We start from the raw sequence: 144,179 nt of genomic DNA, 5'->3' as shown, positions 1-144,179 counted from the left end.
TCTGATGTGCTGGCTGTAAACATCTATCGTGGTAAACATATATCTTGTGCCTTATGGTAAAAGTTATCTCGGATTTTTATCATTACTGTTTGGTATGTGATGTGTCCAAATTAAGAATGTTGTGCTTTGAAACTAAAAGTTTTGAAAACCTTATGCTTTGATTTCATTAAAAGAGAACTAGGAATGTTGATGTGTCCGAATAGATAAACTTGTTAAAATTTTTTTTTTGGACTTTATTGAATGATCAACATGTGTTGAAATGTTTTGTCTTCATGATAATATCTTGTCCGAATACATCTCATTATTCGAATGCTATGAAACAGATTTTCTCGTACACTTTCATGAAAAATAAGTTTCTGAAATAGATTTGATGAAGTGATTCATGTGTATGTATTCCATCCTGCAAAATCTTTACGTATACAATGGATTATAACAAAAAGGGGAAGAAGTATTCAAAGCAATATTATTATTTTTTTTGGTATCATAATTACTATGCTTTTTGTTGATGACAAAGGGGGAGAAATATATGAAATGATAAACACTGCCATGATTATTATGTCTGTGTCATACTTTGTCTATGAGTGATGCTATAAACACTGCTATGATTATGCCATCCTTGCATCACCAAGAGATATATGAACATGTGCTAAAGTTTGCATTATGCCCTGAGTTGATATCTTATCATATGAAGAAAATGCAAAACTTGCTAGAATATTTCAAATGTGTGCATCATGTATTAGTGCTTCACAGCTATATATAATAATATTCAAACTACATGATGAATAGTTACAAACACATTCATACAAACTTGATTATGTATGTCAAGCCTTGACATCATCTTTGCAGAGATACATCATGACGAGTATCATGATGGGAGTATTGATAAGTTTAACTGATCTAACTTATCAATACGTCACTTGAATTCTTAGGTCTTGAATTCAAGGTTGATTTATCTAAACTATGGCATATAGACAGGGGGAGTTAAGGATAACTTCATTATCAATTGATTGTCATCATCAAAAAGGGGGAGATTGTTGAATCTCGGATTTTGATGATGAAGTCAATTGTCATTTGTTGTCTAATCTATGTGTTGAGATAAGTGTGCAGGATTAACTACGATGAAAGTTAGACAAGCAGCAGAAGTTGCGCCGGAGTTAAGTTCATGATCACGTTGGGAGTTCGAGAGTTCGACGGAAGTTCAGACGGTCGTCGGAGGTTCTGCGAGAACAGATCCGAGAAGTCCAGAAGCTTGCCAAGCGAAGCTCGTCGGAACTCGCCAAGCGGATCGTCGCAAAGTCCAGGAGTTTGCAGGAAGTCCGCAGGAGCATCACCGAGGGTTCATCGGATGATCGACGGAAGTTCGTCGGAAACTCGCCGAAAGAAGCGATTGACGCACCGAAGCAAAGCTGCAGGAATTGTCTTAGATTTAATCATAGTTAGCACATTGATTAAGTTAGAAAATGGGAGGTGATCCCATTAGCTTAATCTTGGGGCAATTGGGCCCCTGAAAAACCGAAATTGGGCCGAATGGAGCTAACCATTCGGACCCTGATTGCACCAGGAGGGGCAACCGCCTAGGCCAGGAGGTGGCACCGCCTGGGCTAAGTCTTCGAGCTAGACTGGGCGGTGCAACCTCCCTGACAGAGTGGTGGCACCGCCTGAGCTCGGTCTTCGAGCTCTGGCAGAGAGGTGCAACCGTCTCAATCAAGAGGTGGCACCGCCTGGGGCTCAGTCTCCGAGCCAGACTCAGGCGATGCAACCGCCCCTGACAGAGAGGTGCAACCGCCTGGGCTCAGTCTTCGAGCTCTGCCTGGCGGGCAACCTCTCCAGTCAGGAGGTGCAACCGCCTGATCCCGGAATTCCGGGATTTGATCGTTTTGAGCTCCAAATTTGAATTGGGTTGGGGCCTATAAATACCCTACCCATTCAGCACTGAAAAGATATAGACCTACACCGAAATTTTGATCTTTTTTGTGATTCTAAGAGCTCAAAAGTGTTGTAAAGCCTTTAAGTCTCCTCTTTCTGTTCTTAAGTTTTGAGTTGTAAAGAGAGGAGAGAAAGGTTCTGTAAAGGTTGTCTCCTGAGCCTGTCAAAAGGAGTGAAACTGTAAAAGGGCAGTTGGCCTTCGCCTATTGAAGGAAGGCCTCTAGTTGACGTCGGTGACCTCATCGGTGGCGGAAGCCAAAAGTGGAGTAGGTCAAGACTGACCGAACCACTCTAACTCTCTGGTTTGCGTTTATTTTGAGCACTTTATCATTACTGCAAACCTCCTTTATAGCTACTGCTCTCTGCGCTTTCACGAACAAGTTTCTAAGCTCTGATCTTTCCAAATCTGCATTCAGACGTAAATCGGTGTTTTCGTACGATCTTTACATTGCAGTTTACGTTTACGTTTTGATTCCATTTATAACTGCAAACTGTCTTCTGCGCTTTTACGAACGAGTTTCTAAGTTCAGATCTTTTCGTAAATCTACGTTTGGACGCAAACTGCGTCTAGACGTAAAACTGCGTTTAGACGTAAACTGCGCAAACTGTGTTTAGACGTAAAACTGTGTTTTTGACGTAAACTGCGCAAACTGTGTTTAGACGTAAAACTATGTTTTAGACGTGAACTACTTTTAAACGTAAAACTACGTTTAGACGTAAAACTGCGTTTAGACGCAAACTGCGTTTAGACGTAAAACTACGTTTAGACGTAAAACTCCATTTAGATGTAAAACTGTGTTTAGACGCAAACTGCATTTAGACGCAAATTGCATTTAGATGTAAACTGTGTTTTGACGTAAACTGCGCTCAATCTTAAGTAATAGTAGAATCGGTTTTTACATCGAAATCGTGTTTATCGAACGAACGCAGCTTTCGTTTTTTAATCACTAAAAGATTTCCGCTGCACTAATTCACCCCCCCCTCTTAGTGCTCTCGATCCTAACATCAACTGTTTTTCATGAATTGTTTGATGAATGTAGAATCTTGAATAAAAAGTATAACTCTTTGAAAAAGGAACATGCTTCTCTTATTATCAACTTTGATAGAGTAAAGATTGGGCATGAAAATAGCTTAGCTTCCTGCACAAAATGCCATGAACTAGAAATACTTCAAAAGGAAAACTTGCTACTCAAAGATACCTTGAAGAAATTTACGGTTTGTAGCAAGTTCTTGAACATGATCCTTGCCAATAAGGGTCACGTTTATAAAAAAGGCAGAATCGGATTTGTGAGTAGCTCTCACCAAAATCCAACCACCTTTATTAAAGGCCCTACCTTGCATGTATCACCTCACACCAAATGTAACTTTTGTTGTAAACTTGGACACGTTGCGTACAAATGTCCATTCAAGAGATATATTCTACCTAAATTGATTTGAGTTCCTAAAAAAACCTTAAATGACTCAATGCAATATGATAAACTATGTAGATCAATTTTTGAGGTCTCCAAGGTCAAATGGGTACCTAAAAATCATTTCATTTTGTAGAAAAATACACCATCACAAGCTAGGAGTAAGAGATGATACTTTGATTTTAAATGCTCAAGGCTTATGACCAAAGATCTAAAATAACTCATAAAGCTCTCTAGCCAAAATAATAAAAAGAGGATCATAACAATTAAAACTGTCAGTTACTAAATGATACTTATAAGATCATGATGCAATAATTCTTTGAAATCTTATGTGATAAACACTTGATCTGGATCTCTAAAACCTGAGAATTCTTATGCATAAGTTCCCTTTCTCACTTCTTCCGGATTTCTAAATTTCTAAGATATATTCCCTTAATTTTTTTCCGGATCGAATTCTATCCAACAAGATCATTAATTTGTTAAATTTTGTTTTCAGACTTTTCTTGATTCTTTGGATCACTCACTTAAATCATGATCTTATAGTGTGTGCAATAGCCATATGCATTTTTCCATATGAGTTGTTATGATGCTTGTGTACAAATTTTAAATGGTGAATCATGAAATTACAATATGCATTTTTTTTTATATATATGAGTTCTATATAATGTTTAAGTATTGCATGCATTTATATGATGAATCATGTATGTACAATCTTCAATACGAATCTTCTTCTCTTATGATACAAATTTTACATGATGATGTAAATAAGATTGTGTGCTTCACAACAATAAAAAATCTTGCAAAATTGGAATCACCAATGACAGCAACACACACCAATGTGAGCAGTGCTCACTGCTTATAGGTGGTGGCAGCGCCCAGTTGGCGATAACACTGCTAGTTGTCATGAGTGGCAAGCGGCAGTACCGCCCAGCTAGCGGTGCCACCACCCGCAATCTCTACCCTATAAAAAGGCACTTAGGGCCGGCGGTAGAACCGACCCCAAGCCCTCCTACATTCCTTCCTCACACCTCTAAACACCTCTCCACCCCTCATTCTCCTTGATCCTCCTCTAGAAACTCTAGGAAACCCTCCTCTTCTTCAAATCCAAGGATCAATCTCAACCTTTCAAGAATATCACTGTATGGGTAATTCTCAAACCTCTTCTTTTAATTTATTGATAGATCTTGCCTCTTATGTGTAGTTCTCAAATCATTTATGTGTTTAGTCTCATGGTTTCTAAAAGATCCTCTAGGGACAAAGGAAAGAGAAGATTAAATGAATATTATGACTCCTTACTTTTCGATTCTAATCAACATGCCCTTAAATTTTCATCCATAGAGTCTAGGAATGTTCATAAGGGTAAATATGTTGATTTAGAGGAACTAAATGACTTAGAACCCATTCAATGGTTTGCTAATCTAAACATTCTCCCAATCCTTCAAATAAGTAAACCCATCTACCCTAGGCTTGTTAGGCTATTTTACAACAATTTACATGTAAATGAAAACGAAAGAGTATCTACCTATCTATTAGGACATCATATACCCATTACGGATAGAACAATTTGCAACATCATAGGAATTCTAGTAAAAGAAAGAGGGTATTATTTTAGAGGATAATGGGATGAAGAAACAATTAGGACTACTTACGTTGATGCCTTAGGAATAATTTTTGGAAATCCTAACTTAACGATTCTTCCAAAAAGCTACGAACATTTACTACCTTTAAGCACCAAAATACTTCATCACATCTTGATAAGTATCATTCTCCCAAAATAATATCATCATGATGATGTAAGCCAAATAGAATTAGATACTATGTATTGAATTATGAAGGGACATAATAATTGTTTTGGTTACCTAATCCAACAAAACATGATAGAACTATCAAAAAGGGACATGATGCTTCCATATGGTGGCGTAATCATAAGACTACTCTATGCCTATGATATTGACATTCTACCCAAAGAAGAAGTTATAGAACTAGATAGATTTAGTATCATAAATAGAAATTTACTTCGATGGATGAGATGTACATTCAAAAATGGTATATGGACTACACTGCCTAGGACAGATCCCCATTAACTTGAACCAGAACCTGAAACACCAATTTTTAGGGGTAATCAATCTCCTCCAACTGGTCCATTTGAGGAATGACCTCTAGTAAAGCAAGCACCTCCCTCATCTATCGATGACATAGGGACTCGGATGGATCATTTTGAATAATGACAAGATCGACTTGAACAATGGCAAGATCAAATCTTTACTGAGTTGCAGTAGATTCACCGACAGTTTAATACTTTGTTTAGATATTTTAACTTACCACCACCTGAATGACCAGTGGATGAAATCTCTCTACTGTATTATGCTTACTTTTATGTTGTAATCTTATGTTGATCACCTTGCTATTTGAAATCTTCAAATGCTACTTACTTTGATGCAAAAATTTCGTTGTGATCTCTTTTATGTTGTAATCTTATGTTGCCTACTCTGATGGTGAAATTCTGTGCTTACTTTGATGAATGTATCACTCTAAGAATTAGACTTGATAAATCTTTTAACTAAATAAATTCCTTGATATATTCAACTTTTGGTATTTATAACATGACGCATTATTTAATGGTCATTTGCGAAGTTAGGAATGTTAAATTATCCGAATGCATGAATTTGGTGAATTTCTTTTCCGAACTATCTTCTTGAATGGAACTTTCATGAGTTTAATGCCATATCAAGTTTATTCTGTATCCTTGCTCCATCATATAATAATGTTTGGATACATGGAATTCATTGACAAATGCATCTCTCCTATGAAATTTTTGGATACATGAAATTTTTTTTATTCTTTCATATGAATTCTTTCTTAATGAAAGAAAAATTTATATGAATTTTTTAGTATGAGATGAACACTTGCAAGAGTGAGGATTTGATTTCACATGAATATCTTAATCCTTGTGAAAATTGAAGCATGATTTAATGGAACTCTATTATCATTTTTGACTTGATTCAAATCATTTCACAAAGTTGGTTTTTAAAGGATTTCCTCCTTTCTTTCCTTCTTCATCTAAAGTCTTGATGAAAAAAGGGGGAGAAGTTGATGGAAGCTATCACTTTAATGTTGATAATATTTAATGTTGAGAACTTTTGAATGATACCATGTCATGAATGCTAGAAATATGATTGGTATTATTAAATACAAATTGAAATGTGGCATGAATCTTTACTTGCATTGTTGAATTGTTCTCCTTTTTGTTGATGACAAAGGGGGAGAAATGATACCAAAATGTGGTAAATTGATGACAATGTATGCAATGTATCTTATTATAAATGCTTATGTGCTTATCATTTGAAACATATTGAAATATGGCAAAAACATATCTTATCATATCAAATTGATAAATGACTTTCATACAAGATATCATGAGATGAAATATGGCAAAAACATATCTTATCGTATCAAATTGATAAATGTCTTTCACATAAGATATCTAGAGCTTAACTTGTAATTTTAAAAATGATATCTTTCCATAGAATGATGAATTGCTATCTTTGTCATCTTTCATATTTGAAATATCTTACTTAAAAATGGATGTCATGACTTGACATCATACTTGGCATCGTATCTTGAGAATGTTAGATCATGATGTGCATATTGATATGTTTAAATGAATCAAACATATCAGTTAAGGCTTTGAATTCAAGTGTGTCTTTTCTCAACTATGGTATATAGATAGGGGGAGTTAAGGTTAACTCCATCATCAATTGATTATCATCATCAAAAAGGGGAAGATTGTTGAATCTTAGATTTTGATGATATAGTCCATTATAATTTTTTTGATCTAATCTATATGTTGAGAAAAGTATACAGGGTTAACTATGATAGCAGTAAGAAATAAAGCAGATGTTAAGTCGGAGTCAAGATCGAGATCATATTGGGAGTTCGAGAGTTCGTCGAAAGTCCGAACGTTCGTCGGAAGTTCTACCAAAACCAACCGAGAAGTCCAGGAGCTTGCCAAAGAAGCTCGTCAGAACTTGCCAAGAAGATCGTTGTAAAGTCCAAGAGCTTGCCAGGAGTCCGCCAGAGCATTACAGAGAGTTCGCCGGATGTTCACCGGAAGAACACCGGAAGCTCGCCGGAAGAGCAATTAACACACCGGAATAAGAAGTACTATGATCGTGTCTTAATTATCGTATTTAGAGCATAAATTAAGTTAGGATTGGGAGATAGATAATCCCACTAACTTAATTAGGGGCCAATTGGGCCCTTAATAGGGCTGATTTAGGCTAGATTGAATAGCCCAATCTGCCCCTGAAAACATGGCTAGCGGTGGCACCGCCCAAAAGACCCAGTCTCCTAAGTGGTCTGGGCAGTGGTACCACTAGTAGTTATTACTACTAGTGGTGGTACCACCCCTATCAGGTGGTAGTACCGCCCAATGTCAGACTGCAAGTGATAGTACAGCCTAGTATTGGCGATGGTATCGCTAGTACCTCAGAAATTAGAGATGAGACACTTTTTGGCTCTATTTTTTAAGCCATTGGGGTCTATAAAAACCCAACCATTTTCTGCATAAAAGGCATGAAAGCATTGAGATAATCAAGAGTTGTTGGTGTTAGTTTGGCAAGTTCCATAATCCCACATTGGGAAAACCAGGCTTGTTATATCCTATTGGAACTATAAATAAGGGCCTAAGCTTTGAAGTCAAAGGCACCACAAGTGGCACCACAAGAAAAACCTAAGTGTTTGCTTTGGGTTTAAGTCCACACTCAATTAAATAGTTTGGGCTTATAGTTTTGGTTTTTCTTGTTTAGTAATTTCGGGTGTCTTATGGCCTAGGAACATCTTCCTAAAGCATTTGTAATAGTCTCTTTTATGGTAGTGATTTGCTCCTCTTTCGTCCGTGGATGTAGGTCAAAGTTAATTGACTGAACCACATAAATCTAGTGTTCTTGTCGCTTTTATCTTTTCGCTTTATTGTCTTTGTTGGGTTGCCAAAATTACCCTTTGGTAAATTTCCTGGGGCTAGCTCTAACAAACTGGTATCAAAGCCTAGTTTCGAGATCTTCTGGCAACAATGACAATAACAAAGATCGTTGTCGAGAAATTCGATAGAAATATCATCTTCGGCATGTAGCAACTCAAGATGGAGGCCATTCTAGTTCAAAACGGAGTTGATTTGGCACTACAGGGGGCTGAGAACATTCCAGATGGTTCGTCAAAGGAAGATCTTGCGTGCTGGATAAGAAAGCCCGATCCAGCATTATTCTAAATCTCTCTGACGAGGTTTTATGGGAGGTAGCTACGGAGACTACGGCTAAGAGCATGTAGGACAAGCTTAAAGCCTTGTATATGAAGAGAACAGTAGAGAATCGTCTCTACTTAAAGCAGAGTCTGTATGTGCTTCGGATGACTGAAGGACATCTAGACTCTCACATCTTGATAAGTTTGATTCTTTGGTTATGAATTTGGAGAATATAGATACAAAAATTGATGATGAGGATAAGGCCCTATTACTTTTATGTTCTCTTCCCCAATCTTTTAAGCATTTCTGTGATACTATGATTTATGGAAAAGAAATTAAATGTGCACTAAAATCTAAAGAGCAGATAGACAGAGATATCACTGGGGAAAGTAGAGGGATTCAGGCTGAGGGTCTGGTTGTCATGGGTAGAATGGATAAAAGAGAATTTGACAGTAGTAGATCTAAATCTAGATCTAAATCCAGACATAGAAATTTGGAGTGCAGATATTGTCATAAAATGGGGCACATTAAGACTGATTGCTTTAAATCGAAAAATAAATTAAAGCAAAAGGAAAATTTTGTTGAGAAAACTATTGAATCCGCTGAAGCTAGTGTAGCAACTGATGAGAATGTTGGAAATATTTTCTCTGCTATTAATGACAGGAAGAGGTCTAAAAATGAATGGATTTTAGATTCGAGTTGTTCTTATAACATGTGTCATAATAGAGATTTGTTTTCCACATATGAATCTTATAATTGTGGAATTGTTTTGATGGGTAATAATGCAGCATGTGATGTTGTTGGTAGAGGAACAATCCGAATTAAAATGCATGATGGTATTGTGAGGACGCTCACTAATGTTAGACATGTTCCTGATTTAAAAAAGAATTTCATCTCTTTAAGCACCCTAGAGGCCCATGGGTGTAAATACACAACTGAATGTGGAGTTATGAAAGTTTCTAGAAGTGCCCTTGTTGTTATGAAAGCTTGTAGGTCAAGTAACTTATATATTTTGCAGGGAAATACTGTCACAAGCTCGATTGCAGTCTCGTCATCATCATTGTCTGATTTTGACATCACCAAATTATGGCATATATGTTTGGGTCATATGAGTGAAAAAGGTTTAAGCATATTGAGCAAAAGTGGTCTACTTTACGGACAAAGTATTGGGCCACTGGATTTTTGTGAACACTGCGTTTTTGGAAAGCAAAAAAGAGTAAGTTTCAATTCTCCAGCAGTTCACAAAACAAAAGCTACTCTTAACTATATTCATTCAGACCTTTGGGATCCAGCTCATGTTCAGTCTAAGGGTGGTGCTAGGTATATGTTGACTTTCATTGATAATTATTCTAGAAAAGTTTGGGTTTATTTTTTGAAGCGTAAAAATGATGTTTTTCTAACCTTTAAACAATGGAAGGCTTTGATTGAGAAGCAAATAGGTAAACAGATTAAGCGGCTTCGAACAGATAATGTCATAGAATTTTGTGAATGTGACTTTAATGAATTTTGCAAAAATGAAGGAATCGTTCGGCATCGAACTATTAGGATGATGCCTCAACAAAATGGTGTGGCCGAACGTATGAACCGAACACTCTTGGAGAGAGCAAGGTGTATGATCTCAAATGCAGGGTTGACAAAGGACTTTTGGGCAGAGGCAATTAATATAGTCTGTTACGTTGTCAACCGCGCTCCTTCTGTAGCACTTAACTTTAAAACTCTAGAGGAAGTTTGGTCAGGTACTCTTGCTGATTACTTTGATTTAAAAATTTTTGAGTGCATACAAGCATATAAATGAAGGAAAATTAGAGCCTCGAGCTAAAAAATATATTTTCCTTGGGTATGCTTTTGGGGTGAAAGGATACAGATTATGGTGTTCTGATCCCAAATCCCCAAAATTTGTAATCAATAGAGATATCACTTTTGATGAATTATCTATGTTATCTTCTAAAGAAATCTCTACTGGTTGTACAAATAATAGTGCGCAGAAGCAAGTGGAGCTTGAGATTGGTAGTTCTAATTCTTTTCAGTCTAACTCTTCTATTAAAAGAATACCGGTAGATGGTCCTAAGTCTACTAACGAAGTTGATCCAGAGGAAGAGCAATATTCCATAACGAAGGATAGATCACGGAGAAATATTCGACCACCACAAAGATATTCAAATTTGGTTGCATTTGCTTTGTCTATTGCGAAAGAAACAAGTGAAGTTGGTGAGCCTACTATCTACTCAGATGCAGTTTCTTGTGATAATTCCGCTAAGTGGTTGATTGCGATAAATAAAGAAATTGAATCTCTCCATCAGAATAGAACTTGGGATTTTATGAAGCCATCTTCGGGTTACAAAATTATTGCATGCAAAAGGAATACTATTGCTAAGGGAAAGGTCCTTGTTCAGAAAATTCATACGAAGGACAATATAGCTGAAATACTTACGAAGCCTCTTCCGGTTTATAAGTTCAAGCAGTGCTTGGACTTGGTTGGTGTTTATTGTTGGTGATTGCCCATTGGGGCTTTTATGAAGAAAGTAGAGCAAGTTTTGTTGGGATATGCCAAGGTAGAGATTTGTTAGTTTGGCAAGTCCCATAGTCCCATATCGGGAAAACCAGATTTGTTATCTACTATTGGAACTATAAATAAGGGCTTGAGCTTTGAAGTCAGAGGCACCACAAGTGGCACCACAAGAAAAACCTAAGTGTTTGCTTTGGGTTTAAGTCCACACTCAGTTAAATAGTTTGGGTTTATAGTTTTGGTTTTTCTTGTTTAGAATTTTCTGGTGTCTTATCGCCTAGGAACATCTTCCTAAGGCATTTATAATAGTCTCTTTTATAGTAGTGATTTGCTCCTCTTTCGTCCGTGGATGTAGGTCAAGGTTAATTGACCGAACCACGTAAATCTGGTGTTCTTGTCGCTTTTATCTTTCCACTTTATTGTCTTTGTTGGGTTACCAAAATTACCCTTTGGTAAATTTCCTGGGGCTAGCTCTAACAAACTGGTATCAGAGCTTGGTTTCAGGATCTTTTGGCAATAATGACAATAACAAAGATCATTTTCGAGAAATTCGACAAAAATATCAACTTCGGCATGTGGCAACTCAAGATGGAGGCCATTCTAGTTCAAGAAGGAGTTGATTTGGTACTACAGGGGGCTGAGAACATTCCAGATGGTACGTCAAAGGAAGATCTTACGGGCATGGATAAGAAGGCTCAATCCAGCATTATTCTAAATCTCTCTAATGAGGTTTTACGGGAGGTAGCTACGGAGACTACGGCTAAGAGCATGTGGGACAAGCTTAAAGCTTTGTATATGAAGAGAACAGTAGAGAATCGTCTCTACTTAAAATAGAGTTTGTATATTCTTCGGATGACTGAAGGTACATCTATACTCTCACATCTTGGTAAGTTTGATTCCTTGGTTATGGATTTGGAGAATATAGATACAAAAATTGATGATAAGGATAAGGCCCTTTTACTTTAGTGTTCTCTTCCCCAATCATTTAAGAATTTTCATGATACTATGATTTATGAAAAAGAAATAATTTCGTATAAAGAAATTAAATTTGCACTAAAATCTAAGGAGCAGATAGACAGAGATATCACTGGGAAAGTAGAGTGAATCAAGCTGAGGGTTTGATTGTCATGGGTAGAATGGATAAAAGAAAATTTGACAGTAATAGATCTAAATCTAGATCTAAATCCAGACATAGAAATTTGGAGTGCAGATATTGTCATAAAATGGGGCACATTAAGACTGATTGCTTTAAATTGAAAAATAAATTAAAGCAAAAGGAAAAATTTGTTGAGAAAACTATTGAATCCGCTGAAGCAAGTGTAGCAACTAATGAGAATGTTGAAAATATTTTCTCTGCTATTAATGACAAGACGAGGTCTAAAAATGAATGGATTTTAGATTCGGTTTGTTCTTATCACATGTGTCATAATAGATATTTATTTTTCACATATTAATCTTGTAATGGTGGAATTGTTTTGATGGGCAATAATACAGCATGTGATGTTGTTGGTAGAGGAACAATCCGAATTAAAATGCATGATGGTATTGTGAGGACGCTCACTAATGTTAGACATGTTCCTGATTTATAAAAAAATCTCATCTCTTTAGGCACCCTAGAGGCCCTTGGGTATAAACACACAGTTGAAGGTGGAGTTATGGAAGTTTCTAGAAGTGCCCTTGTTGTTATTAAAGCTTGTAGGTTTGGTAGCTTATATATTTTGCTGGGAACTACTGTCACAGGCTCGGTTGCGGTCTCGTCATCATCATTGTCTGATTTTGACATCATCAATTTATAGCATATGCGTTTGGGTCATATGAGTGAAAAAGGTTAGAGCATATTGAGCAAAAGTAGTCTACTTTGCAGACAGAGTACTAGGCCATTGGATTTTTGTGAAAACTACATTTTTGGAAAGCAAAAAAGAGTCGGCTTCAATTCTCCGGCAGTTCACAAAACAAAAGGTACTCTTAACTATATTCATTCAGACCTTTGGGGTCCAGCTCATGTTCAGTCTAAGGGTGGTGCCAGGTATATATTGACTTTCATTGATGATTATTTCAGGAAAGTTTGGGTTTATTTTTTGAAGCGTAAAAATGATGTTTTTCTTACCTTTAAACAATGGAAGGCTTTGATTGAGAAGCAAATAGGTAAACAGATTAAGCGGCTTCGAACAAATAATGGCATAGAATTTTATGAATGTGACTTTAATGAATTTTGCAAAAATGAAGGAATCGTTCAGCATTGAACTATTAGGATGACGCCTCAACAAAATGGTGTGGCCGAACATATGAACAGAACACTCTTGGAGAGAGCAAGGTGTATGATCTCAAATGCAGGGTTGACAAAGGACTTTTAGGCAGAGGCAATTAATATGGCATGTTACGTTGTTAACCGCGCTCCTTCTATAGCACTTAACTTTAAAACTCCGGAGGAAGTTTGTTCAGGTACTCCTGCTGATTACTCTGATTTAAAAATTTTTGGGTGTCCAGCATACATGCATATAAATGAAGGAAAATTAGAGCCTCGAGCTAAAAAATGTATTTTCCTTGGGTATGCTTTTGGGGTGAAAGGATACAGATTATGGTGTTTTGATCCCAAATCCCCAAAATTTGTAATCAGTAGAGATGTTACTTTTGATGAATTATCTATGTTATCTTCTAAAGAAGAATCTACTGATTATACAAATGATAGTGCGCAGAAGCAAGTGGAGCTTGAGATTGGTAATTCTAATTCTTTTCAGTCTAACTCTTCTATTAAAAGAATACCGGTAGATGGTCCTGAGTCTACTGACGAAGTTTATCCAAAGGAAGAGCAATATTCCATAGCGAAGGATAGATCACGGAGAAATATTTGACCACTACAAAGATATGCAAATTTGGTTGTATATGCTTTGTCTGTTGCAGAAGAAACAAGTGAAGTTGGTGAGCCTACTACCTACTCAGATGCAGTTTCTTGTGATAATTCTGCTAAGTGGTTGATTGCGATGAATAAAGAAATTGAATCTCTCCATCAGAATAGAACTTGGGATTTTGTGAAGCCGTCTTCGAGTAAGAAAATTGTTGGATGCAAATGGAATACTATTGCTAAGGGAAAGGTCCTTGTTCCGAAAATTCATACGAAGGACAATCCAACTGATATACTTATGAAGCCTCTTCCGGTTTATAAGTTCAAGCAGTGCTTGGACTTGGTTGGTGTTTATTATTGGTGATTGCCCATTGGGGCTTTTATGAAGAAGGTGGAGCAAGTTTTGTTGGGACATGTCAAGGTGGAGATTTGTTAGTTTGACAAGTCTCATAGTCCCACATCTGGAAAATCAGGCTTGTTATCTCCTATTGGAACTATAAATAAGGGCCTGAGTTTGAAGTCAAAGGCACCACAAGTGGCACCACAAGAAAAACCTAAGTGTTTGCTTTGGGTTTAAGTCCACACTCAGTTAAATAGTTTGGGCTTATAGTTTTGGTTTATCTTGTTTAGTATTTTCGGGTGTCTTATGGCCTAGGAACATCTTCCTAAGGCATTTGTAATAGTCTCTTTTATAGTAGTGATTTGCTCCTTTGTCGTCCGTGGATATAGGTCAAGGTTAATTGACCGAACCACGTAAATCTGGTGTTCTTGTCACTCTTATCTTTCCGCTTTATTATCTTTGTTGGGTTGCCAAAATGCCCCTTTGGTAAATTTCCTAGAGGTAGCTCTAACAATTGGGGTGTAAATGTGTTGTAAATAAGTGCTAGAGTTCTCCTCCTCCCTTTCTAAGTTTTGAGATCATTCTAGAGAGGTGTGAGACTTGTAAGGGTTCTCTCCTAAACCCATGAAAAGGAAAAATCACTGTAAGTGGTGGTTGGTCTTCGTCTATTAAAGGAAGGCCTTTAATGGATTCTGGTGACCTCAACGGAGGAGGAATCTGAAAGTGGATGTAGGTCACAAAGACTGAACCACTTTAAATTCTAGTTTACTTTTCAATTTGTGCAAGTTTCATTACTGTAAGCTACATTTTCTTTTTACTGCCTTCTCTACACTCACATATGCTTTTAAGTTAAACTCCTTACGAAACTATTTTCGTCGGAATCGGTTTTAATCGAAACGTAGACTTTTGAAATCGAGAAAGTTTTTCGCTGGACTAATTCACTCCCCCCCATCTTAGTGCTGCTCTTGATCCTAATAATTAGTATCAGAGCAAGGTTCACTCTCGTTCGGTTTAAAACCAAAGAGAGATGACATTTGTTGGTAACCAAGAGGGTCATTCAATTACTCAATCGCCCATGTTCAATGGGACGGATTACACATATTGGAAGACTATAATGAGGATCTTCCTAATTTCAATAGATTTTGAGCTTTGGAACATTATCGAAAACGAATTTCAAAAGTCTTCTCTTCCAATGAACGATTGGAATGAGTTGGAGAAGAAGACTTTTACTTTAAATGCAAGGCTATGAATGCCTTGTTTTGTGCATTAGATAAAAACGAGTTTAATCGAGTATCAATTTGTAAAATAGCTTTTGACATTTGGTACACACTCGAAGTCACTCATGAAGGCACTAGTAAAGTGAAGGAGTCAAAAATTAATTTTTTAGTGCATTCTTATTAGTAGTTTCGAATGAAACCGAGTGAGACCATTGGAGACATGTACTCCCGATTTACGGATGTCGTCAATGGTCTAAACGGACTTGGTAAAAGTTTCTCAGATTATGAACTTGTTAATAAGATTTTAAGATCCCTACCAAAAAGTTGGGACCCTAAAGTAATGGCCAATCAAGAGGCTAAATATCTAAATATTTTTCCTCTTAAAGAACTACTTGTGTCACTAATGACCTTTGAAATGACATATAAAGCTTATGAAGAGCTTAAGGACACCCTTCCAAAGAACAAAATGGATATGTCATTGAGAACACAAGAAGACCACTTGAAAGAAAACTCAAGTGATGAGGACTTTGATGATGACGTGGCACTCTTAACAAAGAAGTTCAAAAGATTCATAAAAAGAAATAAATTTAAAAATGATACTAAAAATAAATTTGAACCTAAGAAAAAACAAGTGATATAAATAACATGAAGAGAATGCAAGAAGCTGGGACACTTCAAGAGTGAATGTCCCTAAGCAAAGAGGAGGCAACCAAAGAAGAAGGCTCTCAAAGCTACATGGGATGACTCAAGTGCTTCCGAAGAAGAGGAGCCAACCAATACCGAGCAAGTTGCTCACTATGTGTTAGGATCGAGAGCACTAAGAGGGGGGGGGTGAATTAGTGCAGCGGATATCTTACAGCGATTAAAAACCAAAAGCTGCGTTCGTTCAATAAAAGCTATTATGATGCAAAAGCTAATTCTCAGTTTGTATCTAAGTGCAGTTTGCATCTAAGCGCAGATTGCGTCTAAGCGCAGTTTGCGTCTAAACACAGTTTGCGTCTAAGCGCAGTTTGCGTCTAAGCGCAGTTTGCGTCTAAACACAGTTTGCGTTTAAGCGCAGTTTTGCGTCTAAGCGCAGTTTACGTCTAAACTCAGATTTACGTCTAAACGCAGTTTTACGTCTAAACGTAGATTTACGTCTAAACGCAGATTTACGTCTAAACTTTGAAACTCGTTTGTATACTCGCAGAAGGCAGTATGCAGTTGAAATCAAGACGTAAACGTGAACTGAGAACTGATGATTGTGAGAGGAAAGCCGATTTACGTCTAAATGCAGTTTTACGTCTAAATGTTGAAACTCGTTCGTAAAATTGTAGAGGATAGTTTGCAGTTATCAATAGGATCAAAATGTAAGTGTAAACTGCAAGGAAACTCTTTCGTAAAAGCACGGAAGACAGTTCTGCAGAATCAAACGTAAACGTAAACTGTAATGTACGAAAATACGAATTTACGTCTGAAAGCAGATTCGGAAGAACAGCACTTAGAACTTGTTCGTGAAAGCGCAGAGTGCAGTAGTAATGGAGGAGGTTTGTAGTAATGATAAAGTGCTCAAAAATAAACGCAAACCAGAGATTTAGAGTGGTTCGGTCAGCCTTGACCTACTCCACTTTTGGCTTCCTCCACCGACGAGGTTGCCGACGTCAACTAGGGGCCTTCCTTCAATGGGCGAAGGCCAAACTGCCCTTTTACAGTTTCTCTCCTTTTAACAGGCTCAGGAGACAACCTTTACAGACCTTTCTCTCCTCACTTTACAACTGAAAACTTGAAGAACAGAAGGAGGAGACTTAAGGGCTTTACAACACTTTTGAGCTCTTAGAATCACAGAAAAGATCAAGATTTCGGTGTAGGTCTGTATCTTTTCAGTGCTGAATGGGTGGGGTATTTATAGGCCCCAACCCAATTCAAATTTCGAGCTCAAAACGATCAAATCCCGGAATTTCGGGATCAGGCGGTTGCACCTCTTGACTGGAGAGGTGGCACCGCCTGGCAGAGCTCGAAGTCTGAGCTCAGGTGGTTGCACCTCTCGACTGGAGAGGTGGCACCGCCTGGCAGAGCTCGAAGACTGAGCTCGGACGGTTCCACCTTCTCTGTCAGGGGTGGTTGCACCTTCCTGCCAGAGCTCGAAGACCGAGCTCAGGCGGTGCATCTCCTGACCAGAGAAGTTTCTCTTCTCTGCCAGAGGTGGTTGCACCTTTCTGCCAGAGGTGGTTGCACCTCTCTGCCAGAGGTGGTTGCACCTCTCTGCCAGAGCTCGAAGACTGAGCTTAGGCTGTGCATCTCCTGGCCAAAGAGGTCGTACATCTCTTCCAGAGCTCGAAGACTGAGCTCGGTGATTGCATCACCAGGCAGAGCTCGAAACTTGAGCTCAGGCGGTGCTACCGCTTGACAGAGGAGGTTGCACCGCCCAGTCTCGCTTGGAGACTGAGCCCTGGGCGGTTGCACCGCCTGGCTGGAGCGGTTGCACCTCCCAGTCTCGCTGGGAGACTTAGCCTGGGCGGTTGCACCTCCCTGCCTGGGCGGTTGCACCTCCCACAGCTTCTTGGGTTCGAATGGGTTGAACCATTCGACCCAACTTGAGTTCTTCAGGGGCCCAATTGCCCCAGGATTAAGCTAATGGGATCACCTCCCATTTCTAACTTAATCACCGTGCTAACTACGATTAAATCTAAGACAATTTCTGCAGCTTTGCTTCGGTGCGTCAATCGCTTCTTCCGGCGAGTTTCCGGCGAACTTCCGTCGATCATCCGATGAACCCTCGGTGATGCTTCTGCGGACTTCCGGCAAACTCCTGGACTTTGCGACGATCCACTTGGCGAGTTCCGACGAGCTTCGCTTGGCAAGCTTCTGGACTTCTCGGATCTGTTCCCGCAGAACCTCCGACGACCGTCCGTACTTCCGTCGAACTCTCGAACTCCCAACGTGATCATGAACTTGACTCCGGCGCAACTCCTGCTGCTTGTCTATCTTTCATCGTAGTTAATCCTGCACACTTATCTCAACACATAGATTAGACAACAAATGACAATTGACTTCATCATCAAAATCTGAGATTCAACACTATGCACTAATGGCTATTGAAAACATGGCTATCCCACTAACTTAATTAGGGACCAATCAGCCACTGAAAACATGGCTAGCAGTGGCACTACCAAGAAGACCCAGTCTCCTAGGTGGTCTGGGCGGTGGTACCACTAGCAGTTATTGCTGCCAACGGTGGTACCACCCTTATCAGGTCGTAGTACAGCCAAAGCTCGGTTTCCGAGCTATGTCAAGCAGTGGTACCGCCCAATGTTAGACTGCAAGTGATAGTACTGCCTAGTAATGATGGTGGTGTTGCCAGTACCCCGAAAATTCGGGATGAGATACTTTTTGGCTCCATTCTTTAAGCCATTGGAGCCTATAAAAACCCCACCATTTTTTGCATGAAAGGGCAAGAAAGCATTGAGATAATCTTGAGTTGTTGGGGTGTAAATGTGTTGTAGATGAGTGCTAGAGTTCTCCTCCTCCCTTTCTAAGTTTTGAGATCATTCTAGAGAGGTGTGAGACTTGTAAAGGTTCTCTCCTAAACTCATGAAAAGGAGAAAGTGCTCTAAGAGGTAGTTGGTCTTTGTCTATTAAAGGAAGGCCTTTAGGGGATGCCGGTGATTTTGACGGAGGAGGAATCTGAAAGTGGATGTAGGTCACAAAGACCGAACCACTTTAAATTCTGGTTTGCTTTTCAATTTGTGCAAGTTTCATTACTGCAAACTATATTACCTTCTTATTGCCTTCTCTACACTCACATACACTTTTATGTTAAACTCCTTATCAAACATTTTTCGTCGGAATTAGTTTTAATCGAAACGTAGATTTTTGAAATCGAGAAAGTTTTCCACTGCACTAATTCACCCCCCCCCTCTCAGTGCTGCTCTTGATCCTAACAATTGGTATCAGAGCAAAGTTCATTCTTGTTTGGTTTAAAACCCAAGAGAGATAGTATTTGCCGGTAACCAAGAGGGTCATTCAATTACATGGACGCCCATGTTCAATGGGACGGATTATACATATTGAAAGACTAGAATGAGGATCTTCGTAATTTCAATAGATTTTGAGCTTTGGAACAATGTCGAAAATGGTTTTCAAAAGTCTTTTCTTCCAATAAACGATTGGAATGAGTTGGAGAAGAAGACTTTTGTTGAATCTCGGATTTTGATGATGAAGTCAATTGTCATTTGTTGTCTAATCTATGTGTTGAGATAAGTGTGTAGGATTAACTACGATGAAAGTTAGACAAGCAGCAGAAGTTGCGCCGGAGTCAAGTTCATGATCACGTTGGGAGTTCGAGAGTTCGACGGAAGTTCAAACGGTCGTCGGAGGTTCTGCGAGAACAGATCCGAGAAGTCCAGAAGCTTGCCAAGCGAAGCTCGTCGGAACTCGCCAAGTGGATCGTCGCAAAGTCCAGTAGTTTGCCGGAAGTCCGCAGGAGCATCACCGAGGGTTCATTAGATGATCGACGGAAGTTCGCCGGAAACTCGCCGGAAAAAGTGATTGACGCACCGAAGCAAAGCTGCAGGAATTGTCTTAGATTTAATCGTAGTTAGCATGTTGATTAAGTTAGAAAATGGGAGGTGATCCCATTAGCTTAATCTTGGGGCAATTGGGCCCCTGAAAAATCGAAATTGGGCCGAATGGAGCTAACCATTCGGACCCTGATTGCACCAGGAGGTGCAACCGCCTAGGCCAGGAGGTGGCACCGCCTGGGCTAAGTCTTCCAGCGAGACTGGGTGGTGCAACCGCTCCAGCCAGGAGGTGGCACCGCCTGAGCTCAGTCTTCGAGCTAGACTGGGCGGTGCAACCTCCCTGACAGAGAGGTGGCATCGCCTGAGCTCGGTCTTCGAGCTCTGGCAGAGAGGTGCAACCGCCTCAGTCAAGAGGTGGCACCGCCTGGGGATCAGTCTCCGAGCCAGACTCAGGCGGTGCAACTGCCCCTGACAGAGAGGTGCAACCGCCTGGGCTCAGTCTTCGAGCTCTGCCAGGCGGTGCAACCTCTCCAGTCAAGAGGTGCAACCGCCTGATCCCGGAATTCTGGGATTTGATCGTTTTGAGCTCCAAATTTGAATTGGGTTGGGGCCTATAAATACCCTACCCATTCAGCACTGAAAAGATACTGACCTACACCAAAATTTTGATCTTTTCTGTGATTCTAAGAGCTCAAAAGTGTTGTAAAGCCATTAAAGTCTCCTCTTTCTGTTCTTCAAGTTTTGAGTTGTAAAGAGAGGAGAGAAAGGTTCTGTAAAGGTTGTCTCCTGAGCCTGTCAAAAGGAGAGAAACTGTAAAAGGGCAGTTGGCCTTCGCCTATTGAAGGAAGGCCTCTAGTTGACGTCGGTGACCTCGCCGGTGGAGGAAGCCAAAAGTGGAGTAGGTCAAGACTGACCAAACCACACTAAATCTTTGGTTTGCGTTTATTTTGAGCACTTTATCATTACTGCAAACCTCCTACATAGCTTCTGCTCTCTGCGCCTTTACGAACAAGTTTCTAAGGGCTGATCTTTCCGAATCTGCATTCAGACGTAAATCGGTGTTTTCGTACGATATTTACATTACAGTTTACGTTTACGTTTTGATTCTGCAAAACTGTCTTCTGCGCTTTTACGAACGAGTTTCTAAGTTCAGATCCCTTTGACACTGCATTTAGATGTAAATCTACATTTAGGCGCAAACTGCGTCTAGACGTAAAAACTGCGTTTAGACGTAAACTGCGCAAACTGTGTTTAGACGTAAAACTATGTTTTTGACGTAAACTGCGCAAACTGTGTTTAGACTTAAAACTGTGTTTTAGACGTAAACTACTTTTAAACGTAAAACTACGTTTAGACGTAAAACTGCGCTTAGACGCAAACTGCGTTTAGACGTAAAACTACGTTTAGACGTAAAACTGCGTTTAGACGTAAAACTGCATTTAGACGTAAACTGCATTTAGACACAAATTGCATTTAGACGTAAACTGTGTTTTGATGTAAACTGCACTCAATCATAAGTTATCTTAGAATCGGCTTTTGCATCAAAATTGATTTTTATCGAACGAACACAGCTTTCGTTTTTAATCGCTGAAAGATTTCCGCTGCACTAATTCACCCCCCCCCTCTTAGTGCTCTCGATCCTAACAATTGGTATCAGAGCAAGGTTAACTCTCTAACGGATTAAAACCCAAGAGAGATGGCATACACCGGAAACCAAGAGGGGCATTCTATTACACGTGCACCCATGTTCAATGGGACGGACTACACCTACTGGAAGACCCGAATGAGGATCTTTCTTATTTCTATGGATTTTGAACTGTGGAACCTTGTCGAAAACAGATTTTCAAAGTCTTCTCTTCCAATGATCGATTGGAATGATTTGGAGAAGAAGGCTTTCGCTCTTAACGCAAAGGCTATGAATGCCTTATTTTGCGCACTTGATAAAAACGAGTTTAATCGTGTTTCAACTTGTGAAACTGCATTTGATATTTGGCACACACTCGAAGTGACCCATGAAGGCACAAGTAGAGTAAAAGAGTCAAAAATCAATTTGTTGTTACATTCTTTCGAACTTTTCTGGATGAAACCGAGTGAAACCATTGGCGACATGTTTACCCGTTTCACGGATGTCGTCAACGGTCTAAAAGGACTCGGAAAAAGCTTTTCGGATTTTGAGCTTGTTAATAAGATACTAAGATCCCTTCCTAAGAGTTGGGATCCTAATGTAACTGCTATTCAAGAGGCAAAAGATCTACGCAATTTTCCTCTTGAAGAACTAATCGGGTCATTAATGACCTACGAAATGACTTGTAAAGCTCATGAAGAGCAAGAAGACATCCTTCCAAAGAACAGGAAGGATATGGCACTCAAAACTTCTGAATGCCACTTGAGAGAAAACTCAAGTGATGAGGACTGTGATGATGACTTGGCACTTCTAACAAGAAAGTTTAAAAAGTTCTTTAAAAGAAACAAGTTTAAAAATGATGCAAAAAATAAACTTGAACCCAAGAAGGACCAAGTAATCTGCTATGAATGCAAAAAGCCGGGACACTACAAGAGTGATTGTCCCCAAGTCAAAAGGAGAACATCAAAGAAGAAGGCGCTTCAAGCAACATGGGATGACTCGAGCGCATCCGAAGAAGAGGAGTCCAACACCGAGCAAGTTGCTCATTATGCCTTAATAGCCATCGAAGATGAGGTAACAAATTCAATAGATGCAGATTTATCATTCGATGAATTATTAAATGCCTTCCATGAATTGTTTGATGAGTGTAAGACTATCAGTAGTAAATACAAATTGCTAAAAAAGGAGCATGATAGTCTTATTTGTAATTTCAATAAGTTAAATGCTGAACATCATGATAGTTTAAACTCATGCATGAAATGCTATGATCTAGAAACCTTCCAAAAGGAAAACGTGCTACTTAAGGACACCTTGAAGAAATTCGAGGTTGGTAGCAAGTCATTGAACATGATCCTTACGAACAAGGGTCACGTTTCAAAAACAAGTGGAATTGGATTCGTGAGAAGTCCTCACCAAAATCCAACCACCTTCATAAAAGGCTCCATCTTACATGTTCGACATCAAGACAAATGTAACTTCTGTTGTAAATTTGGACACAAGACACATTGTTGTCCATTCAAGAAAATAAGTCCAAACAAATTGATTTGGGTTCCTAAAGGAACCATGACAAATTCTATGCAACATGATAGAAAATGTAGATCTATTTATGAGGCACCCAAAAGCAAATGGGTACCAAAAAATCATCCCTTCCTATAAAAACATTAAAATTTTAAGCTGGAGCAAGAAATAATATTCTGCTCCTTGATTCTCAATAGTCATAACCCAAGAAGTCAAAAAGGAACTCGCAACGCCTAAATAACAAGTGGAAGTTATGAAATCACAAATGCGATTTGGATACAACCTTATTTGACTTTTCTGAATTAGAAACATATGATTCCCAGATTCAACAATACATATCCCCTTGATCTTCGAACCCATCAATTTTATCATCTTCGAATCAATTCTTGTATCATGAAGAAACTAAATATGTTTTGAACTAAAAAGGGATACCAACGTGAACAAACTATCAACATGTGTACGACATGTGGGGTACGCATGTTAAAAGATCTATCTTGATCGTACAAGAGCTTCTTCCTTAAAATAAAAACTCATACGAAATCACGTAATAAACGTTAATTGCTCTGAATGAAAAATTCTCCCCAAAGCAAAGGCTCCCTAATCAAATCACGTTAGGTGCTCACTGGCTGCAGGCGGTGGCACCTCTCCAGCTGGCGGTGGCACCTCGAGCTATCACGGGTTGCCAGCGGTTGCACCGCTCTAGCCAGAGGTGCAACCGCCCGCAACTCTGCCTTTTTAACCCACGCTAGGTCCAGCGGTGAAATCGACCCCAACTCACTCCCACTCCCTCCTCTACTCCTCCAAGTCTCCTCCATCCTCATTTCACTCCTCTAAGCTTTCCAAATACCTCCCATTTCTAATCAAAACATCAAGAATCCTTCCTTCTCTTGAAGATTTCACAAAGGTACTCTCTAAGAAGCCCTTAAATTATGTTTTGTTCTTCATTTACTCTTGCTCATCATCATCCCTCTAAACAGCAGTAGTTATGGGATCTAGAAGATCCTCAAGGGACAAGGGAAAGAGGAGATTAGTAGAAGAGTTTGATTTCACCCTTTTTGATTCAAAAAACCATGCTGAAAAATTTTCCTCTTTCGAACTTAGAAGTATCAACAAGGGAAAATACGTAGATCTGAATGAACTAAGAGATTTAGAGACTATCCAATAGTTTGCAAACCTAGATCTACTTCCAATCTTGCAGATTAACGAACCCATCTATCCTAGGCTAGTTAGATTGTTTTACAATACAATAATATACAAGTAGATGATGAAGAAAGGATGTCCACCTATCTTTTAGGACAACACATCTCAATCACTGATAGATTCATTTGTGATATGATAGGCATTCCCATGAAAAGCATAGGACTTTACTTTAGAGGATCATGGGATGATGAAAGTATTGGAACATCCTATGTTGAAGCCTTAGGAACAATCTTTGCTAATCTTAATATAGCATTGGTTCCTAAAAGTTGTGAACATCTACTGCCTTTGAACACTAAGATACTTCATCATATCATGACTAGTATAATTCTTCCTAAACAATACCATCATGATGAAGTAAGTCAATTAGAATTAGGAACAATGTACTTAATCATGAAGGGACATGACATCTGTCTTGGTTATCTTATCCAACAAAACATGTTAGATTTATCTAAGAAAGATACGATGCTCCCATATGGTGGTATAATCACTAGAATAATGAAAGCTTACGACATTCTAATACCACTAGAAGAAGAAGTAATGAAAGTAGATAGATTCAGCATAATAAACAAAAATCTACTTCACCGACTAAGATGTTACTATAGAAACGGTAACTGGGTTAGAATCCCTAGAAGAACTGATCACCCTCAACTTGAACCAGAACCAGTATTTAGGGGTACCCAATCTCCTCCGATCCTTCCCCTTGAGGAAACACATCCAGTTGAGCAAACTCATACATCCATCGAAGAAATTAGGATTCGGATGGATCGATTCGAACAAAGACAAGAACGGATTGAACAACGACAAGATCAAATCCTATCTGAGCTGCAGCAAATTCATAGTCAATTTGACTCCTTGTTTAGGCACTTTGATTTTCCACCTCATCAATGAACTTGTTGAACATATGTTGTTGTTGTAAACCTCTTATGTTACTCACTTCTGATGTGCTAGCTGTAAACATCTATCGTGGTAAACATATATCTTGTGCCTTGTGGTAAAAGTTATCTCGGATTTTTATCATTACTGTTTGGTATGTGATGTGTCCAAATTAAGAATGTTGTGCTTTGAAACTAAAAGTTTTGAAAACCTTCTGCTTTGATTAAAAGAGAACTAGGAATGTTGATATGTCCGAATAGATAAACTTGTTAAAATTTTTTTTTTTTTGGACTCTATTGAATGATCAACATGTGTTGAAATGTTTTGTCTTAATATCTTGTCCGAATACATCTCATTATTCGAATGCTATGAAACAGATTTTCTCGTACACTTTCATGAAAAATAAGTTTCTGAAATAGATTTGATGAAGTGATTCATGTGTATGTATTCCATCCTGCAAAATCTTTACGTATACAATGGATTATAACAAAAAGGGGAAGAAGTATTCAAAGCAATATTATTATTTTCCTAGTATCATAATTACTATGCTTTTTGTTGATGACAAAGGGGGAGAAATATATGAATTGATAAACACTGCCATGATTATTATGTCTGTGTCATACTTTGTCTACGAGTGATGCTATAAACACTGCTATGATTATGCCATCCTTGCATCACCAAGAGATATATGAACATGTGCTAAAGTTTGCATTATGCCCAGAGTTGATATCCTATCATGTGAAGAAAATGCAAAACTTGCTAGAATATTTCAAATGTGTGCATCATGTAATAATGCTTCACAGCTTTATATGATAATGTTCAAACTACATGACGAATAGTTACAAACACATTCATACAAACTTGATGATGTATGTCAAGCCTTGACATCATCTTTGAAGAGATACATCATGATGAGTATCATGATGGGAGTATTGATAAGTTTAACTGATCTAACTTATCAATACGTCACTTGAATTCTTAGGTCTTGAATTCAAGGTTGAATTATCTCAACTATGGCACATAGACAGGGGGAGTTAAGGATAACTCCATTATCAATTGATTGTCATCATCAAAAAGGGGGAGATTGTTGAATCTCGGATTTTGATGATGAAGTCAATTGTCATTTGTTGTCTAATCTATGTGTTGAGATAAGTGTGCAGGATTAACTACGATGAAAGTTAGACAAGCAGCAGAAGTTGCGCCGGAGTCAAGTTCATGATCACGTTGGGAGTTCGAGAGTTCGACGGAAGTTCGGACGGTTGTCGGAGGTTTTGTGAGAACAGATCCGAGAAGTCCAGAAGCTTGCCAAGCGAAGCTCGTCGGAACTCGCCAAGTGGATCGTCGCAAAGTCCAGGAGTTTGCCGGAAGTCCGCAGGAGCATCACCGAGGGTTCATCGGATGATCGACGGAAGTTCGCCGGAAACTCGCCGGAAGAAGCGATTGACGCACCGAAGCAAAGCTGCAGGAATTGTCTTAGATTTAATTGTAGTTAGCACGTTGATTAAGTTAGAAAATGAGAGGTTATCCCATTAGCTTAATCTTGGGGCAATTGGGCCCCTGAAAAATCGAAATTGGGCCGAATGGAGCTAACCATTCGGACCCTGATTGCACTAGGAGGTGCAACCGCCTAGGCCAGGAGGTGGCACCGCCTGGGCTAAGTCTTCCAGCGAGAGTGGGCGGTGCAACCGCTCCAGCCAGGAGGTGGCACCGCCTGAGCTCAGTCTTCGAGCTAGACTGGGCGGTGCAACCTCCCTGACAGAGAGGTGGCACTGCCTGAGCTCGGTCTTCGAGCTCTAGAAGAGAGGTGCAACCGCCTCAGTCAAGAGGTGGCACCGCCTAGGGCTCAGTCTCCGAGCAAGACTCAAGCGGTGCAACCGCCCCTGATAGAGAGGTGCAACCGCCTGGGCTCAGTCTTCAAGCTCTGCCAGGCAGTGCAACCTCTCCAGTCAGGAGGTGCAACCGCCTGATCCCGGAATTCTGGGATTTGATCGTTTTGAGCTCCAAATTTGAATTGGGTTGGAGCCTATAAATACCCTACCCATTCAGCACTGAAAAGATACTGACCTACACTGAAATTTTGATCTTTTCTGTGATTCTAAGAGCTCAAAAGTGTTGTAAAGCCTTTAAAGTCTGCTCTTTCTGTTCTTCAAGTTTTGAGTTGTAAAGAGAGGAGAGAAAGGTTCTGTAAAGGTTGTCTCCTGAGCCTGTCAAAAGGAGAGAAACTATAAAAGGGCAATTGGCCTTCGCCTATTGAAGGAAGGCCTCTAGTTGACGTCGGTGACCTCGCTAGTGGAGGAAGACAAAAGTGGAGTAGGTCAAGACTGACCGAACCACTCTAAATCTCTGGTTTGCGTTTATTTTGAGCACTTTATCATTACTGCAAACCTCCTACATAGCTTCTGCTCTCTGCGCCTTTACGAACAAGTTTCTAAGCGCTGATCTTTCCGAATCTGCATTCAGACGTAAATCGGTGTTTTCGTATGATATTTACATTACAGTTTACGTTTACGTTTTGATTCTGCAAAACTGTCTTCTGCGCTTTTACGAACGAGTTTCTATGTTCAGATCCCTTTGAAACTGCGTTTAGACGTAAATCTACGTTTAGGCGCAAACTGCGTCTAGACGTAAAAACTGCGTTTAGACGTAAACTGCGCAAACTGTGTTTAGACGTAAAACTGTGTTTTTGACGTAAACTACGCAAACTGTGTTTGGACTTAAAACTGTGTTTTAGACGTAAACTACTTTTAAACATAAAACTACGTTTAGACGTAAAACTACGCTTAGACGCAAACTGCGTTTAGACGTAAAACTACGTTTAGACGTAAAACTGCGTTTAGACGTAAAACTGCGTTTAGACGCAAACTGCATTTAGACACAAATTGCATTTAGACGTAAACTGTGTTTTGACGTAAACTTCACTCAATCATAAGTTTTCTTAGAATCAGCTTTTGCATCAAAATTGATTTTTATCGAACGAACGCAGCTTTCGTTTTTAATCGCTGAAAGATTTCCGCTGCACTAATTCACCCCCCCCTCTTAGTGCTCTCGATCCTAACAACTTTTACTTTAAATGCCAAGGATATGAATGTCTTGTTTTGTGCATTAGATAAAAACGAGTATAAGTGAGTATCGATTTGTAAAATCGCTTTCGACATTTGATACACACTCGAAGTCACTCATGAAGGCACAAGTAGAGTGAAGGAGTCAAAAATTAAACTTTTGGTGCATTTTTACGAGTTGTTTCGAATGAAACCGAGTGAGACCATTGGAGACATATACACCCGATTTACGGATGTCATGAATAGTCTAAAAGGACTTGGTAAAAGTTTTTTGGATTTTGAACTTGTTAATAAGATTTTAAGATCCCTACCAAAAAGTTGGGACCCTAAAGTAACGGTCATTCAAGAGGCTAAATATCTAAATATTTTTCCTCTCGAAGAACTAATTATGTCACTAATGACCTATAAAATGACATGTAAAGCTTATGAAGAGCTTAAGGACACCCTTCCAAAGAACAAAATGGATATGTCACCGAGAACACAAGAAGACCACTTGAAAGAAAACTCAAGTGATGAGGACTTTGATGATGACGTGACACTCTTAACAAAGAAGTTCAAAAGATTCATAAAAAGAAATAAATTTAAAAATGATACTAAAAGTAAATTTGAACCTAAGAAAGAACAAGTGATATGAATAATATGAAGGGAATGCAAGAAGCCGGGAAACTTCAAGAGTGAATGTCCCTAAGCAAAGAGGAGGCAACCAAAGAAGAAGGCTCTCAAAGCTACATGGGATGACTCAAGTGCTTCCAAAGAAGAGGAGCCAACCAATACCAAGCAAGTTACTCACTATGCACTAATGGCTATTGGAGATGAGATAATAAGTTCATTAGATGCAAATTTAACTTTCAATGAGCTTTCAACTGCTTTTTATGAATTATTTGATGAATGTAGAATCTTGAATAAAAAGTATAACTCTTTGAAAAAGGAACATGCTTCTCTTATTAGCGACTTTGATAGAGTAAAGATTGAGAATGAAAATAGCTTAGCTTCCTGCTCAAAATGCCATGAACTTGAAATACTTCATAAGGAAAACTTGCTACTCAGAGAAACCTTGAAGAAATTTAAGGTTGGTAGCAAGTCCTTGAACATGATCCTTAGCAATAAGGGTCAATTACATAAAAAAGGCAGAATCGGATTTGTGAGTAGCTCTCAAAAAAATCCAACCACCTTTATTAAAGGCTCTACCTTGCATGTATCACCTCACACCAAATGTAACTTTTGTTGAAAACTTGGACAAGTTACGTGCAAATGTCCATTCAAGAGATATAGTCTATATAAATTGATTTGGATTCCTAAAAGAACCTCAAATGACTCAATACAATATGATAAAATATCGGGCCAAGCTATAATCCGACCCACGTAACCAATCACATATTGGACACATGACAGAAAAGACTATAAGTTTAGCTTTATGTCTTACTACTATCATAGTTAATCCTACATATTTTTCTCAACATATAGATTTGATCAAATAATTTATAATTGTCTTCATCATCAAAATTTGAGATTCAACACTTATCAAACTTCTTAGTTTATGACATTTTAAGGGAATCAAAGTGTTATTCTAATCATTTCATTAAATTTTCATTGATAAAGTGATTAGAATAGTTTCTCTTACTTCAATCTTACATTAGAGGGTGATAATTTAAATTTCATATGCAATCGTAGTTAATCCTCCACACTTTTCTCAACAAATAGATTAGATCAAATAATTTATAATTAACTCCATCATCAAAATCTGATATTCAATACTTATCAATCTTCTTAGTTTTTGACATTTTAAGGGAATCAAAATGTTATTCTAATCATTTCATTAATTTTTCATTGATAAAGTGATTACAATTATTTCTCTTACATCAATCTTACTTCCTTCTTTAACGATTCATCTTATTTTAATTCGTTAGAGGGTGATAATTTATTTTCATATATATCATAACCCTTTAGCTATTGGGGTGTATGGTTGCTATGTTAATGATTTTCAGCTCATAAAATTCGTCAATAACAAGCAAATATGAATAACATGAAGAGACTAACCTAATTAGTCTTTAATTGATCTAAATCTGACCTAAATTAATTCAATTAATTTAAACTAAACTCAATTGGACTAGAACCCTGATGAATCAACCCAAAATTCTTATACAACTAGTCTAAAATTAACCCAAACTCTAATAATTTTATATTAGTTAAACTAGTTAAAATTAGTTCAAAATCATGCAATTCCATCCGAAATCACATAAACCAATCTGGTTTTAAAATCAATTAGGTGATGGCAACCTCTGCACACTATCGGGTTAGTCCATAGTGTATCTTATGTTAAGATCACATGCATCATATGTGTCCTCGATTATGCTTAGCACATGTGCAAGCATCAGGCCAAGCTATAATCCGACCCACATAACCAATCACATATTGGACACATGACAGAAAAGACTATAGGTTGAGCTTTATGTCTTACTGTTATCATAGTTAATCCTATATATTTTTCTCAAAATATAGATTAGATCAAATAATTTATAATTTTCTTCATCATCAAAATATGATATTCAACACTTATCAAACTTCTTAGTTTATGACATTTTAAGGGAATCAAAGTGTTATTCTAATCATTTCATTAATTTTTCATTGATAAAGTGATTAGAATAGTTTCTCTTATTTCAATCATACATCAATGTCGAACTATTCATCTTATTTCAATTCGTTAGAGGATGATAATTTATATTTCATATGCAATCGTGGTTAAACCTACACACTTTTCTTAACATATAGATTAGATCAAATAATTTACAATTAACTTCATCATCAAAATCCGATATTCAACACTTATCAAACTTCTTAGTTTTTGACATTTAAAGGGAATCAAAGTGTTATTTTAATCATTTCATTAATTTTTCATTGATAAAGTTATTAGAATAGTTTCTCTTACTTCAATCTTACTTCCATCTTGAACAATTCATCTTATTTTAATTCGTTAGATGGTGATAATTTATATTTCATATGTATCATAGCCCTTTAGCTTTTGGGATGTATGGTTGCTAAGTTAATGATTTTCAGCTTATAAAATTCGTCAATAACTAGCAAATATTAATAACATGAAGAGACTAACTTAATTAGTCTTTAATTGATCTAAATCTGACCTAAATTGATTCAATTAATTTAAACTAAACTCAATTGAACTAGAACCTAGATGAATCAACCCAAAATTCTTATACAACTAGTCTAAAATTAACCCAAACTCTTATAATTTTATATTAGTTAAACTAGTGAAAATTAGTTCAAAATCACGCTATGCCATCCTAAATCACATAAACCAGTCTAGTTTTAAAATCAATTAGGCGATGGCAACCTCTACACAGTATCGGGTCAGGCCATAGTGGATCTTATGTTAAGATCACATGCATCACACGGGTCCTCGATTAGGCTCAGCACATGTGCAAGCATCAGGCCAAGCTATAATCCGACCCACGTAACCAATTATATATTGGACACATGATAGAAAAGACTATAGGTTGAGCTTTATGTCTTACTACTATCATAATTAATCCTACATATTTTTCTCAACTTATAGATTAAATCAAATAATTTACAATTGTCTTCATCATCAAAATCAGATATTCAACACTTATCAAACTTCTTAGTTTATGACATTTTAAGGGAATCAAAGTGTTATTCTAATTATTTAATTAATTTTTCATTGTTAAAGTGATTAGAATAGTTTCTCTTACTTCAATCTTACATCAATTTTGAACGATTCGTATTATTTCAATTCGTTAGTGGGTGATAATTTATATTTCATATGCAATCGTAGTTAAACATGCACACTTTTCTCAACATATAGATTAGATCAAATAATTTATAATTAACTTCATCATCAAAATCCAATATTCAACACTTTTCAAACTTCTTAGTTTTTGACATTTTACGGGAATCAATGTGTTATTTTAATCATTTCATTAATTTTTCATTGATAAAGTTATTAGAATAGTTTCTCTTACTTCAATCTTAATTCCTTCTTAAACGATTCATCTTATTTTAATTCGTTAGAGGGTCATAATTCATTTTCATATGTATCATAGCCCTTTAGCTATTGGGGTGTTTGGTTGCTAAGTTAATGATTTTCAGCTCATAGAATTCGTCAATAACAAGCAAATATGAATAACATGAAGAGACTAACCTAATTAGTCTTTAATTGATCTAAATCTGACGTAAATTGATTCAAGTAATTTAAACTAAACTCAATTGAACTAGAACCTAGATGAATCAACCCAAAATTCTTATACAACTAGTCTAAAATTAACCCAAGCTCTTATAATTTTATATTAGTTAAACTAGTTAAAATTAGTTCAGAATCATGCTATTCCATCCTAAATCACATAAACCAGTCTGGTTTTACAATCAATTAGGCGATGGCAACCTCTGCACACTGTCGGGTCAGGCTATAGTGGATCTTATGTTAAGATCACGTGTATCACGCGTGTCCTCGATTAGGCTCAGCGCATGTGCAAGCATCGGGCCAAGCTATAATCTGACCCACATAGCCAATCACATATTGGACACATGATAGAAAAGACTATAGGTTGAGCTTTATGTCTTACTATTATCATAGTTAATCCTACATATTTTTCTCAACATATAGATTAGATCATATAATTTACAATTGACTTCATCATTAAAATCTGAGATTCAACACTTATCAAACTTCTTAGTTTATGACATTTTAAGAGAATCAGAGTGTTATTCTAATCATTTCATTAATTTTTCATTGATAAAGTGATTAGAATAGTTTCTCTTATTTCAATCTTATATCAATCTTGAACAATTCATCTTATTTCAATTCGTTAGAGGGTGATAATTTATATTTCATATGCAATCGTAGTTAATCCTGCATACTTTTCTCAGCATATAGATTAGATCAAATAATTTATAATTAACTTCATCATCAAAATTTGATATTCAACACTTATCAAACTTCTTAGTTTATGACATTTTAAGGGAATCAAAATGTTAGTTTAATCATTTCATTAATTTTTCATTGATAAAGCTATTAGATTTATTTCTCTTACTTCAATCTTACTTCCATCTTGAACGACTCATCTTATTTTAATTTATTAGAGGGTGATAATTTATATTTCATATGTATCATAGCCCTTTAGCTATTGGGTGTATGGTTGCTATGTTAATGATTTTCAGCTCATAAAATTCATTAATAACAAATAAATATGAATAATATGAAGAGACTAACCTAATCAATCTTTCATTGATCTATATCTAAGGTAAATTGATTCAATTAATTTAAACTAAACTTAATTGAACTAGAACCAAGATTAATCAACCCAAAATTCTTATACAACTATTCTAAAATTAACCTAAACTTATATAATTTTATATTAGTTGAACAAGTTAAAATTAGTTTATAATCATGCTGAGCCATCCTAAATCACTTAAACCAGTCTTGTTTTAAAATCAATTTGGCATTGGCAACCTCTGCATAGTGTTGGGTGAGGCCATAGTGGATCTTATGTTAAGATTATGTGTATCACACATGTCCTCGATTAGGCTCAGTGCATGTGCAAGCATCGGGCCAAGCTATAATTCGACCCACGTAACCAATTACATATTGGACACATGACAAAAAAGACTATAGGTTGGGCTTTATGTCTTACTGTAATCGTAGTTAATCCTGTACACTTTTATCAACATATAGATTAGATCAAATAATTTATAATTAACTTCATCATCAAAATCTGATATTCAACACTTATCAAACTTCTTAGTTTATGATATTTTAAGGGAATCAAAGTGTTATTCTAATCATTTCATTAAATTTTCATTGATAAAGTCATTAGAATAGTTTCTCTTACTTTAATCTTACATCAATCTTGAACGATTTGTCTTATTTCAATTCGTTTGAGGGTGATAATTTATATTTCATATGTATCATAGCCCTTTAGCTATTGGGGTATATGGTTGCTAAGTTAATGATTTTCAGCTTATAAAATTCATCAATAACAAATAAATATGAATAACATGAAGAGACTAACCTAATCAGTCTTTAATTGATCTAAATCTGAGCTAAATTGATTCAATTAATTTAAATTAAACTCAATTGAACTAGAACCTAGATGAATCAATCCAAAATTCTTATACAACTAGCCTTAAAATTAACCTAAACTTATATAATTTTATATTAGTTGAACTAGTTAAAATTTGTTTAGAGTCACGTTGAGCCATCCTAAATTACTTAATCCATTCTGGTTTTAAAATCAATTTGGCAATGGAAACCTCTGTAAAGTGTCGGGTAAGGCCATAGTGGATCATATGTTAAGATCATGTGCATCACACATGTCCTCGATTTGGCTCAGCACATGTGCAAGAATCGGGCCATGCTATAATCCGACCCACATAACCAATCATATATTGGACACATGACAAAAACGATTATATAGGCTGGGCTTTATGTCTTACTGCTATCGTAGTTAATCCTACACACTTTTCTCAACATATAGATTAGATCAAACAATTTACAATTGACTTCATCATCAAAATCCGAGATTAAACACTTATCAAACTTTTTAGTTTGACATTTTAAGGGAATCAAAGTGTAATTCTAATCATTTCATTAATTTTTCATTGATAAAGTAATTAGAATAGTTTCTCTTACTTCAATCTTACTTCTGAACGATTCATCTTATTTCAATTCCTTAGAGGGTGATAATTTATATTTCATATGTATCATAGCCCTTTAGCTATTGGGGTGTATGGTTGTTAAGTTAATAATTTTTAGCTCATAAAATTCATCAATAATAAATAAATATGAATAAAATGAAGAGACTAACCTAATCAGTCTTTAATTGATCTAAATCTGAGCTAAATTGATTTAATTAATTTAAACTAAACGTAATTGAATTAGAACCTAGATGAATCAACCCAAAATTCTTATATAACTAGTCTAAAATTATCGTTAAGGTGTAGTTTGCCACCTCGCCTTTGTTGATTTTCTTCTCGTCTTCGGAGGACCTTGATTCATCCCAAAGTGCTTCATTCTCCTTGCGTTCATAGCATGTAGTTACATTTTTTTTCTTCTTTAATTTTTATTTCATGAACTTTTTAAATTTCATAGTGAGGAGTTCAAGTTTACCATCACTTGAGCTTATGCTCGAGTGGTCTTCGATTGCTATAATTCCAAAATCCTTTCTGCTTTTTAGAATGTTGTTCTCAAATTCGTTTTGTGCATTATGTGTCATTTCGTATGTTATCAATGAACCAAAAAGTTCTTCAAGTGAAAAATTATTAAGATCTTTTTCCTCTTGTATTGCGGTTACTTTCAGATTCCAACTCTTATTAAGAGAACGTAAAATTTTGTTTACAAGTTCAAAATCTAAAAAATTTCTACAAAGTGCTTTTAAACAATTGACGACATCTGTAAAACGGGTGTACATGTCAATAATGGTTTCACTTGGTTTCATATGAAACAATTCAAAATTGTGCATTAAAAGATTAACTTTAGAATCTTTAACTCTAGAAGTGCCTTCGTGTGTGATTTCAAGAGTATGTCAAATGTCAAGAGCCGTTTCGCAAGTAGAAATCCGATTGAATTCATTTTTATCTAAGAAGCAAAATAAGACATTCATAGCCTTTGCATTTAAAGAGAAAGTCTTCTTCTCTAACTCATTCCAATCATTCATTGGAAGATAAGACTTTTGAAAATCAAATTCGACTATATTCCATAAATTAAGATTCAACGAAAGCAAGAAAACTCTCATTCGAGTTTTCCAATATGTGTAGTCCGTCCCATTGAACAAGGGAGGACGAATGAGAGAGTGACCCTCTTGAAAGCTAAAAAGAGTCATTTCTCTTTAGGTGTTAAACCAAATGAGAAAAATAAGGCTCTGATACCAACTGTTAGGAACAAGTCGGCACTAAGAGGGGTGGTGAATTAGAATAGCGGTAAAAATTACGTCGATTTGAAAATCTCGTTGCAATTAAACCCGTTTCGGAAGATGTTAACTTGAAAGCATACGAAAAAGTATAGTGGATGTAAAGCAAGTAAAGAAGGGCAGTTTGTAGTAAATGTGAATTGTAAGAAGTAAATACAAACCGAGTTATAGTAGTTCGGTCATCATGACCTATATCGACTCCACCGATTCTTCCTACGTCGAGACCACTGTCATCTACTAACGATCTTCCTTTAATAGGCGAAGATCAACCTCCTTCTTATAACTCTATTCTCCTTTTGCAAGCTTAGGAGAGAACATTTATACCCCCTTTTTACAAAGCTTCCCACACACTCTCCCTTAGAATGGTCTCTAAACTTTAGGAGGAGGGACTCTATACTTTACAAGGGTTTTCAACTCTAGAAACATAGAGTTTTTGTTCACTTTTCTTGCTTCTCCATATAGGAATAGCTAGGGTATTTATAGACCATAAATGGCTTCAAAAATGGAGCCAAAATTCAAATCCCTTGAAATTTCAGGGTACGGGTTGTACCACTGCCTACAGCCTGACATTGGGCGGTACCACCGCCTACAGCTTGACATTGGGCGGTACCACCGCCCAGTCTAGTGGTACCACTGCCTAAAATATTGTGTAGGCTATACCACTACCCAGACTGGTGGTACCACCGCTTGACATAGTCTCGGAGACTGTGCCACGACGGTTTCACCTATTTGGTCACTGTTTGAGCCTTTCTCTTAGCCCAACACAGCCCAAAATTGGGCCCAACTATCTCATAATTAGGTTGGCCCAATTCTAATCCCAATTATGTGCTAACTATGAATTTTAAGATATTTACTAAGCTAAACAAAGTCTATAAGTCTAGGTTTTTTTCGACGAGCTTCCTATTAGGATCAAGAGCACTAAGAGGGGTGGGGTGAATTAGTGCAGCGAAAAACTTTCAACGATTTAAAATGACGTTCGTACGATAAAAATTATTTCGATAAGAAAGCCGATTCGAAAATTGCTTTAACTTAGATTAGGTGAAGTACAGTTAAAGTAAATCTATGGAGGTAGTTTGCAATTAAGATAGAGAACAAAAAGTAAATGCAAACCGAGATTTGGAGTGGTTCGGTCAATCTTGACCTACATCCACTTTTGGATTCCTCCTCCGATGAGGTCACCGACGTCCACTAGAGGCTTTCCTTCAATAGGTGAAGGTCAACCACCCTTTTATAGTTTCACTCCTTTTGACGGGCTTAGGAGACAACCCTTACAAAATTTTCTCTCCTCTCTTGAAAGATCAAAACTTAGAAGAAAAGAGGGAGGAGAACTTCTAGCCTTTACAACACTTTTGAGCTCTAAAAATCATAGAGTAAGATTAGATTTTCGGTGCTCTTTCATGCAAGAAAGGGTGGGATTTATATAGGTCCCAAACTGGTTTGAATTTGGAGCTCAAAAATATCATCTCCCAGATTTTCAGGGTCTTGGTGGTACTACCGCTAGACGGGGCAGTACGACCGCCTAACAGAGCTCGGAGACCGAGGTCTGGTGGTGCCACCGCTTGACTGGGGTGGTACCACTGCCCAGTCTCGCTCGAAGACTGAGCCCAGGTGGTACCACCGCCTAACAGGGGCGGTACCACCGTCGGCCTTGGCGGTGCCACCGCTTGGCAAGAATTCTAGGTCCGACTGGGCTGATCCTTTCGGCCCAATTTGGGTTTGTCAACGGCCCAATTGCCCCCAGATTAAGTTAATAGGAGCACCTCCCATTCCTAACTTAATCTACATGCTAACTACGATATTTCTTAAGAAATTTACTGCAACTTGCTTCAGTGCGTCAATCGCTTCTTCTGGCGAGCTTCCGACGAACTTCCAGCGAACATCCAATGAACCCTCGGCGATGCTTTGGTGGACTTCCAGCAAACTCCTGGACTTGTGATGATCCACTTGGCGAGTTCCAGCGAGCTTCTTTGGCAAGCTCCTGGACTTCTTGGATTTATTCCCGTAGAACCTCCGACGACCGTTCGGACTTCTGTCGAACTCTCGAACCCCCAATGTGATCATGGTCTTGACTCCAGCGTAACTCCTGCTGCATGTCTTACTTCCATCATAGTTAATCCTACACACTTATCTCAATATATGAATTAGATAACAAATGACAATTGACTTCATCATCAAAATCCGAGATTCAACAATCTTCCTCTTTTTGATGATGACAATCAATTGATAACGAAGTTAACCTTAACTCCCCCTATCTATATGTCATACTTGAGATAAGTCATTCTTGAATTCAAGCCTTTGAATTCAAGAGATATATTAATAAGTTAAGATCATTTAACCTTATCAATACTCCCATCATGATTCCTATCATGATGTATTTCTCTGAAAATGATGTCAAGGCTTGACATCCATTTTCAGGTTTTACATTTCAAATGTGAAAGATAGCAATTGTAGCAATTCATCATATGGCAAGATATCAACATATAAAATTGTGATGTAAGTTCTTGATATCTTAACATAATGCAAATATTTCAAGTGTTTAGCAATCATAGCATTTCATCACATGACAAGATATCAATTTGTAGAATTGCAATGTAAGCTCTAGATATCTTAACATAGTGCAAATATGGCAATAACATAGTGCAAATATGGCATAGTGCAAATATGGTAATCATAGCATTTCTATCACCAATTTATCATATATTTCGATGCAAGCTTTTGATATTTTAACATAATTCAAATTTAAGTATGGCACTCATAGCATCAATTCATATAGCATTAAATTCAAATATGACACTCATAATATCAATTCATATATTTCTCCCATTTTATCATCAACAAAAAGGAGAATGATATAGGCAAATTTTAACTAGGTTTATGTTATTTTTCAATAATGAGTGATAGGATACCAATTATACAAACATCTCAAGGAAAACATGACATGGAGGTAACTTTCATTACTTATTCCTCTTTATTTGTTATTATCTTTTTGCATGAAGGAGGAAAGCCATTTGTGAGCTTACTCAAATGAAGTTAAAATTGATAAGATATTAAAGCACGCTTCAGTTTTACAAGGATCAAGATATGTGTGTGAATCAAATTCTTGCACGTAAAACTATTTCTCAAAACATATAAGAAGGAATCATCAAATCCATTTCTCGAAAGATATTTTTCACATGATAAATCTATAAGAGATGCATTTGCTAGTTGATTCCATATGTCAAAAATCAATAATGTGAAGCAAACTCGATATGACATATATTTTTTAAGTCCGGAAGAAAATAATGTATCGAGAAAATCCAATTGTTAGGATCAATAAGATCCGAAAATGAAATTTAACACTTTCATGCATTCGGACAAGGTTTTGCTATAGATTTTCAAATTCAATCATGAAGATAAAACATGCTTATTATCATGGAAATTTTTGTATCCAAAACACATAATTTCCAACATGTAATTAAGGCATGTAATTGTATAAAATCATCATGGCAATTAAGTGATTTAATCATTAAATCAAAAAAGTCTGAAAAATAATCTTAACAAGTTCATGCATTCGGACATATTAACATTCCTAATTCTCTTCTAATGAAATCAAATTATTTTTCACTTAGAGGTTTTGTAAAAATATCAGCTAGTTGATGCTTAGTATTAATGAACTCTATGATTACATCATGATTAGTAACATGATCTCATATAAAGTGATGTCTAATATTAATATGTTTTGTTCTTGAGTATTGAATGGGATTCTTTGTTAAACATATTACACTTTTGTTATCACATTTAATGAGAATAGTTTTAAGATGGACTTTATAATCTTCTAAGGTGTTTTTCATCCACACAACTTGTGCACAGCATGCACTAGCTGCAATATACGCGGCTTCAGTTGTTGATAGTGCAACCGAGTTTTGTTTCTTAGATGACCAGAAAACAAGCGAATGTTCCAAAAATTGACATGTTCCTAATGTGCTTTTTCTATCTAGTCTACACCCAGCAAAATCCGCATCCACATAAGCAATTAACTCAAAATTGTCGGATTTTGGATACCATAATCCTAGATTTATGGTACCTTTAAAATATCTAAGTATTCTTTTAACTACTTTGAGATGAGATATCTTAGGGTTCAATTGAAAGCTACCACAAAGTCCTACACTAAACATAATATTTGGTCTAGTTGTAGTGAGGTAAAGTAAACTTCCTATCATACCCCTATAAGTTTTTTGATCGAAGCTTTCTCCACTTTCATCAATTTCTAACTTAGTGGAGGTGCTCATAGGAGTGTTAATAGCTTTTGAGCCATCCATATTAAATCTTTTCAGCAGATCTAAAGCATATTTAGTTTAACTAATAAAGATGTCATTGCTTAGTTGCTTAATTTGTAAGCCTAAGAAAAAGGTTAATTCTCTCATCAAACTCATTTCAAATTCGATACTCATGGTTTTAGCAAAAGATTCACAAAGAAATTCATTCGTAGAACCGAAGATAATATAATCAACATAAATCTGAACAATAAGAAAATTATTTTTAACATTCTTGATAAACAATATAGCATCGACCTTGCTTTTTGTGAAATTATTTTCAATAAAAAAAGTACTAAGTCTCTCATACCAAGCCCTTGGGGCTTGTTTTAAACTATAGAGAGCTTTAGTTAATTTAAATACATGATTAGGGAGGCTATTATTTTCAAATCCGGGAGGTTGTTCAACATAAACTTCTTCAGAAATAAAGACATTAAGAAAAGCACTTTTAACATTCATTTGAAACAACTTAAAATTATTATTACTAGCATAGGCAAGGAGCATCCTTATGGCTTCTAATCTAGCCATAGGAGCAAAGGTTTCTTCATAATCGATACCTTCTTCTTGGTTGAAACCTTTGGCCACTAATCTAGCCTTGTTTCTAACCACGATACCATATTCATCTTGTTTATTTCTAAAGACCCATTTAGTACCAATAACTAAATGGTCATTTGGCCTAGGAACAAACTTCTATACCTCATTTCTCTCAAATTGATTTAATTCATCTTGCATTGCGATAATCCATAAATCATCTTTCATGGCTTCGTCAATACATTTAGGTTCAATTTGGGAGAGAAAAGCGGCGTCGGCACAAAAATTTTTAAGAGAAGAACATGTTAGAACCCCCTTAGATGTGTCTCCTAGGATTAGCTCCTTAGGATGAGTATCTACATACTTCTAATCCTTAGGTAAGGATGTTTCAGAAGTGGATGCATCCAAGTTGCTAGTTGGATAAGGGGTTTCATTTAAATTCAAAGAATCGAAATTAACATCATCATCAAAATCATTTTTCTTGATTTTAGAAATCTCATTGAAAACAACATGAATGGATTCTTCTATAATTAAAGTTCTTTTATTGAAGATACGAAAAGCTTTAGAAACCGAAGAATAACCAAGAAAAATTCCTTCATCGGATTTAGCATCAAATTTTCCTAAGGCATCTTTTTCATTCAAGATAAAACACTTACACCCAAAAACTTTAAAATATGAAACATTGGGTTTTTTATTGTTCCACAACTCATAGGGAGTTTTGGTGAGTAAGGGTCTTACTAGAACTCTATTCAAAATACAGCATGTAGTGTTTACGGCTTCGGCCCAAAAATATTTGGGTAGGCTATGTTCATTCAACATGGTTCTTACCATTTCTTGTAAATTTATATTCTTTCTTTCTACTACTCCATTTTGTTGAGGATTTCTTGGAGTAGAGAAGTTATGGTTGTATCCATTAGATTCACAAAATTCTTGGAAATCACGGTTTTGAAATTCACCACTATGATCACTTCGAATTGATGAAATCATAAAACCTTTTTTATTTTGAACAAGTTTACAAAACTTGATGAAATATCTAAAGTATTCATTTTTGTGTTTCAAGAAATAAGTCCATATGTATCTACTATAGTCATCTACAATGACGAAGGCGTATTTGCTACCTCCTAGGCTTGATGTAGAGATTGGTCCGAACTAGTCCATATTGATCAATTGTAAGGGCCTAGAGGTGCTTATTTGATTCTTAGATTTAAAACTACCCATAATCTATTTTCCTAATTGACAAGCATCACACACATTATCTTTAATGAACTTGATATGAGGAATTCTTCGTACAAGTTCTTTAGATGATATTTGAGTAATTAGTTTCATGCTATCATGACCTAATCTCCTATGCCAAAGCCAAGCATCCTCATTCAAAATCGAGAAACACATTTCATTGCAAAGATCATTGATGTCAATGGTGTATACGTTATTCTGTTTTAATACAATCATAGATATGTTTTTGTGTGGTTTTTAATGATGCAAGCATTAGATTCGAATTTGACGATATATCCTTTATCACATAATTGATTAATGCTTAAGAGGTTATGTTTTAAACAATCAACTAACAAAACATCTTCAATAAAGAAGTTGGATTTGTTACCTATAGTTCCTTTGCCAATGATTTTACCCTTGTTGTTGTCTTCGAAGGTGACATAGCCTTCGTTTATGCTAGTGAGCTTAGAGAATTGAGATGGATCTCCGATCATATGTCTTGAGCATCCACTATCAAGGTGCCATCTCTTGCTCCTAGTTTGTGATGGTGTATGTCTCTATAAGAAAGGATAATTTTTAGGTACCCATTTACTTTTGAGTGCCTCAAAAACTGATCTACATTGTTTATTATGTTGCATAGAGTTTATCATGGTTCCTTTAGGAACCCAAGTCAGTTTGTTTGGGCTAATTTTCTTGAATGGACAATGATACATTTTATGTCCATGTTTGCAACAAAAGTTGCATTTGCTTTGGTGCTGAACATGTAAGATAGGGCCTTTTATGAAGGTGGTTGGATTTTGGTGCGGACTTCTCACAAATCTGATTCCACTTTTTTTGGGAACGTGACCCTTATTTGCAAGGATCATGTTCAAAGACTTGCTACCAACCTCGAATTTCTTCAAAGTGTCCTTAAGTAGTAAGTTCTCTTCTTGGAGAGTTTCTATATCATGGCATTTTATAAATGGAGCTAAACTATCATGATATTCAGTTTTTAATTTATCAAAATTACTAATAAGACTATCATGCTCCTTTTTTAACAATTTATATTTTCTACTAATTGTTTTGCATTCATCAAATAAGTCATGGAAGGCATTTAATAATTCATCAAATGATAAATCTGCATCAGTTAAATTTGTTACCTCCTCTCCGATGGCCATTAGGGCATAATGAGCAACTCGCTCGGTGTTGGACTCCTCTTCTTCGGATGCACTTGAGTCATCCCACGTTGCTTTGAGCGCCTTCTTCTTTGATGTTCTCTTCTTGGCTTGGAGATAATCACTTTTGTAGTATCCCAGCTTTTTGCACTCGTAGCAAATAATATGGTCCTTTTTGGGTTTAAATTTATATTTTGTGTCATTTTTAAACTTGTTTCTCTTAATAAATTTTTTGAATTTCCTTGTTAAAAGTGCCAAGTCATCGTCACAATCCTCATCACTTAAGTTTTCTCTCAAGTGGTCATCTAAAGTTCTAAGTGTCATATCCTTCTTGTTTTTTAGAAGGATGTCTTCTTGCTCTTCATGAGCCTTGCAAGTCATTTCATAGGTCATTAATGACCCGATTAGTTCTTCAAGAGGGAAGTTGTTTAAATCTTTAGCCTCTTGAATAGCTGTGACTTTAGGGTCCCAACTCTTAGGAATGGATCTTAGAATCTTATTTACAAGCTCAAAATCCAAAAAACTTTTGCCGAGTCCTTTTAGACCATTGACGACATCCGTGAAATGGGTGTACATGTCACCAATAGTCTCGCTCGATTTCATTCGGAAAAGTTCAAAAGAATGTATCAAAAGATTGATTTTTGACTCTTTCACTCTACTTGTGCCTTCGTGAGTCACTTCGAGTGTATGCCAAATATCAAACGCAGTTTCATAAATCGAAACACGATTGAACTCATTTTTATCAAGCGCACAAAATAAGGCATTCATAGCCTTTGCATTCAGAGAGAGTATTCTTCTCCAATTCATTCCAATCTATCATTGGAAGAGAAGACTTCAAAAATCCATTTTCGATAAGATTCCAAAGTTTAAAATCCATTGAAATAAGGAAGATCCTCATTTGGGTCTTCCAATAGGTGTAGTCCGTCCCATTGAACATGGGTGGACGTGTAATAGAGTGGCCCTCTTGGTTTTCGGCATATGCCATCTCTCTTGGGTTTTAATCCGTTTGAGAGTTAACCCCGCTTTGATACCAATTGTTAGGATCAAGAGCACTAAGAGGGGGGGGTGAATTAGTGCAGCGGAAAACTTTCAACGATTTAAAACGGCATTCATACGATAAAAATGATTTTGGCAAGAAAGCTGATTTGGAAATTGCTTTAACTTAGATTATGCGAAGTGCAGTTAAAGTAAAGCTATGGAGACAGTTTGCAGTTAAGATAGAGAACAAAAAGTAAATGCACACTGAGATTTAGAGTGGTTCAGTCAATCTTGACCTACATCCACTTATGGCTTCCTCCTCCGATGAGGTCACCATCGTCCACTAGAGGCCTTCCTTCAATAGGCGAAAGCCAACCACCCTTTTTCAGTTTCACTCCTTTTGACGGGCTTAGGAGACAACCCTTACAGAATTTTCTTTCCTCTCATGAAAGATCAAAACTTGGAAGAAAAGAGGGAGGAGAACTTCTAGCCTTTACAACACTTTTGAGCTCTAAAAATCACAGAGTAAGATTGGATTTTCGGTGCTCTTTCATGCAAGAAAGGGTGGGGTTTATATAGGCCCCAAACTAGATTGAATTTGGAGCTCAAAAATGTCATCTCCTAGATTTTTGGGGTCCTGGTGGTACTACTGCCAGACTGGGCGGTACGATCGCCTGACAGAGCTCGGAGACCGAGCTCTAGCGGTGCCACCGCCTGAGAGGGGCAGTACCACCGCTCAATCTCGCTCAGAGACTGAGCTCCTGGGCAGTGCCACCGCCGGCCCTAGCGGTGCCACCACCTGGTAAGAATTCTAGGTTCGAATGGGCAGATCCATTCAGCCTAATTTGGGTTTGTCAAGGGCCCAATTGCCCCCAGATTAAGTTAATGGGATCACCTCCCATTTCTAACTTAATCTACATGCTAACTATGATATTTCTTAAGACATTTGCTGCAATTTGCTTCGGTGCATCAATCGCTTCTTCCGGCGAGCTTCCGGCGAACTTCCGGCAAACATCCAATGAACCCTCGGTGATGCTCCGGCGGACTTCCGGCAAACTCTTGGACTTGCGACGATCCACTTGGCGAGTTCCGACGAGCTTCTTTGGTAAGTTCCTGGACTTCTCGGATTTGTTCCCGTAGAACCTCCGACGACCGTCCGAACTTCCGTCGAACTCCGGAACCCCTAATGTGATCATGGTCTTGACTCTGGTGCAACTCCTGCTGCATGTCTTACTTCCATCATAGTTAATCCTGCACACTTATCTCAACATATGGATTAGATAACAAATGACAATTGACTTCATCATCAAAATCTGAGATTCAACACTTCAAGTGATCTTCCGGTGAACTTCCATGATCTCTTGGCAATGTTCTGGCGGACTCCCGACAAGCTCCTGGACTTCACAATGATCTTCTTGGCAAGTTCCGATGATCTTCTTCGACAAGCTCTAGGACTTCTCGGTCAATTCCAACAGAACTTCCAACTAACATCCGAACTTTCGATAAACTCTCGAACTCCTAACGAAACCATGTTCTTGACTCTGAAACTTTATTTTGCTATATGCCTTGCTATCATAGTTAATCTTGCACACATAAAATCAACTTTGATCTAGACAATTATTACAAAGCTTGAATCATGTTGTCTGACATGTCATTGGTTCATCGATGCTTCATCTGATTCTTTGCTGCATCGTCCTCTCTTGCGGCTTATTGCCCAATTGGCTAGTTGACCTCTATAACTCTGATATCCTTAGCATAATATCTGCTCTTCTTAGCCCGATGCCCAAATTCATAGACCGAAGCCTTCTGCCGATACGTCAACCGATCCTCCGGCCCAACGTCCAATCTTTTGAAATGTTTGCTCTACGGCCCAACATGATTCTTCCCACTTTAATTGTCTCTCCCTGATCGAGGCTACCTACGTCACTCAAAACGCATATCAAACCATAAACACTATCAATTGGTTTCATCATCAAAATCCGAGATTCAACAGATTCATCCAAATTTCTTCCCTCTTCTTGCGTTCATAGCAAGTAGTTGCGTTCTTTTTATTATTTAATTTTTGTTTCATGAACATTTTAAATTTCATAGTGATGAGTTCAAGTTCGCGATCATTTTAAATTTGAGCTTATGCTTGAGTTGTCTTCAATTATTCTTAGTCTGAAATCCTTCCTATTCTTTGGAAGGTGGTTCTCAAGTTCTTCATATGCATTGCACGTCATTTCATAGGTCATTAAAGACCTGATAAGTTCTTCGATCAAAAAAGTAATCAAAATTTTTTATTCTTGAATAGCCATTACTTTTTATTCTCAATTCATAGAAAGCGATCGTGAAATCTTGTAAACGAGCTCAAAATTAGAAAAGCATTTGCTTAAACCATTGACGACATCCGTAAAACGGGTGTACATATCAACAACGGTTTCACTCGGTTTCATTTGAAAAAGTTCAAAATCATGCATTAAAAGATTTATTTTAGAATCTTTTACTCTATTAGTGCCTTTATGTATGATTTCGAGAGTGTGTCATATATCAAAAGCTATTTCGCAAGTAGAAACCCGATTTAACTCATTTTTGTCTAAGGCACAAAATAGATCGTTCATAGCTCAAGCATTTAAAGAAAATGTCTTCTTCTCCAAATTATTCCAATGGTTCATTGGAAGAGAAGACCTTCGAAAATCATTTTCAATAATGTTCCATGAGTTCAAATCTAAAGAAAGCAAGAAAACTCTCATTCGAGTTTTCCAATATGAGTAGTCCATCCCATTGAAAAAGGGAGGACGAAAGAGAGAGTGACCCTCTTGAAAGTCGAAAAGAGTCATTTCTCTTGGGTGTTAAACCAAATGAGAAATACAAGGCTCTGATACCAACTGTTAGGAACGAGTCAGCACTAAGAGGGGGGGTGAATTAGTGCAGCGGTAAAATCACATCGGTTCTAAAAATTTCTTTCATTTCGACGATAAAACCGATTTCGGAAACTTGCTCAACTTGAAAGCGTATTCGTAAATGTATTAAAAGTAGTAAGCAAGTAAGGAGGTTTGCAATAAGATAAATTGTACAAAAGAAAATGCAAACCGGATTTTTATAGGGGTTCAATCGTCGTGACCTACATCCACTCTACCGATTCCTCTTCCATCGAGGCCACCGGCATCCACTATCGATCTGCCTTTAATAGGCAAAGATTAACCTCCTTTATATACCCCTCTTCTCCTTTTCACAGGTTTAAGAGACAACCTTTACAAGCACTCACTCCTCTCTTAAACTATTCTAACACTTAGACTAGAAGAGGAGGATTCTCACAAGAGATTACAACAGTGTTTTTCCCTTTTTAAATTCTCTGTGCTTATGTAAGTTAACCAAGGATGAGTGAGGTATTTATAGGCTTCAAGTTGATTCAAACTCGGAACCTAAAAAAGTCTCATCCCAGGTTTCCTGGGTACTGGTGATACCACCACCATTCCTCGACGAGACTAACGCCGCAGGATCTAACTCTAGGCGGTACCACCGTCGAATAGTGGCAGTACCACCGCTAGCAACATTAATGCCGGCGGTACTACCGCCCAGATTTCCTAGGGTGTTATTGCCCAGGCGGTGCCACCGCTAGCCCTGGCGGTCCACCACCGGCCAGGGTTTCAGCACCCTGGTTAGGCCTTGAATCTGGCCCAAACCAACCCAAGTTCAGGCCTAGTTGGCCCCTAACAGAGTTGATGGGATTGCCTCCCAATCCCAACTCCAATTATATGCTAACTACGATTCCTAAGACATAATCTAAGCAAGATTAGTCTGGTTTCTTCCGGCGAGCTTCCAGCGATCTTCCGGTAAACTTCCAACGATCTCTCAGTAATATTCCGACGGTCTCCTAGCAAGCTCTTAGACTTCACGACAATCTTCTTGGCGAGTTCCAATGAGCTTCTTTGGCAAGCTCCTGGACTTCTCGGTTGGTTCCGACAGAACTTCCAACGAACGTCCGGACTTCCGATGAACTCTCAAACTCCCAACGAAATCACGTTCTTGACTCCGGGACTTCATTTTGCTTTATGCCTTGCTATTGTAGTTAATCTTGCATACACAAAAACATACTTCAATCTAGACAATTATTACTAAGTATGAATCATGTTGTCCGGCATGTCATTGGTCCATCGACGCTTCTTTTGATTCTTCGGTGTATCGTCTTATCTTGCGACCTATTACTTAATCGGCTAGTTGATCTCTGCAACTCCGATATCCTTGGTGCAATATATGCTCTTCTTGGCCCGATGCCCGAATCCATGGCCCGAAGTCTTCTATCGATACGTCGACCGATCCTCCGGTCCGACGTCCAATCTTCTAACAAGTTTTCTTCCGACCCAACATGATTCCTCCTGCTTTAATTGTCTCTCCCTGATTAAAGCATCCTATGTCACTCGAAACATAGATCAAATAATAAACAGTATCAATTGGTTTCATCATCCAAATCCGAGATTCAACAAATAGTAGCAGTTGTTGAATCTTAGATTTTGATGATGAAACTAATTGATACTGTTTATGATTTGATTTGCATTTTGAGGAGAGTGTGAGGGAAGCTTTATAAAAAGGGGTTATAAAAGTTCTCTTTAACGTATCAAAAGGAGAATGGAGTTGTAAGGGTAGTTGATCTTTGCCCATTGAAGAAAGATCATTAGTGAATATCAGTGGCCTCGACAAAGGAGGAATCGGTGGAGTGGATATATGTCATGATGACCGAACCACTATAAAATGGTTTACATTTCTATTTGTGCAATTTACCTTTACTTCAAACTGAATCTTTAATTGCTTACTACTTTCACTACATATACGAATGAGATTTCAAGTTACCTTTCTGATTCGGTTTTCAACAAACGAAGAGATTTTTTGAAATTAACGATTTTATCCGTGGCACTAATTCACCCTCTCTCTTAGTGCCGACTCATTCCTTACAGTTGCTATCAGATCCATATTATTTTTTCATTTGGTTTAACACCCAAAAGAAATAGTTCTTTTCGGCTTTCAAGAGGGTCACTCTCTCATTCATCCTCCTGTTCAATGGGACGGACTACACATATTGAAAAACTCAAATGAGAGTTTTCTTACTTTCTTTGGATTTAAATTTATGGAATATCATTGAAAACAAATTGCAAAGGTCTTCTCTTTCAATGAACGATTGGAATGATTTGGAGAAGGAGACTTTTTCTTTTAATGCTAGAGCTATGAATGCTCTATTTTGCGCCTTAGACAAAAATGAATTCAATCGGGTTTCTACTTTTAAAATAGCTTTTGATATTTGGCACACACTCGAAATCACACATGAAGGCACTAGTAAAATAAAAGATTCAAAGATTAATTTTTTAATGCTTGATTTCGAGTTGTTTCGAATGAAGCCGAGCGAAACTATTATTGACATGTACACCCACTTTACGGATGTCGTCAATAGTTTAAAAGCTCTTAGTAAATATTTTTTCAAATATTAAACTTGTTAAGAAGATACTAAGATCCCTTCCAAAGAGTTGGGATCCGAAAGTAACTCCAATACAAAAGGCAAAAGATCTCAATAATTTTCCACTTGAAGAAGTTTTCTGGTTCATTGATGATATATGAAATGACACTCAATCCACATGTTGAACATGATAAACAAAATGAACATGAGAATAACCTTCCAAAGAACATGAAAGATTTGGCGCTTCGAACAATAGAAGACCACTCGAGTGAAAGCTTAAGTGATGATGACCTTAAACTCCTCATAATAAAGCTTAAAAAATTCTTAAAACAAGAATCTAAAAATAAAAATGAACTTAAAAAGAAGAAGTTGCCAAAGAAGAAGAAGGCAACTTGGGACAAATTGAGTACCTCCGAAGACGAGGAGCAAACCAGTGAAGACGAAGTGGCGAACATCGCCTTGGTAACTCTCAACAATGAGGTAAACAGCTCAAACGAAACTCCTTTATTTTATTTCAAAATTACAGGATGCTTTTCAAGAGTTATTTTTAAATTAGTTAGTAAAAAATTAAAAATTAAAAAATATTTCATGCTCCTTTTTCTAATTATTTTGAAAATTTTGTGCATGACAATTGTATGATAACTCCTAGCAATAAGATTCACTTAAAAAGAAAAATGCATTAATACAACAAACAAAATATTTTTGATTGAAAATACCTTATGTTCAATGAAATCATGATTGATTTTTTAATGACATAATAATGTAAGACGTAATAAAAATGTTAAAAGATTTTGTATCATTCTTGATGATTTTATATTATCCATGAGGATTTGAAGTAATGATGATTTTTAGGTAATTTATGGTTTATTGATCTTGATGATTTCTATGATGAGATTTGCTCTTTCGATTTTAAACTATGATGTATCGTTTTCATATGAAAAACTGGAGAATACTTTTATGAAATCAATCACTTCAAATGAAACACATAAAAATAAAAATGTATTATCATTGGAATTATAATGATAAATCAAATTGCTTGTTTAAAGAAGCCTTATGTTTAAAGTGTTATATTTTTTGTCATTTTGATAATGAAATTTATTTTTTGATTTTAATCAATGATGCATAATGATCATGCTTAATGAGTTTATCTTTCAAAATTATGCATGATGATTCTTGTGATTTATGGATCTTTATCGTAATGAAAGTTCTTTTTTGTTTTAAATGTTGATGCTTGTTTTTATTTGGAATAAAAATTTGAGCATGTTAAATCTTCCAAATATATGGATTACTTTTTTGGATTTCTCGGTTCTTCATAACTTGAATTTTATTTTTAAATCAAGATCACCTTTCTATTTACAAGAAAAGGGATTTGATTTATGAAGTTTTATTCATAGATTTTTTATCCTTCATTTAATGATCATTTCCCATGAATTTTTCCTCACTCATCTCATGAAAGAAGAATTTTTATTCATGAACTTTTAGTATGTGCTGATCATTTGCAAGAATAGGGATTTGATTTTGTATGGATATCTTGATCTTTTTAATGAATCATTTCTCTTTGCTAAAATAGAAGCTTGATTCAATGAAACTCATTTATTTTAGATTTGACTTGGTTCAAATCTTTTCATGAATTTGATTCTTGAATTTTTTAAAAATAAATTTCTCACTTACTTTTCTTCCTCTTCTTCTTATCTTTTTATGACAAAGGAAGAAAGAAACTTGTTAAGAAGAACCAAAAACCTCTTAAGCAAAAATGCTAGCTTCTTATTTTTCATGCAAATTTCTTGCTTAACTTCTTATTTTTGCTAGCATGGATAAATTGGTGTCAAACTTACTTGACATGCTTTCAAACATTTGCATTGTTGAATGATTCTCCGTTTTGTTGATAACAAAGGGAGAGAAAATAAATGATGAGTGTTTGGTACCAATAATCTTGAAGTAATAAATGCTTAAAAGTGTTGATTTAATATTTGGTATCATGAATGCATTAGTATCATGTATGATATGCCCATAGTGATGATTGATTTATTTTTGTTATTATGCATGAAGTAAGAATGAAATGAAAGGTTTTAAAATTATGCACGTTTTAATTTGAAACTATAATGATGCACAATCATATTAAAAAAGGAATGACTTTGTCATGATTTGAAAATTGATGTAAAGGGAAAATAATTGCAACATTATATTCTTCCTTTCTTTTTGTTGATGACAAATGAGGAGAAAAATTGCTAGCTCAAGATGCAAAATTTGGAAACTTGTACATTGCAAAAGAAGCAAACTTGCTAGCTTGCTCATCTCAAAAGAGAAGCAAAACATGCTAATCTAGCAAAATTTACAAACTTGCAAAACTCAAAATTATTGCTAGCTTGCATGTAGAATGATGTAAAATTTTGCTAGCTTGTATGATGATAAAACTTGAAATTATGTTTATTATGCAATGATTTGAAATTATGGCTAAACACTTGCTAGTTGCACATCTCCATTTTGTTGATGACAAAGGGGGAGAAGTTATGATGACAATCATGCATTGAATGATGTATTCAAAATTTGATTATACATGATTTTATGATGACATGTTGCTTGGATTAATGATTAAAATTGTCTTGACTTGAATACATTTTGAATTCAAGGTTCATCTCACATATGCCATATTGATAAGGGGAGTTAAGGTTAACTTCGTCATCAATTAGTAGTCATCATCAAAAAGAGGGAGATTGTTGAATCTCATATTTTGATGATGAAACCAATTGATACAATTTATGATTTGATCTACATTTTGAGTGACGCAGAAAATTTCGATCAGGGAGAGACAATTAAAGCAGGAATAATCACATTGGGCCGGAGTGAACATGTCAGAAGATTAGATGTCGAGCCGAAGGATCGATCAACGTGTCGGTAGAAGGCTTCATGTCATGAATTTGGGCATTGGGCTGAAGGATCGGACATTACGCCAAGGAGATCGAAAGTTACGGGAGTCAACATGCCGACTTGGCAATACACCGAAGGAGAAGACGATGTACCGAAGGATCGGACAAGCGTCGGATGAACTAATGATATGCCGGACAAAGGATTCATACTTTGTCTAAGATCAAAGTAGTTTAAGGGACTAATTGAGTTAACTTTTGGTGTAATAATGCTAACTCAATTAGGAACCACTTAGGCCTTAGTTGGGACTGTTTTGGGTTTATTGGGAGGCTCATTCAGTGACCCAAAAGTTGGGTCAGGCGGTGGCACCGCTAGAACAGGCGATAGAACCGCTTGTGAGTTGGAAAACTCAAAAAACTTGATCTTTGAGGCTATCAAGCATTGGTACCGCCGAGTGTCAGGCTGCAGGCGGTAGTACTGCTTATACCCCGAAATCTCAGAGATTTGAATTTTGGCTCCAAGTTTCGAAGCTATTTAGGGTCTATAAATACTCCAGCTATTCCTGCATAGAGTAATAAGAAAGGTGAACAAAAACTCTATGTTTCTAAAGTTGAAAACCCTTGTAAAGTGTAGAGTCCCTCCTTCTAAAGTTTAGATATCATTCTAAGGGAGATTGTAAGGGAAGCTTTGTAAAAAGGGGTTGTAAAGGTTCTCTCCTGAACCTATCAAAAGGAGAATCGAGTTGTAAGGATAGTTAATCTTTGCCCATTGAAGGAAGATCATTAGTGGATGCTGGTAGCCTTGATGGAGAAGGAATCGGTAGGAGTGGATATAGATTACGACGACCGAACCACTATAAAACGATTTGCATTTCTATTTGTACAATTTACCTTTACTGCAAATTGAATCTTTACTTGCCTAATGCTTTCACTACATATACAAACAAGATTTCAAGTTATCTTTCCAATCCGATTTTCAACGAATGAAGAGATTTTTCGAAACCGATGATTTTATCCATGGCACTTATTCACCCCCCCCCCCCCCCCCCCCCTCTTCTTAGTGCCGACTCATTCCTAATAGTGGTACCACCAGTACTTTGGAAACCCAGGATGAGACCTTTTTTAGCTCCATTTTTTAAGCTATTTAAAACATATAAATACCCCCCTCTTTTTTGCTTGAGAAACCACAAAAAGCTGTTGAATCTCGGATTTTGATGATGAAGTCAATTGTCATTTGTTATCTAATCCATATGTTAAGATAAGTGTGCAGGATTAACTATGATGAAAGTAAGACATGCAGTAGGAGTTGAGCCGGAGTCAAGACTATGATCACGTTGGGAGTTCGAGAGTTCGACGGAAGTCCGGACGGTCGTCGGAGGTTCTGCGGGAACAAATCTGAGAAGTCCAGGAGCTTGCCAAAAGAAGCTCGTCGGAACTCGCCAAGTGGATCGTTGCAAGTCCAGGAGTTTGCCGGAAGTCCGTCGGAGCATCGCTGAAGGTTCATCGGATGTTTGCTGGAAGTTCACCGGAAGCTCGCTGGAAGAAGCGATTGACGCACCGGAGCAAGTTGTAGTAAATGTCTTAAGAAATGTCATAGTTAGCATATAGATTAAGTTAGGAATGGGAGGTGATTCCATTAACTTAATCTGGGGGCAATTGGGCCCTTGACAGACCCAAATTGGGTAGAATGGATCAACCCATTCGGACTAGAATTCCTGCTAGGCGGTGGCATCGCTAGGGTCGGCGGTGGCACCGCCCAGGAGAGGGTCTCCCAGGAAAGCTGGGTGGTGCAACCGCCCTAGGTAGGTGGTGGCACCGCCTGGGCTCAATCTCCGAGCAAGACTAGGCGGTGCAATCGCCCCTAACAAGCGGTGGAACCGCCTGAGCTTGGTCTCCGAGCTATACCAGGCGGTGGCACTGCCAGGGCTCAGTCTCCGAGCGAGACTGGGCGGTGCAACCACCCCTGTCAGGTGGTGGCACCGCCTAGAGGCTCAGTCTCCGAGCTGCCAGGCGGTTGTACCGCCCCAGTCAGGAGGTGGTACCGCTAGGACCCCGAAAATCCGGGAAAAAATATTTTTGAGCTCCAAATTCAAACTAGTTTGGGGCCCATATATACCCCACCCTTTCCTGCATGAAAGGGCACCGAAAATCCAATCTTACTCTATGAATTTTAGAGCTCAAAAGTGTTGTAAAGGCTAGAAGTTCTCCTCCCTCTTTTTCCAACTTTTGATCTTTCAAGAGAGGAGAGAAAAGTTTGTAAGGGTTGTCTCCTAAGCCCGTCAAAAGGAGTAAAACTGTAAAAGGGTGGTTGGCCTTCGCCTATTGAAGGAAGGCCTCTAGTAGACGTAGGTGACCTCGTTGGTAGAGGAAGCCAAAAGTGGATGTAGGTCAAGATTGACCGAACCACTCTAAATCTCGGTTTGCATTTACTTTGAGCATCTTATCTTTACTGCAAACCTCCTCAATAGCTTACTACCTTCTGCTCATTTACGAACATGTTTCATAGTTAAGTATTTTTTAAATCGGTGTTAAGACGGAAATCGGTTTTATCGTACGAACATCATATTTCAGTTTGCGCTTACATTCTGATTTCTATCTTAACTGCAAACTGCCTTCCTTACTTTACTTCAAATACATTTCCGTAAGCTTTCAAAGTTATTATCTGCACGAAACGACTTTTACATCGGAATCAGATTTCAACGTACGAACGCAATTTTAATCGTCGAAAGTTTTCCACTGCACTAATTCACCCACCCCCCCCCCCCCCCCCCCCCCCCTCTTAGTGCTCTTGATCCTAACAATTAGTATCAGAGCGGGGTTAACTCTCAAACGGATTAAAACCCAAGAGAGATGACATACGCCGAAAACTAAGAGGGCCACTCTATTATATGTCCACCCATGTTCAATGGGACGAACTACACCTATTGGAAGACCCGAATGAGGATCTTCCTTGTTTCAATGGATTTTGAACTTTGGAATCTTGTCGAAAATGGATTTTCAAAGTCTTCTCTTCTAATGATCGTTTGGAATGAATTGGAGAAGAAGACTTTTGCTCTTAATGCAAAGGCTATGAATGCCTTATTTTGTGTGCTTGATAAAAATGAGTTCAATCGTGTTTCGGTTTGTGAAACCGCATTTGATATTTGGCATACACTCGAAGTGACTCACGAAGGCAAAGTAGAGTGAAAGAGTCAAAAATCAATCTTTTGATACATTCTTTTGAACTTTTCCAAATGAAACCGAGCGAGACTATTGGTGACATGTACACCCATTTCATGGATTTCGTCAATGGTCTAAAAGGACAAGGCAAAAGTTTTTCGAACTTTGAGCTCGTAAATAAGATTCTAAGATTCCTTCCTAAGAGTTGGGACCCTAAAGTCACTACTACTCAAGAGGCTAAAGATTTAAATAACTTCCCTCTTGAAGAACTAATCGGGTCATTAATGACCTATGAAATGACACTTAGAACTTTAGATGTCCACTTGAGAGAAAACTCAAGTGATGAGGACTATGACGATGACTTGGCACTTCTAACAAGGAAATTCAAAAAATTCATTAAGAGAAACAAGTTTAAAAGTGACACAAAAAATAAACTTGAACCCAAAAAGGACCAATTTATTTGCTATGAGTGCAAAAAGTCGGGACACTACAAAAGTGATTGTCCTCAAGCTAAAAAGAGAAGATCAAAGAAGAAGACGCTCAAAACAATGTGGGATGACTCGAGCGCGTCTGAAGAAGAGGAGTCCAACACCGAGCAAGTTGCTCATTACGCCTTAATGGCCATCGGAGAAGAGGTAACAAATTTAATTGATGCAGATTTATCATTTGATGAATTATTAAATGCCTTCCATGACTTATTTGATGAATGTAAAACAATTAGTAGAAAATATAAATTGTTGAAAAATAAGCATGATAATATTTTTAGCAATTTTGATAAATTAAAAACTGATATCATGATAGTTTAGCTCAATGTGAAAAATGTCATGATCTAGAAACCCTCCAAAAGGAAAACTTGCTACTTAAGGAGACCTTGAAGAAATTCGAGATTGGTAGCAAGTCTTTGAACATGATCCTTGCAAATAAGGGTCACGTTCCCAAAAGAAGTGGAATCGGATTTGTGAGAAGTCCTCACCAAAATCCAACCACCTTCATAAAATGTCCCATCTTACATGTTCGACACCAAAGCAAATGCAACTTTTGTTATAAATATAGACACAAAACGCATTAGTGTCCATTCAAGAAAATTAGTCCGAACAAATTAATTTGGGTTCCTAAAGGAACCATGATAAACTCTATGCAACATGATAAATAATGTAGATCAGTTTTTGACGCACCCAAAAGTAAATGGGTACCTAAAAATCACCCCTTCTTGTAGAAATATACACCATCAAAAGCTAGGAGCAAAAGATAATATCTTGCTTTTTGGGTACTCGATATTCATGACTCGAGATCCAAAAGAACATGTAATGCTCTCTAGCCTAAATAGGAAAAAGAGGATTAGAAAATTAATATTGCAGAGTGATACTAATACAATCATGTTTAATCCCTCAGATTTTGAAACTCATATTTCTCCCTTCACATACCCTCCGGATTTCTAAACTCATCGAATTGATTTCTTCTTTACCTTCAGATCTAACTATATCATGAACTTACGTCTTGCAAGCAAAGTTTGTCATAAACTTGTGAAGCTTACCAACTTGGATAATAAGTCATGAACATGTCTAAAATTGTGTACGACATTTAAAGTAGAATATGCGCGTCACAAGATCTATCTTGAACGTATGAAATTTCTCATCTTGAAATGGAAACTCTTATGTAATTACGAAAGTAAAGTTAATTGCTCCACAAATGAAAACTCTCCTCAAGTTGAAAACATCCAAATCAGCCCATACAGACCCCAAACAAGTGCTCACCACCTGTAGGTGGTGGCACTGTCCAACTAGCGATAGCACCACCCGCTGTCACGGGTTGCAAGCGGTTGCACCGCCCCAGCCAGCGGTGCAACCACCCACAATCTTGCCCCCTTTTAAACCGAGCTAGGGCCAACGGTGGAACTGACCCCAACTCACTCCCTTCCTCTCTTTACACCACCAAAGCTTCTCCACCTCCTTTTCTCCCATCTTAGCATCCCAAATACTCCTCATTTCAAAGTAAAAGATCAGCAATCTCTCCTTCTCTTAAGGATCTCACTTAAGGTATTCTCTAAGAAGCCTTTAAATTCTGTTTTTGAGTCATTTACTCTTGCTCATTACTATCTCCTTAAATAGTAGTAGTTATGGGCTCTAGAAGATCCTCTAGGGACAAAGGGAAGAGGAGATTAGAAGAAGACTTTGATTTTACCCTTTTCGATTCAAAATATCATGCTAAAAATTTTTCTTCCTTCGAATTTAGAAGTGTCAATAAGAGAAAACATGTAGATCTAGATGAACTAAGAGACTTAGAGACAATCCAATGATTTACAAACTTAGATCTACTCCCAATTTTACAAATTAGTGAACTCATCTATCCAAGACTTGTTAGATTATTTTACAACAATCTATAAGTAGATGAAGAAGAAAGAGTGTCTACCTATCTCTTAGGACAACACATCTCCATTACGGATAGATTCATTTGCGACATGATAGGCATTCCCGTAAAAAATAGAGGTCTTTATTTTAGAGGATCGTGGGATAATGAAACAGTTGGGACAACATATGTTGAAGCCTTAGGAACAATTTTCGGTAATTCCAACTTAGTGATAGTTCCTAAAAGCTGTGAACATCTACTACCACTAAACACTAAGGTACTTCATCATATCATAACTAGCATCATTCTCCCTAAACAATACCATCATGATGAAGTAAGTCAAATGGAATTAGGAACCATGTATTGGATCATGAAAGGACATAACATCTATTTTGGTTATCTTATCCAACAAAACATGATAGAACTATCTAAGAAAGACATGATGCTTCTATATGATGGTATAATCACTAGAATACTTAAAGCCTATGATATTCCAATACCACCCGACGAAGAAGTGATGAAAGTAGACATGTTTAGCATAATAAATAAAAATCTACTTCACCGATTGAGATGTTTTTATAGAAACGGTAATTGGGTTAGAATGCCTAGAAGAACCAATCCCCCTCAACCTGAACCAGAACCCGAAACACCAGTCTTTAGGGGTACTCAATCTCCTCTTATCTGTCCCTTTGAGGAAACACATCCATTTGAGCAAGCTCCTGCATTATCTATCAAAGACATTGGGATTCGGATGGACCGATTTGAACAAAGACAAGATTGGCTTGAACATCGATAAGATCAAATCCTATCTATGTTGTAGAAAATTCATCAACAATTTGACTCTTTATTTAGGCATTTTAATTTTTCACCTCCTGAATAAGCTTATATATGTGGACACAATCACCTCTTGTTGTAACCATTACGTTGTTGTAAACTCTTTATGTTACTCACCTTGATCACAATGCCTTGATGACTACTAATCTTTAATATGGTTACTTGATGTATTAATTGGTGAGAATATGTAGGGTTACGTTGCTTAATCTCGTTACTCATTGTCGGATTTCACGTTGAAATTAAATGTTTCTATAATGCCTACTATGAAAACCTTGTGTCTTGGTTTCCATGATAAATATGATTTGAGAAAGTAATATAGTCATGAAATTGATGTGTCATTTCCATGATGTTAATGTGTCATGATATTACCATGATGTCGATGTATTGCCATGATGTTAATGTGTTATTATATTGCCATAATACTAAATATCAACTAGCTGATATTTTTATAAAACCTCTAAGTGAAGAACAATTTGATTTCATAAGAAGAGAATTAGGAATGTTGATGTGTCCGAATGCATAAACTTGTTAAAATCATTTTTCAGACTTTATCAATTGAATGGTCAAATCACTTGATTGCCATTACATGCCTAAAATTATATGTTGGAAATTATGTGTTTTGGATACAAAAATTTCCACAACAATAAGCATGTTTTGTCTTCATGATTATATTTGAAAATCTATAGTATAGTCTTGTCTGAATGCATGAAAGTGTTAATTTCATTTTCGGATTCTCTTAACTAGTGGTATCCTAACAATCAGATTTTCTCGATATATTATCCTCTTCCGAACTTAATAAGCATATGTCATATCGAGTTTGATTCTCATCATTGATTTTTGACATATAGAATCAACTAGCAAATACATCTCTCATACACTTATCATGTGAAAAATATTTTTTTTTTAGAAACGGATTTGATGAAATGATTCTTGCATGTAAATTCCTTCTTGAAATATGGATGATAGTGTTTTTACTTACAAGGATTTGTTTCACATACATATCTTGATCCTTGTAAAAATGGAGTATGATTTAATTTCTCATCGATTTTAACTTCATTCAAAGTAAACTCACAAATAGTTGGTATCACAAATAGCTTTCCTCTTTCATGCAAAAAGATAATAACAAATAAAAAAGAAGAAGTATTCAAAGCTATCTCCATGTCATGTTTTCCTTGAGATGTTTGCACAATTGGTATCCTATCACTCACTGTTGAAAAATGACATGAACCTAGTTATAGCATGAATAAATACCGCACTAATGCTTAAAATTTGCTTATATCGTTCTCCTTTTTGTTGATGACAAAGGGGGAGAGATATATGAATTGATGTTATGAGTATTGATGCGATGATTATGCCATCGAAAATATATGAATTGATGATAACTATGATTGCCATATTTGCATTATGCCATGTTTGCATCATGTTAAGATATCAAGAACGTTGCATCGTAATTTTATGTGTTGATATCTTAACATATGATGAAATGCTACAATTGCTAAACACTTGAAATGTTTGCTTTACGTTAAGATATCAAAAGCTTAAATTATAAATTTACATGTTGATATCTTATGTTGAACTGCTACCATCATTCATATTTGAAATGTAAAACTTGAGAATGGATGTCAAGTCTTGACATCGTTTTCAGTAAAATACATCATGATAGGAATCATGATGGGAGTAATTGATAAGGTTAAGAGTTCTTAACTTATCAATAAGTCTATTGAATTCAAAGGCCTTGAATTCAAGAATGACTTATCTCAAGTATGGCATATAAATAGGGGGAGTAAAGGTTAACTCCGTTATCAATTGATTATCATCATAAAAAAGGGAGAGATTGATGAATCTCGGATTTTGATAATGAAGTCAATTATCATTTGTTATCTAATCCATATGTTGAGATAAGTGTGCAGAATTAACTACGATGAAAGTAAGACATGCAACAGGAGTTGTGCCGGAGTCAAGACTATGATCACGTTGGGAGTTCGAGAGTTTGACAGAACTCCGGACGGTCGTCGGAGGTTCTGCGGGAACAAATCCAAGAAGTCCAGGAGCATGCCAAAAGAAGCTTGTCGGAACTCACCAAGTGGATCGTTGCAAGTCTAGGAGTTTGCCGGAAGTCCGTTGGAGCATCATCGAAGGTTCGTCGGATGTTCGTCGGAAGTTCGCCGGAAGAAGCGATTGATATACCGGAGTAAGTTGTAGTAAATGTCTTAAGAAATGTTGTAGTTAGTGTTGAATCTCATATTTTGATGATGAAACTACTTGATATATGTTTATGATTTAATTTGCGTTTTGAGTGATGCAGGATGCTTTGATCAAGATGAGACAATTAAAGCAGCAAAATCATGTTGTGCTGGAGGAACATGTCAGAAGATTGGACATCAAGCTGGTGGATCGGTCGACGTATCGACAGAAGGCTTCGGGCCGTGGACTTGGGCATCGGGCCAAGAAGAGCGGGTATTGCGCCAAGGATATCGGAGTTGCGGAGTCAACTGGCCGATTGGGCAATAAGCCGCAAGAGAGGACGATGCGCCGAAGAATCAGACGAAGCGTCGAGGGACCAATGACATGCCGGACAACTTGGTTAATTGCTTAGGATTAATTGTCTCGATCGAAGTTTTGCTTTAATTGTGCAGGATTAACTATGATAACGATGAAAACATAAAGCGAAACAAAGTGTCGGAGTCAAGCGCGAAGGATTTGTTGCAAGTTCGAGAGTTCGACGGAAGTCCGAAGGTTCGTTGGGAATGCTGCCGGAACTAGCCGAGAATGAGTTGGGAGCTTGTCGAAGGGTTTTCGGAAGCTCGCCGGAAGGTTCGTTGGAAGTTCGCAGAGCTCGCTGAGAAAGATCAGAGCTTGCCGAAGAAGCTCGTTGGAACTCGCTAAGATCAAATCGTGAAGTCTAGGAGCTTGCCGGTGTTGAATCTCGTATTTTGATGATGAAACTACTTGATATATGTTTATGATTTAATCTGCGTTTTGAGTGACGCAGGATGCTTTGATCAGGATGAGACAATTAAAGCACGAAAATCATGTTGTGCCGGAGGAACATGTCAGAAGATTGGACGTCGGGCCGGTGGATCGGTCGACGTATCGACAGAAGGCTTCGGGCCGTGGACTCGGGCATCGGGCCAAGAAGAGCGGGTATTGTGCCAAGGATATCGGAGTTGCGGAGTCAACTGGCCGATTGGGCAATAGGCCGCAGGAGAGGACGATGCGCCGAAGAATCAAACGAAGCGTCGAGGGACCAATGACATGCCGGACAACTTGGTTAATTGCTTAGGATTAATTGTCTCGATCGAAGTTTTGTTTTAAGTGTGCAGGATTAACTACGATGAAAGATAGACAAGCAGCAGGAGTTGCGCCGGAGTCAAGATCATGATCACGTTGGGAGTTCAAGAGTTCGACGGAAGTTCGGACGGTCGTCGGAGGTTCAGCGAGGACAGATCCGAGAAGTCCAGAAGCTTGCCAAGCGAAGCTCGTCGGAACTCGCCAAGTGGATCGTCGCAAAGTCCAGGAGTATGCCGGATGTCCGCAGAAGGATCACCGAGGGTTATCGGTTGATCGACGGAAGTTGGCCGGAAACTCGCCGGAAGAAGCGATTGACGCATCGGAGCAAAGCTGCAGAAGTTGTCTTAGAGTTAATCGTAGTTAGCATGATGATTAAGCATGAAAATGGGAGGTGATCCCATTAGCTTAATCTTGGGGCAATTGGGCCCCTGAAAAGATTCAAAGTGGGCCGAATGGAGTGAACCATTCGGACCCTGATTGCACCAGGAGGTGCAACCGCCCCAGCCAGGAGGTGCAACCGCCTGGGCTGTGGGGGTTGGGAGGTGCAACCGCCCCAGCCAGGAGGTGCAACCGCCAGGGCTGCGAGGCTGGGAGGTGCAACCGCCCCAGCCGAGAGGTGCAACCGCCCAGAGCTCAGTCTTCGAGCTAGACTGGGCGGTGCAACCTCCTCTGCCAAGAGGTAGCACCGCCAGAGCTCAAGTTTCGAGCTCTGCCAGGCGATGCAACCACCGAGCTCAGTCTTCGAGCTCTGGCAGAGAGGTGCATCAGCCTGAGCTCAGTCTCGAGCTCTGCCAGGTGATGCAATCACCGAGCTCAGTCTTCGAGCTCTGGCAGAGAGGTGCATCAGCCTGAGCTCAGTTTGGAGCTCTGCCAGGTGATGCAACCACCAAGCTCAGTTTCGAGCTCTGCCAGGTGATGCAATCACCAAGCTCAGTCTTCGAGCTCTGCCAGGTGATACAATCACCGAGCTCAGTCTTCGAGCTCTGGCAGAGAGAAGCAATCGCCTGAGCTCAGTCTTCGAGCTCTGCCAGGCGGTGCCACCTCTCCAGTCAAGAGGTGCAACCGCCTGATCCCAGAATTCTGGGATTTGATCGATTTGATCGTTTTGAGCTCCAAATTTGAACTGGGTTGGGGCCTATAAATACCCCACCCATTCAGCACTGAAAAGATACAGATCCACACCGAATTCTTGATCTTTTCAGTGATTCTAAGAGCTCAAATTTGTGTAAAGTCCTAAAGTTCTCCTCCTTCTGTTCTTCAAGTCTTGAGTTGTAAAGAGAGGAGAGAAAGGATCTGTAAAGGTTGTCTCCTGAGCCTGTCAAAAGGAGAGAAACTGTAAAAGGGCAGTTAGCCTTCGCCCATTGAAGGAAGGCAGCTAGTTGACGTCGGCAACCTCGTCGGTGGAGGAAGCCAAAAGTGGAGTAGGTCAAGGCTGACCGAACCACTCTAAATCTCTGGTTTGCGTTTATTTTTGAGCACTTTATCATTACTGCAAACCTCCTCCATTACTACTGCTCTCTGCGCTTTCACGAACAAGTTCTAAGTGCTGTTCTTCCGAATCTGCATTCAGACGTAAATTCATATTTTCGTACATTACAGTTTACGTTTACGTTTGATTCTGCAGAACTGTCTTCCGTGCTTTTACAAAAGAGTTTCTTTGCAGTTTACACTTACATTTTGATCCTATTGATAACTGCAAACTGTCCTCTATAATTTTACGAACAAGTTTCTGCATTTAGACGCAAAACTGCGCTTAGACGCAAACTGTGTTTAGACGCAAACTGCGCTTAGACGCAAACTGCGCTTAGACGCAAACTGTGTTTAGACGCAAACTGCGCATAGACGCAATCTGCGCTTAGACGCAAACTGCACTTAGATACAAACTGAGAATTAGCTTTTGCATCATAATAGCTTTTATTGAACGAACGCAGCTTTTGGTTTTTAATCGCTGTAAGATTTCCGCTGCACTAATTCACCCCCCCCCCCCTCTTAGTGCTCTCGATCCTAACAATTGGTATCAGAGCGGGGTATTTCTCATTTCGGATTTACACCCGAGAGAAATGGCTCTTCATGGCTTTCAAGAGGGCTTTTCGGTCTTTCGTCCACCGTTGTTTAACGGATTGGACTACACTTATTGGAAAACTCGAATGAGAGTTTTCTTGATTTCTACGAATTTGGATTTATGGAATATCATTGAAAACAGTTTTCAACTTCCCTCTAAACCGACGAACGAATGGTCGGATTTGGAGAAGAAGTATTTTTCTTTAAACGCAAAGGCTATGAATGCCTTATTTTGCGCTTTGGACAAAAATGAGTTCAATCGGGTTTCTTTGTGCGAAACGGCTTTCGATATTTGGCGCACTCTTGAAATCACGCATGAGGGAACTAGTAGAGTCAAAGACTCGAAAGTTCACTTTTTATTGCATGATTTTGAGCTTTTTCGAATGCAACCAAGCGAGACTATAGGCGACATGTACACCCGTTTCACGGATGTCGTCAATAGTTTAAGAGCTCTTGGAAAATGTTTTTCGGATTTTGAACTCGTAAACAAGATTTTGCGTTCTCTTTCTAAGAAGTGGAATTCAAAAGTAACTGCAATACAAGAAGCTAAAAACCTAAACAACTTACCACTTGAAGAACTAATTGGTTCGTTGATAACATACGAAATGGTGCACAATGAACATGATGAACATGTTGAAAACAATCACCTTCCAAAGAACAGGAAGGATTTGGAACTCCGGACAAATGAATGCCACTTGAGCGATGACTCAAGTGATGAGGACAATGATGAACAAAACAACCTTCCAAAGAACAGGAAGGATTTGGGACATAGAACATTTGAAGACCACTCGAGCATAAGCTCAAGTGATGGTGAACTTAAATTACAAATGAAACGAAAATTAAAAAGCAAAAAGAATCAAACTACTTGCTTTAAACGCAAAAAGAAGAACAAAAACTGGGATGAATCGAGCTCCTCCGAAGAAGAGAAAGTCATCAAAAGCAAGGCGGCAAACTACGCCTTAACAGCCTACAATGATGAGGTAATCGAAATCCCCCTAATTTATTTTGAAATTACTTGATGCTTTCATGATGTATCTTTCTCTTTTAGTTTAGAATTAATTTTCTTAAAAATTACATGTTAAAAAAAAAAAAAAAAAAATTATTATCATACTAAGTAATTTCAAAAATGATAATATTGCATATTTTATAAAATGATCTTGATTGAAAATATGAAATCATGGTTAAGAAGTAATAATGTGCATTACGTTAATTTCCATTGTTATTTCTCGATTTTGATTAAAGATCATGTTTGATTTGAAGAAATGCATAATGATGAAATTAAATATTTCGATTGACAATTTCATGCATGAGATATACATGATGATTTTTGTGATTGATGGTTTTATGATGAAATTCATTTTACGATCCTAAACGTTGATGCATGTTTTCATTTGACATAAATGAAAAGGCATGCTAACATGAAATCGATCACTTAAGATGAAACACTTAAAAAAGGGGAGAAATATATAAATTGATGCTATAAACACTATGCTATGATTATCCCATGCTTGCATCACCAAGAAATATATGATTGCTATCATTGCTATATGCCCTGTATCAAGATATCAAACAAAATCTTGCTTCACAGTTTTACGCATTGATATCTTACCACATGATGAAATGCTACAATTGATGAACACTTGAAATGTAATCCTCTATCTTATTGATTTTTCAATAAATCTATGCTTGTCATACATGAATTTATTGAATGTAATTTTGAGGATGATTTCAGATTTGACAAATGCTTGATTCGTATTTACGATATAAGATACACTTTAAATATGAATCATGCATCAATCATGTTAAATGCTTCAATCATTTTCTATCTCTAGAGTTCTCGATTTTGATGAAGTACAAGTGATAAATTCATTTATGATATCTTGTAAATCACTTGAATTATGAATGAGTTTTTTTTATGATGCGTTAAAAGAATCACTTAAAAAGAAAATGTTTTTCCCATCTGATCGAGATTAATGATTTCATGATATTTTGTGAATCTCGAAATTAATTTTAATGACATGATTATGAATTTCAAGTTAATGATTTGATTTGAATCATAATCTTGATCTTGCAAAATTGAAGTCACAAATAATATCCTGTGGTATTCATGAATTGATACTCACAATATGAAAGCATTGATATTCATGACTTGAATTGGATTGAAACATTGTATGCTTAAATTAATCATTCTCCTATGTTTCAAAAATTCCTTAAATGCCTTATGTGATGATTGAAAACTAACTTGCTTTATGATGAATCACGAATCATAACTTGATCTATGATGCCTTGAAATGATTAAAATATTTAATACTTTTATGCTCTACCCCCTACTTTCTTCTTGTTTTCAATGATAAAATGGGGAGAAGTTTTGATCATGCATGGTAGGATATAATTTGACAAAATTGATACCATCATGATATGAAACATTTATGATGTGCAATTATGCATGCAATACTTGTGCTTTCTAATTATGATGTGATGTATTGCATATGATGTAAATCATGATCTAAAATGCTATGAGTGCCAAGTTACACATTTTGAGAAGAAATTGCTATATTGAAATATTAATGTAATTATGAATGGTGATATGATATCATGCATGTAATACTTCAACTTATGATAATGATGCATGCAATGATAAAATATTCATGATGAAAAATTGTCTTGACATTCATAACTTAATTATTCATCCTTTGTCATGATTTTGAAATCGTTGTAAAAGGAAAAAAGAAGTACAAAACTGTATTCTCTCTTCCTTTTTTACAATGACAAAGGGGGAGATAGCTAGCTTGTACAAGTCAAGAAGATGCAAAAACTTGACTGCTTGCTTGCCTATCTTAAGTAGCAAAGATTGCTAACTTGCTCATTTCAAGAAGAAAAATTGTCTTCTTGAACATCACTATCTTGAATATCTTAGTTGAAGCAAAACTTGCAATTTGCACATTGCAATAGGAAGCAAGAATCATGAGCTTACACAAGAAAGCTATCTTGTATTTGCTTTCGAAATTTTTGCTAGCTTATATATTGTGAAACTTGTATATCGTAAAAATTGCTAGCTTGTTGGTCTAAAGAGAAGCAAAAAGTTGCTATCTCAAAAGAGGCAAAAATGCTAACTTGCGCATCTAGCAAAGTGAGCAAAATTTTCAAGAAGCAAGAGTTGCCTTCTTGAACATCTCAAAACTGCTAGCTTGCATGTTCTAAAAGTGCTATCTTGTATGCTGTAAAACTTGCATATCTAAAACTTGATAGCCTGAATATTCTAAGCATGATGTAACATTTGCTAAATTTTCTGGCTTCAAAACTGCATGATGATAAAACTTGATAATATGTTTTTCATGCAATAAGTTGAACCAATATCACAAACACTTGATTGTGGTACTTCTCCTTTTTGTTGATGACAAAGGGGGAGAAGTATGTTGATGACATGACATGTGATGCATAAGTTTATGCATATGTTCATGTTGACGTGTTGCAAGTATTCATGATGAATATTGCAATGACTTGAATTCAGTTTAAATTCAAGGTTCTATCAATATGGCATATTGATAGGGGGAGTTTGTTTAAACTCCGGGAGTTAAGTTTAACTCCGTCATCAAGTGGTTGTCATCATCAAAAAGGGGGAGATTGTTGAATCTCGTATTTTGATGATGAAACTACTTGATATATGTTTATGATTTAATCTGCGTTTTGAGTGACGCAGGATGCTTTGATCAGGATGAGACAATTAAAGCACGAAAATCATGTTGTGCCGGAGGAACATGTCAGAAGATTGGACGTCGGGCCGGTGGATCGGTCGACGTATCGACAGAAGGCTTCGGGCCGTGGACTCGGGCATCGGGCCAAGAAGAGCGGGTATTGTGCCAAGGATATCGGAGTTGCGGAGTCAACTGGCCGATTGGGCAATAGGCCGCAGGAGAGGACGATGCGCCGAAGAATCAAACGAAGCGTCGAGGGACCAATGACATGCCGGACAACTTGGTTAATTGCTTAGGATTAATTGTCTCGATCGAAGTTTTGTTTTAAGTGTGCAGGATTAACTACGATGAAAGATAGACAAGCAGCAGGAGTTGCGCCGGAGTCAAGATCATGATCACGTTGGGAGTTCAAGAGTTCGACGGAAGTTCGGACGGTCGTCGGAGGTTCAGCGAGGACAGATCCGAGAAGTCCAGAAGCTTGCCAAGCGAAGCTCGTCGGAACTCGCCAAGTGGATCGTCGCAAAGTCCAGGAGTATGCCGGATGTCCGCAGAAGGATCACCGAGGGTTATCGGTTGATCGACGGAAGTTGGCCGGAAACTCGCCGGAAGAAGCGATTGACGCATCGGAGCAAAGCTGCAGAAGTTGTCTTAGAGTTAATCGTAGTTAGCATGATGATTAAGCATGAAAATGGGAGGTGATCCCATTAGCTTAATCTTGGGGCAATTGGGCCCCTGAAAAGATTCAAAGTGGGCCGAATGGAGTGAACCATTCGGACCCTGATTGCACCAGGAGGTGCAACCGCCCCAGCCAGGAGGTGCAACCGCCTGGGCTGTGGGGGTTGGGAGGTGCAACCGCCCCAGCCAGGAGGTGCAACCGCCAGGGCTGCGAGGCTGGGAGGTGCAACCGCCCCAGCCGAGAGGTGCAACCGCCCAGAGCTCAGTCTTCGAGCTAGACTGGGCGGTGCAACCTCCTCTGCCAAGAGGTAGCACCGCCAGAGCTCAAGTTTCGAGCTCTGCCAGGCGATGCAACCACCGAGCTCAGTCTTCGAGCTCTGGCAGAGAGGTGCATCAGCCTGAGCTCAGTCTCGAGCTCTGCCAGGTGATGCAATCACCGAGCTCAGTCTTCGAGCTCTGGCAGAGAGGTGCATCAGCCTGAGCTCAGTTTGGAGCTCTGCCAGGTGATGCAACCACCAAGCTCAGTTTCGAGCTCTGCCAGGTGATGCAATCACCAAGCTCAGTCTTCGAGCTCTGCCAGGTGATACAATCACCGAGCTCAGTCTTCGAGCTCTGGCAGAGAGAAGCAATCGCCTGAGCTCAGTCTTCGAGCTCTGCCAGGCGGTGCCACCTCTCCAGTCAAGAGGTGCAACCGCCTGATCCCAGAATTCTGGGATTTGATCGATTTGATCGTTTTGAGCTCCAAATTTGAACTGGGTTGGGGCCTATAAATACCCCACCCATTCAGCACTGAAAAGATACAGATCCACACCGAATTCTTGATCTTTTCAGTGATTCTAAGAGCTCAAATTTGTGTAAAGTCCTAAAGTTCTCCTCCTTCTGTTCTTCAAGTCTTGAGTTGTAAAGAGAGGAGAGAAAGGATCTGTAAAGGTTGTCTCCTGAGCCTGTCAAAAGGAGAGAAACTGTAAAAGGGCAGTTAGCCTTCGCCCATTGAAGGAAGGCAGCTAGTTGACGTCGGCAACCTCGTCGGTGGAGGAAGCCAAAAGTGGAGTAGGTCAAGGCTGACCGAACCACTCTAAATCTCTGGTTTGCGTTTATTTTTGAGCACTTTATCATTACTGCAAACCTCCTCCATTACTACTGCTCTCTGCGCTTTCACGAACAAGTTCTAAGTGCTGTTCTTCCGAATCTGCATTCAGACGTAAATTCGTATTTTCGTACATTACAGTTTACGTTTACGTTTGATTCTGCAGAACTGTCTTCCGTGCTTTTACAAAAGAGTTTCTTTGCAGTTTACACTTACATTTTGATCCTATTGATAACTGCAAACTGTCCTCTATAATTTTACGAACAAGTTTCTGCATTTAGACGCAAAACTGCGCTTAGACGCAAACTGTGTTTAGACGCAAACTGCGCTTAGACGCAAACTGCGCTTAGACGCAAACTGTGTTTAGACGCAAACTGCGCATAGACGCAATCTGCGCTTAGACGCAAACTGCACTTAGATACAAACTGAGAATTAGCTTTTGCATCATAATAGATTTTATTGAACGAACGCAGCTTTTGGTTTTTAATCGCTGTAAGATTTCCGCTGCACTAATTCACCCCCCCCCCCTCTTAGTGCTCTCGATCCTAACAGCCGGGAGTCCGCAGAATGGTTTCCGAGAGTTCATCGGAAGACCACCGAAAGTTTGCCGGAAGCTCGCTAGAAGAAGCCTTGACTTGCGGACTTTGTAATAGCTTAGAAAATATCTTTAAAATCATAGTTAGCATGTTAATTAGGGTTAGGATTAGGTGTTAGTCATATAACCCAAGTAGGGGCCAATTAGGCCCAAGTTCGGACTGGTTTGGGACAAGTTTGGAGCCAAACCAAGTGAGCTGAAATAGTGAAAGAGGTGGCACCGCCAGGGTCAGAGGTGGCACCGCCCAGGAGAGGTTCTCCCAGCGAAGCTGGGAGGTGCAACCGCCCCAGGCAGGCTGTGGCACCGCCTGGGGCTCAGTCTCCGAGCGAGACTGGGCGGTGCAACCTCCCCTGACAGAGAGGTAGCACTGCCTGAGCTCGGTCTTCGAGCTCTGGCAGAGAGGTGCAACCGCCTCAGTCAGGAGGTGACACCGCCTGGGGCTCAGTCTCCGAGCCAGACTCAGGCAGTGCAACCGCCCTTGACAGAGAGGTGCAACCGCCTGGGCTCAGTCTTCGAGCTTTGCCAGGCGGTGCAACCTCTCCAGTCAGGAGGTGCAACTGCCTGATCCCGGAATTCCGGGATTTGATCGTTTTGAGCTCCAAATTTGAACTGGGTTGGGGCCTATAAATACCCCACCCATTCAGCACTGAAAAGATACAGACCTACACCGAAATCTTGATCTTTTCTGTGATTCTTGAGCTCAAAATTGTTGTAAAAGCCCAAAAGTTCTCCTCCCTCTGTTCTTCAAGTTTTGAGTTGTAAAGAGAGGAGAGAAAGGTTCTATAAGGGTTGTCTCCTGAGCCCATCAAAAGGAGTGAAACTGTAAAAGGGCAGTTGGCCTTCGCCTATTGAAGGAAGGCCTCTAGTTGACGTCGGTGACCTCGTCGGTGGAGGAAGCCAAAAGTGGAGTAGGTCAAGACTGACCGAACCACTCTAAATCTCTGGTTTGCTTTTATTTTGAGCACTTTATCATTACTGCAAACCTCCTACATAGCTACTGCTCTCTGCGCTTTTACAAACAAGTTTCTAAGTTCTGATCTTTCCGAATCTGCATTTCGACGTAAATCGGTGTTTTCGTACGATCTTTACATTGCAGTTTACGTTTACGTTTTGATTCTATTTATAACTGCAAACTATCTTCTGCGCTTTTACGAACGAGTTTCTAAGTTCAGATCTTTTCGAAACTACGTTTAGACGTAAACTGCGCAAACTACGTTTAGACGTAAAACTACGTTTAGACGCAAACTGCGTCTAGACGTAAAACTGCGTTTAGACGTAAACTGCGCAAACTGTGTTTAGACGTAAAATTGTGTTTTAGACGTAAACTACTTTTAAACGTAAAACTACGTTTGGACGTAAAACTGCGTTTAGACGCAAACTGCGTTTAGACGTAAAACTACGTTTTAGACGTAAACTGAGTTTAGACGCAAACTACGTTTAGACGTAAAACTACGTTTAGATGTAAAACTACATTTAGACGTAAACTGCATTTAGACGCAAATTACGTTTAGACGTAAACTGTGTTTAGACGTAAACTGCGCTCAATCTTAAGTAATATTAGAATCGGCTTTTACATCGAAATCGTTTTTATCGAACGAACGCAGCTTTCGTTTTTAATCGCTGAAAGATTTCCGCTGCACTAATTCACCCCCCCCCCCCCCCCTTAGTGCTCTCGATCCTAACAATTGGTATCAGAGCCCGGTTTTTCTCATTTCGGATTTACACCCGAGAGAAATGGCTCTTCATGGCTTTCAAGAGGGTTTATCGATTTTTCGTCCACCGTTATATAACGGATTGGACTACACTTATTGGAAAACTCGAATGATAGTTTTCTTGATTTCTACGAATTTGGATTTATGGAATATCATTGAAAATGATTTTCAACTTCCCTCTAAACCGATGAACGAATGGTCGGATTTGGAGAAGAAGTATTTTTCTTTAAACGCAAAGGCTTTGAATGCCTTATTTTGCGCTTTGGACAAAAATGAGTTCAATCGGATTTCTACGTGCGAAACGGCTTTTGACATTTGGCGAACACTTGAAATCACGCACGAGGGAACTAGTAGAGTCAAAGACTCGAAAGTTAACTTTTTATTGTATGATTTTGAGCTTTTTCGAATGCAACCAAGCGAGACTATAGGCGACATGTACACCCGTTTCACGGATGTCGTCAATAGTTTAAGAGCTCTTGGAAAATGGTTTTCGGATTTTGAACTCGTAAACAAGATTTTGCATTCTCTTTCTAAGAAGTGGGATTCAAAAGTAACTGCAATACAAGAAGCTAAAAACCTAAACAACTTACCACTTGAAGAGTTAATTGGTTCATTGATGACATATGAAATGGTGCACAATGCACATGATGAACATGATGAACAAAACAACCTTCCAAAGAACAGGAAGGATTTGGGACATAGAACATTTGAAGACCACTCGAGCATAAGCTCAAGTGATGGTGAACTTAAACTACAAATGAAACAAAAATTAAAAAGCAAAAAGAATGGAACTACTTGCTTTGAATGCAAGAAGAAGAACAAAAATTGGGATGAATCGAGCTCCTCCGAAGATGAGGAGAAAATCAAGAAAGGCGAGGTGGCAAACTACGCCTTAACCGCCTTCGATGAAAAGGTAATCGAAATCCCCCTGATTTACTTTAAAATTACTTGATGCTTTCATGATGTATTTTTTTTTAGAATTAATGTTAAAAAAATATATATATATTATTAAATTATGATCATGCTAGTAATTTCGAAAATAATAATGTTACTTATTTTATGATAAACAAACAAAATGATTTTGATTAAAAATATGAAATCATGGTTAAGAAATAATAATGTGTATCATGTTGATGTCCATTGTTATTTCTCGATTTTGAGTATATTAAATCATGTTTAAATTTGAAGTTATGAGTATATATTTTTGAAATTATGATGATAATTATCGATTTTCAGTGGCTTTAAAAATTGATGCATGTTTTCATTTGACATAAATGAAAAGGCATGCTAACATGAAATCGATCACTTAAGATGAAACACTTAAAATAAGGGGGAGAAATATATGAATTGATGCTTGATGCTATAAACACTGATGCTATGATTATGTCATGCTTGCATCATCAAGAGATATATGAATAGATGCTATAATTTGCATTATGCCTTGAGTTGATACCTTACCATGTGAAGAAATGCAACACTTGATAAACACTTGAAATGCAATCCTCTATCTTATTGATTTTTCAATAAATCTATGCTTATCATATATGAATTTACTGAATGTAATTTTGAGGATGATTTCAGATTTGACAAATGCTTGATTCGTATTTACGACATAAGATACACTTTAAATATGAATCATGCTTCAATCATGTTAAATGCTTCAATCATTTTCTATCTCTAGAGTTTTCGATTTTGATGAAATAGTAATAACGTTATTCATGTTATGAATCTCAAAAATGATAATATGCTTCATGTGATAATATGAATACATGAAACACTTATGATATGATACAATTCCGTGTATTCATAAAATATTTATCTCTTCATCCAATAACTCTTCTTGATATTCCTTATGAGATGAAATGAAATAATGCATGAAATACAAATGAGGAGTTAATGATCATGCATGGTAGGATATAATTTGACAAAATTGATACCATCATGATATGAAACATTTATGATTTGCAATTATGCATGCAATACTTGTGCTTTCTAATTATGATGTGATGTATTGCATATGATGTAAATCATGATTTAAAATGCTATGAGTGCTAAGTTACACATTTTGAGAAGAAATTGCTATATTGAAACATTAATGTAATTATGAATGATGATATGATATTATGCATGTAATACTTCAACTTATGATAATGATGCATGCAATGATAAAATATTCATGATGAAAAATTGTCTTGACATTCATAACTTGATTATTCATCCTTTGTCATGATTTTGAAATCGTTGTAAAAGGAAAAAGAACTACAAAGCTATATTCTTCCTTTCTTTTTGACAATGACAAAGGGGGAGATAGCTAACTTGCACAAGTCAAGAAGATGCAAAAACTTGATTGCTAGCTTGCCTATCGTAAGTAGCAAAGATTACTAACTTGCTTATTTCAAGAAGTAAAAGTTGTCTTCTTGAACATCACTATCTTGAATATCTCAAGAAGCAAGACTTGCAACCTGCACATTACAATAGGAAGCAATAATCATGAGCCTACACAAGAAAGTTATCTTGCATTTGCTTTCGAAGTTTTTGCTAGCTTGTATATTGTGAAACTTGTATATCGTAAAAATTGCTAGCTTGTAGTCTAAAGAGAAGCGAAAAGTTGCTATCTCAAAAGAAGCAAATGTGCTATCTTGCCTATCTCAAGAGGCAAAAATGCTAACTTGCACATCTAGCAAAACTTGACAAATTTGCATATCTCAAGAAGCAAGAGTTGCTTTCTTGAACATCTCAAAACTGCTAGCTTGCATGTTCTAAAAGTGCTATCTTGTATGCTGTAAAACTTGCATATCTAAAACTTGATAGCCTGAATATTCTAAGCATGATGTAACATTTGCTAAATTTTCTGGCTTCAAAACTGCATGATGATAAAACTTGATAATATGTTTTTCATGCAATGAGTTAAACCATATCACAAACACTTGATTGTGGTACTTCTCCTTTTTGTTGATGATAAAGGGGGAGAAGTATGTTGATAACATGACATGTTATGCATAAGTTTATGCAGAAGTTCATGATGATATGTTGCAAGTATTCATGATGAATATTGCAATGACTTGAATTCAGTTTGAATTCAAGATTCTATCAATATGGCATATTGATAGGGGGAGTTTGTTTAAACTCCGGGAGTTAAGGTTAACTCCGTCATCAAGTAGTTGTCATCATCAAAAAGGAGGAGATTATTGAATCTCGTATTTTGATGATGAAACTACTTGATATATGTTTATGATTTAATCTGCGTTTTGAGTGACGCAGGATGCTTTGATCAGGATGAGACAATTAAAGCAGGAAAATCATGTTGTGCCGGAGGAACATGTCAGAAGATTGGACGTCGAGCTGGTGGATCGGTCGACGTATCGACAGAAGGCTTTGGGCCGTAGACTTGGGCATCGGGCCAAGAAGAGCGGGTATTGCGCCAAGGATATCGGAGTTGCAGAGTTAACTGGCCGATTGGGTAATAGGCCGCAGGAGAGGACGATATGCCGAAGAATCAGACGAAGCATCGAGGGACCAATGACATGCCGAAAAACTTGGTTAATTGCTTAGGATTAATTGTCTCAATCGAAGTTTTGCTTTAATTGTGCAAGATTAACTATGATAACAATGAAGACATAAAGCGAAACAAAGTGTCGGAGTCAAGCGCGAAAGATTTGTTGCAAGTTCGAGAGTTCGACGGAAGTCCGAAGCTTCGTCAGGAATGCTGCCGGAACTAGCCGAGAATGAGTTGGGAGCTTGCCGAAGGGTTTCGGAAGCTCGCTGGAAGGTTCGTTGGAAGTTCGCGGAGCTCATCGAGAAAGATCGGAGCTTACCGAAGAAGCTCGTTGGAACTCGCTAAGATCAAATCGTGAAGTCTAGGAGCTTGCCGGGAGTCCGCAGAATGGTTTCCGAGAGTTCATCGGAAGACCGCCAGAAGTTTGCCGGAAGCTCGCTAGAAGAAGCCTTGACTTGCGGACTTTGTAATAGCTTAGAAAATGTCTTTAAAATCATAGTTAGCATGTTAATTAGGGTTAGGATTAGGTGTTAATCCTATAACCCAAGTAGGGGCCAATTAGGCCCAAGTTCGGACTGGTTTGGGCCAAGTTTGGAGCCAAACCAAGTGAGCTGAAATAGTGAAAGAGGTGGCACCGCCAGGGTCAGAGGTGGCACCGCCCAGGAGAGGTTCTCCCAGCGAAGCTGGGAGGTGCAACCGCCCTAGGCAGGCGGTGGCACCGCTTGGGGCTCAGTCTCCGAGCGAGACTGGGCGGTGCAACCTCCCCTGATAGAGAGGTAGCACCGCCTGAGCTCGGTCTTCGAGCTCTGGCAGAGAGGTGCAACCGCCTAAGTCAGGAGGTGGCACCGCCTGGGGCTCAGTCTCCGAGCCAGACTCAAGCAGTGCAACCGCCCCTGACAAAGAGGTGCAACCGCTTGGGCTCAGTCTTCGAGCTCTGCCAGGCGGTGCAACCTCTCCAGTCAGGAGGTGCAACCGCCTGATCCCGGAATTCCGGGATTTGATCGGTTTGAGCTCCAAATTTGAACTGGGTTGGGGCCTATAAATACCCCACCCACTCAGTACTGAAAAGATACAGACCTACACCGAAATCTTGATCTTTTCTGTGATTCTTGAGCTCAAAATTGTTGTAAAAGCCCAAAAGTTCTCCTCCCTCTGTTCTTCAAGTTTTGAGTTGTAAAGAGAGGACAGAAAGGTTCTGTAAGGGTTGTCTCCTGAGCCCATCAAAAGGAGTGAAACTGTAAAAGGGCAATTGGCCTTCGCCCATTGAAGGAAGGCCTCTAGTTGACGTCGGTGACCTCGTCGGTGGAGGAAGCCAAAAGTGGAGTAGGTCAAGACTGATCGAACCACTCTAAATCTCTGGTTTGCTTTTATTTTGAGCACTTTATCATTACTACAAACCTCCTACATAGCTACTGCTCTCTGCGCTTTTACGAACAAGTTTCTAAGTTCTGATCTTTCTGAATCTGCATTCAGACGTAAATCGATGTTTTCGTATGATCTTTACATTGCAGTTTACGTTTACGTTTTGATTCTATTTACAACTGCAAACTGTCTTCTGCGCTTTTACGAACGAGTTTCTAAGTTCAGATCTTTTCGAAACTACGTTTAGACGGAAACTGCGCAAACTGCATTTAGACGTAAAACTACGTTTAGACGCAAACTGCGTCTAGACGTAAAACTGCGTTTAGACGTAAACTGCGCAAACTGTGTTTAGACGTAAAATTGTGTTTTAGACGTAAACTACTTTTAAATGTAAAACTATGTTTGGACATAAAACTGCGTTTAGACGCAAACTGCGTTTAGACGTAAAACTGCGTTTTAGACGTAAACTGAGTTTAGATGCAAACTACGTTTAGACGTAAAACTGCGTTTAGACGTAAAACTACGTTTAGACGCAAACTGCATTTAGACGCAAATTACGTTTAGACGTAAACTGTGTTTAGACGTAAACTGTGCTCAATCTTAAGTAATATTAGAATAGGCTTTTACATCGAATTCGTTTTTATAGAATGAACGCAGCTTTCATTTTTAATCGCTGAAAGATTTCCGCTGCACTAATTCACCCCCCCCCCCCCCTCTTAGTGCTCTCGATCCTAACAGTTAGCATGTAGATTAAGTTAGGAATGGGAGGTAATCCCATTAACTTAATCTGGGGGCAATTGGGCCCTTGACAGACCCAAATTGGGCCGAATAGATCAACCCATTCGGACCAGAATTCCTACTAGGTGGTGGCACCACTAGGGTCAGCGGTGGCACCGCCCAAGAGAGGGTCTCCCAGGAAAGCTGGGCAGTGCAACCGCCCCAGGTAGGCAGTGGCACCGCCTGGGCTCAGTCTCCGAGCGAGACTGGGCGGTGCAACCGCCCCTGACAAGTAGTGGAACCGCTTGAGCTCGGTCTCCGAGCTCTGCTAGGCGATGCAACCGCCCCAGTCAGGTGGTGGCACCGCTAGGGCTCAATCTCCGAGCGAGACTAGGCGGTGCAACTGCCCCTGTCAAGCAGTGGCACCGCCCAGAGGCTCAGTCTCCGAGCTGCCATGCGGTTGTATCGCCCCAATCAGGAGGTGGTACCGTTAGGACCTCGGAAATCCGGAAAAAAATATTTTTGAGCTCCAAATTCAAACTAGTTTGGGGCCCATATATACCCCACCTTTTCCTGCATGAAAGGGCACCGAAAATTCAATCTTACTCTGTAAATTTTAGAGCTCAAAAGTGGTATAAAGGCTAGAAGTTCTCTTCCCTCTTTTTCCAAGTTTTGATCTTTCAAGAGAGGAGAGAAAAGTTTGTAAGGGTTGTCTCCTAAGCCCGTTAAAAGGAGTAAAACTATAAAAGGGTAGTTGGCCTTCACCTATTGAAGGAAGGCCTCTAGTGAACGTCGGTGACCTCGTTGGTGGAGAAAGCCAAAAGTGGATGTAGGTCAAGATTGATCGAACCACTCTAAATCTCGGTTTGCATTTACTTTGAGCATCTTATCTTTACCGCAAACCTCCTCAATAGCTTACTGCCTTCTGCTCATTTATAAACGTGTTTCATAGTTAAGTATTTTTCGAATCGGCATTAAGACGGAAATCGGTTTTATCATACGAACATCATATTTCAGTTTGCGCTTACATTTTGATTTCTATCTTAACTGCAAACTACCTTCCTTACTTTACTTCAAATACATTTACGTAAGCTTTCAAAGTTATTTTCTGCATGAAACGACTTTTACGTCGGAATTGGATTTTAACGTACGAATGCAGTTTTAATCGTCGAAAGTTTTCCGCTGCACTAATTCACCCCCACTAATTCACAACCCCCCCCCCCCCTCTTAGTGCTCTTGATCCTAACAAAAGCTTGTATTGTAAAGTTTTGAAAAGTACTAAGTGTCTCCCTCCTCTTTAAGTTTTAGGCTTATTCTAAGAGAGGTGTGAGACTTGTAAAGGTTATCTCCTAAACTTGTGAAAATGAGAAAGAGTTGTAAGAGGGTAGTTGGTCTTCGCTCATTGAAAGAAGATCATTATTGAATACCGGTGGATTTGACGAAAGAGCAATCAGGAGTGGACATAAGTCACGACGATCGAACCATTATAAAATTGGTTTATATTTACTTTTTACTTCTCATTATTATTACTTAGTGATTTAATTGTCTACTACTCTTACTTGCTCACTATGCTTACCAACGCTTTTAAATTAAACATAATTTCGATACGGTTACATCGAATGAAAGTTTTAAACCAACAGTTTTACAAATGCACTAACCCAAAAATCTTTATTTCTTTTTAACTTATCAAATTTCTTAATTTATGACAGTTTAAACCAATATTTTTGCAAATTCACTAACCCAAAAATCAATGTGTTATTCTAATCATTTCATTAATTTTTCATTAATAAAGTGATTAAAATAGTTTCTCTTACTTCAAGAATGATCCATCTTATTTCAATTGGTTAGAGGATGATAATTTATATTTTATATGTATCATAGCCCTTTAGCTATTGAGGTGTATGGTTGCTAAGTTAATGATTTTCATCAATAACAAATAAATATGAATAACATGAAGAGACTAACTTAATTAGTCTTTAATTGATAGCTAAATTGATTCAATTAATTTAAACTAAACTCAATTGAACTAAAACATAGATGAATCAACACAAAATTCTTATACAACTAGTCCAAAATTAACCTAAACTTATACAATTTTATATTAGTTGAGCTAGTTAAAATTAGTTCAGAATCACACTGAGCCATCCTAAATCACTTAAACCAGTTTGGTTTTAAAATCAAATTGGCAATGGCAACCTCTGCACAGTGTTGGGTTAGGCCACAGTGGATATTATGTTAAGATCACGTGCATTACATGTGTCTAGTAATGGGAAGAGGGCAATGGTAGGGTCTCGATTACACTCAGCACATATGTCAGCATCGGGCCAAGCTATAATCCGACCCACATAACAATCACATATTGGACACATGACAGAAAAGACTATAGGTTGAGCTTTAGCATAGTTCTAGGTTAGCTCTAGACTTAGGCACTACCAAGTCACATGCACCACGTGTTCACTACAAGGGAGAGGGCCGCGAGTTAGGCCTCAATGTCGAGCCATGCATGGGCGACAAGCATTGGGTTGCATCCACGGGACAAGGCATCAGCCAAGCTTAGCCACGAGCTAGTCTAGATGGACCTAGAGGCTCAAATGCATGGGCTAGTGGCTCTCCTCTCGTTCCATTCCCAAGTTGAGCCTTGGTCTTATGCAAGATGTTCCTGATTCGACCGATTAGATTAATTCAAACCCAAACCCATCCGATTCATAAATGAAATCAGTTTTTTTTATTTTTTATAATTTTAAAATTATAAAAATAATAATTATATTTATTCAAAAATATCATAATGAAATTGTAAAATTATGTAATCAAAACAGATTTTCTAAGAAATTAAATTCAAAAACTGTTTCTCATGAAATAAAATATCAGTAAACTAGTATTTTTTTAATTTAAAATTTTAAGAAATCATGAATTAGATAAAATTGTATTAAGTAATTGAAATTCAAAGAACATATAGTATGTTAAAAATCTTAATCTAAAATTAGGTTTTGAAATAATCATTAACCCATAGATTGCATAAATTTCAATCAAAATTTAAAATAATTTATCAAAATTACATAAAATTCACAATTAATTCTAAACAAAATTTTCTAACTTTTAAATACTAAAGAAGTTACAGAATTACTATAATAATGGAACCCAAAAGAGCCAGAAAACCTAACTTTCTTATCGACCATCCCCTACTCCTTATGGACCAAAACCCTATTCCTCTGTTAACAAACAAGGAGGGGTCTCCACCTGTTCTTAAATAGAAGAGGAAAGAGGATAGGATTTGGAGTCCTTCTTGAATTTAATATTTAAAAATTAATCTTATTTGTTTTCTACTTTATATAGTTAGATTAATATTCAATCTCCTATTCAAAAACCTTTTAACATCAAAATCTACTCAAAAAGAAATAAAATACCCTAATTGAAATCAAAATATATCCTTTTCTATTCATAATCAAATTTGTTTTGAATTTAATTATTAAGAAATTATAACTGTCGTTCAATGCCATTCAATAGACACGACTCAAGAACTTCATGCAATTTGATGCTATCTGATTTTTCTCGATGCCACTTCGATGACTCTCGGATGATAGGAAGAATAATAATAATAATAATAATAACGAAAAAAAACGTATTTATATCCATTTGTAAAATAGTATCTTAGGGATGCTAACGAGAAGTTTAATATTCATAATTTCTTTTTTACTATTGACAATCCCTTGTTATTGATAATCCTTTAAAAATTAATAATATATTATTTTATTATTTACAACCCTTGTATTATTAATTTATTATTTTCTTTTTTTCTTCCTCAATATCCCTTATTTCATTCTTGTTGTTGACCCTCGCGGTAGCCATAAGCATCGTCTAACCTCACCTGTCGCTCTCCTATTACTTTCCTTTAAGGAAGAAGAAAAATAAGATGTTGAAGAAAAAGAATAATAAGAAGAGAAGAAAGAAGGAAAAATAAATAAAAAGAGGTACGTGGAGGACAAAGAAAAAGATAAAGAGGATGGTACAGGGAAAGAAGAAGATGGTATTTATATTCATTTATAAGGAGATAATATAAAAATATTAAAATTTTTAAAATAAATTATAAATAATAAATATAGAGATTGTAATTAGTAATTTCTTATTAATAATTCTTAACATCAAATAGTAAATAGAAAAAGAGATTATCAACAGAAATCTCCTAACATTTAACTTGTCATACAGAACATACAAAGTAGAGTAGTAGTCATGTGATGAAAATAATAGAAGATAAGAATAATTATTGAAGAAGTTTTATTGAAGAAGTTTTAGTTTAAATAGATTAACATGTCCCTCTTCTATTTATACAGATTAGGAGAAAAGATTTCCTTCAACAGAATAGAGAGATTTCCTCTTGGGGAAATCTTATCTTCTATTACATTGATTTTACGCGAACCGGTACATGCCCTCGGTATAAAAAATATAGCATTTTTAAAGTAATTAAATCTTTAACTTTAAGAAGCGATGCGGAAAAAAAAAGTTTTCCTTCCTTTGTTTCTACTGTGATTTGTGATCTTGGTGGTAAAGTTCATGATGGGTATTCCATCTCTATACTTCGTTGTCATGGTGGAAAAGGAGTAACGTGAAAGTGTTTTCAGTCCTGAGATTTGAGATTCACTTGTACAAACGTGTGTGCATGTGTTCTGTGTTCCCCTTCTTCGAAATATATTTGTTTCATTCAGTTTCATATATGGATGCTCGCACTAACTAAGAGAGGACTGAAGCAGAAAGATTATTTGCGTCCGAAGAAGCAGCAGAAGAGGTAAGTAGCAGCAAATCCAGATGCTTCAAAAGTTGCCCCCACTTCGAAGCAGATTACTGCCATTGGGTAATTCTTTGCCTAAAAAGTGTTGCCTACTATAAGAAAATAAATATAAAAAAGAACTCAAGGAAACGAATGTTCTTTTCTTGTTGTCGATTCATCATACATAGAATCTGCTAAAGTTTATAACTTTATTTTTCTACTTAGCAATATATTGGTAATGTGATTTGGTTTTAACCATTCATTGTTGGTTGTAAAAAGAGCAGTGTGCGAATGACAATCTATTTGATAATATTTCCAGTTGTTGATTTAATAATCTGTCATGTGCGCAGGCTGCGATTGTGAATTCTCGAACTCTTGTGAAGTGGAAAGGTGCTTTCATCAGCATAAGGAGGCTTTTATTTTGCTATCATGCATTCTTGGAACCTTTTTCTTTCTTAAGTAGGCCAAATTCCCGAGGAGATTTTGAATTTGACTAATGAGACAAACATTGAGAATCAGAGGAAGCAAAATTTGGTAGAACGGAAACAGATGGTCAGAATGAAGCAAATGGATAATCTGAACAAGTGGAATATTTCCAGTGAAGTGAATGGTTTATCTGATAAGTCATAGATGAAACTTTGGTGCTCCATCTTTGTGCAAACAACTAATTGTAGAATGTTAAATTATCCTCTCCTGCGGTCTTTATTGCCATCAAGGACTTCCGTTTCTTGTGGAAGAATCAGTTGTGATACTTTTCCTTTTTCTTTCTCTCTTTCGGGACTAGTAGCTGATGCTATCTATCATTAAGTGATTAGATGGTTCATCCAGCAATCTTCTGCGTTTTATGGATCCATGCATGTTTGGAGCTTCCTGTGGTTTCTCTTTTATTCTGTCAGCAAATCAATGTACCGCTTGATGATATACCAACAACAAAGAAAAAAAAGGGGGATTTAGTTTCACCAAAAAATCAACCTTTTCTGCTATGAATGTGAACAAATTCATGTACCTGTTTAGGTAGTTAGTCTTTCTATTTCTAATTATGATCGTAAAGGTGGAAGTGACTTTCATTGTGTACAATCTGGGCATGCTAATATTAGTGGATGACGATGCTTCATCACCTGACATCCACATCCTCGACGGTCTCCAAGTTTGAACTGTTCAAACCATGTCGTCGCTGGGACTTCAATCTCAGTAGGAAATCGTCCCCGCTTGATTGAAACCATATATAAAAAATCTCATCTCAATTATGGGGTTGTCATTGTTCTTGAGCACACTAGGAAAATTAAAAGAGGCCATTATGTTCACTTTTATGCACTGACTTTGGCATAATGAGTTTTTCTAGTGTCAGTAGGTGAATTAGAACCTTTTCTAATGTCATTCTGCATACAATGAAGTTTTCATTATCTTCCTAAGGCTATTTCTAATGTCATAATCCTTTCTATTGCACGAATCTCTCACCAATAGGAGGCCTAAGGTACGAGAACATTAAAAAAAAAAAAAAAAAATTATTTTCATGACTCCATCCTAAAATCAATATCAATCTGACCGTTGATCGAAAGCTAACTGCTGCATGAAAATTTTGGACGCTTGGTCAGAGAAACTGTTACAGCAATGTAATTTTGGGTATTTATTCATCTCCACTACATACATGGTTTTTCACTTCTTGTCTAGACCGAAAACAGGACCGCAACTCAGACAAGGAACCATAAGTGACAGCCTTTTTATTATACCGTTCTAGCATCCGTAAATCTAATACTCAGTGATAATTGTAACCAACGAATTCAATGGAACAAAAAGCAATACAGTTACCTCTTAACTATTGCCTTGGAGATAATTGTGTCTATGCTAGACAACACAAACTAAAGAAAGCTGGCAGGCAGTAACAATAGCAGATGTACCGCCGTTACTTGTGTCGTCTACATTAGACACCACAAACTAAAGAAAGAAGACAAGCGGTAACGCATACTTGTGTCTTTATTTCCACCTTTCAGTTGAAAGGATGAAACACAGGTCACGTCTGGTTTAGCTTGAGGTTCTTCATTATCGAAAAAAGACCTACCTGAACTGCTACTGCTCTCTCATAAGTTCATCAAATATGTTCGATGGCAGAGAACAAAAAGAGAACCAGATCCTTGCCAATACCATTTTCATAATCGCAGAATACTTAATTACATTATGGAACAAGTATTTCAGATGAATACCAGCACCAGGCTTAAGGGTAGGGATTTATGTTTAACAAAAGTGAAGCAACACCCTAAGATCTTGTTTTCAGCATTGTTTTGGCAACTTATATATATCATTCAAGAGCAAAACCAACAGAACGAACAGCCCAACACCAGGTAAAAGGGCCATGCAGGAGGAAACCTCAGAAGCACCAGTGTCTCCTTTGTTCAAAACAGAGTTTTGTGCAATATGGGGAATGTACAAAACCAAGGCACAGCTTGTCTTCAAGTATGCTATGCAGTGATGCCTCTCACATGTATGGCGGCAACCTTGGAGGAGGCCTGTGCTGGTATCCATTTTCTGGACAGTTTGGTGTAGACCTCTCCGCTGTAGCTCTTTGAGTATAGTTTCCTGACTGAGGGTTCTGGTTTGGGTTGAAAGGGCTCCACCAATGTGATTCACCCTCAATAGGAATCCATGGGAGTGGGCTGATGCCCTCTCTACCCCATCCATAAAATCGATCGACATGTCTGCCTATGCTCTCACCTTCTTGGTGGTTTCTGTTTACAGATCCCGAGACTGAGAAGCCATAGAAACCCCCTACTTCAGCTGAGGAAGGAGCTGCAATGGAGGAAACAAGAGTTAATCCCCTTGGTCTCATCCTCCTGATGGGAGCAAAAGGGGAGCTCCGGAGTGATGAGGAATACAAGGATGGATGATACATGTGACTGCCAAGACCACCATTGTGACCCCTAATCTCTCCTGTAACTGGTGGGCCTAGTGACCCGACTAAATTGCTTCCATTGCGTGCAACAGACCTGAAATTTATAGGACAATGATGACCACCATCAAGACATTCACAATAAAGACCCTGCATCATTTTTTTTCTAATAAAATTTAAAAAAAAGTGGCACTTACCCATGGATGAGATGATGGGGATGCACAAAGGAGCCTAATCTATGCTGGTTGCTGGTATCATTTCTGGCCATCCTTACACCATATTGAGATGCAGACTGATCCACATTTCCTGACAAAGGAAAGGAAGGAGAGTGCTGCTGCTGCCAATTGTGGCTTTGTGGTTCAGTTGAAGGAAAACTGTGGGAGTTCATCATATCAGAAGATGACTGTCCTCCTAAGCTACTCGGATGTTGATGAAATAGGCCGTTTTCAGGAATGGAATCAGCAGAACTCAATGGTGCAGCACGCATAGCATTAGGAAAGCCATGTAGGGCCAAGTATGGGCAGATATGTGAGCTACTTGAAGAATTTGAATGGTCTCGGAACATTGAATTACTCATGAACTCATGATCTTTAATGAAAAGGGGAAAGAGTTAGAAGGAATAACAATTACAAAAATCTGATTAAAAAAGCTGATGAAGGTAAACCGCTTACACGAACTCGGCATTGATTCAGCCTCCCTGCAGGATGAACAAATTTTTAATTGATACACTGAATTGTAACCAAAATCAGGTGAAAACATAAAAAAATAAAAAGGATGCAACATTCTTCTCTATATAACCAATCAGGCAACCAGGAGCTACACCTTTGTGAAACTACTTAAATTAGATATTTGTGGGCCCAAAAACATCTCAATAAGCTTGATGTAACGATGATCAAGAGACAACTCCTATGGGGTCAAAAAAGAAAATTAATCTTGTTTTACACTTTTAGTTATCTGTTCATGCAACTTAAGGGCTATCTGCTGTTTTGTGCTGGAATAATCTTAAAAAGGAAAAAGAAAAGAGCATGGATATTGGTATTATGTTGAAATTTCTTGATAAAATTAAACAACCAGTAGAATACATCACATGCGGTATAGCTCAAGAGTTCAGATCTGAACTGAAACAAGTATTTTCTAATCTTTGAATTCGAGAATTATTTTCCGATGCACATCTTTTAGATAAGTATTTGAGGATTTTTAAGCTTAATACCATCAGACAGAGGCTGGTCATTATCAGCTCAAATGGCAGTAGACTGCAGACAATCAGATTGAGATGCAAATGTTAGATATTTAGTCTGAGAAAAAGCTACAACTAACACAATCAACAATCAAGGAGTTGCATCACCGGTTTGAGCATCCATATCAGAGAAGCTCTAAAAGTTTGGCATGATCATGAGGTCAACCAATATAAACTACTTGATCTAATCAGATCTGAGCCCAATGACAACAAGATCCTAGGTGTGATAGATCATCAATTTTTCCAGCAAAGAAGAGGGTGTGATGAGATTTTATACCCGTAAAATGATGTAATATGCATAACAAAGTGAATCAGATACCTCATAGTCTAATTTGAGTGGTTTAAATTTAGCTTGTGAATGTTCAACGTGATAGAAGCATGTTCTGGTAGATACTTCTCAATATACATTTTATAATTGTTTGAAATGTTCTCAAATTTTGTTTTTGATAAAAGATGGTTGGTAATCACCACCCTTGAATCATCAATTCACCCTATACAAAATGCACGTAACAAAAGAAATACAATTTTAAGAGCTAATATAGCAGTAAGTTTTTTAACAATATACATTCTACACATCAAGACCTTATTCACTACCAATTTCAAATCCTAAATAAACCTACATTTCCAGCCATCTAACTTATTCAAATTTAAAGTTACCATTCCTGAATTATTTATGTTTAATCATGTGAGATAATATGTAAAAGAATGAAACAGCTTTTTTGATTTCAAAATGAAGCATTCCTGTTTTACAGAATGAAACATTTTCTGTATCTAAAAATCTGAAATTTTTTTTCTTATTTATGTTTCATGGAGAAAAGAAATAGCATGGGACATGAAAAATGAAAGAAAAATCCTTTTCTGGGCCATGGGATCAAGAGGTTATTAAACTGAGAAGATGACTCGATGCTTATTAGCCATGGATCTTCAAATTTGTTCGCATAACTTTACATGAAAGAAACTCCTTCCCTTCAAAAGTCTCCACCAAACAGCAGTTAGAAACAGTAGATAAGCTCATACATGGTTGGACAAATCCTTAATGGAAAAATTAAGCTCATGCAATTGAGTAGGTACTTATGAAAGTTCCAATAGATTAGGAAAAATCCAAAGAGAAAAAAATGGAAAACCTTAACTTCTATGTGGGGACTTGTTCCAATCCTTAAAGGCATAACCAAGCCAAAAGTCATGTACCAGGCCATGTGCAGCAAAAGTATCTGAATTTGTAGAATAGGAGCACGGGCTAAGAAAATGCTGCACTACAATTAACTGGACTTTCAGGTTGCTGCTTCAAATATTTTCTGAACCAAACTGGATTATGGAAAGAATGGTGTAAAATAGTAGCAAAAATTAGGGTAATTGCTAAAGATGCAAATAATGTAAAATTGATGTTTAATTTTAATAAAAATTGCAGGTTCTGGAGGTGAAACATGAACTGAAAGAACATAAGAATTAAATCAGTAGCAGATTAATTATGGTAAGTGAAATACAAATGAAAATCTTAGCACATGTGTGCAGGTAAAGTAGTGTTTTATGAAGTTTAGGAAGATTAGTATACAACAAAAAGAAAATAATACAAGATGTAGAAAAAAATTTGATAAGAACAATTATACAAACTAATCGATGTATATAAATAAAATATATCTCAACATAAGAAATTATTAGAAAGAAACAAAATAAATAAATTATTAGCTAATGTGCCAATGTCGTGTCCCACATTCCTGAGAGGCTGAGATTGCTCATAGAAAGCATGTATCATTGCATGTTAATGTTCATTCTTCATAACCAAATATAATCTATAGCTCGGTGATTTAAAAAGCGCTAGGCGCCTGTTGGCGCCAAGGTCCAAAAACGCCCGAGGTGCTAGACGTTCACCCGAGTGAAGCGAGATGCTAAAATATAAAAATATATAATATAATTAATAAATATAATTATTTAAATAAAAATATGATATTAAATTAAGAAAATACTGTTGCTAGTATACAATTAGTAGTATACTGTTAATATACTGTTAACAGTATAGAAAGTGAGAAGAGCGTGAGTAAGAGGAAGATCAAGGCTGCCGACTGAGTGCAGCGGCAACGGTAGCAGCGAGCAACGACAGCGGGAGCGGCAGTAGCGAGCAACGACAGTAATAGCAATGAGCAGCGGGAGCAGGAGCAGAAGCGACGAGCGACGACAGTGGCAGCGACAGTGGTAGCAGCAGCCAATGCAAGAGCGGCTAGTGACGATAGTGGCAGCGGTAGTAGGAGTGGGAGTGGCGAGCGAAGACGGTGGCAGCGGCAGCGGCAGCGGCAGCAGTGAGCAGCGGCAGCAGGAGCGGCGACAGTGGTAGTGGCAGCGGTAGAAGCGAGCAGGGGCAGCGGCAATGGTTGCAGCGAGCAACAACAACGGGAGCAGGAGCGAGAGCGGTGAGCGACGACGGTGGCAGCGGTAGCAGCGAGTAGCGAGAGCGGGAGCGGTGAGTAGGGTTAGGGTTGGGAAGTCGCGAGAGGAAGGCTGATATCAATGCTTTAGTTGGTTCAATTAAACCAACTAAAAGCACCGAAGACCGAACCAAACCTAAAACGCTGGTTCGGTCACCTGGTTTAACCCGGGCGCTCCCCGAAGCGCCCGACGCCTGGGCTCGGGCGAGCGCCCAGGCGACGCCTCTTTGAAGCGCGCTACCTGGAAATGAAGCAAGGCGCTCGGGCTCGCCTGGGCTCGGGCGAGGGCCAAAGCGCCTATTGAAATCACTGCTACTATAGCTTACCATGAAAACAATCATATTGTGTTATATTTAGACTTACTAAAAGGTATTTAAGCCTCTTTTCTGATCACTTTAAATATTTAAAATCCTCATCAATATTATATTTTTGCAAGTTCAACCAATTTTCCCTTCTTTGAAGAACAACATTGTATCTTGTTATTGTTTAGCTGGATTAGTAACGAAGTTCTAGTAATATAAATTCCATATTTCTTTCAAGTTTCATATCCTTCCCTCTTCCAATCTATTAAAAATCTAAATCATATTTACCATTTAAATTCCACCATCCAGTTCTAGGATATCTAATTGTCTTTCCTTTTCTCTTCTATTTTTTATAGATGTCTCCAACATCATTAAATTAAGGTGGCTAAAAATTAAATCAGGACTCACGTTTAATCCTTCACACCGACTAAAAATTATTTTTTTATTCCAATACAACGAAGTCCTACATGCAATATAAACAAAATTTATGTGTATGAAATCTTACACCGATAACTCGAGTAAAATTTAAACTCAGATCAAGCCATATGGAATTTAGAATCAACTTAGGAATTGTCAATAGAGACATCATATATTAGGGGTAATTACAGATTACCCCCTATAGTTACCTAGGATTAGCATTCCGATCCTTACACTTTAAAAAGTAGCATTGAGATCCCTACATTTACGAAAGTGAAACATTTAACCCCAATTATCCTCACGTCATCAAATTCGACTAGAACGAAAAGGATAAAAAAGTTAATTTCATAGACGGTAGACCACCGGCTTGCAAGGCCGACGATGTCGGTGGCGAGCGAGGCCGGTACCTGAATCCCCTTTGGAACACCACCCTCGTGCGTCGGCCTCGCGTCGTCTTCTTCCCATACCACGTCCCGCATCGCAACAACCAAAGGCCCCAACTTGGTGTGCCTCTTGCTAATTCCGTCGCTAGCCCCATTGGTAAAATCCACACCGCAGTGCAGAGCACGGCCACCTCCTCCACCTCCACCTCTCCTGCCGCCAATGTTGGGGTCTGTTAGGAACCCTTAAAATTTTGAGTTTCTGGGTCCTAAACTGATGTAATGTTCTCTTGAGTTTTCTAGTTCCAGTAGGAGTTGGCTAGGCCTTCTAATCGGCTAGGGGTCTTATTTGAGATTTATTATTTTGATTAGGAGTCCAAGTCTTAATGGACTCAAGAGTAGAACTCTATAAAAAGAGATGTATCTACTTCTTTTCTTCATCAAGAAAATAACATTTCAGCCTTTGGCAAACCCTAGGAGGCTGACCCCCTCGAAGTGATCTTATCTCGTTTTTTCTCTTCTTCTATGATAAAACCCTAGGGGTCTTATCAGGGTCCAGGTTGACAGCAACAAGCATGAGGCGGGTGCCGGAGGTGGTGGAATTCTACCACTCCCTTTTGTGGTAGGACTCCAGGAGGGAGACTTGTGGCGGAGTGCAAGAGGCATCTACCACCGCCGCATTCGTCTCCAACGCGCACGACATGATCGACGAGATCAAGAACCGCTCCGTGCACCTCCTCGCCGTAAGTCTTGTTCCCCTTTCCCCTCGCACGCTGCCAGCCTCGCGTGCCACCGGCGTCGCCTGCCTTGCGTGCCACTGACTGGCGACGGAGTGCAGGAGGTGCCTCCCGCTGTCGCATCCGTCTCCAACACGCGCAACATAATCGGCGAGATCAAGAACTGCTCCATGCACCTCCTCGCCTTAAGCGTTGTTCCACTTTCCCCTCGCGCATCGTCGGCCTCGCGTGCCACTAGCGGCGCCGGCCTTGTGCGCCACTAACATCGCCGATGGTCTACCATCCACAAGGGAGGAAAACATAAGTTTCTATAATATTACTTTTTTATCCTTTTTATTCACGATAAAATTGACGACGTTAGAAGAATTAGGATTAAATGTTTCACTTTCATAAGTGTAGGGATCCCAATGCTACTTTTTAAAGTATGGGGACCGAGATACTAATCCTAAGTAACTACAGGGGGTAATCTGTAATTACCCTCATATATTAATTAGAATTGTGACATGGAAAGCAATAAAAGGTTATTGATCATCTTCATAGGCAACCAGATTGTCACAACTCACGCCCAAAAAACCATATATGCTAAGTCCACATCCAATGTAGGGCTAATCAAGTCAAAGTATTAACACAAATATAACCATCATGTTAGCTCATAAAGTACAAAGGCAACATCTGGAAGTGTATATATTAGGCCCCTATATAGCTGAAAGATTGCAAGTGCAACCACAAAAGCAAGCTTCTTTGGTGTATGCATCAGATCAAACAATACATTGGGTGAGCCAACCTTCACACTCAGTCACTCACACAATCTTCAACTCGACCATTGTTCAATGATTTCACAGTAGCAACTCAGGATTATAGGACCTTCATCATGGTCAACATGAGATCCAAGTATGACCAGTCATGTGATAGAAGTAAAGGACAAAGATATGCAACTTGATGATTAACCAATTGAAAATTTCATCATCAAACCATTCTATGTCAGATCAGACTAGGGATCTACTATATCTACTCTGACCTCAAAACACCATGGGCGGTGAATTGGGAGTTCCTGACTGATTTATTCAAAATATGGTTGAAAGAGACGAATATGTAATGGAACATATAGCAGAAAGAATGTATCTCTAGCTACCATGGGAATATAAACTGTTTGATTTCAACTTTAAGAAAAACCACGGAAACAAAAGGGTGTGCCCCTAAAGTCATCATATCATTTGATTTATAATCCAAATTAAAGAATATAATGATTGTCCTGTGTTCTGACTCACAGATATATAATCCATGGGGAGAATTAGGAGTCTGTTTAACAATACAGGACAAGATTTTAATATTTACATAAATTGGTAAAGTATTTGAATAAGGTACCCAACAGGCAGGATTGCACCACCATGGCAATATGTAAAGATTTACTACCTATTGGCCACAGACCAGTTGGCATCAATCAACATGACTGACAAAAGACTCAATAAACAATAGCCAATGATCAACAAGGCACACCAAATTGCAAATATTAGCTACTATCTCCACCTAAGACTAATACATGTTTCCAAAGAATCAATGATTATTATGAGTGCATCATAGCACATCAATGAGCAAAATAAATTACAGATGTCAGCAGCACTTAGGACATCATGAAATGTACTACGATCAAGGCTATATGCCACAGTTGCAGTATAACATACAAAGATAAGTCCTGAAACTCAATTAAAAATGCAAATTGAAGCAAACGTGCCATATAAGAACACAATCAAATAGCCGTTAACCTTCCTCTAAAATGTATGAGATACAAAATGGTATTATAGTTGAATATGAAAGACAAGCTTACTCAAATAGTGATGCCAGTTGAGTAAATCCACGGAAAGGCAACAACTGAAATCCAAATGGCTGCAAGAAAACATGAGTCAACATTTACCAACAGAAAAATGCAAGAAAACACAAGTAATAGACAGAACTTCCATATCCCTTTCAACAATCTCAAAGGGTTCTCTCCATGCTGATCTACTGGAATGGCTAAAAACCAAAACATGCGAACTTCGGCTGTAATTGTGAGCCCTAAGAGAATGAAAATCGTCCAACACTTATATGGGGCCAGTCATAAAGGACAAGTCAACAGTTGAAGGATCCATGCTGCCCACATTAAAACAATTCTCTATAGCAAGTTATAAATTCCTCGCCAAGTACAACGCCCTGTCCAACATAGCTAGGTGCAAAATAAATTCAGGAGCTAATAAACTAGTACAGACAACTTTGGAGTTTGGAATCTTCGATAGAGATTCAGGGTTTATCAATAACCAAGTCGATCATTACAATATCAAATGCTCAAACCACACACTACTATTCATTATGAAAAAGAAAACAAGAATCAATATCACAGTCTTGATAAACTTAATTGATGCTCATTCCACCTCATTTCTTGAGTGGAGGAACTCCATAAATGGATAAATTGATTTGCAGCTCTACACGAGAACAGACTAATATATGCAAATGTTCATAGTTAGTAATTATGAGTTATGACTGGAAAAGACAGTTGATGAATTGGTTATTCTTCAGTCTCCAGTTGGTAGTTTTGTGCAGTGAAGAGTCCATTAGACTTCGGCAGTGTTTGCTGTACTGCCTGATACGGTACTGTATGGGTGGTACGAACTAGTCTGACAAGAGATCAACACGCGAACCACCCTGTACCAGGCAGTTTATAGTTGGGTATCCCATATCGGGCGATATGGGGTCTGTACCAAGCAGCATGGTCGAAACTCGACCAATACTGACATGTACCAGTCGGTAACGGTCAGATTTTGACTGTTACTGATGGATGGTTGAGAATTGATCCATTCCAACAGTTAATTTTGAACGTTGGAACCATTTAAAAGGGTTTTTAAACCCTTTCCTCCCTCCTTTTTCAGCTCGTTTTACTCTCTTTCACTCTTCAACTCTCTCAAACTCATTCTCACTCACATCTCTCTCATTCTCACATTGTACCCTCTTCAACTCGAGCAAAGCTGCGATCCAAGGATTGGATCAAATTTGAGAGGTTTAACACTTAAGTTAGAGAAGGATCACTCTAATCAATAGATATGTATTCCCTTTCTAGATTTTTGTTGATTTACGAGATGATTACCCTATTCTATATGGTTAATGTCTATTAGGTTGTTTGACATGTTTATAATGGTAGAATAGGATTTATTAGGGAGTAATTAAGGTTTTTAATACTATGATTAGTGGGCTTAATGCTGATTTAATCAAAATTAGACACATTGTGTGAAATGAAATCTATGTATTTAATAAGTATTAGGGTGATTTGCATGTTTACGATGCTAGAAGAGGATTAATTAGGGATTAATTAAAGTTTTTAATGTTGCAATTAGTGGATTTAATGATGATTTCATCGAAATTTGGCCCATATTGGGTCAATTCAATGTATTTAATCTGTACTCGGGTGCTTGGCATGTTTATAGTGATAAACAAGGGCTAATTAGGGAGTAATTAAGTTTATTAATGCTATGATTAGTGAATTTAATGATGATTTCATCATAATTTGACTAATATTGAGTCATTCTTTTCTAAGGCTGATCAGTCTTATGATACAGAGTAGCAGGTCAATGGCGAAAGTAAAAGTTCCAACATACTCCAACTTCCACACTAATACATACCACAATCATACTTGCCTTAGGAACCGCCTCAGACACGTATGGTTCACGATGATCAGGCTACAACAGCTACGAAATTGCTGAACTAATAGCATATGGTGTATCAATATACCATGTCGTGAAAATAATTTTAAGATTTGGTCTGACAAACATACCATATTGACATACAAATACATAGGATCGAGGATCCCAAACCATTGTCTGTGGAGTCCGATCATTCATTTTGGTGGTAGAACTAGGTATATCCATTAATCAATCCATTTATCACTTGATTCATTTGAATTTTAAAGTTTAACTCGTAATCTAACAATTCAAGTCAAATTTTTGTAGATAATTCAATATTAACAGAAGGTTGGTTCAGAACATGTCACAAAACTGTTCCTCAAAGCCCAAAAAAGTCATTATCCCTTCTTAATCTAGATAATTTAATGAAATTATACTAAACTTACATTTAGTTCCAAATAAAAAACCCTAATCTAAGTTTTTTCCTGTTTTTCAGGTACTTTTTGAGGTTTTTTGGGCCCTTTTTTTGTGTCGTCAGCATGCCCCACCACACTAACACTCACCATACCAACACTCAGCATGCCGGTATAAAGCAACACGTGTCATGCTGCCGGCCAACACACCCAGTAGGAATGGTAAGTCGAACCCAGGACTTAGGTTCTAGTTTAATTATAATAATTCTGATTCAACTGTGAGTCAGAGTTCTAAATTAGGTCTAATTCTGATTTAACTTTGTGACCGTGAGTAAATTCAAGTTTGGAGCATCCATATATAGCTTTTTATTAGTTTAAAGTATTTGGGAAAAAATCACAACCTAATTAACTTGGCTACCATACAGATCCTAAAAGTTTTAGACCTCCTATCAATAATGTGATCCACAAGCCAAATCAACAGGGTGGTTGGGTCAATCCTACTTCTGACTAAGTCACATATAGTGTCCTAAAGTGAGTTGAATTATAGGCTAGTCATACCTAGTCGACATGGTACTACATTTTGAGAAACAATATTTGAGTGAGATCTATGAGAGTAATATGATACTGTTGCCCTATTGATGCTATCTTATATGCATTTCCCTTATAGTCCACCTCTTTTATCGGGGTAACTGTGGCTTGTTTCTGTCAGTCATGGACAGCAAAACTAATTTTGACCAAACTTTTCCTTGCAGGAGAATTTAATGACTCAAGTTGTTTCAATAGAAACTAAGAAATTACATTGACTTCTTACCCGAAGAAAAAAAAAAATCATTGAAATCCAGTAATCTCTAAATTTAAAGTGCTCTTGTCATATGTTATCATTTTTTAGGCCTCTTCCCAACCATTACTCTCCTATGTTCACTCATTTTTTCTCGTCCTGGTCTTCCATTTGCCAAATTAAAGGACTTAGCTAAGGTTTTTTAAGGTTCCAAAGTTGATTCATAAACTGAATTATTTAATTGTTTATAATTCATGATTCTGAGCATGTATCCATCCAAATCTCATGCAAAAAAGCTGAATATTAAGTGATTTGGTTAAATTTTATGTATATATAAGTTCATTTCGCATTGGCTCATTACATTAAAATTGGGTATATAATGAACCCAATAATTCTTTTGCCATCAACATTTCTATGATCTTGTTTTGGTATCATTACACTGGAAACAGGTATATAATTGACCTAATAATGTTTTCATCAATATTTCTGTGATTCTGTATTGGTCTTAGTACACTGAAATTTGGTATACAATTAACACAATAATTTCTTTCTGCCACCCTAATGATAAAGCTGAACTCTGGCAGTCTGTATCTTATATTGTTGAATATAGGGAGCAAGGTTACAAATATGGATCAGAGTCATCAGACTCCCCAAGTCCACCATCATTTACCAGTATGACGAAGCAGTGGCAAGGGACATACAGGTATCTTGCACTTTCCTTTTTTAACTACTTTTTCCAATGATATCAGAGAGTGTAGGTACATAGCTCGGTATCCCGAGTATGGTCCAATAGTTTGTCCAAACTACTACTTTACTAGTATTTAAAACAAGCAATGTTTAAGAAGGTATTACATATATCTAGCTTGTTTAGATGTATTTCTGTTGGTACATTTTTAACTAATAAGTATCTTGTGCTAGTACATTTCTGGAGACTACTATATTTCCAGGTTTACTCAGCAGTTATTAATTATCGAAATACCTATTCCATTATACAATGATATTAAACAAGAAAAATACAGTCTACACATTATGCTTTCAGTCAATTTTCTTTCTGTTGAATTTCACTTCTTATATTTCCAAAGCACCAAAAGTGCAAGAACCGAAATAGCCAAAACTAAGTCCAAGAATTAAAAACCTTGAACTAGTTGTCTAGAAGCAAAATATATTTCAATTTCCATTGTCACCAATCCATTAGTCTTAAATGATTTGGATCGAATCCCACTTTGTGGGTGTCAGTGTCAAGGACCCACACTTGTTCATGGACTTTAAAATTTTATGAGCTTGTTATATATATATATACATATATATATATATATACATACATATATATATATATATATACATATATATATATATACACACACACAGATCAGTTTTAAAGGAGAGAACAAAGAATAGAGTATGATACTCTACACTTTAACAGAATAAGGGTATTGTAAAATCTTTTATATCCCTGATGATAAACAATACCATTTAAGAACACATGATATTTAAGAAAAAAAGTTAAAACATAAAAGGTTGCAACAGCTAAAAATGATTTCTACAAAGGAAAATATTATTTTGCCTGGATACAAAGGAGCAATCTTAATAAAAAAGGACCATTTAAGTAGCTTATCTATCAGCTTTTCCACCACAGAAAAACATGGATATGCAAACCAAATGAAAAGGTATACATAAAAAAATTTCTGGGATGCTACATTGATATGCAGCTTAAACATGTCATTACCATCAGGTCATGTATGTAAGAGCTGCAGAGTTATTCTTCAATTTAAGGATTCATACAAATATCCAAATTTTCAACATCAATTCATGACAACAGAGTTGATCTTCCTCCATGTCATGAAATAGTCCAAGAAAGAGTTATGATCAACCTTCCCAAGAACATTACTAGTCCAAATAAAACATACCAGCTCGGAGTAACCAAGATCGTATATGTCCTCAGTCACCCATCCATCAATATCAAAATCAGCAGACGAACGGTTGCCATTTGCATAAAGCCACCGGCCTTTCTCAACTTTGCGACAATTTGGACATTGCATTGCTCCTTTTGCATTAAATGCAGATCCAATACAATCTGAATAAGAAATAAATATTCAATAACATTTAAATAGTGAACTGACAGTCTGAAAAATAATACGAGTTAGTTCCAATGACATCATCATAAGAAGTAAAAAGTGGTAAAGATTAAATGGTTTAAAATGACAGTCGGACCGGTACATACTACCCAGTATTTATTGGTCCAATCAAGAACCAGTAACAGTTGTATATTTGGGTACTATCCGGTATTCAGTTTTTTATTTTTTTTAGTGATAATGAGTGGTATACATGGTATACCAGCATCATACAGGTTCAATAGCCTATCGAAACCAGTACTAAACTGGTATTTAAATCCTTGAGCTTAACTATTGTTTTCTTTTCTTTTTTAAATTTCTAACAAGTTATGTTACAACTCATATCAACCAAACCCAACTTAGATTAAACTAGATCTCACAAGAACCTCTCAATAATTTTCTTGAAATCTAGAGATTTAATTATGATGACATTGGATCAACAAAGTTTATCAATGAGCTGGCACAAGTAGCTGACAGACAAAGAAGCAAAGTTCCATGATCTATCATGCCATTCTTGTACTAATCTCAGAACAAGTTCTGATACACTACATATCACATTAAATGATTAGTATCCAAACTTATGAGTAAAATTATCAAACATTAGCATCACATTTCTCAACTCAACTCCTTTAGTCTTTCTGTTCTTTTACTTTATTCAGAAGACAGATTATATTCTCTCTTTAAAATAAAAAGTTTCAAGAGTACTAGAATTACATTGAGAAGAGGTTACAACTAGTCCAATTCTCCATTAGTAATAGATAGCAAAAAAAAACTAAAAATGGTCTTACCTGACATCAGTCTTCTTGTGAATGGAGAGGGTAGGAGTGTGCAACATGTTACAAATTTATTCACTCTCAAAAAAGCTAATTTCAGTTGATGTACAGAAGAACATCATATGTCATAGCGACGGATTTTACTAAAGATCCAAAATTTTCTTGCTCATCTCTCATATTCATAAACCTTGTCAATAATGATGACCAGAGCATAGAAATCCAACAAAATAGAATTCATATGAATGTAGTCTCATGACTATGAGCAAATAAGCCTGACTCATCCTTGACAACTAAGTGATGTTACACTACCATCAAGCTCACACTCATTCATAAACCTGGTCGATATAACTAAAAAACATGACATTAGTCCCATGCTTTTGTGTGTGACTCCAATTTCCAAACATTTGTGTGTGTGTCATGGGTCACAATGCTTCCTAGATGCAATTACATGAATGAACATAATTTTGGATAATATGTTCTAACCAAACTGATACAAGCTTTTATCAGAAACAAAAGAGACACAAGCCACCCAATATGTAAAAGAGAGTGGCACAGGTGTATTTTATCTCTGGCCCTCTTTATATACATATGTTATCACCCTACCTTTGTCCCCCTCTCTCTTAGTCACCCTCCCTTCCAGTCTCTTCCTCCATCTACAGGTGACACCATCCTCACTTCACCTCTCTGTCTCTGTCCTTGCGCTCTCTCTCTCTCTCTCTCTCTCTCTCTCTCTCACTCTCTCTCACACACACACACACACCTAGACCATTCAACTGTTTCCAATGTTGAGCAAGGCATAACAAGGTAGGGCCGATGTACTCTGTCCCATGTGGCAATGGTCAAGTATAGGTACCTTGTACTGTCAATATATGGGGATGGGGATGAGTTAATTTCTACATGATTGGGACATGATAATGGCTGTCGGAATGGAACTTTGATCCATCATTCCACCCATTGTAAACCCTAAATTAGGAATGCATGATACAAACCAAACAAAACTAAATGTTGTACTATTACAACTCCAATCTTATAATTTATCATAGTCACATAGATAGGAGTCCTCCCTTCTTGTTCTAAGATACTCTTGCCAATTGAGTGGTTGACCTCTGAGGAAAATAAAGAAGCACTGAAATCATCTAAGGAGCAGTGAAATCATCTATAAACTATCCTAGAGAAAGAACAAGCAAAATAATTATTTTCCAGATAAAAGCAATTTTCAGAAAATTGAAGCATGCAAATGCCAATATGTCAAATCCTGAATAAAATAAACAAGATGTGAAATGGATATAAAATTAAAAGGACAAATATATAAAAGTTTGTAATCACAAAACTTGACATTTATTTGGATTGTCACCATATGAAATTATAGATCATTGTACACAACCAGTAACTAATAAATATTCATAATTTATTCACAAGTTTGTTATGACAAAACTTGACATTTATTTGGATTGCCAGCATATTTAGATAGTTATAGATCATTGTACATAACCAGTAACTAATAAATATCCATAATTTATTCACCATGAAAGGCACTCCTGATAGTAATGCTCTAACAATTAAATGGGAACAAGAACGTATTTAGAAAGAAGTAACATGAGATCATTATTCTAATTTTGTTAAACGTAATTTGATTTTATCACAAACATCATTCAAAAAACATATATACCCATCTCATCTACTATCATATGATAAACAATTAAGAAAAACAATGGTTTTCAAAAGCAACGATCGTCATTTTCCCCAGACAGGCATGAAACGGGCAGCACATATCGGTCCAAGCACTGACCAATACACGGACCCACCCTGGTCCGGTCCAACATATAAAAGGGAAGTGGGAAACCCTAACTCCCACTTCTCACGCGAGCATCACCACTGCTTCTCACATGAGAGCCGCCTCCGCTTCTCATGCAATCGCTGCAAGCTTGTGATTTCTCACCGCCATGACCCCCACTTGCCCTGATCGATGCTGCACACCGCCACACGACCGAAGCTGTGATCGATGGTTTTCACGCAAGCGCAAGCGGCTACAGCAACCTCCGCTTGCTGCGACCTTGTGGCACACCACCACATCCTAGGTGAGTCTCTTCTCCTCTTTCTCTTCCTCTCCCTCTTCCTTCTTCCTTCTTCCTCCAACGTCACTTCCTCTTCTTCCCTCTTTCTTCCTCCTTCCTCCACTATCCCTTCCTCTTCTCCCTTTTTTCTTCCTCTCCGAAACACCAATACTTACCGATGTACCACATGTCAGTACACCGGTACAAACCAATACATACCGGCCCGACAAATCTCCGAGTTGGGTCTGGTACCCGATTTGGCAAACCTTGTTCAAATGCAACCATGAAATATTCTGAAGTATCCCAAACACATATGGGAAGTAACCAATGGCTATCACATACAATTTGTGCTCATACGGAAAGCATTTGTCTTATCCATATTGTCATATATGGCGTCTATGACTGATATAGTAATACCATTAATATTAATTTATATTTACCTCATTTTATACTGTTGATAATGTACAGGATATGACCCTCTTATAAATGTATTCTCTGATTTGAGGAGGAAACTTGGTCTGCCAAAGACAAAAGAGAGAATAGATACAGAGAGAGAGAGAGATACAAACTATGATAAACCTATTAAATGAAAAAGCCAATACTAAGTCTAGGTCTCTATGTTCAAGACACATCAAATATATGGTAAAACAGAATTACTTATGGGATAGTTCTAAATTTTGGATATATCGGAATCCCACAATATCCTATTTGTTATATGTTTGGAACTCTCTAAACATCAACCTCTGTGGCTTAAGAGCTCTCTTAGCCCTATCTAAAACAAAAATAGAATGCTGGATGAAAATAAAATCCAAAATCTGACTAAACTTATTAAGCATAACAACTTAAATTATAGATAATAAATATCTTAAGAAAGCGGAAAAGTAGAAAATTAATCTGATATAGAAGGTGCGCCCATCAGGAGTAGTTCAGGTCCAGCCACTCACTTCTTAACACAAAGATGTATAATTTCAACTCCAAACTTGAGTCCATCTATGTCAATCCTTGTTCATTCAACTCTCGATTGGTCAGTCTCCATTCATCTAAGAACATATGTACACCATATTTATGCAAAACCTATAACACATCTATATTTGCTTTGTCCTTTAAAAAAGATATTATTAAATTTCCAAAAGCACTCTATCCCATAAAATTTCCTTTTACTATTTATTTATTTTTCTTATAAATAAAATGGACCTTTTTCATAGGCATCGGGTTCCTTTATCAAGTTTCAATGCACAACATATTCACAGAGCAAAATTTACTACCCAAATAAACTCAATCGATGGGTTGCCGAAGTCATAAAATTTATTTCTTAAATGATAATACATTTTGCTACTACATATGCTATGCAAATATACAATATTAAGGTCACTAGTGCATTGCTTCTTTTGGTAGAAACTAAACTATACTCCCAACTATGCCCACTCACCTTTATTTTTTCTCATATCTTCCTGAGAAAGGCCCTCACTCTATTTCATTGTCCTTCTAATTTCAAAAGTAATATTACACAAAATAGCACATTTTAGTATTTTCACATGTGCATCACGAAGAAAGTGACATTCCCTTGAGAATAACAGGCAAATGAGGCATCAGTTACCCAATTTCGGTGAAATAAGAGCATAAAATCACACTCAAGTTCTGCAATCAGAAAATATACTATCTTCTCCATAAAGGAGAAAATATAATACAATGTCCTAGCAATATTAGTAAACTATCATGTTATTTTTTAGTTTCTCCAGGATCAGAGATAAGAAAACAATCAATTATTTCTCTCAGCAATTATATACTGCCATTTTCAGGTCTCTAATTAGTTATATTCATTCTCAATCTCAGTCTTTCTAACCAAGGATTGAAATTCCGTACCGTACCATACCAAAATTTTGAAACTTATTCGGTACGGTACGGTACGGTACTATATACCGAGCGATATATTTCGGTAACCGCTCGGTATATATATATATATAATTATAAATTATATATATATATATATATATATAATATATATATATATATATATATAGGTAAACGGCTCAGTTTACCTCTATGCGGGGCAACGTCACCTCGGCAACGTCGCCTCTCTTCTCGGGCGACGTCACCGAGGCGACGTCATGTTTAAAAAAAAAGTTACGTCTCGGGCAACATCGCAGATTAAAAAAAAATTGCAATTTCGCTCGAGAAGAGAAGAAAAAAAAAACATCTTCGCCTCTCTCCGCCCCGCGACGCGGATGCCTCCTCTCACGTGCGCAGATGAGAAGTAGCCAACAGACGAGGAGGAGAGCAACAATCTCCGGGTTCTCCCTTTTTTTTCCTATTTCTTTCTTCCCCTTCTCCCTCTTCTTTCTTCTCCCTCGATCACCGTCGACGATAACGCCTCAATCGACGGTACTGCTCGATGGTGGGCTGTCTGTGTACCGGTCTGCTGACGGACCAGTATGGGCGGTATCATTCGGTATTGCAAACCTTGTTTCTAACTCAATGATACAAATAGCTATTGAACACTCAAGAATCAATGATAGAAGAAAAATTGTTGCCACACCTTGCACATTAACCCTACATTGATAAATCACATAAAATAAGTTTAAGAATGAAGATTTAATTCTGTATAGGAAATTTTGTTCTTTTATCAGTTAAAAGAAAACTTTTCTAAGGAAACAACTTATTCATGAAGTGTCAGTGACAATATTTAGTCATATATACAACAATAAGAAGAAGCCATAAAGTCCCTGCCAAATATTTAGTCTTTCATCAATACTACTACAGGTCCATGATGTAGCAAGCTGCAAATCTAATGGACCAAATTATCATTGAGCAAGAATTAGCATCACATTCAACTATAAATAACAGAACATTTCTTAAGATCAAAATTTACCTTCATATATGTTAATACCTAAATTTTATAGCCGAATAACAAAATGGAATTGGAGCCACCCTTTTGCTTATAACAGTTCTTTAGTTACATAGGTTAAATCAATTACCAGGCACAACTGCATGTAAAAGAATGTCCTTAGCAACAGAATACATGGACCAAAGTTAGCCTAAAACCACCTTGTAGCATTAATATCAAGTTCAACTTCTTCAAGGAAAAGAAATTCCACCTTTATACACACCATTCTACATGATAGAAAACAATTAATGTCAAATTTCTATTTCAGTTGAAAAATAAGTATAAATTGAAAGAACTTATTTTAACTCATTAAGTTCGGATCTCTCTTTCCCACACTAGGGACTAAAACCAGAATGAAAGGTTCGTCATGACTGCTATCTGTATCTCGAAGCACAATCATTTGACAAGATTTCAAATTCCTGTCAGAAAATCGCTCACCTAAAACATAGATCAAATGGCTGACCAGATGAACATAAACAACTCGAGCTTCAAGGCTTATCTATTCCAGATCAGCTAATTGATCCTTTAGTCCAGATAACGGAATTTTAATACCATGTCAAATTATCATAAATGTCGAATCTTTTGCTCAAGGACAGAGTGCTTAACATCGATCCAACTGTAACATCGACCATTCATGAGAGCAACAAATTACGAGTTCCAGAAAGAACATACAGCAGCAACAGATCTAGGTAGAGAAAGATGAATCGGGACCAAAAACCCGATTTTGACAGCAGGAAGTGCAAGCATGTAGCTTAAAATTAAAATTCAAACCAGAAAAGAGGAAGGCTAGAACGGGTACAGGATCAGCTAAGAAAGATCATCACGTAGGAAAGGGTAAAGAAATTCGTCACCTAGATGGAACTCATGCCCGCATTGGAGCTTAGCGGTGGATCTCCTCCCCTGATCCAGTACCAGCTCGAGGCAAATCGAGCAGGCGGGGGCCGCCGCTGCTCCCTTTCCGTCAGACGAGAACTCCGTCTTCTCCAGATCCATCGCCTTGGAATCGTTCATCAAGACGCCCCGTCCTCCAATTGCAGATCCTAGATCCTGAATGAAAGCCCTGGGAAGCCTCGATCGACTACCTCTATTGCTTCCACCATGAAGAAAAAAGCCGAGCCATGGAAAAGAGAAGGCAGGGAGAGAGAGAGGAGAGAGACCGAGAGCGGAAGCGGAGGTATTCGGACAAATGGAAGAACGAGAAATCGTAACCTGTTTTAAGGATTTGTCGCCGGAGCTGATAAATCCATGCTTTTCCATATATATAAAATTAAAAAAAAAACCCTTGTGACTTTACTTGAATATCCTCCGAAAACGTGCCGTATTTACATATACCTCTCGTGTACGCAATAAATTTATCTGAACTCGAGTTGAAATTTGATCTATTTAATTTGAGTTAGCAGCAGAAATGACATTACGGTTTGAGCTAAAATTGATGGCGAGAATGTGACCGGGTTCGTTTTATCGGGTCCAAACCCATTAAGCATAATGTTTGGCAAATCTTGGTAAAAGATGATGTGATGGGATACATAAATATTCGAGTCGAATGAATTTTAAATTGACCTGTGGTCAATTTGTAATGTCTGGCCAAGTCTTTTTAAATCAGCTAACTTGGGCAAAAGCGATTTCATGTGATCCACAATGTTTGACTGGGTCACTGTGACTTGGAACCCAAAAGATACATGGAGTCGTGATGCTTGGTGAATAACTTTAGATTCGCGAACAGAAGCTGATTTGATGGAACGCATGCTATGCGGTTACTTGGGACTTGTAATCAATCTAAATAATTCAAGTACTTATTAACTTGGTCAAGTGTAAACAAGTTTGTTTTAGTCTTATATCACAATCAATTTGCTATTAATTGATCTGGGATCAGCCTTAGAATAAATCTACGTTTAAGCGATCGAACAGACCTAAATCAAGCTTAAGCTTAATACACTTTTTTCTTTTTTTTCTTTTTTATTTGATATTTGCACAATGCTCCTGAAATGGAAATCTTTATGTATTTATCTTGTTATTTCAATGTAGGGTAACATTTTGGGCAACAAGTAGGAAAATATCATTTTTTTTAAAAAAAATACCTAACACTATAAATTTTTAAACTTCTAACAAAATTTTTTTAAAAAATCAGATTTAATTAGATAAGTAGGAAAAGCTTAGGTGATAAAGGAATTTGGAGTAAACATTAGATGGGTAGGACATTGTGTTGTATCATATGTTAGATATCAGAAGGCTAACGTTAGATGGGTAGGACATTGGGTTGTATCATCACTCATCCAAGAGGCTAAGCACTCATCTTAAATTTTTGTTTTGAGTCTTTGATACATGCTTTCTTCTTTTTTTTTTCTTGTTATTTTTAACAAAGAATCAAATGGCTTCACTCATGATAATGGCAATTTTTTTGACAGATTCTATATCTGTAGCACTTCTTGCCTCCTTGTTCCTTTCGCCATGCCACTTTGAAACAAGTAGGGTTCTTAAACTTTTGAAACAAAATTGTCAATATTTTTCTTCTCTGTTGTTGTTGTTACTCGTTAAGAATTGGCTTCACCTTATTGACGACACAGCAAAACCCAAGATTCATAATGAACCCGAAAGCACCGAACAACACTTGTGTTAGGATGGAGAAGTAATCATCAATATACTACTAGTACACAGAGATGCTATTCAAACGGAAGCAAATAAGATTGGGTTTTGAGGAACAATACAAGTACAATCTTAGAAAGTGGGTTTTGAGGTCCATAATTTTATCTACTGCATCCTCGTCGATATGGTGCAGCCATTTGTTGCAGCTTGCTTACATGTATTCCTTCCTCTTGTAGAGAGTCGTCTACCGCTGGATATTGGGCTCGGTTCAAAGAGAGACTATCATCACTAACATCGCCGTGAAAAAGAATATCGACTACCAAGCGATCATAGAAATTGCATGCGTCAGTTCCCCGAAAGAGCTGCTGGTGGTGAAGGAGGAATACCATGCTCGTTATAAACGTTCCCTGGAAGGAAGGAGATGTTGCAGCCCTCACAGTTGGAGAATTTAGACAGGTATGGCAGGCACTTCAGAATTATGGCATTTATACATAGTGGTGATATGTCATCTATATAATGGCTTGCATTGCAGCTTTTGGTTTCACTGGTGAGCACGTACAGATAAGATGGTGATGAGATCTGACAGAGGTGTTGCTCGTTTGGAAGCCAAAATGCTATGCAAGCCATTATATAGATGTCATCTATATAATGAATGGCTATCAAGTCACAGAACTTCAGCCACGGTGAGCTCATTCGAATGCTGAGTACCAGAAGCAAGGCCCTACTTTGCGCTATCTTGGACTGTTACAAAGACGAATACGACATTCCCATTACAAAGGCGACGACACTTTGACTACTGAGTCTCCCAATGAATTTGCATCGCCACTACGAATGGCAGTCCGATGCATTGTGTCACCCCAAAACTGTTGTCACTCTCGAATATGCTGTGGGTAAAGAGACTTCTGGGGATTACAAGAGCTTCCTCCTTCCTTTAGTAGGGAACTAAATATGCTTATTTCATATAATGAAGTATAATGAACTCTGTCATCCTTGTTTAATTCCTGGTGGTGTAGAAGCATTTCATAGTTGCACTTTCCTTTAAGGTTTGATATTTGTTTCAAGACAATGGCGTGCAAGACATTGATTCTCTACTCTTATGGTTAAACATTGTTTTGGGCTCATCAACAACATCATCAAAGCAGGAGACACGAGGCTGTGGAAACGAAATGAGATAATAAGATTAGGGAAAGTTAAGGATATATTCGGCTGTATAACTTATAACTGATGTAGGTACCTACATATGTTTGAATACAAATTTTGTATATTTTGAATCTATTATTTAAATGAATGAAATGAATGACAAGACTATGAGAGATGCATGATAATCACACCTAAGTAAGTCCGAGTTTTCCAAAAGGAACAATCTTCTAGCAACTAAATCAACCCAGAATATTATCTTCGATAGTAATATGATTAAATTGGCCCAAAGCACTATCTTCGGTGCTAACACTATCAGACCAACTCAAAGTGTTATCTTTAATGCCAATATAATTGAATTAATCCAAAGTTCTATCTTTTAGACACCAATAACTCAATCAACTTGAGGTGCTACCTTCAATGCCATCATGATCGAATTGGTCCAAAGATTAATCTTTAATACCAACAAAGTCAAATTGGCCTATACTATTGTCTTTGATGCCAACACGATCAAATTGGTCTAAAATACTATCTTATAGACCAATATAATCAAATAAATCCAAAGTACTATCTTTAATATTAAGGTGACCGTTCGACTCAAAATGGTATCTTCAACACTAGTGTGGCTAAATCGATCTAAAGTATTTTCAATGCACATCTTACTCCAACACTACTTCATGTATCGAAGTATGATATGTGACAAATGATATAGTATAATAAATTATCAATATCTCAACAACAAATGATAGAGTATATGTGACAATGCGTTAAAAGAGAATATTTAAAATAAAAAAATATTTGAATCGATGAAAGAATTATTAGTGATCTCGAGATATCTATATTCAAACACATAATTAAACAAGCATTCATGAATAGATAACTTGAGTAACTATCTCAAATCTCCAATCTTCATTCTCATGAGTGTGCCTCCAATTCTTATGGCCACTAACCACTCACTATAAAAGCTTCTAGGTACATCATTGTTTGACATTTAATCTATTTTAATTAATTTTTTTTAAGATTCAATATTAGAACGAATCATCTAGTCCATTTGTTAACTTAAGTATTAGAGAGGCTTTATCGAACTTGTTTCAAATATAGTTATACAGGATTTTAATACTTAGATTTTGCGCTCTCATCCATGTCAGACTGTGACGTACTCCGGAAAGGATCACAGTTGGTCCGAATCACCGAGGGAACAGCTGAATTGCTAACCGTTTATGGAGTATTGATCTCCACTAAAATCTTCAATCCTGTATGTGGGTAAACATGATATGCTTTTCTACCGTCGAAACTTACAAAGGTCATGGGACTATAAAAACGGGAAGCTTGGGCGGAGGAGGAGGATGAGAACTATACAGAGGCTTCATAGTATGCCGACATTGTTGGTCCTGGAGGGAGCGGGCGATCTCATCGGCGACAATAACACAACGAGATCCATCCATCAAGCGCATCCCACACCATGTTCATTATGTACATCGGGCATGGCCATTGGCAGCAGCCCGAACTTGTTCCTTGTAACCTTTCTCTCCAGTTCTTGAGAACAACTATACCTTCCTCAAAGAGCTCATTCTTACTTCTCAACTGCAGCATCAACAAAAAATCCTAAAAGTCAATACATGCAAAGGAACAAAGTAACACCACCCAAGAGATTTGTTTTTTTGCATGGCTCTAAAACAGATTCTTCTGAAAGAATCTGTCCTGCCAATAGAGCAAGGCAAGCAAGGAATAACTGATGTAGTAAACTTCTTAGTGTATTTGGAGAAGAAATTGGAGGCTCGTCGAAGGCAAAAGGAAACCCCAAGTAGACATTTATTACACGACGACGTTAGTTTAGGGGGAGCGTTGTCGATATACTTCAGACAGCAAAACGGCGGAGGAAAAGGAGATTAGGATTAAGTCTCGTCTACTATATTCTGCTCTTCAAGTAGACACTGTTTCTGTCGTCTTTGACACGACACGTCAGGAGAGAGAGGCACAATCAAACGGATATCCATGAACGCCGCCGTTAGATCCAGATCCAATGGTACGGAGCAGATATCTATTGGCTGTCCATATTTATGCACTACAAACAATGTTCATTGGATAAGACTGGCAGCTTTTAAATCCTTGGTGTCGATAAGTTGGACACTGCCATCAGAGAAATGAAGGACTGTTTGGGAATTTTCAAAGAGGAGGAGTGTATTTATCTTCACATCATAAATAATGAATTCAGTGTCCTTAATTGGCTGACCCATATTAATTGGTGCACCAAGTCTAAATCTAAAATGCCTGAAGAAATAATAGATAAATTACCAAGATTTTCATACGTCAGTCATTTGTAGAAGAAGGCAAAATGTTTTTTGGTGCCAATTATGTGAATGATATTCTATCATAATTATTTTTTGGCTCTTGTTTCCTCCTCTAATCAGCAGGACTAATATTTTCGTCCCCGATCTTTAGAAAGTTTTTTTATGGGGATAAGTCTGATCTAGTTGTGGAGTCCTTAACTATATCTCCTGATTGGTCTTAATAAAAGTTCTGAGCTAAATATATCTACTGTAGAATTTAACAAAAAAAAGTAATGATATTATTTTAATAATTCTATTTTGGCTGCTGTCTCCACATTTCAGGTTAATAATTCTTGAGAAACATAACATTTCCAAGTTGTTGACTTCAGAGATAAAGAGCTCTATGGAATAAAATTTGTAAATTTTATTATCTTATAAAATTAATATATATTTAGTGTTGGGGAGAACATTCGAGACAATGTTATTATTATGGCAGATAACTTAACATATTTTTTGTTTTGTCAAATTCTTCGCAAGAGACTTCTCCTATCTTTATCAAGCTTGATATTGAAAAAAAAATATAAGATTATTGGTTTTAGGATGATTTCTCGGAAAAACCCTTCTCTTTCCTCTTTTCCAAAGAAGTACTCCCCTTTTTCATATTTTCCCATCAGTGTCTTATTTTTCCATATTTTCCAATCGACCCTTAACAAGACACAACAACAACTCTTTTTTTTTTTTTTTTTCAGTGGATACGTCCATGGAATAAATCGGTACAATTCCTCATATTTTCTAATCGGCTTAAAATATTATAAATCTATTTAAAAATAATATAACTAAAATAGAAGTCTCTATGTTTGATTGTTAATCTTCCTAAACCAATAAAAATACTTATTTGAAATCATATTTTTATACATGAGCTATTTTTTTTAGTTTTGAGACAATTTACCTTAGTTACAGTTTTTTTGAATATATTTATAGTACTTTTGATGGAGGTGCAAAAACACTGTAAGCCTCTTTAAACATTGTAATCGATACAATAAATCTTATACACGAGGAATTGGCCCATTCATCTTATGAAATGATTCATAGGGAATCTGCATATACTACTTTAATTATCACATTTTGGAGATTATGATAAATAAGAGATACTATTCCAAAAATATGAAAAGAGTAGCTCGTGGAAAAAGTCCAAAAAAAAAAGGATTTTGTCCGAAGTTAACATTTCCAATCGGCATTCACTATCGATCTTCTTTCCAACGGACGGAGATCAACTACCCTTATAACTCTTTTCTCTATTTCACAAAGTTAACTTTACAAGTTACTCACCCTTTTCTTAAACTAAAACCGAAACTTAGAACTAGAGGAAAATTCTCAAGGATTTACTTCAGAGTTTTCATAATATTTTTGTTTGAGTTTTTGTCTTCACCGAGTAAAGATGAGTGAGATATTTATAGACCCCAAATGAATTCAAATTTGAAGTTAAAATAGTCTCATTCTGAATTTTTGGGGTATTGATAATACCACTAGTATTGGGTGATACCATCACACCGCCTAAGCGGTACCATTGCTTATCAGTCTAACAATGGGTGGTACTAACACATGATAGAGCCTCGAAGACGGGGCTTTGGTGATACCACCGCCTGACAGTATCAACTACCGATGATACTACTGGGCTTTGGTGGTACCATTCATCTTATGAAATGATCCATAGGGAATCTGCAGATACTACTCTAATTATCACATTTTGGAGATTATGATAAATAAGAGATACTATTTGAAAAATATGAAAAGAGTAGCTCTTGGAAAAAATGTTGAATCTCGTATTTTGATGATGAAACCAATCGATATGTGTTTATGTTTTAATCTGCGTTTTGAGTGATGCAGGATGCTTCGATGAAGATAAGACAATTATAGTAGGAAAATCATGTTATGTCGGAGGAACATGTTAGAAGATTAGATGTCAAGCCGGTGGATCGGTCGATGTATCGATAAAAGGCTTCGGGCCATGGATTCAAGCATCGGGCCAAGAAGAGCGGAGATTGTGCCAAGGATATCGGAGTTGCGGAATCAATTGGCTGATTGGGCAATAGGTAGCAAGAGAGGACGATGCGCCGAAGAATCGGACGAAGCGTCGAGGGAATAATGATATGCCGAACAACTTGATTAGATGCTTAGGATTAATTGCCTAGATCGAAGTGTGTTTTACATGTGCAGGATTAATTACGATAGCTTGAAGACATAAAACAAGTTTACCGAAGTCAAGTTCGATGGGTGTTCGAGAGTCCGTCGAAAGTCCGAAGATTCGTCAGAAGTGCTGTCGGAACCAACCAAGAAGGAATCGGGGACTTGCCGAAGTTTTCGGAAGTCTGCCGGAGAGATCGTCGAAGGTTTACGGAGATCACCGAGAAGGTTCGACTACTTGCCAAAGAATCGTTGAACTCACCACAAGACCGGAAGCCTATTGGGAGTCCGTTGGAAGAAATTCGAGGGTGTATTGGAAGTTCGTCGGAAGTTCATCGGAAAGCTTGCCGAAAGGAAACTCGATGTTGCCGGTTAAAAACCTGCTTAGGACTATGTCTTAATTTCATAGTTTATATGTAATTAGGGTTAGGATTAAGAGTTAATCCTATAACCTGGTTAGCGGCCAACTAAGCCCGAATATGAACTGGTTTGGGCCAAATTTGGAGCCCAACCAATGACCCATAAGGATCGGGCAATGGTACCGCCCAATACCCAAGAGGTCCGATGGTGACATCGCCAAGAACCCGAGAGGTTTGGCGGTGGCACCGCTAGTACACTGTCAGTGTTAGACACTGACAAGCGGTGGCACCGCCAGCACTAGGAACCCAAAAGTAATTCAAATTTGGAGCCCAAATTTCAATCCTCTTGGGGTCTATAAATACCCCTCAATTCTCAAAGACACCTTTTGATAAGTTAGAAAGTGAGAAAAAGCCTTAGCAAAGTCTTTAGTAAAGTCTTGTTTTTTCAATAGCTTAAGTGTTCACCTCCCTCTTTCTCTTTGAAAAATCTATAAGAGTGTGAACCACTTGTAAAAATGTTGTAAGAGGGGTATTTGGTCCTTCCCCTTCAAAGTGATTTGCTAATGGAAGTTGGGAGCCTCATCGAAGAAGGCTTCACAAGTGGATTTAGGTCATTTGACTGAATCACTTTAAATTATTGTGTTCCTTGAATGTATGAGTGTTTAACTTTCTGAAACCTTTATTTACTTAGCAGCAAGCTTTTGGTTTTTATCTCCTTACTTTACTCGAGCTATTTTTACTAAGTCATTCTTTGTCTAATCGAAATCTCTACATATTTATGAAATCGTTTTCAAACTTACGAGTTTTAATCTACTACACTAATTCACCCCCCCTCTTAGTGCCGCTCCGATCCTAACAATTGGTATCAGAGCTAGGCTCACTCTCATATTTGGTTTAATACCTAAGAGACATGACTTACTTTGGCACGCAAGAGAGACACTCTATTACACGTCCGCCTATGTTTAATGGGTCGGATTACACGTATTGGAAGACTCATATGAGGATCTTTCTTATTTCTATGGATTTTGAGCTTTGAAATATTATCGAAAATAGATTTCAAAAATCTTCTCTTCCGATGAGCGAATGGGATGAATCGGAGAAGAAGGTTTTTGCTTTAAACGCAAAGGCTATGAATACTTTGTTTTGTGCAATCGATAAAAATGAATTTAATCGCATTTCGATTTTTAATTCGACTTTTGATATTTGGAGAACTCTTGAGGTCACTCATGAAGGCACTAGTCGAGTGAAAGAGTCTAAAATCAACATTCTTGTGCATTCTTACGAACTTTTCCGGATGAAACCAAGTGAGTCCATCGAAGACATGTACATCCATTTCACGGATGTCATCAATGGACTCAAAGCTCTTGGTAAAGGTTTTTCTAACTTTGAACTAGTAACTAAAATTTTAAGATTACTTCCAAAGAGTTGGGATCCAAAAGTTACGGCCATTCAAGAGGCCAAGGACCTTAAAATATTTTCTCTTGAAGAACTTATTGAGTCTCTAATGACCTACGAAATGAACAATGTGGCAAAAAGGAAACTCGAAAATAACCTTTCAAAGAACAAGAAGGATTTAGGACATAGAACATTTGAAGACCACTCGAGCATAAGTTCAAATGATGGGAAACTTAAACTATAAAAGAAACAAAAATTAAAAAGCAAAAAGAATGGAACTACTTGCTTTTAAATGCAAGAAGAAGAATAAAAATTGGGATGAATCGAGCTCCTCCGAAGACGAGGAGAAAATCAAAAAAGGTGAGGCGGCAAACTACGCCTTAACCACTTTCAATGATGAGGTAATCGAAACCCTTTTAATTTATTTTAAAATTACTTGATGTTTTCCATGATGTATTTTCTTTTTTTTAATAATTAATTTTCTTAAAAATTACATGTTTAAAAAATTAAAAATATAAAAATATGATCATGATCGCAATTTTAAAAAATAATAATAAAAATTATATGATTTATGTTAACAGAATAAAATGTTAGATTTAAATCTAATGATCATATGTATGTTTTTCTTAAGAAGAAAAAATGTGTATCTTGATGATTTCTGATTTTGATTGAAACTATGCTTGATGTCTTAATGAAAATATTAAGAAGTTTAATATCATGCTTAATGATGATGCATGACTTTTGTATGGAAAACTAAGCATGATGATGCATGACTTTTGTATGGAAAACTAAGCATGAAAAAATAGATTCACCTAAAAAGAAAAATGCATGACTACAACAAATAACAAAATGATTTTGGTTGAAAATACCTTATGCTTAATAAAACCATGATTAATGAATATGATTTATGTTTATTGATTTTTTTGTCTTGAATGTCCTATCATGATGAATATTTTAAAAATAAATGAAAAAATTTGAAGTAATGCATAATGAGTTTTCTTTCAAAATAATGCATAATAATTTTTACGATTTATGGATTATCGATTTCCACGATAATAAAAGTGGCTTCTTCGGTTTAAAAATGATGTATGTTTTGATTTGATATAAATGAAATAGGTATGCTTATATGAAATAGTGTAAGTGTACGATTGTATACTTAATGATACATAAAGTTATAATGAAAATATTAAAATTTTGATACTATGATTTGACGATTTTATACATGAGATTTTAAAGTTATACATGATGATTTTTGTGGTTTATTGATCTTGATGGTTTTCATGACGAAATTTATTTTTTGATCCTAAACATTGATGTATAGTTTTAACATAAGAATAAATATTTGAGCATGTTAATATAAAATCAATCACATAAATTGAAACAACTAAAAAGAGAAAAGTATTTTTCTTAAAAATTCTTTTTCTCTATCTTATTGACTTTAACGAATCTATTTGATCATCTTAAAAGTGATTTTGATGATTTTATTGATTTGAATGAGTTTCATCTAACCACGATTTTTATCTTGATTTATGAAAATTATAACTTAAAATTTTATTTTATAAATCAAGATTGTCTATTATTATTCTTTCTTTTCACTATTTGAGTTATTAAAAAAGAATCATAATATGTCTCTTGATATTCAAAATTTATGTTCACTATTTATGCATCTCATCGCCAAAATTCTTTTTGATATTCTTCATGTGATGATATAAATGTATGAAACACTCATGATATGATTCTTATACAATTCTGTGTATTCATGAAATATTTATCTCATCACCCAATTAATTCTTCTTGATGTTTCTAATGTGATGAAATAAAATTATGCATAAAATACAAATGAGAAGTTAATTATCATGCATGATAAGATGTAATGAACTTTGACATTTAGATACCATCAATTAAAAAGCTATGATCATATTGCCAAAATGATGTATCATGAATGCTTGAATATCATGTATGATATACTCATAATGATGATTGATTTATTTGTATCATGCATGAAAAATGAAATGTATGGTTTTGAAATTGTACATGTTCGAATTTGAAAATATGATGATACATAATGATGAAACATAATGATGAAATTATATAATAAAAATATTAAACATTTTGAAATCATGTTTTAATGTCATGCATAATGATCATGCTTAATAAATTTCAAAATTATGCATGGTGATTTTTAAGTAATTTATGGATTATCGATTTTTATCATGATGAAATGTTACATTTTCGGTTTTAAGGATGATGTATGTTTTCATACAAAAAACTTGAGCATATTGATTTGAAATCATGTTTAATGGTTTTATAATTCGAAATTATGCATGATGAATCTTGCGATTTACGGATTATTGATTTTTACCATAATAAAAGTGCCTTATTGATCTTTGTCATAATAAATCTTACACTTTCGGTTTTAAACATAATACATGTTTTTATTTGACATAAATGAAATAAAATCATATAAATTGAAACAACTAAAAAGAGAAAAATATTTTTTAAAAAAATTATTTTTCTCTATCTTATTGATCTTGATGATTATTATGATAAATCTATGTATACCATTTTGAATATCTTGAAAGTAATGTTGAGATTTTGATGAATTTGACGATTTGAATTTGAATGAGTTTGTATTCAAATCATGATCTTGATTTCTTAGATTTACTACTTGAGATTTTTTTTAATCATGATCTCTTCTTTGTACACCTACAATTTTTGTTATTTATAAAAAGAAGAGATTTGATAAAATGAATTATGTCTTTTGTAATTCAAGAGGTCTTATCTTTCATGACATGATGTCGTTGGATTTATGGCTTGTATGCCTTGAAATAATTGAAATATTTTATACTATTTTATTCTTCCCTTATTCTTTCTTGTTTACAATGATAAAATGGGAAAAGTTATGATCATGTATGGTAGGATGCAATTTGATAAATTAATACCATGATAATTTGAAATATTTATGATTTGGAATGATGCATATGCTTTTTATTATGATGATGTATGTGATGTATTGCATATGATGTGTATCATGAATGCTTTAAATGATAAATGTTTGGTATCAACAATCATGAAGTGATAACTACTTAAAAATATTGATTTAATGTTTGGCATTATGAATACTTTATTATCATACATGAAGATGGTGATAAATATTTTGAAAATAAATGTTTGTATCATGTTAGATGATTTTACATTTTGTGCATGATGAGTTATAGTGATGATTGAAACAATGATTGAAATAATATGAATGATGATTTGAAATCATGCATATAATGATGAGTTTATATGTTTTGAAAATATAATGATGAGTTTATGCGTGTAATACTTTAACGAATGATAATGATGCATAAATAAGATTGATACTTACCTTTGTCATAATTGATGTAAAGGGTCTTCCCTTCTTTTTGCCAATGACAAAGGGGGAGAAAGAGTTGCTAATGTGCTATCTTGAATTGATGTAAAGGGTCATCTCAAAGAGAAATTAGCTAGCTTGCACAAGTCAAGAAAATACAAAAACTTGCTTACTTTCTTGCACATCTAAAGAGAAGATGCAAATGTAACACTTGCCAAATTGTTTGCTTGCCTCATGTAAAACATTGTCTCTTGCTAGTTTGGCATTTTGCTAGCTTGCACTTTGCAAAGGAAATAAAAATTTGCTAGCCAACAGTGGTATTAGAGCCAGGTTATTTGTGCGAATGATTGGTTTTGAACTGCGTGTGTTATGTTTAGGAAGAATTTTGAAGTCAAAATCGTTGACGCAAAAACAAGGAAGGGCAGCAACAACGTAGGGGCTGTTGACACAAAATCATTGCTGCCCTCGATCTGCATGCGTGCAGCGCAGCCAAAGGCAGGCAGCACAAGGGCTGCGCCTACAGCAACCGGCTGGCGGCCTGCTTGCAGCAGGCTTGCAGCCGGTGGGGCTGGCAGCCCGCGGCTGCCCCACCCGCGGTCGTTGCCGCACGGCGTCGACAAGCAAGGCTACAGGCAAGGCAGCCACCTACGTGCGGGCACTGTACCCGCACGCAAGGGCGATGCCTGCAGGTGCTGGACCTGTAAATTTCAAAAATTCCAATTCTATCCTTTTATATAAATTACAAAAATACCTCTAGGAATTCAAAAATTCCCTACATATCTCTGATTTCATAAAATACTAATTAATTAAAAGGTTTAGTTGATTATTATTTTTATCATTATCTAGTAGTCCTACATGATGATGATTATTTATACATGTGATGTATGATATATGGACGGATGATCATAGACCGTGTGATGTATGTACTTGTGATTATTATTATTGGGGTCTGCGAGCCTCCATTATATTTCTCGTTTATTGTCGGGCCTGCGTGCTTGTGATTAAGTTGTAATCACATGAGGAGGCGCAGCGGGAACGTGGATGTGATAGCGGGACCCACGAGACGGACGATCGCGATGCATGAAGATGCATCGAGATGTCGACGGAACCGATGAGGACGAGATGGACGATCACAAGGCATGAAGATGCACCGTTGCACACATAGATCTTGATGTGAGTGATTAGGCCTACTGGCTCGGACCTAATCACATTAGGTTGTGGTCCATGATCATCTGGTATGATTGCTTATACACATACTAGATATGTATATATATTTGCATGCGATGTAAATATATATTAAATATGTATATGTGTGACATGTCATATTAGGAGATCAAATCATAGAAACATCTCTCTCGATAATATTAAGTCGGTAAACGTGAGGCAATTAGAGTGACCCACATAGCCTTCCATCATTATAAGTAGGAACCGATTCTCGGTGTAGGTTGAGTTGATCGAGTCCCTCGAGACTCACCTATATCGCGATTCACTATCTTGCTTACGACATAGAGATGTCACCGATGACCTGAGGACATGGTATGCTTGGTCGAGTCCCTCGAGGGTATATCATCAAATCAGACTCATCTTGTAACGAAGGTGTTGACTTAACCGAGCATCATGGTTGGTCGAGTCCCTCGAGACCATGGTGTTTCGGAGGCCAAATAGGACGAGAATCACAAGGAGTTGTGATCGGCAAGAGTTGCCTACCTTTTAGGCTTAGTGCGATTGGTCGAGTCCCTCGAGGTTACAGTAAGACGCTGACTGGATCCTGATCCCCACTAGAAGTATGCCGGAGACTTCCGTTTCATGTGCTGAGGGTATCGTGTGATTCGTTAGTAAAATAGTGGGAGCATATTAAGATAGAAGTCAATATCTTAATAGTTTATTTCTTGTAAAATCTGCATGTTATTCATTTCTGCTGCATCTTTATTTTTAGAAAATGTCGCTTTCAAATCCCTTACGTGGCATACTTGATGTCAACCGCCTCACTAGTCCAAATTATACGGATTGGCTTCGTAACTTGAGAATTGTTCTCACAGTGGAGAAAATCATATACGTCCTTGATACAGTGATGCCTGCGCCCGAAGAAGGGGCAAGCGAGGATGAGATCGCTCGCTACGTGAAGTACATTGATGACTCAACTCTTGCTCAGTGCTATATGTTGGGCTCTATGACTCCTGAGTTACAGAGATAACATGAAAAGATGGATGCCAGATCCATTCTCCTACATGTCCGCAAATTGTTTGAGGAACAAGGAAGGACTTAGCTATATGAGATATCCAAGAGTCTCTTCCGCGCTAGGATGACTGAGGGGATACCGGTTCAGAACCATGTCCTAAAGATGATTAAGTGGATAGAGAAACTCACAGGTCTAGGAATGGTCCTAGAGGATAACTTGTGTGTGGACATTGTGCTTCAGTCCCTACCAGATTCCTTTTCACAGTTCATAATGAATTTTAATATGAACAAGCTTGAGGTGACTCTCCCAGAGCTCCTCAATATGTTGAGAGAGGTAGAGAGTACTATTAAGAAAGAGAAGCCAATTCTCTACACTAGTGAGATCAGAAAGAAAAGGAAAGCAGAAAGGTCCCTTAAGAAGGGAAAGGGCAAGGGCAGACCAGGTAAAGCAAATGTTGCTAAGAAAGACCCAACAAAGGACAAAGGCCAGTGTTTTCACTATAGCAAAGATGGGCATTGGAAGAGGAACTACAAAAAGTACCATACAGAGAGGGTGAAATAGAAGCTTGGAGAAGCTTCAGGTACATTCATGATCAATCACCAATTATCAGATTTTTGTGATAGTGCATTGGTATTGGATACCATTATTGCTTATCACATCTACAATTTATTGTAAATTCTAGTAAAGCCGAGGGGAGATTGACGAGAGGAATATTGCATAAAGGTTTGTTTTTGCTAGACACTACTCCACATATCATGAATGTAAATGTGTCCAAGAGGAAACGAGATGAGATGAACAGTGCATACCTGTGGCATTGTAGGCTAGGTCACATCCATGAAAGAAGGATTCAAAAGTTAGTAAATGATGGATATCTAGATCCATTTGCCTATGTGTCATATGCAACTTGCGAGCCTTGCCTTCGTGAAAACTGACCAACTCTCCATTTAGTGGAACTGGAGAGAGAGCCATTGAGCTGTTGGAACTCATACATAGTGATGTATGTGGACCCATGTCAACTCATGCCATTGGTGGTTACTCCTACTTCATTACCTTTACTGATGATTTTTCAAGGTATAGATATATGTACTTAATGAAGTACAAGTCCGAGGCCTTTGAGAAATTCAGAGAGTATAAGAATGAGGTGGAGAACCAGACTAGAAAGAGTATCAAAACTCTTCGATCAAATCGAGGAGGTAAGTACTTAAGTACAGAGTTTACTCAGTTCCTCAATGACTATGGGATATTATCCTAATGGACACCTCCTTATACACCTCAGCTCAATGGTGTCTCTGGAAGGAGGAATCGTATGCTATTAGATATGGTACGGTCCATGATGAGTTTCGCTGACCTACCCATCTTATTCTAGGGATATGCCCTAAAGACCGCAACTTACCTTCTGAACAGAGTTCCAACTAAGTCGGTAGTATTTACACCATATGAGATATGGAAAGGGAATAAGCCTGATCTTAAGATTGTTAAGATTTGGGGCTGCCCTGCCCACGTTAAAAGACACAACCCCGATAAGATTTGTGGGATACCCTAAGGAAACTTATGGGTATTATTTCTATCACCTCGAGGACCAAAAGGTCTTTATAGCTAAGAGAGCAGTGTTCCTTGAGAAAGAACACATTCTTGGCGGAGATAGTGGGAGCATGATAGAGTTGAGCGAGGTTGGAGAACCAAGCTCAAGCACCACTCTACTGCCCGAGTCTGTTCAGGTACCTAATACACAAGTTTCAACTTTACGTAGGTCTGATAAAGTATCCCATCCTCCTGAGAGATATGTGGCACATATTAGAGGAGAGGATGTTGAGGATATTAATCCTCAGACCTACGAGGAGGCTATTATGAGTATAGATTCCTGGAAGTGGCAAGAAGCCATGAATTCTGAGATAGATTCTATGTACTCCAACAAGGTTTGGAACCTAGTTGATACGCCCGAGGGTATTGTATCCATCGGTTGCAAGTGGATCTTTAAGAAAAAGATCGGAGTAGATGGAAAGGCAGAGACCTATAAAGCAAGGCTAGTGGCTAAGGGGTATCGTCAAAGGTAAGGTGTTGACTACGACGAAACCTTCTCACCCGTAGCAATGCTAAAATCCATCAGAATTCTATTGGCTATTGCAGCACACTATGATTATGAGATCTGACAGATGGATGTGAAAATCACATTCCTCAATGGGAACCTCTAGGAAGTGTATATGATGCAACATGAGGGATTCGTACCCAAGAACTGCTCAGATAAGGTGTGTAGGTTGCTTAGATCCATTTATGGACTAAAGCAAGCTTCCCAAAGTTGGAACATAAGATTTGATGAGGCAATCAGATCTTATGACTTCGTTAAGAACGAAGATGAGCCTTGTGTGTACAGGAAGGTAAGTGGGAGCGCTATCATCTTTTTGGTGTAATATATGGATGACATCCTGATCATTGGGAATGACGTAGGAATGCTATCTACAGTAAAGGCTTGGTTATCTAGACACTTCTCCATGAAGGACTTAGGGGAAGCATCCTATATTTTGGGGATTCGAATCTATAGAGATAGATCCAAGAGGATGTTTGGCTTGTCCCAGTCTAAGTACATAGAAACCATTGTCAAAAGGTTTGACATGGAAAATTCCAAGAGAGGTCTCATACCGATGAGACATGGGATATCGCTTTCTAAGATATCCCCAAAGACTCTAGAAGAAAGGGCGAACATGGATATGATACCTTATGCCTCAACAATAGGGTCTATCATGTATGCTATGCTATATACTATGCCTGATATAACGCATGCTCTGAGTGTCACGAGCGGGTATCAGGCGGATCCAGGCTTGAAGCACTAAAAAGCAGTAAAGTGTATCCTTAAGTACTTGAGAAGGACTAAGGATCTTTTACAAGTATATGGAGGTAATAGCCTTAAGGTTGAAGGCTACACGAACTCAAGTTTTCAATCTAATGTCGATGATAGCAAGTCGAAGTCAGGGTATGTGTACACCTTGAATGAAGGAGCAGTGTGCTGGAAGAGTTCCAAGCAAGATACTACTATTGACTCGACCACAGGGGCAGAGTACATTGTTGCATCAGATGTAGCAAAGGAGGGAGTCTGGGTGAAGAAGTTCATCACAGATTTGAGAGTCGTGCCGGGTAGCGAGAAGCCGACTTCCTTATATTGCGACAACTATGGGGCGATTACTCAAATAAGGGAACCCGGGTCTCATCAGAAGTGTTCTAAGAAGGTTCCAACTTATCAAAGAGATCGTAACCCGAGGAAATATAGTAGTGGAAAGAGTTCCATCCGAAGATAACATTAAAGATCCACTAACAAAGTCATTGTCTCAGATTGTCTTCGAGTGTCACAGGGGTCTGATGGAGATCAGACATATAGGTGATTGGCTTTAGGTCAAGTGGGAGATTGCTAGTCATAGGTGCCCAGCAAGCCAATCATGTGAGTGATGGCATGTGTGACTTGATATAGAATCTTTTTACTTATTATATTTTGGCATATATCAATTTATAACTATTGCATATGTGCATATATATATTGTGATGTCCTTGAATTTGTGCAATGGGAATCGGATCATGATGAGATCACGATAATGAGATCGATTCACCTTTAAACACAGATCCTAAATAATCTCGGTCATAGGTTACTTGAGAGGGACATCGTGATAACTAGACAGACTGGTGTGTTGTATACCCGTCCATATGATGGATGCAGCTAGTCTCATAGCTGCTCGTGTAAGGACACTAGGGATACAGTACAGGTGCTCATTGGAGAATGAGTTCACTGATTAATCCGCTTACGAAATGCTGGATGGTTGAAGATGCTTTATTGTCAGACAGCGATTCCGTAGTCCTAGTGGTATATCTGGTCCTTAGACTTGAGACACTAAGGATATCCTGTATGAGTGCTCCACTCTTTGATACCAGATTTATAGGTTTGGCTGTCCCAGATCTAGTACAGTGTTAGGAACCTTTTTCTAAGCTTCTGAATAATGTTTATTGAGTCTATTTAGTCCAATTATTTATTGAGTCGGTTTGGTTCAGTTAGAGTCAAGTAGAGGTTTATTTAATATTTATTTATTATTAGAGTTTAAGTCCTGATGGACTTTGGGTGGAACTCTATAAATAGGGATGTAACTGCTTCTTTTCAGTAATCTATGAAAAATACTATTCTGTTTTTTGACAAACCCTAGGAGGCCGATCCCCTCGAAGTGATCAAGGAGGGCCGATCCCCTCGAAGCGATCAAGAAGGGCCGATCCCCTCGAAGTGATCATCCCCTTTCTCTTCTTTTTCTTACGATAAGACTTTAGGGTCTTATCATTTGGTATCAGAGCGGCGATCCTTAGTGTTCTTGTTGCTGTAGCTATAAAAAATAAAAAAAAAGAAAGAAAGAAAGAAAGAAAGAAAGAGAGAAGAAGAAGCAGCAACCGTAGCCACGCACCCGCAGCCATGCACCCTTGTTTCCCCTGCTTCCAGCCAGCCCACCTACTGCCCGTCGCTGCTCTCCGGCCAGCAACCAACTCTGCCCCACTCCCGGCCAGAGTCCACCGCCGCCTCCCACCCGAGCCACCACCGCTGCCAAGAGACGATGCTGCCAGCGTCCCACTCCGCCGTAGCCCTGCTCCTTTTCTCTACCGCCGCTGCAGCCCCTCGTCGATCACAGTCGCGCCTCCACCAGCCGCGCCGCCTAGCCGACCTATCACCACTGCGGGCCACCGTGCGATGATCGCCGCATGCCTCCCAGCAGCCGTTCCTCCTTGCTCTGCATCCGTAGTGCCAGAAACAGGGCAACTCACCGGTTGCCCTTGTTCCCAACCGTGACACCGCTGACTCCTCCTTCTCCAACGCTACTGCTGCTTCTCGGCCGCACGATCACCGCCGCACCGCCGTTGCCAGCGTCGCTAGTGGCTCTGACTGTGGTGCGATAGAAACAGAGCACCCTGTTTCCCATCTCCAACATCGCAACTTCCCGGCCAGCGACGACGCTCGCTTCCTTTTTCTCCACCGCCAACGCTGCGCTCCGGCCAGCGACCACTGCTGCTGTCCGGCCAGCGACCACTGCTGCTGCCAGCCACCGCAGCCTTCTCCTCAACCGCTCGTGATCCTTCCAGCCAACTCCTTCGATGGTGCGACAAAAACAAAGTACGCAACAACAAAAACAGTGGCACCCTCTACTGCCGTAGCCGCCGATTGTAATCAACGCAATCGCCTTCTAACCCCAGCATTCTCACCCCACGCAGTGATAGAAACAGGGTAGCTACTCTTCCTCCAACGCAGCGACCTCAGCACTGCCCTTGGTGTCCACCTCCTCGGCAACTTCGCATCGACAGTGTTGATTCCCTTGTCCGACACCAAAAACAGGAGTTAAGATTACAGATTTGTAGTCTTACGCAATGGCCACTGATAACTCGATGAAAGCACAAATGGAAGCATTGGAAGTCAGAATTGAGAATCGACTACAAGAAACACTTAATGATTTCAAAAAGAGCCTATGGGAGAGCCTCAGCAAATTTCAACAAAATGGGAGCTCAAGTTCAAATTGCACAGATATGGAAATACTAGAAAAGGGCTCCAAGATTGTGACACAATCTACTCATACATGAAGGTGGATGGACAGCTCGCCAAAATTTGTCAAACTTCTACAGTGTTGGAATATCAGAGTAGGTTTGAAAAATTATCAAATCAAGCTAGAGATTGGTCAGACCGACAACTTCTGGATACATTTATTGAAGGGCTTATTCCAGAGATCCAATGTGAAGTTAAGGCTCGTCAACCCCGCACTATGATAGTTGCGATCTTATTTGCAAATCTACATGAGAAAAATATTAGCAAGGAAAGATCAGCAAGGGGTTTATACTATGATGAAAAGTAGAGTATGGAGCACCAATGTAAACAAGGGCAACATATGATGATTGAGCCAATTGGAGAGGAACCGAAAGCAGAAGAGTTGGACTCTGATCATGAAGGTATAAATTCTAATGAAGATGTTGAACCTACCATACATATAATGCATACATTAGCCGACTACTCTAACCCACAAACTATGGAAGTTGCCGGAACTTTGAAGCATCAACCTGTCACTATTTTGATTGATACAGATAGCACTAATAATTTTATAGACAGGAAAGTTGCAGCCCAATTAGCCCACCACATTGAAGGCTGTGATATATTCGAAGCTGATGAATGGATTTTAACTTATGATAGCAAAGGCCAGGAATTTCTTGAAATGATTACTACACTGAAAGATCGACCTATTGCTTGCATTATAAAAAAGTGGAGACCACACTTACTTGATCAACGAGTTATGATGCATTGCAGATAGCCTATGACTGAAGTACTAAAAGACAAGCTCCCCGAGATTGATGCTGCTCAGCCTTGAGGGCATGGCTGATTTAAAGAGGGAGGAACTGTTAGGAACCTTTTTATGAGCTTTTGAATAATATTTATTAAGTCTGTTTAGTCTAGTTATTTATTGAGTCGGTTTGGTTCAGTTAGAGTCAAGTAGAGGTTTATTTAATATTTATTTATTATTAGAGTTCAAGTCCTGATGGACTTTAGGTAGAACTCTATAAATAGGGATATAACTGCTTCTTTTGAATAATCTATAAAAAATACTATTCTGTCTTTTGACAAACCCTAGGAGGCCGATCCCCTCGAAGTGATCAAGGAGGGCCGATCCCCTCGAAGCGATCAAGGAGGGTTGATCCCTTCGAAGCGATCAAGGAGGGCCGATCCCCTCGAAGCGATCAAGGAGGCCGATCCCCTCGAAGTGATCATCCCCTTTCTCTTCTTCTTTTTTTTACGATAAGACTTTAGGGTCTTATCATACAACTAATCATTGAGAGTGGTAGTCGACCTTACGAGAGCTATTGAGTGTCGATAGAGGATCATCCACTCTCGGTGTCATGAGAGGAATATCCCATGTGTTCTTGCTTAGAAAAATCCCTGGCTAGGGTCATTCGAGTCGAGAGAGAAAGAGTTCTCCGGGAGAATCCGATTAGAGCGAGACTCGAGTAGAAACCGTATGGGTCTGACAGCACTATGCTCGATATATAGTCTCTAGGATATTAGATGGACGAGGGACTATAAGTACACAATAACTGAGGACAGATAGGTCCAATGGATTGGATTCCCCTGTATCGTCTGGGGACTACGGCGTAGTGGCCTAGTACGTTTGTAGTCGATGAACCAAGTGAATTATTATAGAGATAATAATTCACTGAGTTAGAAGGAGTTCTGATAGGTATGACTCACGGCCAGCTCGATATTGGGCCTAGAGGGTCACACATATATGGTAGGCATTGCGATGAGTAGAGGTTCGGTTATGAGATATCCGACGGAGCTCTTGTCTTATTGGATGCAGATCCAATACCCACTAGGGGAGGACCCATTATGGTCTGATAGGGGACCTCTATAAATAGGAGGGATTCAGAGCCTCATAGGCTAGAGCCTTTGCTTGCCTATCCTATTCTCCTCCCCCTCTCCACCTCAGAGTAGGCCTGGAGTTTTGAGGAGCGTTGTCACAGCCCTACTGTGTGGATCACCGCTAGAGAGGAGGACGCTTGACCTCTTTCACCTTCTCCTAAAGATCTGCAAGGAAACAAGGATATACGATCTCCCTAAGTAACACAATCTACTCTATACGTAGTTTTAAGTTTCGCGGATTTTGCGCATCAATCTTCGCACGACGACGAATATCTCTTTGGGAATCGGGGATTTTGTTTTCTTGTTCTTCCGCTGCGCATCTGATATCACCCCCAAGATTTTCCAACAGCTGCATCCATCATATGGACGGGTATACAACACACAAATATGTTCGGTTATCTCGTGTCCCCCTTGAGTAACCTATGATCGGGATTATTTAAGATTTGTGTTTAAAGGCGAATCGGTCTCACTATCATGATCTCATCACAATCCGATTCCTATTGCACATATCCAAGGATATCACAATATATATATATATATATATATATATATATATATATATATATATATATATATATATATATATATATATATATATATACAACAAGCAATATAATGTAATAAATATCAAAATATAATAAGCAAAAAGATTACGTGTCAAGTCACACATGCCATCACTTATGTGAATGGCTTGCAGGGCATATATGACTAGCAGCAAGGCCCAATAATAATAATAATCACATCACATGTACACACACATCACACGGTCAATGATCATCCGTCCAAATCATACATCACATGCACATATCACCATATAGGACTAATAGATAATAATAATAATTAATTAAATTATTTTAATTAATTATATGTAGTATTTTGGGAACTCTACCATATGGTGCCCCACATAGCAGGTTCCCCACGTGGCAAGTAGTTCTTCTTAAGTAAGGAAATCTTACCGTATAGAGACTCCTCGAAAATTAGGAATCCTAGGGCACTAGACTGCCTTGTGTGGCTAGGAAACCCTAGCCACTAAGGAGTCCCTTATAGCCAGGAAACTATGGCTACAAGGCAGCCATGGGCTAAAGGTGCCCCATGCGGCTAGAACTCTTGGCCGCATGGGCAACCCCTACGACCAGGAAACCCTGAACGCTAGGGGTGCCCCTTGTAGCTAGGAAACCTAGCTATAGGGGCTGCCATGCAATAGGTTGAGGGCAGCCACGTTGCTCTCGTTCTTACTACTTTTGGCCAGGCCGAGAGCAGTAAATTGCTGCCCTTTATTCCCATTTTGTGTCAATAAATTTGACATCAAAAGCCCTATCTAAAACACCCCTTAACAACAAGAAAATGTGCAGCACATAATTAAAAACTACAACAACAAATTTGCAGCAATCACGCAAAACAATTTCAACGCGATTGAACACAACACACACAATTTAAAAGCCAATCTTTTGCATAAGTAACCTAACTCTGATACTATTGATTGGGAAATCCGGGGTGACATCACATACATAGTGGAAGAATAGAAAAATAAAATCCTAGAATTTCCACAAAAAAGAAGGTTTCATCGTCGTGCAAAAGTTGGTGCATATAAACCCGCGAAATTGAAAAACTACGCATAAGAGAATTACCTAGGGAGATAGTATATCCCTAAAATTCTACAGATATATAGGAGAGGATAAAAAAGGTCAACTATCCTCCTCTATAGCGGTGATCTACACGGTAGGAGCTGTGAAGATGCTCCTCAAATAGCTGCCCAAAACTCTTCTTCACGTGCACCATATAATAAAAAAGGACCTGCCCCTTCTTGCTGTCTATATGCCCCAAATAGGGGCAGTATGTGGAGGAGAGGGAGAGAGGAGAATTAAAAGAGGCAGCCAAAAAGAATCTCTAGCCTATGGGTTTTTGGTTCCCTCTTATTTATAAAAGCCACATTCCCTATCTAGTGGTGATCCACACAACAAGGCTACGACGATGCCCCTCAAAACTCCAGGTCTGCTATATGAGAATGAAAAAGGAGGAGAATAGGAGATGGCAACCCAAAGAGGCTCTCGCCTATGAACCATTAGTTTCCTCTTATTTATAGAGGTCCTCTATAAACATAACCCTAATGGATCCTGCCCTATTGTGTATTGGATCTTCATCCAACTACTCAAGCCTCTTAGATTAGTAGATCTCTATCCAATAATCTCTCATTAGCTCTTATTAGATCTCATCCATAGGATCTAATAATTCAAGGGCTTGTTGGATATCCAATAAGATAGGAGCTCCAACGGATATCTCATGTCCAACGGATACTCATAGCAACGCCTATCATATGTGTGTGATCCTCTAGGCCCAATATCGAGCTAGTCGTGAGTCATACCTATTAGAACTCCTTCTAGCTCAATGAATTATTGTCTCTATAATAATTCACTTGACTCATCGATTGTGGACGTACTAGACCACTATGCCGCAGTCCCCAAATGATACAAGGGAATCCAATCCATTGGACTTATCTATCCTCAGTTACTATATACCTATAGTCTCTCATCCATCTAATATTCCAGAGATTGTATACCGGGCATAGTGCTATCAGACCCATACGATTTCTATTCTAGTATGAAAATGAAAAAGAAAGAAACCGACTTTCACGTCTTTAGAAATGGACCAGATCTTTGAGAAATTTTTTAGAACTAGTAATGGAGGAGGGCGATGTAGAAACTCATTAAGTAAGACATCCATGGTTTAAGCCAAAGATGCAATCTTCGTTCATCAAACTAAATGAAATCCGGTGAGGAAGTTTTGATGTGTTCTCGTGAGTGATGGACGATAGAACTAGGCATCCGTAGACAAAAAGAGTTTGAAAGCTAGAACAGAGGCTCAAGATGCCTAGCGGAGTGGAGATCCTTCGGGCCAGGATCAAGCGGCCATGGTGGAACATCAGGGGGTAGTGATGGGGAGACAATAGGAGGAGATCGGAAGGAAGACGTCAAACTTCACTTGACCTCGCTGGGAGGAAATCTAGATGTAACTTAAAATGGTTCAACAACTTGGTACTTGTGTGGAGTTTTTGGAACAAAAATACTCCTTTCTACACTCTAGGAGTCCTTGCAATATCGCATCAAGTTGTAATCTTTTAATATAATAATAAGATCCAAGAATTTGTGTTGTATTATGTTTATCTTACTTTATCCACGAGTTCTGTACATGTGCGGATGATCAAAACATTTTAACATTATGATCATTCAAGTAGGTAGACTTCTTTAATCTTGGTATTTGGCAAAGAAGTGTTGTATGAATAAACTAGATAATGCCAAATTTGTGTCAGTAGGGTTGACTGTGAATGACATTATGTTCAAGACTTGTAAAGAAAAATCAACTATTCACAATGATTATAGACATGGGACTTGTAAGTTCTTCGAGTGTGTCTCCTCGATGATTTGGATATGGAATATAACCAAGAACATTCCTCAAAAGAAAACACAACTCAAGTAGCTATAATACAAACGTCGGAGTTTAGTAGGACAGGCACACAACCACTTTGGATCACATCTTTTGCAAGAGAAGTATGAAGTATATAAGATTATATTATTTCTTGAGTTGTTAACATCAGGAATAAAAGTAACTTTGACATTGTTTGTATGAGCTACGACAACCCAAGTCAAACACTTAGGTCAGTTGCCGAAATCTTTGGACCAGTCATATTCATCCAGTTCATGAAATGAATCTGGTAGTCGACTAGGTTGGTCCATGGTTGAGAAGTAAGAAGCGGAACCAATGTCAAAATCTTGCCCAAAGATAGATTCAAAAGATACTGTTTCATTGCTAGGGAAGATCTGAGGTTGCACTGAGTTGGCAAGTTCTCCGGTGACGCTTGTCCCCATCATATCTTCTTGAACTGAACTTGTAAAACCAGGATCTATTTCTATCTTCATCGCTTCCGGGAGAGGAGCTTGGTCTTCGTTTAGTCTTGTCTCGAAGAGATTCATGTCAGAACTGGAAGTTCCTTGATGTCTCATCTCGATCACTCCACTCGGAAGGACAGGATTATCATCCACCACAGGCAAACAGGAACCATATGGATTTGACAGTGGCTGATTGCCATGAGAAACTGAAGCTACACAATGATGAATATGTGCGAAGTTATCTTGGTGAATGCTTCCGCGAGGTTGATCTTGAGGTCCAAGTTCATTCTGTCTAGTAAACATGTTCACATCCATGGCCAAGTACTGCGTCACGTTCATGGATTCCTCCTGCATGGCCTCCGAGATAGGCTGCCCAACGATATTGGAAGTGAATGCATCCCCCACTGCCTCCCTGCAGCTTTTCTCCTCCATGGATGGAGGAGGTGGAGGAGCATTATGTTGGAGCCCGAAATATTTCTTCAGTTCACGTCTAATAACAGCGTTCAGTATGTCGACTTCCTTCGCTGTGATCTTATCTTGGAGGCCCTTCGACTTCTCTATGAGCCGTTGGATTTTCTCTACGTCCGGCAATAAGTGCTTGATGACCGCGATCAAGACGCTTACTTTCCATGCTTTCTTCAGGTCATGCGGCTTCTTGTAGGGTGGAGGACTTGGATCCTTGGGCAGGCTCATCTCCCGCCACCACTCCTCCGACATGTTGGGCCACCACGGTGGCGGAATGCCCTTCTCCAGAGGGAACCTCCGCTGAGGAGGGTCACAGTATGGCATCAAGGCGGATAAAAGCGAACCCAAGGTGGTGTCCTGCAGTTCCTGCAATGCCTCTGGTACGGAGGACTCCGAGGTGTTCTCCTTGCCTATGACGTTCGTGCAGCTATCCCTCTGATACGTGCTGATCGCAGCTGGGCCGTTCCGATCGAAGCGAACGGTTTCCTTCCACCATTTACGTAGGTTATTAGAAGCTCCAATGACTGGCTTTCCTTTGTAGGGTACAATCCCGTAGACGAAGCCTTGAGCGAGGCCCTCTTCGATCAACTCCAGCATTTCATTCAGTATCTTCTCCTGGCTCCGCGCCAGCTTCTTCCTCCGTGACTGTTCTTGCGAGTAATCCAGCAAGGATGCACTGCTTTGCTGGATAATCTTACACTTGTGATGCTCCTTCAAATGCTTCATTCTGTTGATGTTATTCCATATGTGAATCCTAAGCCTCTCAGCTTCAAACTCATCGGCCTCTATCACATCTGGCAAGGGGGTGTCAAACATGTTGTCAGGTGGCAGACCCAATAAATCTTCTAACTCGGTAGAAGGATCCAAGATAGACTCCGGAATGACAGAAGAACAACCGTCGGTTCTTTCAGAAAAACCAACATTTTGTTTAGCTTTCGTGTCCTGCATCCTGAATGGGAGCTACTTAACACTTGAAGTCTGCACACATAATAATAGCAACACGGCATGAATAAATTTTCCAGCTTCATTCAGGAATTATGGAAACAAACCTTAGAAAGTTGCAGTGTAAAAGTTCTGTTGCTTATACGGTGCGTTCAATTTGTAGAGAAAAAGATTTCTTTCGTGCAATCTCAAAATAGAAGAAAGTCCAAAGCAGACACGAGAAGTTCATGGGCTTCTCTACTCATGGATACGAGATAAAGTCGCATACCCAGAAACTTATTTTTTATTTTATTAGGGATCAATGAACAATCTGTCATTATGCTCAAATACTAGATTTCCTACTCGAGACTCGAGCTCCCTCATCATCAGATGGTCTAAATCACTAGTCAAAATGTTTAAACTAAAATTATTAATAATACACTCATCAGATCTTTATAAACTAATCTCAATCTTGCCCGATGTAGGACTAATTGGGAGTGTTATAATGCAATATCATGGTTCTAAACAAAAATATGATATTACCAATTTCTGTATGTTTTGTTATTATTTATAAGTTGGGTCATTCCGTTTTGCATTATTGTGTTGCACTCTTCATTCACATACAAGGACTATTAGAGTGAATAAACTGACATACAGGGTTGTTCAAGGAAAAGAATCCAATCTTAACACCAACGATGATCTTTATGTTAATACGCAATAGTCACGAAGGTAGAATCTAAACCGAAGTTTTCCTAATGAAAATATATCACAAAAGTATAAACGATATTTGTAATAGAAAAAAGTCCAATAAAAAAGGACAAGGTCGTATATAACTAGATGAATTTTCAAGAAGGAAGACCATCGGACTACCATCAAATTGAAAGAAGGCACAGGCGAAAGAAGCGGATTAAGCTTGTGAAGATATGTGAATTTTTTAGTGAAAACTAATAATAAGAAACAAAGAAAATGATGGAATCAGAAAGATGGTAAAACTTGTGCTAAGAAAAAGGACGGAATTGCAGTATCCAATCCGCTTAGTATATACTTATTTTAGATATTATTATTCTGTCAAAAACCCAATCAACCATCCGAACAAAAATCACAAACATACATGCAAAGGAAAACTAAATCGAGGGGAAAATTGAGCTGCCTACCTGTGACATTAGTCAAAGTAAAATTTCGTTTCACCAGGCAGAATCATGAAATCATAGATATATTATAACAAGCAAAATGTAATCTAGGAAAGATGGGAGTACAGATGAACGAAAATGGATAAGAAATTGGCATTCCAATTGATCTATCATGCTAATAATTCACTTGCGGGAGCCCATGATGAACATGAGTGGAAATATTTGACACAGAAGGTAGATAAAAGACTTACACTTACGTACGATATCTATGGCCTTGTAGTGAGAAGCTTGTTTCATAGTTTACAAAGACGGTGGGTTTTAATAGCTTGTTAGTTCTCATACATGGCAAGTAGTAATTTTGTCGTAAACAATATGGTATTCTTTGGACCAAAATGATTATTATGCCCTTCACTTTAAAATCAATCGTATGCTTATTTTAGTTGTTTTCCATTCCTCAATTTATTTCGTTTAATGTAACAGTAACATTTTGCGTGCCAATGCATCAACTTGTGTTTTGTAAATTTTTTTGGCTATTTTGTCAGGATACTAAATACGCCATTTCTACATTGTCTGCTTTTGCTTAAAAAAAATAATCAATTCATTGTTAGTGAAGAAATTAGAAGTTTCAACATAATCAATTTACAGTGGAAGCTCGGTTTAAGCTTAATTTTTTTTTATTATAATAGTAGTAACCATGAAATTCTATTTTAGAATATCAAAGATGAACTATTCCATAGATGAAAGTTGATTAACAGGCATTTGTAAGGTTTTAATACTAAGAGTTTTGGTATTACCTCATATTTTTTCTAGAAAAACAAATCACCTTTACATCAGAATTTTGTAGAAATTTAAGGGTATTTTTGAACCAGGAAAAGAGATTTACAAAAGTTGTGTTCAATAATTTTTTTTAATGAGTGGCCCACCCAATCCAACCCTGATTTTCTTATTAATCTAGTGAACCAGATTGGATTGCATAATAAGCCACTGCAATCCTCACACCTACCAGTTTGTAAACTATTTTAGGGTTTATAATGGATATATTATAGTCATGCACTGTATCTATAGCATGAATCCACTGCATTTTTGGAGGGCATCAAATAAGTTGTAATTTCAGCATAGATATAAATGGAACTAATTGATTAGGATTTGTCTGCTTTCCTTCACCAAACAAGAAATTATTTATGAGTAGAGATAACTGGTATATCTTGCAGTGATACAATGGGATATGGAGCATCGACAGTAGCATATCTGGCAGTGATACAATGGTCATACCTAAAGTGTAAACAACTTAACATTCATGATAACATCAGCCATTGTAAGATATGCTTAAGTGACACAGCTAACACCAGCGAATTCATTGGCTTGTTAACTTTCTTCTACTTCCATAAAATTTTCAAGAAACAATTTATGACAAGTACTTTGAGAGAGAAGCATTTGTTCACATTTTTAATGTATGGTATAGGTGATTTCTTAATTGCTGAGGATGTAGATACCTTCCTGAACATCTTTTTAATTCCCTAAAAAGATAGTTTCGAACAGTGGCAAATACGGAGATATTACATGTAAAAAAGTCACCAAATTATTAGTGAGTGTCTCTTAGTCATAATGCAAAGCAAACTTAAGAGAGAGCAATCTTAGAAGATATAGTCATTTAGGAAACACAAGTGCATGTGATTCATAAAAGGTGGTTACCAAGAATAAATTTAACAGGTGAACCGATGTAAGGAACCACGAGCTCGAACCAATGTTTCGGCCTACAATTTTGAACTAGTTATCGAGGAGGTCCAGAATAAGATGTTCTAACGAGCATGTTGTATGCCAATTTAATAGCTGAAATATGAGTTTTCTTTGGAGCATGACGACAATATATACATATGTATACCGAGAGATCTGGTTTTGTGATTATTAGATATTTACACTAAGGAGTAAAGGGCCTTTTTCCTCGCTTCGTTTGTGAACTCTAATCCACATAGTAAGATGCTCTGAGTAGTGTTTCAGTTAAAACACATTTCGGACATAACACGAACTCATGACATTCTCGAGTTACGCTTTTAAGATGCAATTGTGCAATTAGAGTTCCCTTGGTGAATTCAAGTTATCAAGGCATCTTACATATATCTAGTTATTGAAGTGTATAAAATGTGCACAACTGGATATTTTATGTAGCCTAATAGTGTAGGGGAAAACATAAATAATTGAAAGCATGAATATGACCGTAAGTCATGGATGGGTGGCGCATTTTGAGTTTTGCTAAACAGAAGGATTCCTCCAAGAACTTTGAGTGCTCCAAATTTAATGGACAAGTGTAATGGATGAAATGCTTTACAATTTCTAGCCAGCTAGATACTACTCTCTATCTCTACTATTTCTTCATTGGTTGCTTAGCATTTTTGGTTATGATCATTATAATAGAGGAATACGAAAACAATTATTCAATACATCAAATCCAGTATTGATGGTATGGTCTTCCCGCTAGATATCATAGTGCATTCGACAAACGCATCTCATATATGCAGAACCTTTCTAATGGCTCCACACCATTGCTTAACAAAGAGACACTATCGCCTTTGGTTGGGCAAAGTTTCTTTCAAAAGCCATTACAGCAATGACAGCTTTCTTCCGAGGATAATTTGTCACCGTGTGTGGGCCTCGGCACGACAGATAGACGCTAGACTTTTGGAACTTGTAACTTGAAGCCTTTTTCCCTTCAAACATCCTTTTAATTTTCATCATCCATGACTCCTTTACCTTTACTAGGTTTCAAAGTCGAAGGGGTAGGATTCTTCTCTAAAATCCCTAAACATCAAATCTATGATATGTTACATGTAATACGAAAAAAAAATTTTATGCCAAGATTGAAATCAAATAATATTATATCTAATTTATAATATATAATTTTTAATGCCATCTGAAAAAGATTTCTGTGTGATTTACAAAGGCATTATCTTTCGGATCTGAATATTATAGTGACATTGATCTGTAAGGAGAACTAGACACTCCTCGTTTCCTATCTTTTCACTAGACCAATTTTATTGATGGTTTAGGGAGGTTGAGAGAGAAATTGTAATCTCTCAACTATGTCGTCTATAACATATCTCGTTAGTCCTTGGAGGTACTATCTATTTATAGGCGAGAGTAAAAGGTCTAAGATAAGTTATTATGAGAGTTTCTCCCATCAAGGATATCCTTTGAGTAATCCTACTATAATATAGACTTCTTTTCTATTGATAAATATCTATCATTAGAATCCAATTAGTTCTATTATATATCTTATCCAATTATAAAGGCTACATAATCTAATATTCTCTCACTTGGCTCATTAATTAATAAAATATTAAAAAATATTTAAATTAAAATAAATAAAATAAAATTTATTTAAAAATAATTTTATCTAATTGTATTTTGAAAAAAAATTTGAAAAATATTTTATATATGGCTATGATTTTAAAAATAAGCCAATATGTCCAATAAGCATAATAATACTATATTCAATCCAACTATCAATACAACTCAGAGCGGTTATATGTCATAAATTCCATACTTCTTTCTATGTATTACAACATTATTAGTCTTTCCTAATATAGTCCATAATGACGTATATAATTTATCTTGTCAAGATAATTCTATTATTGCATTCAACCATAATATGCATAAACATAAATATAAATAGGATAGTAGAAATAAATAACTTTAATTATGCAAAAGAATTGTCAAATCTACCTAAATATGCTTCACCATGTCTTTTATGGCTTGCTCACAAGTTTCATTCTAAGAACGTATTCTTTAAATTTTTTACACTGTAAAGCTTTGGTAAATAGATTAGTAATCATCATAGTGGTGCTCGGGTTCTCAATTAATACTTGTTTCTAGACTCTTTTTCTACCCATCAAGTACTTTATCCCGATATGCTTAGAACTATTGAATCTCGGATTTTGATGATAAAACCAATTGATAGTGTTGATGATTTGATCTACGTTTTGAGTGACGTAGGAAGCTTCAATTAAGGAGAGACAATTAAAGCAGGAAAAATCATGTTGGGCTAGAGAAAAACGTATCAGAAGATTGGATGTCACGTCGAAGGATTGGTCGATGTATCGACAGAAGGCTTCAGGCCATGGATTCGGGCATCGCAAGAAGAGCAAAAATTACACCAAGAAAATTGGAGTTGTAGAGGTCAACTAGCTGATTGGGCAATAGGCCATAGGAGAGGACGATGCGCCAAAGAATCAGACGAAGCGTCAAGGAACTAATGGCATGGCAACAATATGATTTAAGTTTTGTAATAATTGTCTAGATTAAAGTAGGTTTTATTTGTGTAGGAATAACTATGATAGTGATCAAGGCATAAAGCAAAATGAAGTTCTGGAGTCAAGAACGAGATTTTGTTGGGAGTTCGAGAGTTCATCGAAAGTCCAGACGTTCATCATAAGTTCTATCGGAATTGACCGAGAAGTCCAGGAGCTTGCTAAAGAAGCTCATCAAAGCTCGCCAAGAAGTTCGTTGTGAAGTCCAGGAGCTTACCGGGAGTCCGTTGGAACATTGCCGAGAGATCGTCGGAAGTTCTCCGGAAGATTGCTGGAAGCTTGCCGGAAGAAACCGAGACTAACCAGACAGGATTTGCTTAGTGTATGCCTTAGAATTTGTAGTTAGCATATAATTGGGGTTGGAATTGGGCCAACCCAATTAGGAGCCAATTGGGCCCATATATGGATTGTGTTGGGCCAAGTGAAAGGCCCAAACAATGACCCAATAGGTGGCACCGTCGGTGACACAGTCTCCGAGACTATATCAGGCAGTGGTACCGCTAGACTGGGCAGTGGTACCACCCAGTGGCAGTGTCAGGCGGTGGTGCCACCAGTCTATGTGATGGTACTGCCCAAACATAGTCTCCTAGGTGGTGGTACTGCCAGACTGGACGGTGGTACTACTAAGTGTCAGTGCTGCAGGCAGTGGTACTGCCCAGCACAGGTGATGGTACTACTAGGACCCGGGAAACCTAGGATGAGATCCTTTTAGGCTCCAAGTTTGAACCCACTTGAGGCCTATAAATACCCCTCTTATCCCTAGTTAACACACACAAGATTAGAGAGAAAAAAAGAAGATAAATGCTATTGTAATCTTGTGAGAACTCCTCTAAAAGCTCTAAGTATTAGTCTTGTTTAAGAGAGGAGTGAAGGGGGTTATAAAGGTTCTCTCTTGAACTTGTCAAAAGAAGAATCGAGTTGTTAGAGTAGTTAATCTTTGCCCATTAAAGGAAGATCGTTAGTGGATGCCGGTGGTCTCGATGGAAGGGGAATCGATGGAGTGGATGTAAGTCACGACGACCGAACTACTATAAAACTCAGTTTGCATTTACTTTAAGCTCTTTACTTACATTGCAAACTGCCTTACTTGCTTTACCTTCTCAATATACTCTTCCGTATGCTTTCAAGTTAAATTTATCTTTACGAAATGATTTTCGTCAGAATCAATTTTTCATCGCACGAAGATTTTTGAACCTACATGATTTTATCCGCTACACTAATTCACCGCCTCTCCTCTTAGTGCTGACTCGATTCTAACAGTTGGTATCAGAGCCACATCTTTCTCATTTGGTTTAATACCTAAGAGAAATAGCTCTTTTCGACTTTCAAGAGGGCTTTTCCATTGTTCGTCCTCCCATATTCAATGGGATGGACTACACTTATTGGAAAACTCAAACGAGAGTTTTCTTGTTTTCCTTCAACTCAACGTGGTTCGGTCAAATGACCTACATCCACTTGCAAAGCCTTCTTTGATGAGGCTCCCAACTTTCACTAGCAAATCACTTTAAAGGGGAAGGACCAAATACCCCTCTTACAACCTTTTTACAAGTGATTCATACTCTTACAGATTTTTTAAAGAGAAAGAGGGAGGTGAACACTTAAGCTATTGAAAACAAGACTTTGCTTAAGCTTTTTCTCAATTTCTAACTTCTCAAAAAGGTATCTTCTCTACTGAGAATTGAGGGGTATTTATAGGCCCAAAGAGGATTCAAATTTAGGCTCTAAATTTGAATTACTTTTAGGTTTTTCGGTGCTGGCGGTGCCACCGCCTGTCAGTGTCTGACACTGACAGTGTACTGGCGGTGCCACCACCTGACCTTTCGGGTTCTGGGCGGTGCCACTGCCCAGTCCGGTAGGGTATTGGTGGTGCCATTGCCCAGTCCAGCGGTATCACTACCTGGACTTTTCAGATCACTAGTTGGGCTCCAAACTTAGGCCCAAACCAGTCCAAACTCGGACCCAATTGGCTCCTAACCGAGTTATAGGATTAACCCTTAATCCAAATTATATGTAAACTACAAAATTAAGACATAGCCCTAAGCAAATTTTTAACCGACAACGTCGAGTTTCTTTCCGGCGAACTTTCAGCGGACTTCCGATACACCCTCGGATTTCTTCCGACAGACTCCCAACAGGCTCCTGGTCTTGTGGCGAGTTTAACGAGTCTTTGGTAAGTATCCGAACCTTCTCGGTGATCTTCGCGAACCTCCGACGATCTTTCCGGTGGACGTATGAAAACTTCGGCAAGTCCCCGATTCTTTCTCGGTTGGTTCCGGCAGCACTTCCGATGATTCTTCGGACTTTCGGCGGACTCTCGAATACCCATCGAACTTGACTCCGGTAAACTTGCTTTATGTCTTCAAGCTATTGTAGTTAAACCTGCACACTTAACTCAATAATATGGATTAGATCAATTAACCTATTAATTGACTTCATCATCAAGATTCAACAATCTCCCCCTTTTTGATGATGACAATCAATTGATGATGGAGTTAATCATAACTCCCCCTATCTATATGTCATATTATGAGAAGATAAAAGTACTTGAATTCAGTCTCTTTGAATTCATGCCTAAACCGATAAGTTCTATCCGTTGAACTTATCGTTATTCTTAATAAGCATGAGTAAATACGAAACTTCATATTTCTCATAAATTCAAGGCATGAAAATTATTTTCAAGTCGAATGATAAAAGATAATTATCGTTTCGATAAGAAATAATAATAATATGAAATTTCATATTGGATCTCATGATACAAATACAAGGCATGATTTCATATTGATCATGAGATAATTGCTTTTCATTTTAAAAACTAATAAACATGATACGATGGCCAATCAAAAAAAACTTTCATATACGATATGCTCAAAAAGTTTTACGATGCTTTTAAGGAGTAAAACACATAAGACATTTTCCATTGCATTATACAACATATAAGTCATGCAAATTTTATATTTTGCATAAGTTATCAATCTTTTGCACATTCTTCTCCCCCTTTGTTATCAACAAAAAGGTGATCGTTCATTTAAGGAAGACAACACATCATCCAAAATAACATGAAGATACCATCAAAATGTTGACAAAACTTTGGAAAGAAACATCCAACATTATATACTAGGATAATGCAAACATATGTCAAGGTAGCATAGAGGTTTACAATAATAAGAAAACACATCGATTATTCCTTAGGAGGAATTCTAGAATTCCTATACATGATATCTATCTTTTGGTTCATCTGTCGTAGTTCCCTCAAAATTTCAACTTGCTATAATTGGATTTGCGCTCTTGCAGTAATTTGAGTTGCTCTTGTTATGTTTTGATTTGATTTAATTATGCCATAATGGGATCTTCAGAAGATGAAGCAGGAGCTGGTTCTGAAGGTGTTGCACCAAAGGGACTAGGAGAAGAATCATTTCCCCTAAAAATAGGTGTTTCAAGGTGTTCTATTGGTGGGGGAACTAGATCAGTCCTTCTAGGTTGCCTAATCTATATACCATTGCTAAAAGTGCACCTAAGTCTCTTGAGTAGGTTTCTGTTGATAGTGTTAAATCAATCGACCTAGATTATTTCTTCATCGGGTGAGACACAAATATTATAGGCAAGCATTAATCGAGTGACTAACCCCCATATGGTAACATTGAGTCTTTAGCTATTATGTCCTGCATATGTTGTTGGATTAAGTATCCAAAACAATTATTTTGGTCGGTCATAATCCAATACATAGTACTTGACTCTATTTGACTAATCTCATCATGATGAAATTGTTTAGGAAATAGGATGCTTATCATGATGTGATGAAGAAATTTAGATTTAAAGGGCAACAAGTGCTCGCAACTTTTGGGAATCATGCCTAGGTTCGGATTTGCAAAAACAGTTTCTAAGGCTTTGGAGTAAGTTACTCCGATTGCATTGATATCCCATTTACTTCTAAAATAACAACCCCTATCATTTTTGGTAATTCTAATTAACTTATATATAGTGCTATCAAAGATTTGAATTTGTATTCCTAAGAGGTAGGTAGTTAAGCTATCATTGTCCACACTTAAGTTTGCATAAAATAACCTAACCAACCTAGGATAAATTGGTTCATTGATTTGGAGGAGAGATAAGGCATCTAAATTTGCAAATCATCTAATGGGTTCTAGGTTTCCAAGTTCATCTAGATCAACATGTTTGCCCTTATGTATTGTTCTTATTTCGAAATTAGGAAACCTAAGATAGATATACTTCATTAGATCTAAAGAGGATTTGGTCATAGGAATCTCCTTCCTCCCTTTTCCCTTTGGTTCTTGATGATCTCTTAGGAGCCATATCTAATCATGATGATAGATCAAGAGAGAACTATAAAGAATAGGCCAAATAATGAGAGGAAGAGAAAAAAATTTCAGATCTTAACTTATATAAATTTCCTTGGGAGGTTGAGAGCTTGATCCAAGAAGAACCCCTCTCTTAGGCTTCTAGAGGCTTAGAATGAGGGTGAGAGAGGTTTAGAGGGTTTAGTGGGAGTGTTAGGGAGGGTTCTCATGGGTTGGTGGCAGTTCCACCACCGACCCTAACCCCCTCTCTTTATAAGGGGGTTCTTGGGCGGTGCCATCGCTAACCGAGTAGTGCCATCGCCTGGGGATCGAGCGCCCAAGCGGTGCTACTATCGGTTCTGGTAGTGCTACCGTTGGTTCTGGCAGTGCCACTGCTGGCACGCAAAAAAAAATGATTATTTTATTTATATAATTTTATTTTCAGAAGTTTTAATGTGTTTGATTTAAGATAGGATAGTGTCTTGGATCACTCTTTAAGATATCATTTTAAATCGAAAAGAAAGAAGTTAAATCCAAGAAAATCGAAAAGAGGATGAAAATTTTCGGAAAATATATACAATCAAGCTCATTCATAAGGACAATTCAAGATGCCTAATTCCCTTCTAATAAAGTCAAATTGATCTTCATTTAAGGCTTTTATAAAAATGTCCGCTAATTGATGCTTTGTATCAATAAATTCTAGAATGACATTATTATTATTGATATTATCTCATATAAAGTGTTGCCTAATGTCAATATGCTTAGTTCTAGAGTATTGAATTGGATTTTTAGTTAGACAAATAGCACTTGGTATTATCACATTTTATAAGAATATTCTTTAAGTAAATTTCATAGTCTTCCAACGTATTTTTCATCCAAACAACTTGTGCACAGCGTGCACTTGTAGCTATGTATTCAGCTTCCACTGTAGATAGTATAACCAAATTTTGTTTCTTGGAAGTCCAAGAAACAAGTGCATGTCCTAAAAATTGACATGTTCCGGATGTACTTTTTCTATCTATCCTACATCGGCCAAAATCGGTATCTGCATAAGCTATTAAATCAAAATTATCAGATTTTGGATACCATAATCCTAAATTAGGAGTTTCTTTAAGATATCTAAGGATTCTTTTAACATTTTTAAGATGAGACAATTAAGGATTAGCTTGAAACCTAGCACATAGTCCTACACTAAACATGATATCCGGTCTAGTTGCGGTGAGGTAAAGTAAACTACCAATCATTCCCCTATATGTTTTTTTATCAAAGCTTTCACCACTTTCATCCATGTCTAACTTAGTGGAAGTACTTATAGGAGTGTTTATAGCTTTTGAACTATCCATATTAAATCATTTTAATAATTCTAATATATATTTTGATTAATTAAGAAATATACCATTACTAAGTTGTTTAATTTGTAATCCTAAAAAGAAGATTAATTCTCCCATTATGCTCATTTCAAATTCATGACTCATACATTTGGCAAATGATTCACATAGTGATTCATCCGAAGAACCAAAAATAATATCGTCAACATAAATTTGAACAATAAAAAAATTATTTTCAAAATATTTGATAAAGAATGTAGTATCAGTCTTTTGTAAAATTATTTAAAATAAGAAAGGAACTAAGCCTTTCATATCAAGCTCTAGGAGCTTGTTTCAAGCCATAGAGAGCCTTAGTAAATTTAAATACATGATTAGGAAGAAGAGAATTGTCAAGTCCGGGAGGTTGTTCAACATACACTTCTTCGGAAATAAAACCATTCAAGAAAGTACTTTTGACATCCATTTGAAATAGTTTAAAATCATTACTACTAGCATAGGCAAGGAGCATCCTAATGGCTTCTAATCTTGCCACAGGAGCGAAGGTCTCTTCGTAGTCGATACCTTCTTATTGGTTGAAACCTTTAGCCACTAGTCTAGCCTTGTTTCTAACTACGATACCGCATTCATCTTGCTTGTTTCTAAAGACCTATTTAGTACCAATGACTAAATGGTTACTAGGTCTAGAAATAAGCTTCCATACCTCATTCCTCTCAAATTGGTTCAATTCTTCTTGCATTGCAATAACCCATGAATTATCTTTCAAGGCTTCATCAATGCATTTAGGTTCAATTTGAGAAAGGAAGGTGGCGTTAGCATAAAAATTCTTGAAGGAAAAATAAGTTTGAACCCCTTTTGATGTATCTCCTATAATTAGCTCATTTGGATGAGTATCTACATACTTCCATTCCTTGGGCAAGAAAATTTCGGAAGAAGATGCATCCAAGTTGCTATTTTGAGGAGGGGGTTCATTTAAATTTAAATTATCAAAACTAAGATCATCATCAAAATTATTTTTCTTTAACTCAAAATTTTCATTAAAAACTACATGAATATACTCTTCTATAACTAAAGTTATTTTGTTAAAAACATCAAAAGCCTTAGAAACGGAAGAGTAACCAAGAAAGATGCCTTCATCGGATTTAGCATCAAATTTTCCTAAGGCATCCTTTTCATTCAAAATAAAGCATTTGCAACTGAAAACTTTAAAATAAGAAACATTTGGTTTTTTGTTATTCTATAATTTATAGGGAGTTTTTGATAGAGATGGTCTTATTAGAACCCTGTTCATGACATAGCAAGCTGTGTTAATGACTTCGGCCCAAAAATACTTAGGTCGACTATGTTCATTTAACATGGTTCTTGCCATTTCTTATAGATTTTTATTTTTTCTTTCAACTACCCTATTTTGTTGAGGATTTCTCGAAGTGGAGAAGTTGTGGTTATATCCATTTTATTCACAAAAACTTTGGAAGTCACGGTTTTGAAATTCGCCACCGTGA

The 144,179-nt window shown here is 37.7% G+C and overlaps 1 protein-coding gene across 1 annotated transcript; it reads right to left on the bottom strand.

Annotated features, from left to right (window-relative positions):
* Window positions 1-84,572: 84,572 nt before the first annotated feature.
* LOC135587648 (E3 ubiquitin-protein ligase IPI1-like) lies at window positions 84,573-104,694 on the bottom strand. The gene is made up of 6 exons (XM_065079280.1): window positions 104,329-104,694; window positions 97,563-97,729; window positions 92,643-92,701; window positions 85,996-86,021; window positions 85,522-85,912; window positions 84,573-85,421 (listed from the first exon to the last, which is right to left on the bottom strand). The coding sequence occupies exons 1-6, from the start codon at window positions 104,486-104,488 to the stop codon at window positions 84,914-84,916; spliced, it is 1,311 nt and encodes a 436-aa protein (XP_064935352.1). The 5' UTR covers window positions 104,489-104,694; the 3' UTR covers window positions 84,573-84,913.
* Window positions 104,695-144,179: the final 39,485 nt, after the last annotated feature.

This window comes from Musa acuminata, chromosome BXJ1-8, assembly GCF_036884655.1.
Source record: "Musa acuminata AAA Group cultivar baxijiao chromosome BXJ1-8, Cavendish_Baxijiao_AAA, whole genome shotgun sequence".
Classification (NCBI taxonomy): domain Eukaryota; kingdom Viridiplantae; phylum Streptophyta; class Magnoliopsida; order Zingiberales; family Musaceae; genus Musa; species Musa acuminata.
This window is presented reverse-complemented; position numbering and strand designations above follow the sequence as displayed.

What these genes read in the sequence shown, in the direction of transcription:
- LOC135587648 (XM_065079280.1), bottom strand. Translation starts at nt 104,488, where the DNA reads ATGAACGATTCCAAGGCGATGGATCTGGAGAAGACGGAGTTCTCGTCT. An exon ending in TGAATCAATGCCGAGTTCGT is followed by an intron (nt 85,913 to 85,995) that starts GTAAGCGGTTTA and finishes TTTTCATTAAAG; the next exon opens with ATCATGAGTTCATGAGTAAT. An exon ending in CCCCATCATCTCATCCATGG is followed by an intron (nt 85,422 to 85,521) that starts GTAAGTGCCACT and finishes TATAAATTTCAG; the next exon opens with GTCTGTTGCACGCAATGGAA.